Source organism: Hyperoodon ampullatus (genome assembly GCF_949752795.1).
Source record: "Hyperoodon ampullatus genome assembly, chromosome: 2".
Taxonomy (NCBI): Eukaryota; Metazoa; Chordata; class Mammalia; order Artiodactyla; family Ziphiidae; genus Hyperoodon; species Hyperoodon ampullatus.
Genome location: NC_136915.1, coordinates 52,071,211 through 52,215,389, shown reverse-complemented (window position 1 = coordinate 52,215,389; position 144,179 = coordinate 52,071,211). Strand labels below are relative to the sequence as shown.

Genomic DNA, 144,179 nt, shown 5'->3' with positions numbered 1-144,179 from the left:
GGGCCTACTATATAGCACAGGGAACTGTACAAAATATCTTGTAATAATCTATAATGAAAGAGGATGTAAAGTGTGTGTGTATATATATATACATATATATATAAAACTGAGTCACTTTGCTGTAGACCTGAAACTAAGACAACATTGTAAATCAACTATATTTCAATAAAAACTAAAAATATAAATATATAAATAAATACATATATAAACAGAGTGAAAAGGTAAACCACAAATTGGGAGAATATATTTGCCATATATATACAGCAAAGAACCCATATCCAGAATTTTAAAAAAGAAAAGAAAAGCCTACAAATCAAGAAGAAAAAAGATAGAAAACCTGAATAGGCACTTCCCAAAAGGAGATATTCAAATAGCCAATAAGCATATGCAAAGGCACTCAACTTCATTAGGTGTTAGAGAAATGCAAATTGAAATAAAAATAATACCACTACACACCCAACAGAAAGGGTATAAATAAAAATTCTGACAATACCAATTGTTGGTAAGTATATGGAGCTACCAGAACTCTCATTCTCCGCTGGTGAGGGAATAAACTGAATTACTCTGAGAAACCTTTAAGCAGTACCTAATCAAGCTGAAGATTTACACTCTACAACCCAGCAATTTATCTCTTAGGTATACAACCAGCAGAAATGTGTTTCTGATTTACCTGTATATCAAAAGACAAACACAAGAATTCATAACAACCCAAATGTCCATTAATAGTAGAATGAATTTTAAAAAATACTATACAGCAGCAAGAAAGAATTATTGCTACAAGTAACAGCATGGATGAATCTCACACACTAATTGAAAGGAATAAACCACACATAAGAGTATATAATTCCATTTACTAGAGTTCAAAAACAGGCAAAATTAATCTAAGTTGTTGGAAAGCAGAACAGTGGTTACCTTTGGTTAGGAAGAGGCACAGGGGAGATTTGGGGGGCTGTGTATAGGAAATCTTCACTTTTTTATCTCAGTGTTGGTTACATAGGTACACGTACTTTGTAAAAATTACTTGACCACTTGTGATTCGTGCATTTTTCTGAATATATATCATAGGTTAAAAAAATGTATTGAAATTAAACAACACACATTATATAAATGTACTTTGTAAAATGAAAAACATGTAAAAGCAAAATGAATGTCCACAAAAGTACTTTGTAAAGAAGTTTGATTGCTCCGTTGTAGGAACAAAGTAAATGATTAAGAGATGTTTGACTTTAAAAATATGTGTATCACTGAGTCACTTTGCTGTATAGCAGAGATTGGCACAGCACTGCAAATCAACTATACTGCAAAAAAACTTCTTTTTAAAGAGATGTTTGACAAAGACAGGAAGAAAGAAATATACAAAGGCCTGAAAAAAAACAGTAGAAAGGAAAGGAGAGAGGGAGGGAGAGTCCAACAATGCAGTACAGCCAGGGATGTTCCACCTTGAGCAAACTCTGTCCTGTTAGCTCTTGGATTCACTGATATAACTTGTACAAAAATCCAAGCAACTGCAACAGTCAGTTAACTGCTAAGTACCAAGCTCTGGGCTCTTCTTCAATCATGCCAAGGACGTACTTTATACCTATTTTATGGGTGAGTGTAATGAGGCTTGGAGAGGTTAGATACCTGTGCAAAGTCACAAAACCGGTAAAGACAGAAGCAAGGATGTGAATCCCTGTCGATGTGACTTCCAGACCATATTCTCAACAGCCACCCTCTCCTGCTAACACAGGAATCAATAGTTATCTATTTAGATATGTTTTGAAAGGTTAAGTAAATAGCAAGGTCTAAGGATCTCCTGCATCCCAAACTGCTTTCCTAATACTTATCTTCCTTTATCTTTTTTAAAAATGTTCCTTTATCTTTGATGAACAGAGATGATGTTCCTCAGGAAAGAAAAAAGTGATGACATAGCAACAGCTTGGTGTCCCACAAAGCTGTCTGGAGTTGGTCCCTGGAAGTGTTTGTGGTTTGCACATGCAGGGGACGGCAATGGGGATCTAAAGCAATGGGACTCATGTACACTGACTTCATCACTTACCAAAGAAAAGAGTCCTTTGCTCTGAAAATAAATGTGTTCCTTCCATTGCTCAGAAAGACCTCTTTATTCACAACCTGATCTTGGCCTCAGGCTGATCTGGCACTTGCAGTATCAAAACCACACTGGAAACCCTCTGAGTGATACCTTCATTCCCCTGTGCACTTCCTCCATCCAGGCAGCACTGTCCCTCGCCTCATTTTAATACTTTGGCATTCAGTGCCCTACTCTTCTGGAACTCTCATTAAAACATGTTTGTGGTTCACCTACTGGGTGACTTCAGAGCCTTATCACAGTTCATCCTTATCACACATCTTTGGGGTAGCTTATTGGATTCCCATTTTGCATTGGAGGAGAGTGAAGGTCAGAGATGTTAAGGGGTGTGTTCAAGGACACACAAATATTGAAGGACAGAGCCAGGACCTATCAGATACTAGAGACTGGTCATTCCTTTCTACACACACCTATATAACACCCACGGTTGTAGACCCATATGAACAGCAAAACATCCTGGAAAAGAGGGAGGAATGTGAAAAAAAAGCAGACAAAAACCTTAGTGATCTGGGGCTAAATGAAGAACCAATCTTGCATATTTCAGTAGCCTCTTAAACATTTGTAATTGAATTGCATTAGAATTATTCAGCTTCATTTTACAATTATGCCTGTGGTGCATGCATTCATGACTCAGGCCTTTAGTTAACAGTAGATACCAGGTACTGGGCTAAGAACTGGGTTGATGATGATGGCGATAATGATGATAGTGACAATGACAGCATACTGTCTACCCACATGGACCTTACCATCTAATTGGAAATTTAAACAATCACATTAACAACAAAGAGTGTTGTCTGTTATGACAGGGGAAATTATGACCCTGATCATCAAGTAAAAAGTACAATCATGATTACAGTTCTGTTGTCAAAAAGGCACCAAAGTGTCAAATGTATTTAAAACAAGATATTATTAAAAGAAGTCTGGGGCATTTACTTGCCTTAATAACTAGAAAAACGTTTGTTAACTTCTTGGGGATAATCAGAAAAAATAAGAGATTATTGGGCTTCCCTGGTGGCACAGTGGTTAAGAATATGCCTGCCAATACAAGGGACACGAGTTCGAGCCCTGGCCCGGGAAGATCCCACATGCCGCAGAACAACTAAGCCTGTGCGCCACAACTACTGAGCCTGAATTCTAGAGCCCATAAGCCACAACTACTGAGCCCATGTGCCACAACTACTGAAGTCTGCGGGCACCTAGAGCCTGTGCTCCACAACAAGAGAAGCCACCGCAAAGAGAAGCCCGCGCACCGCAACGAAGAGTAGCCCCCGCTCACTGCAACTAGAGAAAGCCCACGTACAGCAACGAAGACCCAACACAGCCAAAAATAAATTAATTAATTAATTATTTTTAAAAAGAGACTGTTCTAATATGACAGATTATCTGCCTTTGTTTTACAGTAAAATCAAAGCTCATTAGCATGTCTGGTTCTACCTTCTGTGTCTAGCAGGGTAGTATGGAAAGAGAAAGGTCTTTGGAGGCACAAACACTGAGTATAAATATCAAGTGTGTCATTAGTTTTTTTCTGATTCTTCTTATTTCTATTAGAAAAAGCCGCTCATAAGAATACAGGGAACAGAGCTGTTGGAAGAACCAAGGAAGACAATGTGTATAAACGAACGTTGTTACCTATTATATTACTCAGAAATTTTTTTGGTTGCAAATGCCAAAAATCTAATTCAATTAGTTTTAAAATTGTATTTGTTAAAAACTTTTGTCCACACAAAAACCTTCACACAGATGTTTATAGAAACTTTATTCATAATTGCCAAAACCTGGGAGCAACCAAGATGTTCTTCAGTAGGTGAATGGATCAATAAACTGTGGTACCTCCAGACAATGGAGTATTATTCAGCTTTAAAAAGAAATGAACTATCCAGCCATGAAAAGACATGGAAGAAACGTAAATGCATATTACTAGGTGAGAGAAGCCAATCTGGAAAAGTATGATTCCAACTATATGACATCTGAAAAAGGCAAAACTATGGAGACAGTGAAAGAGTCAGTGGTTGCCAGGGATGGAGGAGAGGGAGGTCAGGGTAAATAGGCAGAGCACAGAGGAGTTTTAGGGCTTCCCTGATGGCACAGTGGTTAAGAATCCGCCTTCCAATGCAGGCGACACGGGTTCGAGCCCTGCTCCGTGAGCACCTAAGCCCGTGCACCACAACTACTGAGCCTGTGCTCTAGAGCCTGCGAGCCACAACTACTGAGCCCGTGTGCCACAACTACTGAAGTCTGTGAGCCTAGAGCCTGTACTCCACAACAAGAGAAGCCACTGCAATGAGAAGCCTGCGCACCGCAGTGAAGAGTAGCCCCTGCTCACTGCAACTAGAGAAAGCCCACGAGCAGCACCAAAGACCCAACTCAGCCAAAATTAAATAAATAAAAAGAAATTTTATTTAGTATCATACAGAAACTACTCTGTATGATACTACAGTGGTGGAAACATGTCATCATAAATTTGTCTAAACCCATAGAATGTACGACGCCAAGAGTGAACCTTAATGTGCACTATGGACTTTGGGTGATTATGATGGGTCAGTGTAAGTTTGTCAATTGTCACAAATGTACAGCTCTGGTGGGTGACGATGGGGGAGCCTAAGCATGTGTGGAGGCAGGAGGATATGGGAAATCTCTGTACCTTCCTCTCAACCTTGCTGTGAACCTAAAACAGCTCTAAAAAATGTGTCTTTTTTTTTTAATGGTATTTACTGACTCCCATGACTGGAAAGCATGGGGTGGATCTCTCCTCAAGCACTGCTGGGCCCAGGGGCTTAAAGGATGCAGCCAGAACGCTCTCCATCTCTTGCCTCAGTTATTCTGTTGGCTTCGTTCTTTCCTATTGTAAACAGTCTTCTTGAGTCTTCTTACCTCATCCTGGCTGGCAATCCTACAGGAGAGACAGTCTCTCTCCCCACTTATATATATATAAATCCTAGGGATCCTGGTTGGCCAGGCCTTCATCCTGTACCCAGCCCTTGAGTCAGTTAATGGGGCTAGAGTGAGAGTATTATTGTGACCAGCTAGGCCTGGTCACACTATTACCCTGTGGTGACATGGACAGGCACAGAATACTATGGACTATGGCCTGGAGGAGGGTTGACTGCCCAAAGAAGAAGAGGGGATAGAGAAAAGCATGTTGGAGTGTCAGATCTGCACAATCCACCACACACACTGACTAAGTTAAGATCTGTGGATTTCTACACACTTCACGATACTCCAGCTGTGCGATCTAGGCCTACATATTTCACTGCTCTATGCTTCATTTTCCTCATCTATAAAATAAGGCATTTCCTTTGTAAGCATTAAACGAAATAATAAACCCCAGATGCTTGGTACCTGGCACATAGAATTGCTCTGTAGAAGGCAGCCATTACTAATAAGATTAATCCCCATCTCACAGACCTGGGAACAAAGGCTCAGAGAGGTTCTAATTTGCCCTGGGCTACATCCATGGAACACCCTATGGAGAGATCATAACAACAAGTATAAGAGCCTGGAGCCCTGCAGACATCCTTTGCACTTAGGGAATTATATAAATGATTTCTCATTGATGACATCTGGTCCTGAGGGAGATGAGGTTCACTTTTAGCTGTGCTTAAGGACAATCGTATAGTCATCATAATGTCTTGTGCTGCATGCTGCTTTTATTTTTCAAAGTGTTTCCCATCAATTACATCATTTTACTCTTAAATATCCCTATGAGTCAGGGAAGACATTATCACCATTAGTTGTTGTTCTTATTATTGATTTTGTTTTAATGCTCTGCTTGTTATAGAGCAAATACAGCCATTCCCATTTTTAAACTGTTCCTAATATATTTTTTCATGAATTCTGGTGCTTAGTTTTCTCTGACTTGAATTATCCTCTCCAAATTGAAAATGGCAAATGTCCTTGACAAATGCACAGCAAGATGGCTTAGGACGAGACTAAGGAGTGGGAGAGCTGGAAAATGGATTTTTACATACAAGCAAATGAATGACAAAATCTGTATTTCCCAATCCTAAACTTCTGCAGAAGCTGGAGTCAGGAGGACCAGGGAATCTGTGAACTAGCTAACACCACAAGTTAGCAGCTGTTCACATGGGGCCCAGACAATTGCCAAATGAATGCATTTCTCAGTGTAAACAGAGCTGATGGAAAGTCTGGGCCTTGTGAAATCTTGTAAAGGTCGGGAGTCCCAGATTCTACCACTCAGCTCTGCCACTGACTAGCTGTCTGACACTAGGAAAGGGACACCTGCTCTCTGAGCCCCATTCACTTCTGGAGAGTGGAATACCAGGAATTTCTGAGGAAGGTAGGTCTGGGTGTGAACCCAGCTTCCTTATATTCTGAGTGCGTGGCAAGCCATATAATTATCTGAGCTCTAATTTAGTCACTCAAACTGCTTATATTTGAAGATTAAATAGCATCAATATGTACAAGGACCTAATACAGTGCCTGCTGCATAGCAAGGATCAATAATTATTAGTCTCTCTTTCCCTAGAGCAAAACAAACAAGTCTATATATATCTGATAGATAAATTGATATATATATAGGAACATAGTATAATTATATGCATATATAATTACTGTGATAAAATTAAAACTTTCAGTTATTTAAAATGATTACAATACATTTAATATGCAATATACATTAAACATTTTATACTCTGTATTATTTCAAATTCTCAAATAAATATTCCATCTTCAAAAAGAGCATCATTGTGTAAAAGCCAGGGTTAGGATCACTCTATTCTCTCATACAGCAATTATTCAAGGACCTCCTATGTGTCAAGCACTTCCATGCATATAACGACAAGCAAAACAGATAAGGTCTCCACCTTGCATCTAATGGAAGTTCAGGCAATGATGACAAAGAACTGTTCCTCCCTGGAGAAAGTACCTAGGAAGGATATCTGGGGAACACATTAAAGGGCCACCAAATTCATTTTCAACAGAATTTATCCAGGTGAAAACAGAAGCAGAGGATTCTAGATAGAGCAAAGCGAACATAAGCATTAGCTCTGAGAAGGAAGCCAAAGAGATGTTCCCTAAGGCAGAATCTATCACAAATGATTGGCCAGAGACAAGATCCTTATCTAAGTATATAAAATAAGCAGTCACCATATGATGAAGGTCTACCTTTTCAAGGAATTTCACCATTGTCTCTAAAACAATCCGTGTGCACATCTGCAAAAAACAGAAAGAAGCTTAGCTACTCAACTTGCTTTGGTATCCAAAAATTCTTGAACAGGTTTCTAAAGGTAATCAGTTTCACAGCCCTCCCATTGCCTTAAGGGAAATCTAGTTTCACAGTATGGTTAGATCACTCATCGGTCACATGTCACTTAATAGCTAGGCCTCAGTTTCCCCATTATCAAATGCTGATAGTCATAAACCAATTCACTTTTCTTTTCAACCACCCACAAGACCAACACTTTAATGAAAAAGGGTATTTTGATGTCACCCCTTTCGCTATGATTCTATGAATTTATCTTAAAGCCTGACTTTATCATCAGCTGGTTACCATTTATTTAAAAAAAAAGAGGAAACATCTCCGCATAATAAGCCTCTAGTGGGAATGATAAGGGAATTGGACTCACTTATAAAAATCAAGTAGCAAAACGATTTAGCTGTTGGTTCACTCCAGCCTGGGCTGTGCTCTGCATGAAAAATGAGCTCATCTTTTTTTTTTTTTTTTTTTTTTTTTTTTTTTTTTTTTTTTGTGGTATGCGGGCCTCTCACTGTTGTGGCCTCTCCCGTTGCGGAGCACAGGCTCCGGACGCGCAGGCTCAGCAGCCATGGCCCACGGGCCCAGCCGCTCCGCGGCATATGGGATCCTCCCAGACCGGGGCACGAACCCGTATCCCCTGCATCGGCAGGCGGACTCTCAACCACTGCGCCACCAGGGAGGCCCCGTGAGCTCATCTTTGAATGTAGCAAATTGTGCTTGTTTGGGTAGTGCTTCTAATCGAGGCATATATATTTTCCCTCAATCACAGGAAAACAAATTGTCAGTGGCATATTGCTTTGATATTTCAACCATTTGCGGGATTCCCAGCCTCCAAAATGTCTTAAACAGAAGCATGAAGCATGAATAGGCCAAACTAGAGAAACCAGTATTTATGAGCCTATTCGAACCTTGTAAAGATTTGATCAGCAAATATGCCAATTGATACACCATAATGTTTTACAACTGCAGTTGTCTTGGTCTATAAAACTTATTATAATTCTGAAGGGATTTCTGCTTTCTTTGCAGACATTTCTGTTTTACTGCCACCTAGTGGTGAATATTAGAACTGGCAGTATTGCTGCTGGAATTTTAGGAGGCAGAAAGTGAAAGAAAAAAATAATAATAAAATAAAAAGACACAAACAAATGATCCTAAAAGGCATCTTTCTCTCTGTCTCACGCGTCTCACCTTCCCTATCCAAGTAATCCCCTCCGCTTACATACATAAACACAATATTCCAGGCAGATTCTATAAGGCTCTTGTATAGCTTACGGACTATGCGGTAGAAAAAGTCCCAAAACCACTTTTGACAAAGAGCCCCGATCTTCCTGATCTTTAATATCTACCAGACTATAAATAAAGCTGATGATTTTACTCTCATTTGACTCCTCTTTCAAAAATCTCCACCAGTTGGAATGCAGTACTTAGAAGCTTCTAGACCTCTGACGACAGAGACCAAGACGGTGGTGGTGTTGAGGGGGCCAGGATTGGCTCCTCAGGATGATACTGGGATGGCCTTGGCAGATTCACTGCTCAGGAAAAGCACATGGGGATGTCAAGCGGAGCTCCTTTCTAGGACATTCCTAAGGCACCAACCAAAGGAAGCAAGAGAAAATCCCAGTCACCAATGTCCTGAGCATACAGAGAAAAAGGTCCCACTCTACAGAAGCTCTATGGCTTCCCACAGAAATATTGGTTCTAAGCCTGCATAGCAGTCTTGGGTCCCACTAGATCAATGATTTTCAACCTGAGGGAGTAGAATCCCCACAATAAGCATGGGGTGGTGGATATTTTGATTGCTACCATGAATGGAAAATGCTCTTGGAAACTAGTGCTAAATGTTCTTCCCAGTCCTGCACAATGAAGAATGTTCCATCCAGAATGCCACTACTGTCCCCACAGAGAAACACAGCATTCACTTGAGGATGGGGATGATTCTTCATTCCTTCTTTTATTCTTTGATAAAACATTTTCTGAGTTCCTTTGTGTCAGACCTTGAGTTAGAATCTATGGATCGGCTATTAAAGACACAGCCTCCCTAAAATTTCAAAGGATCCCAGTGGGTATTCCATTCATTCTCAACAACATGGTACTTTTGTTGATTTTCTTTTTCTCCCTTGAGGATATGGTAACTGATCAGGAAGCCACTTGAGAATAGCGCAGCCTTGTCGCAGTCACAGATGAGGATGCCCACCAGGTGGATATTGATTACCTCCCAAGGGTGCTGTGGTCCAGTGCACTCAAAGTATCACACTCTCAGGAGACTCTAGCAGAGCCACATTCTGATTCTTATGGTGTTCATGCCAAGGTGGAGGGAAATAGCCTTCCTTTCTCTTGTGTGTTACACTTTGTCACCTACTTACCAAACAAGTGCTGCTTCTGTCTCTGTGTCTCAGAGTCTCTCCACATCATCTCCTTTACCATCTACTTCTAGCTATGTACAGTCTTGTGTATGTGGTGGGATACCTAAATCTCAACAAACAGCATAATGTCCATCTTATTTCAAGCTAATTCCTAGATACCCATATGAAACCACTTTATCATATTCCTTCAGTAGCTCCTCTCTACCCCTGGAAAAATCCCTCATGCAAACCCACTACCTGAGGCCTTATTCACCAGGTCAGTACATCAGATACATTAAATCCCAGTTTAGACTCAAGCTGGAACACTCCCTCCCATTGCATAAGAGCTGAATCAATGTCCTTACATATGTTAATGAGAAAGATAGAGAGAGATGGATAGAGGATAGATGATAGATATGATGTGATAAAACATCACATGTAAGAAGTTTGACACATACCAGGCTCTTAATTAAATTTGGCTGTTATTCTTAATACATTTTTGGAGAATTCTGTTGTTATCAATGCCATTTTAAAGATGAGAAACTGAGGCTCGAAGCCACAGAGCAATTAGTTCATAAAGTTAGGATTCTAGCTTATTGATCTCTGACTCCAAAGCTCAGGCACTTTTGACTAGGCCATACTAGCTCTACATTCCATTCTCAAAATATCTTCCTTTTATGTAGATCGTGTAACATGTTCACACCACATACAGGTGACTGTGTGTATACACATTTCACCAGTGTTCTTCTTTCCTTAAGCATGGCTTTCTCTCTCATCACATTCTGATGAGGAGGCATCCTTTGGAAGATGTGGTCTATAATGGCTAGACTGCAGCTTGCAGCTGAAGCCAAGTAATGTGTCAGCTGTGTGTCGGCAGAGCTTATGCCCCATACAACATACACCAATTTATGCTGCCCTAGAGATAATCACAGGCAGACTACAGAAATAAGTAGCTATCTTCTTCTCATTATGTGTTGTGGGTAGATAAACCGTAAACAATATTTCCTTCATTTGAAAGTTGTAAATGCAACAGATGGGGAAATTTCTGTTAATAGAGTATTAGAAACCTTACGTATCTCTATTTTGTTTGTAAATACAATCTTGTTCTGAATCACAGTGATTTTCTGCAAGTCTGGGTGTGGTGGACATTACTAGGGCTCCTCAGTATCCATGTCCTCCCCATTTCCAGACACACAGAGACCATACTTCCCAGGCCCCGCTTGCATTAGGAAGGGCCACGGTACTCGTCTGGCCAATGAGCTGTAAGCAGACGCAGTGCGTGTGTGGCTTCTAGAACAAAGTAACTTAGTTCCAGATGGGTAACCTTTCAGAACTTTTTTCTTGCAACAGCCATTGTGGAAGCCTGTGTTAACATGGAGGTGCCACAGGGTCCACAGAGACCAGACTGCGGAGCCAACCAACACACAAAGGATAATTGTCCTGGAGAATTGCCCAAATCCACGGCAGAATTTGCATAAATAAAAATAAACTTTTGAGTTTTGTTTTCTTAAGCCACTGAAATTTAAATGTCGTCTCTTAACAACGTAAGAGACATAACTTGGACCCTCCTGACTAACGCTGTGGGTGAGGTCATTTCACTCATACCATAAAATAGCATACACATCCTTCCGTCCTAATCCAAAGTAATATATGCATTTTAATCTCATACTCAACATCTTCTACAAACTGGCCCAAGGTAGTTCTACAAACTACCTTCCGAAATTACCTTCTACCATCCTCCAAGTGAAACTAAACACCATTCTTTGACCACATCTCACAATTCCTTGCTCTTTTTTTAATCTATGTTGTTCCCTTGCCTAGCATACTGCTCTTCCCTTCACACGTATCAAATTGCTATCTTTAAAAGGCCCAACTCATATGCTAACTCTTCCAATGAAACCTTCCCTAATCCCACTATTCTGAAGTAATTTCTCCTTCCTTCAGATTTTCATATTTCTTGCTGCTCCTTCTAACTGTATATTTTGTATTATGCTTATTTTATACATAACATTATATTAGTTTCAGGTGCACAGCATAAAGATTTGAAATATGTATGTATAGTAAAATGATTACCCCAGGCTACTTAATTTCTATCACTGCACACAGTTGTTTTTTTTCTTGTGATGAGAACTTTTCAGATCTACTCTCTTAGCAACTTTCAAACATACAACACAGTATTATTAACTATAGTCACCATTCTGTACATTATATCCTCATGACTTATTTTGTAACTGGAAGTTTGTACTTTTCGACCCCCTTCACCCATTTCACCCACCCCCGCCCACCTCCCACCTCTGGCCGCCACCAATCTGTTCTCCGTATCTATGAGTTCAGGGTTTGGGGTTTTTTTTAATTTTTTATTTCTATTTTTAGATTCCACAAATAAGTGAGATCCTACAGGACTTGTCTTTCTTTGTCTGATTTTTTTCACTGAACGTAATGCCGTCAAGGTCCAGCCATGTTGTAGCAAATGGCAAGATTCCCTTCTTTTTTATGACTGAGTAATACTCATACATATGTCAAATCCTTTGCCTGTTTTTTCATTGAATTAATTATATTTTTATTGTTTAATTATATACTGTAAGGTTTTAATGTGTCTTTCCGGAACTCTTTTTCTATTACTAGAGTATGTTATTTTTACTCTATGTTTTTAAATGGCATTTATGACACATACAATTTTGTAATTTGGTTTTAAAATTTAATATATTGTGATCATCTTTACATGTCTATGTCTAATTACGTCACTTCCAATGACTGCTCTGTGGTTCATTATATGAATGTTCCATAATCTAAAATCTAATGCTTTTTTTTTAACATCTTTATTGGAGTATAAAATCTAATACTTTAAATTAGATTTAAAGTCCATGGGACTTTCCTGGTGGTCCAGTGGCTAAGATTCTGCACTCCCAATGCAGGGGGCCTGGATTCTATCCCTAGTCAGGGAACTAGATCCCACATGCCTCAACTAAGAGTTAGCATGCCACAACTAACGTTCCCACATGCCACAACGAAGGTTGCACACATAGCAACGAAGATCCCACATGCCACAACTAAGACCCAGTGCAGCCAAATAAGTAAATAAATAAATATTTTTTTAAAAAAGTTTAGGGATTCCTTGGTGGCACAGTGGTTAAGAATCCGCCTGCCAATGCAGGGGACAGGAGTTCGAGCCCTAGTCTGGGGAGATTCCACATGCCGCAGAGCAACAAAGCCCATGTGCCACAAGTACTGAGCCTGTGCTCTACAGCCCACAAGCCACAACTACTGAGACCATGAGCCACAACTCTTGAGCCCATGCACCACAACTACTGAAGCCCACATGCCTAGAGCCCATGCTCTGCAACGAGAGAAGCCACTGCAATGAGAAGCCCACGCACTGCAACGAAGATTAGCCCCGCTCACCGCAACTAGGGAAAGCCCGCACAGCAACAGACCCAGCACAGCCAAAAAAAAGATTTAGATTTAAATACAGAATTTATTTTAAAGGAAAAGAAAAAATGCCACACTGCATCTATATCTTTGAACACTTATACAATCACTTCTTTTTTTAATTGAGGTATAATTGACATATAACATATTAGTTTCAGGTGTACAACATAATGATTCCATGTTTGTATACATTGAGAAATGATCATCGGGAGTCTAGTTAACATCCATCACCACACAGAGTTACAAAATTTTTTTTCTTGGGATGAGAACTTTTAAGATCTACTTACTCAGTAACTGTCAAATCTACAGTATGGTATTATAAACTATAGTCACCATGCTGTATATTATATTCCCATGACTTGTTTATTTTATAACAGGAAGTTTGTACCTTTTGACCCCCTTAACATGTTTCACACACCCCACCCCACCTCTGGTAGGCACCAATCTGTTCTCTGTACCTATGAGTTTGCTTTGCTTTGGTTTTCTGTTTGCTTGCTTATTTGTTGTTTAGATTCCACGTATAATACAGTATTTTTCTCTGACTTTTTTCACTTAGCATAATGTCCTCAAAGTACATCCATTTTGTTACAAATGACAAGATTTCCTTCTTTTATAGGGCTGAATAATATTCCTATATCTATATAGAGAGATACAGCAATCACGTTTTCTTTTTCTATCCATCCATCAATGGATACAGGTTGTTTCCCTGTCTTGGCTATTGCAACTAATGCTGCAATGAACATGGGGTGCATACATCTTTTCAAGTTAGGATTTTCATTTTCTTCAGATAAACATCCAGAAATGGAATTGCTGGAAACATATGTTAGTTCCCTTTTTAAGTTTTTGAGGAATCTCCATACTGCTTTCCGTAGTGGCTGCACCAATTTACATTCCCATTAACAGTGCATAAGGGTTCCCTTTTCTCCACATCCTCACCAATACTTGTTATTTCTTGTCTTTTTGAAAATAGCCATTCTAACACATGTGAGGTGATATCTCAATGAGGTTTTGACTTGCATTTTCCTGATGATCAGTGATGCTGAGCATCATTTCATGTACCTGGCCATGTATATCTTCTTGGAAAAAATGTCTAATCAGATCCTCTGCCCATTTATAATTAGATTGTTTGTTTTATTTGCTATTGAGTTGTATGAATTCTTTATATATTTTGGATGTTAACCCCTTATCAAATATATGATTTGCAAATATTTTCTCTCATTTAGTAGGTATCCTTTTCATTTTGTTGTTGGTTTCCTTTGCTGTACAGAGCTTTTTAATTCAATGTAGTCCCACTTGTTTATCTTTGCTTTTGTTGCCTTTACTTTCAGGGTCGAATTCAAAAAATTACTACCAAGACCAACATTAAGGAGCTTACTGCCTATATTTTTTTCTAGGAGTCTTATGGTTTCAGGAGGTATGCTCAAGTCTAAACCATTCTGAGTTGATTTTTGTGTATGATGTAAGATAATACTCCAGCTTCATTCTTTTGCATGTGGCTGTCCAGTTTTCCCAACACCATTTACTGAAGATTCTGGTTTTTACCATTGTATATCTTGGCTCCTTTGCTGTAAATTAACTGACCATCTATGCATGAGTTTACTTCTGGGTTCTGTATTCTATTCCATTGATCTAGACATTCATGTGCCTGTTCTTATGCTAAGACCATGCTGTTTTGATTACAACAGCTTCATAACAGTTTGAAATCAGGAAACATGAGGCTTTCAGTTTTGTTCTTCTATCTCAAGATTGCTTTGGCTACTGAGATTTCTTTGTGGTTCCATACAAATTTTAGAATCGTTTGTTCTATTTCTGTGGAAAATGCCATTGGGATTTTGAAAGGGATTGCACTGAATCTCTGATTGCTTCGTGTAGTATGTACATTTCAAGAATATTAATCATTCCAGTCCTGTATTATGAATATTTATAAGCATATTTTACCTCTCCGATTGGTAATCTTGAGAGGGGCATTCAAATCTGATTCATCATCGTAACTTCAACAACTCAGTGTGGTACCTTAAAATTATGCCCAATAAATATTTAATAGATATAGATACCAGTGATACTAATATAGTAATCTTTATCATAAAATCAACTTAGACCATTTGAGGGCTCTATCGAGAAGTGTTCCTTCTCTCAACCACTTTCTTACTTCCCACCAAAAAGAGGGAGCATTATCCCAATCAGGCCATTTTAGAAGTGGGTGGGGATACTGGGCATTGAAAAGTCCTACATCTACACAAGGTCCCTATTCTAGGCCATGAAGCAGTATTAGGAAGTGAAGCAGGCTTCCTTCTTTCCCCACAAGCATTCAGGAATTGAGTTTATGGCACTTGGGTTTCATAGCTGGCAGTAAGAAGATTAGAACTGGGAGGAGAGTCATGGCTGCAGCACTGACATTTATTGAGAATGTAGGGTGTGTCAGGACCTGTGCTAAGCTCTTTATGTATACTCTGTCACTTGTTCTTCCCAAGAGTAGCAGGGAGCTGTAGAACATGGTGGTGGTGCATAAGCACTGAAGCTGGACTGCATGTGTTTGAATCCCAGCCCTACCACTAAGTAACTGTATAATCTAGGACAAGGTATTGAATTTCCCTCTGTCTCGGTTTCCTGAATTGAAAATAATATTCCCTACTTCACAGAATTATTATGATAATAAATGTGTTGGTAAATAGAAAACACTTAGAAGAGGGTCTGCACATAAGTGTGTAACAAATATTGCTTTGAAAAAAAAGAATAATGTAGTTATTGTTACGATCTTCCTTTTACAGATTAGGATACCAAGGCATAAATGTTAAACCCATTGCCCAAGGACATGCAACAGTAAGTGGTGGAATTGATATTTGAACCCAACTTTCTGGTCTCAGAGTCAGTGTTCTTAATTCTACCATACAGCCTCTTTGAGACCTTCAGAATCATTGGGCATAACTTATGAGATTCCTTTCAACCTTGAAATTCTGTGATTTACAGCTGTTAATGCTTAAAATCAGGTAATGTTCTTAACAATCCAGGGCAGAGGTGACCAGAATGGTCTTTCTGTGATTTAGAACTTCTAGTCTGCAGTCATTCTCTAGGACCTTTCGTTAAGACCACATTTTTCTAGGACTCTTTTTTTGTACTCTAGAGATGAAAAATGTATCCTCCAAGGAGAAGATGCAATACTTTAGAGTCAGACAGATGTGAATTTGAATCACTGTTCTACCACTAATTTTCTGTAAGACCTTGGGCAAATTATTCAACCTCCTATCAGACTAACCTCTACCAGGTTCCTATACCTTGTAACTTACTGGATACTCTCTCTTCCTCAAGGCTAAGGGCTCCTCCAACAATTTTGTTTATCTTTCTGCTTTTATCTCCTTTCTCTCAGTGCAACAATTCATTGGTTCAGATGAATTGGCCTAACCCAAACTAGGCCAACCCTAGTAAATGGAACTAAGAAATTCTAGGTTTACTGGTCTCTTAAATGGAAATAATATAAACTCATGAATTGTGGGGATAACTTTTTCCCATGGTCTGGGATCAGAAAACACCAACTTATAGCAGAGAAGAGAATAAATGAAGCCGATGTACACAGAGAAGCAGAGACAAAGGTTAAGAAAAAAAAAAATTTCCATGTCCCTGACTGTGTCAGAGACCTGAGTTTATTTCTGTACTCGAGTTTCATGAGAAATGCCCCTTTTGCTATCATTGGCTTTAGTGGAATTTCTCCTATTTACCATCAAAAGTCCTGTCTGATCTGGCATTCTGAGACCAGGTTCCTCAACAGAACAAAAAAATAAATAATATATCCCTTATAGGAACATTACTGAAATTAAATGAGATGCCACACCTAAGTGACTCACTCAGTGACTGACATATTGTAAATCTTAAATAGAAGATGCTATCTTTTGTTAAATGGTCTTTACTTATCATAATTCATATTATGCTATTACAAATTATTCAACATATTTTTTTTCCTTTCATATATTTAAAATATACTTATGATCACATACTATGTGCCAGCACTGTGCTTAGAACTGGCCATACAATGAATAAGACATAATATTTACCATCAACAAGAGAAACCGGGTAGGGAAAAAAGATAATAAACCAGTAATTACAATTGAGAGCAATAAGTGTTAATATTACAAACCAGGTTCATTTTGCGAGATGAACAGCAAGCCAAAATGCTGAGACTCTGAAGTTTGCAGCAAAGAGGGTTTGTTCACAAGGCAGCCAAGCAAGGAGACAGAAAAACAAATCTCAAATCTACCTCCTTCCCAGAAGGCAAGGGGCTTGGGGTATTTATGGGATAACGAATAATGAAGTGGTAGGCCTGAGGCATGGGAGCGGAGAAAGGTGATTGGGAAAAGGTGCAACAATGGTTGTTCTGCGCAGGCGTAACTAAGAGCTATAAGCCTCTGCACGTTCAAAAGATCATTGAGTGGACATTCGCGCATACCCAGTTAAAGGGTCGGTGGTCTTATCAAGTCTTAACTGGCTCAGCTCAAACTAGACACAGCTGACTCCAAGTCCTAGAAAACAGCTCAGGCAAACATCTTATTGTTCAGGCTACATGCTGCTTGGAGGACATGCTGCTTGGAGAGCAAGCAAATCTTAAAATAACCTTGATTAGTGAAGGCAGGTGAATTGGATTTAACCCATGGGTTCATTTAGACTGCTAGTTTACTGAAGAGAGCAGACCTACCTGCCTAGGGACACTGAGAATAGATAACTTCACAGAATTGGTAACATTCGATCTTATCTTGAAAGAAACAGGGTCATGAGGAAAACATTTCAAGCAAAAACAACAACTTCTGCAAAGGCATGAGGGATAAAACTCCATGGGAGGTTTTTAAGGAACTGCAGGTAACTTGGTGAAGCTTCAGCTGGGGAGAAAGAGAGGGAGATGGGATTGGAGAAGTGAGTAACAGCCAAACCAAGGAGGCCATAATAAAGAACATGTGGGACTTCCCTGGTGGCGCAGTGGTTAAGAATCCACCTGCCAATGCAGGGGACTCGGGTTCAAGCCCTGAGCCGGGAAGATCCCTCATGCCAGGGAGCAACTAAGCCCGTGTGCCACAACTACTGAGCTTGTGCTCCAGAGCCCGCAAGCCACAACTACTGAGCCCTTGTGCCACAACTACTGAAGCTTGTGGGCGCCTAGAGCCTATGCTCCACAACAAGAGAAGCCGCCACAATGAGAAGCCCACACACGGCAATGAAGAGTAGCCCCCGCTCTCCACAACTAGAGAAAGCCCACGTTCAGCAACAAAGACCCAACAAGTCAAAAATAAATAATAAATAAATACATTTATAAAGAAAGAAAGAAAGAACATGTATATCATCCTAAGGAGGAAGGCTAAAGACAAACCCTTACCACATACCAAATACTATCCTAAATGTTTGTTAATTCCTTTCAACCTTACATGATTGTAGGCATTGGTACTACCCATGAAGATATAAAGTTACGGAAAGGCAAAGTACCTTGCCTGAAGTAACACCATACTAAGTGAAGAGCCAGATTTTGTATCCAAGCAGTTAGGCCTTCTTATGGATTGAATTATGCCTTAGTTAGTTGAAGTTACTATAACAAAAATACCATAGATTGACTGGTTTAAACAACAACCATTTACTTCTCAAGTTCTGAAGTCTGGGAAGTCCAAAATCAAGGTGCCAGCCATTTCAGTTCCCGGAAAGAACCCTCTTCCTGGTTTGCAGAGGTACACTTTCCTGCTGTATCCTCACGGGATGAAGAGAAAGAGCTCTGGTCCCTGCTTTCCTCATAAGTGCACCAATCCCATGACCTCATCTGAACCTAATTACCTCCCAAAGGCCTCTCCTCAAATACCATCATATTGGGGGTTAGGGATTCAACATATAGATGGGGGAGGAGCGTGAATATTCAGTCAATAGCGAATTGTCTGCCCCCCAAATTCACACATTGAAATCCTAACCCACAATACCTCAGAATATGACCTTATATGGAAATAGAATGACTGCAGAGGTAAGATGAGGTTATACTGAAGTAGAGTGAGCACAAATGTGCACACAGGGAAATGCCATGTGAACAAGAAGGCAGAAATTACAAGCCAAGGGAACACCAAATATTGTCCATAAACCACTAGGAACAAGGACGCAGGCATGGAAGAGATTCTGCCTCACCACCCTCAGAAGCCACCAATTCTCCTGACACCTTCTTGGACTTCTAGGCTCCAGAACTGTGAAACAATAAGTTTCTGTTTTTAATCCACCCACTGTGTAGTACTTGTTATGGCAACACTGGTAAACTAATATAGGGCCCAAAGTCAACCCATCTACCCAAACTAATATAGGGCCCAAAGTCAACCCATGTAGTATGCTACATGACCTTGTTTTTCCAGAGCCATGAGAGCATTTTAAAGAGGAAAGAAACTTGGCCATATTTGCATTCTGTTCCAAAATCCGCCTGCCCTCATTCATCTTTTTACTTGACATCCTCCATTAGTCATAAAGATCATTGGCTTGGGTCCTGTATGTTTCTTTGGCCAAAAAAAAAAAAAAAAGTATAATACCCCATATTCTTTGCAACACAGCTCAGCTTACATTTGTATTTGTCCCTTCTCTTTTTGGACAGGGACTTCAATGTAAAATGCCTCAGTTTTATAGATCTTTGAATAAACTGTTCAAAAGAGTAGTGTTTTATCACTTCCTATTTATAAACTCATTCTGTTCTGACTTATATGGGCAAAAACAAAACACTGGAGACAATTTTTTCCTCTTCCTTAGTCTGTTTGATGGTAAATGTAAAATCATGAAGTTTTAGGTGGGGGCATTCTTTGGTCCCCTTATTACAGCTATTCATCTTTATGGGGGGTGAAGGGGAGAGAGCTGACTCTATTGGATGGAGATGTTTCTCTGGAATCTTTCTCTGGTGACTCATAATCTAAAGCTGTTGAATTCAAGGAAGGCAGTTTTAACTGCAGTATTTAATCTTATGGAGACATTTATTGCATAGCTTTTTGTTTTGTCTTGTTTAATATAAACCACCGGAGAGATGTTTCCTGGTTATGTCATTTCATAAAGCAGAGTGTGAAGTAGAAAAAAAAAAATCCCAGATAAGAAAAGGCCATTCCTTCTTAAGAATTCTGTCACAGAAGCTGCTTCGCTAAGAGACTCAGAGCCTTAAAGCAATGCCAATAAAAACATTAACATTAATAGTAACGATAATAACAACAACAATGGCTAACTAACATCCACAGAGGAGGTGTGGAGTTGTGGTTATAAAGGCTACTTCTAGAGTCAAACACACCTAGATTTTCTTTGCAGCTCTGACTGTAGTTATTGCTTGTCTCTACCTTAAAGATAAAATAGTTAAATTGTTTGTTCAAGGTCGCTTGGCTAGGAAATGGCAAATCAAAGGCTCCCTGGGGTCTGAAAAAATATATCAAATTTCATTTAAATACCTCCAAACTGATAGAACAGCTGCATTATGGAAAGCCTCCCTCCAATGCCATTGTTTCTAGTTAGCATTTATAAAACCTCTAAGTCAAGATAAGGTCAAAGGATAGTCTTTAGTAGAATATCAGATATGATCAAGATCAATTTACTCCATCAAGCTTTATCACAGAATTTATAGTGAAACTTAAAATGTCATTCAATCTTTTAACTGCGCCCCACATATAAACCTTAGCAACATGAAGTTTAAGAGTCTCTGTATTAGTCAGAACTCTCTGGGTAAAGATTAATGAGGCCCATGTCAAAATATCCTAAGTAAAAGGGAAATTTCTCTCTCCTCTGTTTGGGAATTCTAGACTCTAGCTTCAGGTATAGCTGGATCTAGTCTCTTTGTCTTGTCACTTTTAACACACTGGCTCTATTTTCAGTTCTGATCTGGCTTCCTCCTCTTCTACTGAAAAAAAGGTAGTATGTGTTGATATAGATCTCTGCCAGCAGCCTCAACACCTTATCCTCACAGGTTACTAAACTGTGGGCAGATAGAAGACTTCTTTATCTTCTGACATCTGTGTACTAGTCATTGATAAGAACTGTTCAGCCTACTCAAGCCATAGAGTATGATCAGTTCTATAAAGAAGAAGATCCTTCAGTGGCATTGCATTAATTTCTTATGGCTGTTATAATAAATACATTATCACAAACTTGGTGGTTTATAACAACACAAATTGGAGGCCAGATGCCCAAAAGCAGTCTCACTAAAGTGAGACTAAAGTCAAGGGATCAGCAGCCTGTGGTCCCTTCTGGAGGCCCTAGAGGAGAATCTGTTTCCTTGCCTTTCCCAGCTTCTGGAGACCACCTGTATTCTTTGGCTCAGGACCTCTTCTTGAAATCACTCTAACCCTTTTCTTTCAAGGTCATATCTCCTACTTCCTCTTCTGTAGTCAAATCTCCTACTGCCTGCCTCTTTTAAGGACATTTGTGATTATATTTGGATCCACTTGGATAATCCAGTATAATCTGCTCTTCTCAAGATCCTTAACTTAATCACATCTGCAGTCCCTTTTGCCACAGGAGGTAACATTAATAGCTCCCATGGATTAGGATGTGAACATCTGGGGGGCCATTATTCAGCCTACCACAAGCATAGTCCTGGAAGGTATGATAACTGATGCAAACAGGCAAAGAAAGACACGTTTTATAAAAGAGAAACCAAATCATACAGAGAATGGAGAAATCCTTTTCAGCTTCTGGGATCTGGTTTGGCTTCTTGACAGATAATTATAATAATGATGAAAGCCAACATTTATATTGCTCCTTATGTGTCAGGCATTGTTCTAAATGCCTTATTTATATAACTCAATTAATCTTTACAAAACATCACCCTCATTTTATAGAAGATGAAACTAAGGTATAAAGACATTAAGTGACTTGAGTAAGATCACATTGCAACAGTAGAGCCAGGACCTGAACCCAAGGTATCTGATTCCCAGGCACATACTTTTGGCCATTTGAGATGGAACTTAAAGAATGGAGAGCAGGCTGACACAATGAGGAAACAAAAGGGTATTGTAGACAGAGGGAAGAGAATGAACCACAGGGGCAGAGAAATGAAAGGTAGATTCAGGCCAGTGAGTGGACCAGGTTGAATGGAGCTTAGCAAGTCTCAGAGAAGTAGTGGGATAGCAAGTTAGGTCTAGCTTGAGGCCAGGGCACAGAAGACTTTGAAACCATGGACATCCTCCATGGCTGATGGGAGGCCTTTGAGACATTGGACTAGAGGAGGGGACTTATCAGAGTTGTACCTTGGGAGGACTGATCTGGTGACAACGTGAAAGCTGGACTGGGGGAGTGAGAAGGGAGCTGCCCCCTCTTCTCTACTCCCCTGGTACTTTGTATATCATAGAATATGCCCATATGTCTTGCCCACTAGAGAGTGAGCCCTAGAGGGGAGCCCAGTATATCATCCGTCTCTGGCAGCATGTGCCAGTAGATGATACAGTAAAGCACAAAACACAATACAGCTAGAGGGCAGGAGGCAGGGGTTGTGGATGCTGGGACTGCTGCTGCTGCTTATGGAAATAACACCATTCTGGAGTCAGTTTAAAGTGCCTTTACTCACATTTGCTGAAGACTTTTAGCATAATAAAGAATGCCTAGAAATTTTGGATATATGTAGGTTTATATTCAAATCTTGCCTCTGTCAATTACCTCTGTATGGTCTTGGGTAATTTCTCAATACCCCAAGCCCCATTCTATTTTTTTTTTTTTTTCGGTACGCAGGCCTCTTACTGCTGTGGCCTCTCCCGTTGTGGAGCACAGGCTCCAGACGCGCAGGCTCAGCGCCCATGGCTCACGGGCCCAGCCGCTCCGCGGCATGTGGGATCCTCCCGGACTGGGGCAGGAACACGTGTCCCCTGCATCAGCAGGTGGACTCTCAACCATTGTGCCACCAGGGAAGCCCAAGCCTTGTATTCTTAATCTTTAAAATCGAAATAAAGTTATTTTATTGGTAATTGTTAACTTATAAGGTAATATTTATCTGGCTCAAATGAGGGATGTGGCAGGTGGATATCACTCGAAATTATATTTTTTAATATTCTTATTTAATTGCATCACCAACTTACCTTTATGTCCCTGTTAGTACTTTTCATCCATTTTGCAGTTGTAACCCTGAACCTCAGGGAAAAGAAGGGATGTATCCAAAGCCATACAGTGGAAAAGCCTGGATTTGAAGCGACAAGTGTAAGATTCCCAGCTGCGTGCACATTTCATAAAGGAAAATGAAGCTTAAGGGAAAGAGCGGGACAGGCGTGACCACACAAGTGAGAGAGATGGACTTCAAGAAGGACACTCACAGATCTTCGAGGAAGTTCCAAAGACCAGGTTTGAAGAAAACATCCTGACTATTCGCCTCTCAGCAGCCACACCCTGGGCACCCGCGGAGAAGGCCCCAGCCTCCCACAGGTAGGCGATCTGGTGCCCGCCCAGCAACAGCCCTCTGAGTCCTTAATGACCGGGGGCTGGTGCAGCCTCCGTCCAGGAGCGGGGCCCTGTGATTGGCCCGACTCCTGGGCTCCGGTCTCGCGCTCCACCCTGGTCCCCACAGGCTTCTGTAGGTCGGGATCCTGGGGAGAAGCACTGACCACACACCCCTGAGCCGCCCGAGCGGTAAGGCCGCCCCCTCTGAGCTCTCCAGGGAAATGATTGTCACGCAGCTGCTGGGTAGAGAGGACCCCCATGATCACAAATTCTGGTCCTTGAAGTTTCCAGATAGCTTCAAAGAAGTTGTAGGGATGGGGCTACCCTCGCAGAGCAGGTCCTATTGCTCACCACACACTTAGTGAAGCTAGGGTTTTGGGAAGAACCCTGGTCTACTTATCAGACCAGAGTACTGGAAACAGGTATGCTCTCACTCGCTGTGTGACCTTGGTCAAATAACACCCTCTCTGGGCCTTGGTTTCCCAATCTGTAGAGGGAGCATTTGGATTAGAATGATTTCTAAAAGGCTTTCAATCTCTGAGAGCCTCTGATAGGGAATGGTTAGCCTGGAACCAGGTTTATAGAACTTCTAAGTTTCCCCTGGCATCACACCTGTTTAAACACGCAATGAATATCTAGTGCTGGACCTCAATTTTAGATCCACTGCATTGTTGCAGAAACAGATCAGTGATAATGAGAAAAATCCCCTTTTCTATGCACAGTGGTCCTTCAGATGCATGATCTCATTGGCTTATCCCTAAATCCAGAGAGCAGAACTGGAATTATTCTGGTTTCATAAATGGGGAAACTGAGCTTCAAAACTGAATTTGAGTTCTTCACATGTCCCTCTAAAGCCCTCATTTCCTCTCTGACCTCACAAGAATCCTGTCACTTGACTTGTAGTACAGGAAGGCAGTCACCAAATGGCTGTCAACCAGTTTTGCAGCCCTCTTAGGTGGAATTCCCAACTCTGCTAATTACTGTTATGTGATATTGGATAATTTACTTAGCTACGTTATGCCTGTTCCCTCAACTGTAAGACAAGAATGATAATTAATTAAGAGTAATTAAGAGTATCTTTCTCATGATTTTATTAGAAATACTGAAATAATAATATAGGTAAAGTACTTGGTCTCGCTATTATTATTGTTGTTGTTATTATTGACAAGGATGCTACAGTTGCCTAATGGAAAATCCAGAGAAAGAGTTTTACTTATTTTCCACCGCCAAGGATTTGAAGAGGTTTTGAGAATTATGTCTTCAGTTTGCAAGACTGCCCGTGGATCAGATGTGATGCCTGAGATGATGGTGAAAATCATTGGAAGTAAACATTTTCGATACCTTGTGGAGAAGCCAAAGATGCAAGTTTACTATTTGAAAAATACCTCTTTTGCTTGGATGATAATGAAGTTTTTTCTTTAATCCAGAAATTTACATTTTAAAAATGCTATCCATGGAAAATTAAGTCATTAAGATGAAAGAGTAAAAGTAAAATAATATTGATAACTTCTATGCACAGTGTTTTCCTAAAGTTTTCATTTTTGTAATTCCCCACACTCCTTAATTACTTGGGCTGATTTTCCAAATAGATGGGAAATATAAGCATTGAGACATTTATAAATATTAATGGAGTATTGCTGCTTCTTCTCATCAGGTTTGTAATCTACCACATTTAGTAATTTTGGGGGGGTGGGGAGGGAGAGGGGAAGGTTGTTAATCAAATTGTTATGAATTAAAGGAGTGGGATTGGTAATGAGTCATAAATTGTAAGAGTTTCACTTACTTTTCTTCATAATCCATACTCCTCCAATAGGGGCTTCTCAGAACATAACTAAGAGGGCTTTCTTCCTCTAAACTCATCACAGTCACACTTGAAGGGGGACACTCATATATCGCTAAAATTCCCTAGATGTTTGGCACAGAAAAGTATGACCCGTTCTTCCTTCCAGAGTTTTGGTGGTTTGCATAAGCAAAAGAAGATACTAGCCCTGCCTTTTATCTAGTAGACATTCCATAAATAGCAGCCAGTTAATAATTGTCTTTCCCTCCTAAAATGATTTCCTTAGTTCTTTCCTCTATTTCAGAAACCCACAGACCAAAAAAAAATAGAGAAACAAAAAGACCTAACCTCATTGAACATAGGTTCAGAAAGCAGTGGACACCAAACCTGGCTATCATCAGAATCACCTGGAGAGTCCTTAAAAATAAAGATGTGGGGTTCAACCCAAGACCTATTAAATCAGAATCCCTGAAGATGAGGCCATGAGGACTACTGTTATGGAGTATAGGCTTTAGAAGGGCAAATGGGCTTTACCTGCCCCAAGAGATTCCAAAATGAGTACTGTAATCAATTAGTAATGTCTGTCATGGCACAGGAAGTGAGCTTTGCAGCATGTGAGTCATACATTTGAGATCCCTACAGACCTGAGAGATGTGAGTTTGAATCCTGGCTCTGTGCCTTCTTAGACTTTTGACATTGAGAAAGTGAATGAACATCTCTGGCCTCAGATTCTATCAAGTGGGGATAAAATCCATCTATCTAGTAGGGTTGTTGTGAGGATCAAATGAGAAAAAGTATGCAAAACATCTTTCCAGTACCTAGAAGTATATTCAATGTGCTTAATAAATGGTTCTGCTATTATTATTGAGTCAAATCTTTCCATGGATACAAGACATTAAGTAAAAAATCAAATCTCTTTCTATGAAACACTTGGCATCCCTTTTATATTCTATGCCAGGTTATCTCTGTTTTGTAGATGAAGAAACTAAGATACTGTGATAAGTGATTATTTCAAGATCTGCTGATCTTGACAAATCCCAGTCGTTGTCCAGAAAAGTAAATAAGATCAGTTGGAATGCCTTGCTCAATTCTCCTTCTACCTGGAAGACATTGCTATTCTACTAATTTCCATTCCTCTTTGAGGTTGTTTGTTTAACCCCTTCATCCCCAACCCCTTCCTTTTTCCAGGGGTATCAGAGTCTAATACGTTCCTAATGGGGGTGGGAGGTAGGGGAAGCATCCTTGTCCTTTTAAAGTAGAGAAAAATTCCATCTGTCTTATAAGAAGGTACCTGTATTTATTTCTCTTTATTCTTTAAACTTTAGATTCAGGAAATAAGAGTACATTACATCAACTACATTAATTGGAAATAAAAGACACAGTTCTGTTTCTTCTATGACACAGACAATAAAACAATTGTTATTTTTTTAATATTAAGGTAAGTTTTCTGTTTCTGTTTCTATGGACTCAATGTTACTGTTGCTGGAATGACATAGGACAATTAACAAGCTTTCCTAAAATATTCTTATATGGTTCAAAAATAAATAACTCTCAAGAGGCTTCTTGTTGCTGAGTTAAAGACAGACCCACCACTACCATGCCTTTGCATGTTCCGAAGTCTGACTCTAAAAAACATTTTAGTCATGCTACATCTACACCTTTCAGCCAGGGCCTCAAGAAGGTGTTTTCTTTGGGGTAAATCAGTTGAGCCCATAAGTAAAAAATGTACATAAGAAACATAAGTCAAAGCCAAAAGAAGAAGAAGTCTCTATAAGGAAAATCTGGATTTAAAAAAAATTACAAATTAATAATGGATGGAAAAATAGAACTATTCTCGTGTAACCACATTTATTTCAGATTTCTTATAGGATGTGTGGAAAAGATGGATAGTATATCAGACAGAGAAGTGATCTTCAAGGTACAAATCAGTCTATTAGTTTGCTAGGGCTGCTGAATGAAAATGCCATAAACTGGGTAGCTTAGACCAACAGAAATGTATTGTCTCACAGTTCTGGAGACTAGTCAGCCAAAACCAAGGTGTCGGCAGAGCCCTGCTCCTTCTGAGGTGCCCAGGAAGGATCCTTCTGTTCCAGGTCTCTCTCCTTGCCTCTCCCTATATATGTGTCTGTGTACAGATTTCCTCTTTTCATAAGGGCACCAGTCAGTTGGCTTATAACTCTACTACTCTAGCATGGCCTCATCTTAACTAATTACATCTGCAGTCACCCTATTTCCAAATGAGGTCACATTCTGAGATACTGCGGTTAAGACTTCAACATATGAATTGGGGAGGAGGCACATAACCCATAACAACCAGTCTCCCGTTTTACAGATGAGGTGAGACAACTGAGGCCTCAGTGAACTTAAAGTCAGGCCACTTATTAAGAATTAAGACTGGAATAGCACTCCCTCCATCTGTTTTTAGTTTAGCCTGGACAGTTACTAACAGGAGATGAACGGAAAATACTCAATGCCTACTTAGAATACATAATTTTTCACAAAAAAGATCAAGGTACAGGCTTAAAGAGTAAAACAGGTGTCCCTCAGTTTGTGCCACCATCGTTTTCCTCATATATCCCTACACCAGCCTTCCAACCCTGCTTCCTGCCTCTAATCTCATTCTCTCATTCACTCTCTGAATCCTTGTTCCTCAAAGGGTAGTCTATGGACCATCAACGTCAACCTCACCCGGGATTCTGTTAGAAATGCAGACTCTGAGGCCCCTCTCCAGCCATACTGAGTCAGAATCTGCACTGTTGTCAATTCCCAGGTGAGGCCTATGCAACATTTGTGTTTGAGAAGCCCAGTTCTCAAGTATAGCTAGCACCATCTGTTTAAAATGCAAATCTAATGAAGTGCCACCATCACCAGCCTCAGATTTGCCTGCCTCCCTCCCCCTGTGGGCTCCCATAGCATTCGTAGGGATTATTGCACTCTGACAATTTCCTATGCATTTCTGTGTTCCCCCCATTTACCTGTAAATTCTATGTGTACAACTGTACCCTCAGCACTGAGTGCAAAGTCTTGTATGTATTGAAAGCCTAATAAATGAATTAGAGTACAATAGATGCCAAGAAAAGGAAAGATCTAGAAAGACAATTCTTAGTGCTTTAAATACAATTCTAAAGGCCCATGATGCTAAAATAACACGAAGATATTACTATGGAACCCTGATGAGTCATCTGATAGCTGATCCAGAAGAACATATGCCAGTTGACTTGAGACAAATATCTCATTTTCTAAAAAGAGATAAAAGTTGGTAATGAAATCACAGAACTTGAGGCTTGTGGACAATCCCTGGCAAAATTACAGACCAAAGAATTAAGTATATTAGATGTGAGAACAAAACACAAAGGTGATGGTCACTAAGGGTTGGTGTATGTTGACTAAAAAACAGAGCATGCTAAACTGACCGCATTCTCTTTATTGATGAGGTTACTGCAGTGCAGATGAAGGGAATCATAAAACACAGTTAATTGGTTAATTTCAGTGAGTCATTAGGCACATTTTTCTCACAAAGACTTGAAATAAGGCAGAGAATTCTGGACTGAATAATATTAAGACAGGCGACATACCAACTTGGTAGTGACTGAACAATGGATGTAAACACAATGTGTTGGAGGTGGAGAGGTTGAGAGGATTTATGTGTGACCCTGCTCTTAGTCAACATTTTTTGAAATCCCCAACTGAAGGAAGATAGACAAATCACTTTAGTAAACAGGTAGGTAGTAGAATGCTGGGAAGACTTGGCAGGAAAATGAGTGAAAACCAGCAAGATAAAATCAAGAGAAATATATGTAAAGTATGTTTTTAGATAAGGGTACATGTAAGTGATTATATAGAATAAATGTTTGGTTTTACTTGCTGTGAAGTAGTAGAATACATACTGGTCTCTGAGAATTCCCTGGCGGTCCACTGGTTAGGACTCTGTGCCTTCACTGCCAAGGGTCCGGGTTCGATTCCTGGGTGGGGAACTAAGATCCCAAAAGCTGTGTGGTGCAGCCAAAAAAATAAAAAATGAAAAAAAAATTTAAATTAAAAAAAAGAATACATACTGGTCTCTGCTCCCACCCAGCTCCTGGTATGGAGTCCCTAAAACTCTCACAATTTCCTAAGAGATAAGAGCACTAGGAGTATCATTTGTTCTACTATTTAATCTTTGACCCTAGTTCCTGACACAAAGCTCCTAAAGCCCTAAGAATTTCCTGGGTGATAAGGTGTCTTTTGTTCTAATGAGGATACTCTTGGTGGGATCCTGGGTGGCTCCAGGATGAAGGTTGGTCACGAGAAAGACCAAGCCATGATTAAAAGCTTGGAACTTTCAGCCCCTGACACCACCCTATCCTCCTAGAGGGAAGTGAAGCTGGAAACAGAGTGAATGATTGATCATAACTACATGAGTAAGCCTCCTAAAAATCCCAAAAGTATGGAGTTCAGAGAGCATCTAGGCTGCTGAACACATCTATGTGCTGGGAGGGTATGTCTGTAGAATGCATGGAAGTCCCATGCCCTTCCTCACATACTTTGCCCTCTGCATCTCTTCCATCTGGCTCTCCCTGAGTTGTATCCTTTTACAGTAAACCAGTCATCTAGCAAGTAAATGGTTTTCCTGAGCTCTGTGAGACACTCTAGCAAATTCATCAAACCTGAGGAGGGAATTATGGGAACCCTAATTTATAGCCACCCTGTCAGAAATATAGGTAACAACCTGGACTTGTGACTGACACCTGAAGGGGGCAGGGCAGTCTTGTGTGACTGAGCCCTTAACCTGTGGCATCAATGCTAACTCCAGGTAGATAGTGTCAGAATGGAATTGAAATGTAGGACCCTCAGCTGATGTCAAAGAACTGCTTGGAGTGGGGAAAACCCACACATATTTGATGACCAGTAGTTTGTGGTAGTAGTAGAGAGTAGAGTGGAGGACAAAATGGAGGGTTTTCCCCTGTACACTTGGGTTTGAGCTCAGCATGAGCCAAAGGTGCCCAGATAGAGGAATGGTGGGTGGCGCAGGAGGCAGGCATCATACTCAGAACTAGACCTGTCACCTGGGAGTACTATGCTTCATCCTGGATGCAACATTTTAGGAGGGATCCTGGCACACTAAAGGTGCAAGCACTAGAGGGGTGGCATTATGGAAGCTCCAGGGTGTGACATGTGGCCTAGGGGAACATTTATAGAATCTGGGAATTGAGTTGTTAAATAAAAGAGGAATTGGGTCCCTTTCAAGAAACTCCTGTGAGTAGAGACGCTTCTGGTGAATAAAGTTGGACTCTATAGTTCCTTCCCATGCCAAGAATCAATGACCCAAAGCATTTTATTCCATAGTTACATTGCTGTTGGTATAGAACTTCTAAGCACAGGGGAAGCTGACTACGAGATTTTATGGGAAAGAATAGCAAATATTTGTAATAATGTACATTGATGTTTAGAGCCAATAAATATAAAATTCTTTATTTTTCCACATGACTCTCATGGAGCCCATATTCTGTCACTTTTTAATCCCTCAAAGCCCTTCACATTAATACAATATTTTTGAGTTTCTTGAGCTCTTTTAAAGTGTTAATGTTAACAGTTTTAGAAATTAATACATATATGGAATTGACATCTTTTCAGTTAACAAACAGTAATTGAGTACTTGCTGAGTGTCAAGCCTTAGGGACACAACAGGTTACCTAAAATTCTAGTGATGGGAGACATACAACAAACAGGTAAACAATGACCATTCGAGTGAGGATAGTGCAATGAGGAAAAATAGAGGAGGGTCATAAGGGTATATGGAATCACAAGGAATGTTCCCAGAAGGTGTCTCTAAGCAAATGGCATTTAACTGAGACTATGTAGAGATGAGTCAGAACCACCCAATGAGACTTATCCATGGTTAGCTGTCAGTGAGCTGGCTAAGACTAGCCCAACTCTATCCCAGTGGGTGTGGCTCACCAGATTCCAACTTTCCATAAAACTAGTAGTTTCTTCTTCCCTCTCCTGCCCCAGAAGAAGAGGCTGCAACTTCCCACAGACCCCAAGTTCTCCAGATATTGGACATTTGGCTTTCCCCAACAACTGCTACAAATAGCACCTAAGTTGTGCATCTGGAGTCTAAGCAGATTTTTTTGGTACTAGGTCGCCTTATGCCTGCTTCATACAAAAGTGCCAAAGTGTCACTTCCCAGGAGCACAGCACCCAGAGATCAGGGCAGCTGCGTAGCTGCTGATTTTCCACCCATGAGAGTCAGTCTGTACCAAGTGACACCACAGGTGTTTATCACCATCCCCGTGCCTCCACAGTTCTACACAGAGTGTAAACTATGCATATAGCTGAGGAAAGAGCATTCTGGGCAGAGGGAACAGCCAATAGGAAGCCTCTTGGTGTGTTTAAGGAGGAGCAAGGAAGCTAGAGTTGGTGGAGCTAGTGAACAAGGGGAGGGGCATAGGAAATGAGATCAGGGAGGCCCTAGGGACTCAGATCATGGGCTATGTGGTCCCTGGTAGGAACTCTGGATTTGTTCTATGTAGAATGGGAAGACATTGGAAAATTGAGAGCAGTGGAGGACACAATCGAATTTATGCTTTCTAAAGGATGGTTCTGGCTGCTGAGTGGAGTATAAACTGGAAGAAGCATGAGTAAAATGAGAGAGACCATTTAGGGAGTCACTACGGTAATCCAGGCAGGAGATGGTAGCAATAATCAATTATAGTCCCTACATAAAGCCTGGATAAACTTTGTGATTTAAAAATTCAAATACCTACTTATTCTTTTTTTTAAAGAAATAACTAATTGTAATACTTTATCTTTGTTTATTGTATTTCTTGCTATATAATCTACATATTACCTTACTATCCATGAACTCAATCTGTCCCTAAAACAGAACGATATCAGGGCACAAACAATTGTCTATGTTTTCACAAGTTCAAAGAAAGGAATATGCTAAAATCATACTTCTCCTATGCCCTTTCCACTGTTTTTTTTTCTTTTTTATTAACCTCCTACAATAGGTTTTAAGTTATTATTATTATTATAGACACTGTGAGAAGTAAAAAGGAGCATGAGATACTGTTTGGGACATATGCCTCCAGCCCAAGACATAGACATAGAGCTTTAAATTAGAGTATAGCGCTTTATGTGAGTAAATGTCAAATCAATGGTATAAAAAACAGGTGGCCATTGATCTTAAATCTTGAGACTGTGAGGTAAAAGTTGTTACTTTACCATTTGAAATCTTACACTTCCAAAAATATAATAAATAGTAAAAGGCAAAAACAAAACACTATTTACAACATATATGACAGGAAAAAATTAATCCTCTTAATGTATAAAGAGCCCTTTCAAATCAATAGGGAAAAGATGACCATCCCTGTTTCAAAAACTCGCAAAAGATCTAGACAGGCAATTCACAAAAGAAGAAATAAAAATGAACACTAGATATATATGTATGGTTGAGGCAGTGGAGTGGGGAATTAACCTGAGTGGTAATGAAAGAAGTTTAAACAACAGTGAGATATTATTTTCTACCAATCAAATTGGAAATATTTTTATAATGGAAATACCCAGGTTGACAAGAGTTTAGGGAAAAGAGTACTCATATGCTATTGTGTTTTAGGTATACTTATAAAAAGCCTTAAAAGTGTATGTATTTTGGCATCAAATCACCACCTGTGGATCAATTCTGAGGAAATAATTATGGGTGGATATAATGGTTTGGTTTCAAAAATGTACACAAGCACATACAAGTCTGGGTCCAGTAGGAAACAGATTGCATAACTCAAATTAGGATGATTCAAGGAGGATTTGTTTACAAGAGTAAAAGAATTGCAAGATATAGTACAGGAATCATGAGCTAGCAGCTGCAAGGTCTGCAGAGATAGGAAAAGGGGAATGTTATTGAGATGGAAGCATTCTGTAACTCAGGCCACCTGGAGAAAAGTAGTGACCTTTGGGCAGCAGACACAAGTAGCTTGAGACACTCTTGAAGGGAGAACGAATCTCCTGCCAGGGCCAGAATCAGAAGACATGGGAGCTGAGCAGCTGATCAGTCCACAAAGGTCAGCTTCTCAGAGTGGATGAGGATGCAAGGAAGTCGGAGAAAAGGAAAATGTCCAGCAGAGAAGCAATATTTAAACGAGTAAAAATTTGAGAACAGTAAATGTTCCCAAATAATAGAGGACTAGTTAAATAAACTCTTGTATATCTATACAATGAAATACTATCTAGACACTTTAAATGTTCTTGTGGATACATAAACATTGATGTGTAAGGTATCCACATTATATTGTCAACTGGAAAAATTTTTAAAGATCACAAAACTGTATAATCTTAGTTTGGTTTAAGAGCAAAACAAAACATAAGTTCTTGTATACGTACAGGGAAACTTTCGATAAAGAGATAACATAATACCTTGCCACATATAGTTTAACCACTTATAATTTTGAGAAAGCACAGATTTATTTTTATGCAGTACACTTTTTTTAGGACTTTATTTTTTACAGCAGTTTTAAGTTCACAGCAAAATTGAAAGGAAGGTATAGAGACATCCCATATACCTCCTGCCTCCACACATGAGTAGTTTTCCCCATTATCAACATCCCTCACCAGAGTGGTGCATTGGTTATAATTGATGACCCTACACTGACACATAATAATCACCGAAAGTCCATGGTTTACCTTAAAGTTCACTCTTGGTGTTGTACATTCTATGGGTTTGGATAAATATCTAATGGCATGCATTCACCATTATACTATCAGACAGAGTATTATTGCCCTAAAAATCCTGTGCTCTGCCTATTCATTCCTCCCCTCCTTTCCTATAGTACACTTTTCAAATCCATGGTCTCTTTACAAACCACTGATTTAGTTCAATCTAATTAAACAAAACCCCTATAGCAATCATTATTGCTCCTTGTTCCCATAGACCCTGTGGATGTATCCAGAACATGTTACAGAGAGAGAAGAACTGTAGGAGCCGTTCGAGGATCTCAGAGCACGGATGGAAAACCTGGCTCAGAACTGTGCCTTAAAGCATGGAGATAATTGATGAAGAGGCCAGGCAGTTGCACAATTATCTTGCTTAGAAACAGGGGAGAATGCAAGTGCAAAGAACATTCAATTTCAAGCCTATAGTTGAAATTGTTGGCTCAAAGATTTAAAAACAGCACAGTCTGCACAGCTCCTGGGTATAATTCACCTGAGGACACTTTGATACAACAATGTTTGGGGTTTTTTTTTTTCTGTAAAATTAAGGAATGTGATTCCAAAGAATTGTGCTTTATCAGAGCAGATTTTAAATATGAATTAATCTTTTTTTTAAAGTGGGTGATTTCTATAACTTATATTTACTATTATTAGTAAATAACAAGGTGGTGGGAGAGATTACATGAACTCTGTCTTTTTATCTGTTTAAATAGATTTTCCTCAGTTCCTATGAACTGTGAAATGTTGATCCTTCAAACTTTAGTTTTACCTATCAAAAAAGAAAGTTTGGGGACCCAAAGGAAAGAGCACCCCTTCTGTACCTGGGTGATGAGAAAGGTGTTGATAAAGGAGATAGCACTTTGACTTAGGACTAAAATAAAATTACCATTTGTCATGGACTGACTGGGAACCCAGGTTCGGTGCTAAATATTTTATACATCTTATCTTGATAAGTATTATTTTTCTAATCTCACAGATGAGAAACTGAAAATTAGAGATGTGAAATAACATCAAAATCACACAAGTTATGTTTGGGGTTAGGACTCAAAACCAGGTGTCTTGGACATATAGCTCACGTCCTTAGCCACTGCCTGAAATTATTTGTACATTTTGCACAACTATGGAAAAGACCTTCCTTTTTCATTGTCTATGCCATTGTTTCTCAAACTTCAGTGTACATAGGAATCATCTGAGGTGTTTGATAAGAATATAAATTTTCTTGTACTGCTTTCAGAAATTCTGATTTAATAAGTTCAGAGTGACCCAAGCTTCTGTCTTATTATCCAGCACCCTACACAATTCTTACCCGCCTCAGGTGGTCTGAAGTTCAATCACTGTCTTTTTCTCCAAGAACAAGCCCTTCATTCTATCTGGAATATTCTCCCACCTCTTACTTTCTCTTTCACCTGCTATGTTATAAATCAATTCCTTCATGGAGTCATTTCCACTCCTCTTAAGCAGATTTGGTTTGACAACCCTCTGTGATTCTATATCTCTTTTTTACTTACTCTATTTTTTCAATTATCACATTGTATTATAATTTTCTGTTTAAATGTCTGCTTTTCTCGCTTAACTGTGAGATCTTTGAAGACAACACAACCTGAAGACAGTGAGTGGATTGGATGCTCACTGCAACCCTGACTAAGAAGGTAATAACGCATAGCTAAAAAACAAGTAAAATAGAAGAAAACATCCATGGTGTAAATGTGCCTAATGCTGTAGAATTGGATTTACATGTAAAAAGAAGGTTTCAGAAGAGTAGGTATGTTGGGATATCATCTTCTGTGAGTTAATTTATCTGAAGAAAATGAAAACACTAATTTGAAAAGATATGTGCATACCAATGTTCATAGCAGCATTATTTACAGTAACCAAGATATGGAAGCAACCTAAGTGTTCATCAACAGATGAGTGGATAGAGAACATTATATATGCAATGGAATATTACTTAGCCATAAAAAAGAATGAAATTTTGCCATTTATGACAACATGGATGGCCCTGGATGCTTAGTGAAATAAGTCAGACAGAGAAAAACAAATACTGTATGTTTTCACTTATATGAGGAAGCTAAAGAATAAAACAAATGAATATAACAAGACAGAAAGGGACTCGCAGTTACAGAGAACAGACCCGGTGGTTGCCAGAGGGGAGAGGGGTTGGGGGAGGAGCAAATGGGTGAAGGGGACTAAGAGGTACAAACAACTATGTATAAAACATGTATAAGATGTACAGCACAGGGAATATAGCCAACATTTTATAATAACTTTATATGGAGTAAAATCTATAATGATAGTGAATTATTGCACTGTACACCAGAAACTCATATAACATTGTGAGTCAACTATACCTCAATTAAAAAAGAAAAGAAAACATTGGGGGGGGGAGTAAATCATACCAAAGAACAATTGGTGATTGAGCTGGTTACTAATTTTGCAGCCAAAATGACCCCAATTTGAGAAACTATTCTGTAAAGTAGTATAGTGCAAAATGCCATGAAAAATATACTTTGGTTATTTTCGTTGTTGTCAGAATGTGGTTCAATGCTATGAAGAGAGATGTGGGATACTTTGGAAATAACTTTGGGGATGTTATGAATCCCTTGTCCCTGGGAAGGTACAAACCAAAGCTGAAGGATGGCCACTTGGGTGTTCTGAGAGGGACTTTATAAACCTAGGTTGGAAGATGGACTAGGTACTTCTATATACATTATTTTTTATTAACATTTTAAAAGAGAATCAAAATCCTCTTGTTTAACAGTAGCCAGTTTGTTTATTATGGGTATGAAGTTGAGGAGAAATGTGGAGGAAGGAGTACACACTTTGGAGCCATACAGACCTGGGTCTGAGCCCTAGATCTCTACTTATTATCAGTTTATCAATGAGCAATTTACTTAATCTCTCTGATGATTTTTTTTCTCATCTGTACAATGATGATCATAATGCCTACTTTTCAGGATTATTAGAATAACATGAAATAATTTATGTGAACTTATACACAGTGACTGACACATAGAAATAAGCATTTAGGACATGTTAGCTAGAATAATTACAATGACAAAGAAATAATTTTGGCATGGGCTTGGGAATTAATGTACTTTAAAAATCTTTCTGAAGACTAAACATCAATGATAATAGTATATGGATGGCTCCAGGGAGGAAACAAAAAAAAAAAAAAAAGAAGAGGAAAAAACCCTCACACTTCATCACAACATCATTTGCTACATTAGCACAGGCTTTACGTTTCAGCTTCCCCATGGAGTTTGGTGAGATTTTCAGCTGCAGTCCCCTCCGAGTCCCACTTTATTTTTTATTTTGTTGTTGTCTTTTTAAAAGAGAAAAGTCTGGTTGTGCCGATTATCTGTTATTACTTCCAAACAAGAACATGCTTTCATTTACTGAAATTAGATCCCCATTCACTGTGTTGGCACACTCCGGGCTGTCTTCTCCAGAGGGTTTGAGGCCTGTTAGATGGTACGCAGTTGGAAATTGGCAGCACTGAGCCTCTGCCAAGACTGGCAGACCTTTAAGATGGCATCTGGTGACCTTTCTGCTGAGCCCCCTGGGTCCTCCATTTGCAAGTTGATGTTCTCACGAGGGGTGTAATCCAAATCAAATGTGAGATCTGGTGAGATGGAGTTTCATGGGAGGTGGGGCCAGTGTGGGATCTGTACATTGCTTTGGGCAGACGATGCTACTAGACACCGTTGCGATGTTTCTTTCTAATCCTGAGACTCTGAGCTCTACAAAAGGGTGGCACTAAAGGGCTGATTTGCAGGAAGAGCCTAGTGTGAGAAAGGGAACAATTGGACAGTTTTCTCCTCATTTATTTATCATCCAGCATTACTGTCATCCTTCCTAATTGCTGTAGTTCCCAGATGACACTAAACCCTTCACAGCATCCCTGAGAGCAGCAGCTGAGGTTAGCAGTACATATGAGGAAGCTAGCTGTGTCTTGCTTCCTAGACAGTATTGATGACATTTTTTTCCTTCCTTTGAAATGGCAAATTTCTATTTTCAATACTGCAGGTAGATAGCACACAAGCCTAGAAGAAAGAAATGTGGGTTTGTGAACAACATAACCGCAAATGCCTGTTGACGAATTGTGCTAATAGAAGACACATGCCATTTCTCAGCTAGGGAGTCTTTCTCATAATTTTAAAGTGCTATGTATATTGTTTGATTAAAAAAAAGAAAAACAGCTTTTACTTCGAACAGAGTTAACAGGTCATTTTTGATTTTACATCTACTGTGGCTGTTTTAACAGGCAGTTACACTTCACATTTCTCAGGCAATTCTGTCCTGAGACTGCCCACAAAATGATTTTGAAGGTGATTAAAGCAAAGATGATTCATCCCCCTTGCCTTCATCCAGAAGAGTTAACTGTCTGCCCCATGACCATTTTGCTTTTTAATACTGCACTTCCTGCATGCCTCGTCCTCTAATTTCTGTTCCTCACATATTCCCTAACTTCCATGGATCCTTTCCTGACTCAGAACAATCAAGGTGCAATCAAGAAGACTTAGACCCGAGTTTACAGGCTCTTTGGTGGGGCTAATGCCAGACTCCAGGAGGGCTCATGCCAAGGAGTACTTCCCAGAACTTCTGCTGCCAGTGTCCTTGTCCCAGCAGTAAGCCACAGCCACATCCACCTCTACAGGAGACCCTCCAACACTAGCAGGAGAGGGGATTAAGAGAGCTGCTTAAAGGAGCTCCAGAGGTGGGCGCGAGCTGCGGCTAACAGCGCGGACCTCAGAGACGGGCATGAGACGCTAAGGCTGCTGCTGCCGCCAAAAAGAAGGCTGTGTGCGAGCACAGGTCACTATCCACACCTCCCTTCCGGGGAGCCTGTGCAGCCCGCCATTGCAAGGGTCCCGGGATCCAGGGACAACTTCCTCAGGAGAACGCACGGTGTGCCTCTGGCTAGTGCAACATAACGTGGCCTCTGCCACCGCAGGCTTGCCCCGCATCATGCGCCTCCCTGCCCCCGGCCTGAGTGAGCCAGAACCCCTGAATCGGCGGCTCCTTTAACCCCGTCCTGTCTGAGAGAAGAACAGATGCCCTCAGGCGACCTACATGCAGAGGCGGGGCCAAATCCAAAGCTGAGCCCCGGGAGCTGTGCGAACAAAGAAGAGAAAGCGAAATCTCTCCCAGCAGCCTCAGGAGCAGCAAATTAAATCTCCACAATCAACTTGATGAACCCTGCATCTGGGGAATACCTGAATAGACAACAAATCATCCCAAATTGAGGAGGTGGATTTTGAGAGCAAGATTTATTATTATTTCCCCTTTTCCTCTTTTTGTGAGTGTGTATGTCTATGCTTCTGTGTGAGATTTTGTCTATATAGCTTTGTTTTCACCATTTGTCCTAGGATTCTACCCGTCTGTTTTTTTTTTTTCTTACTCTTTAAAAAATTTTTTTTCTTAAGAATTATTTTTATTATAATAACTTTATTTTATCTTATTTTATTTTATTTTATTTTATCCTCCTTCTTTCTTTCTACTTTTTCCCCCTTTTATTCTGAGCCGTGTGGATGAAAGGCTCTTGGTGCTGCAGCCAGGAGTCAGTGCAGTGCCTCTCAGGTGGGAGAGACAACTTCAGGACACTGGTCCACAAGAGACATCCCAGCTCCACATAATATCGAACATGGAAAATCTCCCAGAGATCTCCATCTCAAAACCTACTCCCAACTTCACTCAACGACCAGCAAGCTACAGTGCTGGACACCCTATGCCAAACAACTAGCATGAGAGGAACACAACCCCACCCATAAGCAGAGGGGCTGCCTAAAATCATAATAACTCCACAGACACCCCAAAACACACCACCAGAGGTGGACCTGCCCACCAGAAAGACAAGACCCAGCCTCATCCACCAGAACACAGGCACAAGTCCCCTCGACAAGGAAGACTAAACAACCCACTGAACCAACTTTAGCCACTGGGGACAGACACCAAAAACAACAGGAACTACGAACCTGCAGCCTGCAAAAAGGGGACCCCAAACACAGTAAGATAAGCAAAATGAGAAGACAGAAAAACACACATCAGATGAAGGAGCAAGATAAAAACCCACCAGACGTAACAAATGAAGAGGAAATAGGCACTCTCCCTGAAAAAGAATTCAGAATAATGAGAGTAAAGATGACCCAAAATCTTGGAAATAGAATAGAGAAAGGGCAAGAAACATTTAACAAGGTCCTAGAAGAACTAAAGAGGAAACAAGCAATGATGAACACCACAATAAATGAAATTAAAAATACTCTAGAAGGGATCAATAGCAGAATAACTGAGGCAGAAGAATGGATAAGTGACGTGGAAGATAAAATAGTGGAAATAACTACTGCAGAGCAGAATAAAGAAAAAAGAATGAAAAGAACTGAGGACAGTCTCAGAGACCTCTGGGACAACATTAAATGCACCAACATTCAAACCATAGTGGTTCCAGAAGAAGAAGAGAAAAAGAAAAGGAATGAGAAAATATTTGAAGAGATTATAGTTGCAAACTCCCCTAATATGGGAAAGGAAATAGTTAATCAAGTCCAGGAAGCACAGAGAGTCCCATGCAGGGTAAATGCAAGGAGAAACATGCCAAAACATATATTAATCAGACTATCAAAAATTAAATACAAAGAAAACATATTAAAAGCAGCAAGGGAAAAACAACAAATAACACACAAGGGAATCCCCATAAGGTGAACAGCTGATCTATCAGCAGAAACTCTGCAAGCCAGAAGGGACTGACAGGACATATTTAAATTGATGAAGGAGAAAAACCTATAACCAAGATTACTCTATCCAGAAAGGATCTCATTCAGATTTGATGGAGAAATTAAAACCTTTACAGACAAGCAAAAGCTGAGAGAGTTCACCAACACCAAACCAGCTTTACAACAACTGCTAAAGGACCTTTTCTAGGCAAAAAAACACATGAGAAGGAAAAGACCTACAATAACAAACCCAAAACAATTAAGAAAATGGGAATAGGAACATACATATTGATAATTACCTGAAATGTAAATGAATTAAATGCTCCGACCAAAAGACACAGACTGCTGAAGGATACAAAAACAAGACCCATATATATGCTGTCTACAAGAGACCCACTTCAGACCTAGGGAAACATACAGACTGAAAGTAAGGGGATGGAAAAAGATATTCCATGCAAATGGAAACCAAAAGAAAGCTAGAGTAGTAATTCTCATATCAGAAAAAATAGACTTTAAAATAAAGACTATTAGAAGAGACAAAGAAGGACACTACATAATGATCAAGGGATCGATCCAAAAAGAAGATATAACAATTGTAAATATTTATGCACCCAACATAGGAGCACCTCAATACATAAGGCAAATATTAACAGCCATAAAAGGAGAAATTGACAGTAACACATTCATAGTAGGGGACTTTAACACCCCACTTTCACCAATGGACAGATCATCCAAAATGAAAATAAATAAGGAAACACAAGCTTTAAATGATACATTAAACAAGATGGACTTAATTGATATTTATAGGACATTCCATCCAAAAACAACAGAATACACATTTTTCTCAAGTGCTCATGGAACATTCTCCAGGATAGATCATATCTTGGGTCACAAATCAAGCCTTGGTAAATTTAAGAAAATTGAAACTGTATCAAGTATCTTTTCCGACCACAACGATATGAGACTAGATATCAATTACAGGAAAAGAGCTGTAAAAAATACAAACACATGGAGGCTAAACAATACACTACTTAATAATAAAGTGATCACTGAAGAAATCAAAGAGGAAATCAAAAAACACCTAGAAACACATGAGAATGGAGACATGACGACCAAAACCTATGAGAGGCAGCAAAAGCAGTTCTAAGAGGGAAGTTTATAGCAATACAATCCTACTTTAAGAAAAAGGAAATATCTCGAATAAACAATCTAACCTTGCACCTAAAGCAATTAGAGAAAGAAGAACAACAACAACAAAAAAAACCCCAAAGATAGCAGAGGGAAAGAAATCATAAAGATCACATCAGAAATAAATGAAAAGGAAATGAAGGAAATGATAGCAAAGATCAGTAAAACTAAAAGCTGGTTCTTTGAGAAGATAAACAAAATTGATAAACCATTATCCAGACTCATCAAGAAAAAAAGGGAGAAGACTCAAATCAATACAATTAGAAATGAAAAAGTAGAGGTAACAAGTGACACTGCAGAAATACAAAAGATCATGAGAGATAACTACAAGCAACTCTATGCCAATGAAATGGACAACCTGGAAGAAATGGACAAATTCTTAGAAATGCACAGCCTGCCAAGACTGAGTCAGGAAGAAATAGAAAATATGAACAGACCAATCACAAGCACTGAAATTGAAACTGTGATTAAAAATCTTCCAACAAACAAAAGCCCAGGACCAGATGGCTTCACAGGCGAATTCTATCAAACATTTAGAGAAGAGCTAAGACCTATCCTTCTCAAACTCTTCCAAAATATAGCAGAGGGAGGAACAGTCCCAAGCTCATTCTATGAGGCCACCATCACCCTGATACCAAAACCAGATAAGGATGTCACAAAGAAAGAAAACTACAGGCCAATATCACTGATGGACATAGATGCAAAAATCCTCAACAAAATACTAGCAAACAGAATCCAACAGCACATTAAGAGGATCATACACCATGATCAGGTGGGGTTTATTTCAGGAATGCAAGGATTCTTCAATATATGCAAATCAATCAACGTGATACACCATATTAACAAATTGAAGGAGAAAAAACATATGATCATCTCAATAGATGCAGAGAAAGCTTTTGACAAAATTCAACACCCATTTATGATAAAAACCCTGCAGAAAGTAGGCATAGACGGAACTTTCCTCAACATAATAAAGGCCATATATGACAAACCCATAGCCAACATTGTCCTCAATGGTGAAAAACTGAAAGCATGTCCACTAAGTTCAGGAACATGACAAGGTTGCCCACTCTCACTGCTATTATTCAACATAGTTTTGGAAGTTTTAGCCACAGCAATCAGAGAAGAAAAGGAAATAAAAAGAATTCAAATCAGAAAAGAAAAAGTAAAGCTGTCACTGTTTACAGATGACGTGGTACTATACAAAGAGAATCCTAAAGATACTACAAGAAAACTACTAGAGCTAATCAATGAATTTGGTAAAGTAGCAGGATACAAAATTAATGCACAGAAATCTCTGGCATTCCTATACACTAATGATGAAAAATCTGAAAGTGAAATCAAGAAAACACTCCCATTTACCATTGCAACAAAAAGAATAAAATATCTAGGAATAAACCTACCTAAGGAGAGAACAGACCTGTATGTAGAAAATTATAAGACACTGATGAAAGAAATTAAAGATGATACAAATAGATGGAGAGATATACCATGTTCTTGGATTCGAAGAAACAACATTGTGAAAATGACTATACTACCCAAAGCAATCTACAGATTCAATGCAATCCCTATCAAACTACCACTGGCGTTTTTCACAGAACTAGAACAAAAAATTTCACAATTTGTATGGAAACACAAAAGACCCTGAATAGCCAAAGCAATCTTGAGAATGAAAAACGGAGCTGGAGGCATCAGGCTCCCTGACTTCAGACTATACTACAAAGCTACAGTAATCAAGACAGTATGGTACTGGCACAAAAACAGAAACATAGTTAAATGGAACAGGATAGAAAGCCCAGAGATAAACCCATGCACATATGGTCAACTTATCTTTGATAAAGGAGGCAGGAATGTACAATGGAGGAGGACAGCCTCTTCAATAAGTGGTGCTAGGAAAACTAGACATATACATGTAAAACTATGAGATTAGAACACAAAAATAAGCTCAAAATCGATTAAAGACCTAAATGTAAGGCCAGAAACTATCAAACTCTTAGAGAAAAATATAGGCAGAACACTCTATGACATAACTTACAGCAAGATCCTTTTTGACCCACCTCCTAGAGAAATGGAAATAAAAACAAAAATAAACAAATGGGACTAATGAAACTTCAAAGTTTTTGCACAGCAAAGGAAACCATAAACAAGACCAAAAGACAACCCTCAGAATGGTAGAAAATATTTGCAAATGAAGCAACTGACAAAGGATTAATCTCCAAAATATACAAGAAGCTCATGCAGCTCAATAATAAAAAAACAAACAACCCAATCCAAAGATGGGCAGAAGACCTAAATAGACATTTCTCCAAAGAAGATATACAGACTGCCAACAAACACATGAAAGAATGCTCAACGTCATTAATTATTAGAGAAATGCAAATCAAAACTACAATGAGATATCATCTCACACCAGTCAGAATGGCCATCATCAAAAAATTTAGAAATAATAAATGCTGGAGAGGGTGTGGAGAAAAGGGAACACTCTTGCACTGCTGGTGGGAGTGTGAATTGGTACAGCCACTTTGGAGAACAGTATGGAAGTTCCTTAAAAAACTACAAATAGAACTACCATATGACCCAGCAATCCCACTACTGGGTATATACCCTGAGAAAACCATAATTCAAAAATATTCATGTACCAAAATGTTCATTGCAGCTCTATTTACAGTAGCCAGAAGATGGAAACCACCTAAGTGTCCATCATTGGATGAATGGATAAAGAAGATGTGGCACACATATATGGTGGAATATTACTCAGCCTTAAAAAGAAAAGAAATTGAGTTATTTGTAGTGAGGTGAATGGACCTAGAGTCTGTCATACAGAGTGAAGTAAGTCAGAAAGCGAAAGACAAATACCATACACTAACACATATATGTGGAATCTATGAAAAAAAAATGTCATGAAGAACCTAGGGGTAAGACAGGAATAAAGACACAGACCTACTAGAGAATGGACTTGAGGATATGGGGAGGGGGAAGGGTAAGTTGTGACGAAGTGAGAGTGTGGCATGGACATATATACACTACCAAACGTAAAATAGATAGCTAGTGGGAAGCAGCTGCATAGCACAGGGAGATCCACTCGGTGCTTTGTGACCACCTAGAGGGGTGGGGTAGCGAGGGTGGGATGGAGGGAGATGCAAGAGGGAAGAGATATGGGAACATATGTATATGTTTAACTGATTCACTTTGCTATAAAGCAGAAACTAACACACCATTGTAAAGCAATTATACTCCAATAAAGATGTAAAAAAAAAAAAAACGTAGTCCCTTGGGATGTATCTATGTAGAATTGGACAAATCGCGTGAACTGTCGGAACCTTAATTTCTTCATCCTAAAATGAAAGTAGTACAAGCACCTACCCATAGGATTGATCTAAAGATTAAACAAAAGAATGTTTGTAAATTGCTATAATGTGGCTGTCATGTAGCTAAATAGTCAATGATACTATTATTTTTGCAACCATTGCAAACCATAGCTACTTATCTTTCTTAGGAACTTCAAATAGCACTGATTCTTTGTAACATTCACTTGACATTTATTTATATACCAATTAGGTAGATTTCATATTATTTATGTAAATTTTATGCCAACTTCTTTTAACACTTTATAGTAATACAGAAAAGTGCACGTTATAAGTATACCACTCACTGAATTTTCACAAACCTGATTTACCCTTGCGTCAGACATTCAGATTCAGAAACAGAGGGTACCAACATCCTAGAAGGCCCCTTGATGTTCCCTTCTCGACTTTATACCTCCCCCGAAAGATAACCACTATCCTGACTTCTAGAAGCAAGTTTATACCAGTTGTTAACCTTATTATTTCTGTTATTTTTGGACAGCAAAATGAAATGAAATTTCTTGAGGTCAGGGACCATATGTTATATGTCTTCTCTCATTACAAGAACTATGTGTTATATATACACTCTTCTTCTATCATTCCCATCTTGCTGTATTGCCATTTGATTGCACCTGTCTGGCAAAGCCCCAGCCCTGGACGAGCCCCGCTGTCTGTCTTCCTTGCATCTCCACGAGGATTACTGGGCATGTGCCCTCTCCAACTGGTGCTGCAAAATCCGTGGTCACCAACCTTCAGTGGCTGCTCAGTTGTGCCCAGCCAACCTGCCTTATTTTTCTGATCAGCTACCTTCCACTCTTTATAGAAGCTATGTCAGGCCGTGTGTCCTTAATTCAGACTTCCTATCCCAGCATTTCCTTTCTTGAGACCCAACAGGTAACCATACCTTGTACGTCAAAGAGAAAATTCAAGCTGTCAGCAATTTGGTCAGTCTCCTATCGCCAAATGTTAAAATTTGCCTACATCCTCAGCCATCTTCCTACTTCCCCACCCTGAAGTTTCATTTCTATCTCTGTTCTTTCAGAGATCTTACTTTGTCAGGATTCACCTTATTTAATCAATGATATCCTCTCCTTTGGTCAGTTGGCTCTTCATTTATTTTTTGCTTGTTTATTTATTTATTTTTTTTTATTTATGGCTGTGTTTGGTCTTCGTTGCTGCACGTGGGCTTTCTCTAGTTGTGGTGAGGGGGAACTGGTCTTCATTGCTATGAGCAGGCTTCTCATTGCCCTGGCTTCTCTTGTTGTGGAGCACAGGCTCCAGGCATGCGGGCTTCAGAGGTTTTGGCTCACGGGCTCTAGAGCACAGGCTCAGTAGAGCACAGGCTCGTGTGGCGCACGGGCTTAGTTGCTCTGCAGAATGTGGGGTCTTCCCAGACCAGGGATCGAACCCATGTCCCCTGCATTGGCAGGCGGGTTCCTAACTACTGTGCCACCAGGGAAGTCCCGGCTCTTCATTTAAATATGTTAAAGTCCCTACTGTCTTTAGTTTCTTTTTTATAATTTTGTTTTTTTAATTGAAGTATAGTTGATTTATAGTGTTGAGCCAATCTCTGCTGTGCAGCAAAGTGACTCAATGATACACATAGAGACATGTTGTTTTTTATATTCCTTTCCCTTATGGTTTAGCACAGGATACTGAATATAGTTCCCTGTGCTATACAGTAGTAGGACCTTGTTGTTTATTCATTCTATATACAATAGCTTACATCTGCTAATCCCAAACTCCGGTCCTTCCCTCCTTCATGCCTCTCCCCCTTGGCAACCACAAGTCTCTTCTCTATGTCTGTGAGTCTGTTTCTGTTTTGTAGATATGTTCACTGGTGCCATATTTTAGATTCCAAATATAAGTGATATCATATGGTATTTGTCTTTCTGTTTCTGACTTACTTCACTTAGTATGATAATCTCTAGTTGCATTCATGTTGCTGCAAATGGCATTATTTCATTCTTTTTTAAGAATGAGTAGTATTCCATTGTATATATTTACCACATCTTCTTTATCCATTCTTCTATTGATGGACATTTAGGTTGTTTCCATGTTTTGGCTGTTGTGAATAGTGCTTCTATGAACATAGGGGTGCATGTATCAACGTTTTCTGAAGAACTTCCACATTGTTTTCCATAGTCGTTGCACCAACTTACATTCCCACCAACAGTGTAGGAGGCTTCCCTTTTCTCCACACCCTCTCCAGCATTTGTTATTTGTAGACTTTTTAATGATAGCCATTCTGACCAGTGTGAGGTGGTATCTCATTGTAGTTTTGATTTGCATTTCTCTAATAATTAGCAATGTTGAGCATCTTTTCAAGTGCCTACTGGCCATCTATATATCTTCTTTGGAGAAATGTCTATTAAGGTCTTATGCCCATTTTTTGATTGAGTTGTTTTCTTGTTGTTGAGTTGTACAAGCTATTTGTATATTTTGGAGATAAACATAATAATAACAAAGCCTTTTCTGAAATAAACATTGCACTCCAGTCACCACCCCATCTCTCTCTTCTCTTGCAGCCAAAATTCTTCACAGAGGTCTTTATACTTCCTACCTTTAGCTTTTTGTCTCCCCTCTTACCTCAACCCACTTCACTCTAGTGTCCACCTCTGTTACCTCAGGAAACTCCCCTTATCAAGATTCCTGATGATGTACTTATGGCTTAACTCAATGGACACTTTTCAGGACCCATCTTTCTCAGCAGCACATGACACTGTTGAATATGCCCGCTTTCTGGAAACATTCTCTTCACTTTCCTGCCAGACCACACTCTCCTGGTTTCCCTTCCACCTCACTTAGATTTCTTCTAAATCTCCTTTTAGGGCTCTTCCCTCTGTAAAAGTAGGTGTTCCTCAGAGTTCTTTCTTAAGCCTTCTTTGCTTCTCATGCTGCCATGACTAAGAGAATTAATGTAAAAAATATACATACATAAAATCTTGGCCTTATTCAAATAAACAAGTATTGTAGCAATTGTTTTATGCTCACATAACATGACATGCTTTAAAATGGGTCCTTTCCACTGTGTCAATAACAATAGCTAAAATTTATACAACTTTCTAGGCATAAGGCATAGCTATTTTTTAAACAACTTTATTGGAATACAGTTGCTTTACAATGGTGTGTTAGTTTCTGCTATATAACAAAGTGAATCAGCTGTACATATACATATACCCTCATAACCCCTCCCTCTTGCGTCTCCCTCCCATCCTCCATATCCCACCCCTCTAGGTGGACACAAAGCACCGAGCTGATCTCCCTGTGCTATGCAGCTGCTTCCCACTAGGTATCTATTTTACATTTGGTAGTGTATATATGTCCATGCCACTCTCTCACTTCATCCCAGCTTACCCTTCCCCCTCCCCGTGTCCTCAAGTCCATTCTCTATGTCTGCGTCTTTATTCCTGTCCTGCCCTTAGGTTCTTCAGAACCTTTCTTTTCTTTTTTTTAGATTTCATATATATGTGTTAGCATAAGGTATTTGTTTTTCTCTTTCTGACTTAACTTCACTCTGTATGACAGACTCTAGGTCCACCTACCTCACTACAAATAACTCAATTTCGTTTCTTTTTATGGCTGAGTAATATTCCATTGTATATATGTGCCACATCTTCTTTATCCATTCATCTGTTGGTGGACACTTAGGTTGCTTCCATGTCCTGGCTATTGTAAATAGATCTGCAATGAACATTGTGGTATGTGCCTCTTTTTGAATTATAGTTTTCTCCGGGTAAATGCCCAGTAGTGGGATTGCTGGGTCGTATGGTAGTTCTATTTTTAGTTTTTTAAGGAACCTCCATTCTGTTCTCCATAGTGGCTGTATCAATTTACATTCCCACCAACAGTGCAAGAGGTTTCCCTTTTCTCCACACCCTCTCCAGCATTTATTGTTTCTAGATTTTTTGATGATTGCCATTCTCACCGGTGTGAGGTGATACCTCATTGTAGTTTTGATTTGCATTTCTCTAATGATTAGTGACGTTGAGCATCCTATCATGTGTTTGTTGGCAGTCTGTATATCTTCTTTGGAGAAATGTCTATTTAGGTCTTCTGCCCATTTTTGGATCGGGTTGTTCGGTTTTTTGATATTGAGCTGCATGAGCTGCTTTTAAATTTTGGAGATTAATCCTTTGTCAGTTGCTTCGTTTGCAAATCTTTTCTCCCATTCTGAGGGTTGTCTTTTCATCTTGTTTATGGTTTCCTTTGCTGTGCAAAAGCTTCTAAGTTTCATTAGGTCCCATTTGTTTATTTTTGTTTTTATTTCCATTACTCTAGGAGGTGGGTCAAAAAGGATCTTGCTGTGATTTATGTCATAGAGTGTTCTGCCTAAGGCATAGCTATTTTAAAATTTATTTTTCCTGATAATAAAATAACATTTCCTCATGTAGGGAATTTAGAATAATAGTTTTATAAGATATAATATGATATAATATAGCATAATGCAATATCCTAACTTCTATTAGGAGATACTTACTGTTTACTTCTGACATTTCCTTCTAGATATATTATGTACTCTAACACATGAACACATATATATCTATACATGAATTTATAGTTAAGATAATTATATGTTTTCATTTATTTGTATAACTAGACATTTTGTTTTGTCATTAAAATTATTCATAACTATTTTATTGGCTCCATACATTCTCTCATATGAAAATAGAATGAAATCCTCAATACATCCATCTATTAAAAAATACTTAGAGTTTTAAATTGTTCTTTTTCTGCATTTTTTTCCTTAATATACATTCTTAAAAATTGATTTACTAGGTTAAAAATTTCAAGTTCCTAACTCTTAACATGTTTAGTCTGGTCATCCACTATAAGAATTATATTTATTTAAGTGACCATGAGCATTTGTTTTTCTTATTTCCAAAGAAGTTTTCTATATTTAAAACAATGCCTTGGGCTTCCCTGGTGGTGCAGTGGTTAAGAATCCACCCGCCAATGCAAGGGACAGGGGACATAGGTTCAAGACCTGGTCTGGGAAGATCCCACATGCCGCAGAGCAACTAAGCCCATGTGCCACAGCTACTGAGCCTGTGCTCTAGAGCCCACAAGCCACAACTACTGAGACCGCATGTCACAACTCCTGAAGCCTGTATGCCTAGAGCCCCTGCTCCACAAAAAGAGAAGCCACCACAATGAGAAGCCCAAGCACCACAATGAAAAGTAGCCCCCACTCACCACAACCAGAAAAAAGCCCGCTCAAGGCAACAAAGACCCAATGCAGCCAAAATTTTAAAAAATAAATAATATTAAAAATTAAAATAAATTTAAAAAATAAAACAATACCTTGTAATTGTTTTGACTTATGTCTTTAGTTATTAAACAAAGTTGAATAATTTTTAGATTTTTGTTTTTTATTTAAATTTCTTTGAGTCATTCCTACAGGTTTTTTTCTTTTTTTCCCCTCTATATTTAATATTAAAATTAAATGGAAGACTACTGAGAGAAAAAGAAGGCTCACGGTGAGGCAATTAAGGAGAGACATAGAGCAGAACTGGAGCTGACAAACTGCCTTGACTTTCTTCCTTTTCTAGTTGCAAACACTGAAAATATCTGTTAGGCTTGTAAGTACAAAAGATATGTGATAACCTTTACGGTTCATCTTTGACACTGCCATTTCTTACAGTAAGGGTTTGGAGCAGATGGGCAGATTATGAGTATATGGAAGATAAAGCCTGAGAAGAGAATAACATGGTCTCTCTATGGTAAATGATCCCTAGACAAATAACCAACATTTACTCCTTCATTACGCCATGCTAATTTACCAATGTTCCCAACACCATGCTAATACCTTCCTTTTCTTATGCCAGCCTAGTGCAGATGGAGTCTGCCCTGAGTAACAAAGTGCAAAACTGTTTCTTCTCAGCAAGGAGAATGAGAACTTGAAGGCAGAAACTCAAACAGTACTCCAGAAATCAGTGACTGGTACTGCAAAGCAGATTAACAGAGACCCCCCAGCTTCTACTAATCCCACAGATCATCAAATCAATCATGACCCAGATGATGTGGAAAAGAGCAAGCACCCAGAGAAAAACCAGAAACCAGAGGACAACCAGTAACTCCTAACAGGAGCACTAAGTTGCAGATTTCTAGATGGCAAAGTGAGTAACAAATACCTGAATTTTTCTTGGTAATTGGCTAGGAAAATTCAGAGTTAGGTCAGAAACATAGACTCACACCAACACACATTTCTACTAATGGTAATTAACACATCTTGCATCAGATAGAATTAGAATCATTTTTTTATCTGAAAATGAATTTTAAGGCCATTTTGTATATTGCATCTTTGCTGACCACTAACTGAATTGGTCAGCCTATTCTATCTGTGACTAACTCAGCGATAATTATACAGTGATGTCACCATACATGCAAATTTGGGGTGTGCTAGAGGGGGAGGGTTCGTTTGCTTTAACATTACAGGAAAAGATCATTTATGTTCAAAATCCAATGAAATATGTCTAGGTATCAAAAAATTATCAGCCTTAAACTATCTTGATATAAATATATTATCACTGCACTCTGTTAAGAATCAACCAAACAATCCACAACAAACTAACTTGGTAATGATGAATCTAAATGATTATTACTTTGTAATTAAAAAGCAAGAGTAGCAGCAATTGAAAACTGGACCCAAATCAAGACAAACTAATGATTCATTGGTAACAAAGTACCATTTCCAAAAATTTCTGAAGTTGCAATTAAACAGACATATAGAGGAGTTTTGCAGTGCTGCCAAGCATGAAGTAACAGCCAGATATTTTAGTAGAATACTGAATTAGAGTCTGCAGTAAACACTAACATAACTATTTTTAGTTTATAATTTTAATAGCCCTTACTAAATCACTCAGATGCTCACTAGTTTCCAGTCATGAGAATATAAAAGCCTGTGGATTGGGGATCTTTTGCTCATGAGAACTCTGCAAAGATTAAACTTTGGAGTGGTTACCAGTCCACCAATGGACCTCAGGCCATGTTCTGCAAGGTCTCAAACACTGTGGACTTCTCTTTTTCCTTCCTAAAATTTTTATTGAGCCTTCTAATTATAAAATATTATATACTCATGTAGAAATTTTGTAAAATGGAAGAATATAAATAAGAAGAAATTAAAATTCAATCAAATAGTGGTATATTTCTTTCTCTTCTTTCTTCCATGCATGGACACTGGATATGAACCATCATGTATATACTCTTTATTATCCTGGTCTATTCACTCCATATCAAGAATTCTCCCCCGGCTTCAAAAAATTCATCCTAAGTATCATGTTTAATGTCTCTATGAGAGTCATAATCAGAACTAACACTTACATAACATTTACTATGTGACAGGCACTATTCTAAGCTCTTTACATATATTAACTAACTTACTACTCCCCAAGCACCCAGTGAGGTAGGAACTCTTATTATCTTCAGATCATAGATGAAGGAACTGAAAAACAAAGAGGTCAAGTGTGTTGCCCAGGTCATAAGGCTGAGAAGTGGCAGAGCCACAGTTGAGGCCCAGGTTCTAGATCCTTAATCCCCAAACTGTATTCATTCTTTTATGTGGATATAATATAGCTCATTTAACTAATCCCTTATTGATGGGCATTTAAGTCACTTCTAGTTTTTCTCTTATAAATGAAATTTTGTTTCTTGACACTCCCCCTATCACATCAAGTTACCCATTTGGGGTACAGTTTCTGGATTAGCCATTGTAAAAGGAAGAATATTCATTGGGTAGGCTGTTCTTGGACCCCCACAATCTGGATTCTTTGCTAGCTCTGTAGTGCCAGAGGGAGATGATTTGTCCCTCCTCTCCCAGTATTCAAGGAGGTTTCTGATGGGAGGCTCAGCAGGGCTAATACCCAGCCACCAAACACAGCAATACCTCATAGGAAGTGGGGGCCTAATGAGTTCTGTCTGCCGAGTGTATGGTTCTTGGTGGCCAGGTGGCAGCCACAGTTGCCTGGTACAGAGACCCTCATTACCACCTTGACTAAGTGGTAAAGGGAATCCTGCCACAGTGAAAGAAGTAAACCAATCAGAACTCCTTCTAGATCCTTATTCCTCATACACAGATGAAAATAAGCCTTCCTCCTTGGGATGTAACAGGCAATTTGGACCAGCTGAATTTGCTCTAAAAGAAAAGTAGCTGATAGAGACTTGAGCCAACATGGGTGAGGACAGGCAAGTATGAAACTCTATTGTAAATTACAGATAAATTTGAAGACTATCGTTAGTAGGAGGTAAGTAAAGCTGAAAATGTTAAGAGAATCCATAGTTTCATGTATTCAAGAACAGTAAGGTAGCTTAGAAATCAACAAATACAAACTTTCATTTCACAAATGAAGAATAAGAGGCCAAGAGAGCTTAAATGATGGTTCAAGGTCTCACAGTTAGAGCCTGGCTCTTCTCACTGCCAGCCCTAGGACCTTTTGTCTCTAAATTCTCTCCTTCCATGTCTTTGAAAATACATATATGTTGTTTACACTGTTTCTCAGAAGCATCAGCTCTGCCTTCTCTCAAAAAATAAAAAAAAAAGTATGACTAGAAACAGACTCAGTACCACAGTTTCAAAAATAAAATGAAAGTGTGCTTTTTGCATCTGGCAGCATGAAAATGAAAGTGTTCATGTTTTAATTTTAATAATTATCACAGTTGATTGGTAGTATGTTCTTTTCAAAGTCCTTTTGCATGTTTTATCTTGTTTGTTCTCCACAACAGCCGTTGAGGTAGGTAGAGACACATGATGTTATCCTCATTTTATAGATGAATAGACAGATGTCAGGAACATTTCCACTTGACTGTGCATTGGCAGCTGAGATTCAACAAGTTCAAAGCCAAACCTTTGATCCTGTTCTTCTTCCAGTGGTCTGTGTCTCACAGAAAGGTCCCACAACTCTCCCAGTTGCATAAGCAAGAAATCCGGACATGCTTTCCTCTTCTCCATCCCTAACTCTGATATCCAACTAATCACTGAGCCCTTTAAATTCCATCCTTTTTATGTCTCTCAAAGTGTCCTCTTACTTATGTTTCTTCTGCCATCATCCTAGTCAGACCACTATTACACATCAGTAGGAAGATTTTAATTATCTTAAAACAGGACTTATTTTTCTGTGTTTTCTTCTCTTTATTGGTCAGCTGTGATAACAACAATGCTGTGGGACAAGCAAGCCCAATACTCAGTGGTTTATAACAATAGTCGTTTTTGTTCACACCACATATGTGAGTAAGACAGCTTTTACTTATTACAGTAGGACTTTCAAGGCTTGGCTCCAGACTGCAGATTTGGTTCAGGTCTGCTCTGTTTTTCTTATTGTTCTGAATCCAATGGGCTCCTCAAGGCAAGCTCTTCTCATGGTAATGGAAACATTTCAAGAGGACAAACACAACTGCATTACTCAACCACAAGTACATTTTAAGTCTTTGCTTATGTCATATCCACTAACATCCCACTGGCCAAAGCAAGCCACATGGCAAAGCACACCACCAATGGGGCAGGGATATATATATGCTACCTCTTTTAGGAGGAATTTCAAAACCACTGGTCAAGTGTATCCCCTACTTAAAACACTTGAACACCATTGTTTAATCATCACTGCCCTAGTAGAAAATTCAAACTCCTTGACTTACTGTACCAACTCAATTCTGTTCACTGTCTACTTCCCTTCAATCCCCACCTTTCACTAAACTGAACTTCTATGTCCCAAATAGAGTTCTGCTTCTTTTTATCTCCTATCCTTTGACCATGCAATTACTTTTATGTGAAATTCTCTTCCCTCCTTCTCTATTTAACTCCTAATTACATTGGGGTCTCAACACAGATATCAAGTCTATCAAGAAACATCATTGTGGGCTTCCCTGGTGGCACAGTGGTTGAGAGTTCACCTGCTGATGCAGGGGACACGGGTTAGTGCCCCGGACCGGGAAGATCCCACATGCCACAGAGCGGCTGGGCCCGTGAGCCATGGCTGCTGAGCCTGTGTGTCTGGATCCTGTGCTCCGCAACGGGAGAGGCCACAACAGTGAGAGGCCCATGTAACATAAAAAAAAAAAAAAGAGAGAGAGAGAGAGAAACATCATTGTCTCACCACCAAAACTTCCTTTTCTAAGATACATCTACATCAATCTGTGCATATGGCAGATGTTATTATACTATTAAAATAGTTTGTTTCCTTGTCTATGTCCTTCCATGAGTCTGTAAATTCCTTGAGAATATTCATTTTTGTTTCCAAAATGCGTCTCCCTCTATATTAACCCAAAGCCAACATATTATTTAATGGAGAAACACTAGAGTCTTTCACATCAGAGTCAGGAGAAGTCAAAGTACCCAATATCTCTGCTGGGTTTTAATATTATGTTGGAGGTATTAGCTAATATAATTAAACAAGCGAAAGCAATCCAGGCATAATAATTAAAAAGGAGGAAAATCTCTTTTCAGATGGTAAGATTATATATATAAACTGTCACAATTTCTAATGAAGAAACTATTAAAACAGTAAGAGGGACTTCCCTGATGGCCCAATAGTTAAGGATCTGCCTGCCAATGCAGGAGACACGGGTTTGATCCCTGGTCCGGGAAGATCCCACATGCCACGGAGCAACACAGCCTCTGCACCACAACTACTGAGCCTGTGCTCTAGAGCCCGTGAGCCACAACTACTGAAGCCCACGTGCCTAGAGCTCATGCTCTGCAACAAGAGAAGCCACCACGGTGAGAAGCCTTTGCACTGCAACAAAGAGTATCCCCCGTTCGCTGCAACTAGAGAAAGCCCACGTGCAGCAACAAAGACCCAATGCAGCCATAAATAAATAAATAAATAAATAAATAAATTTATTTTAAAAAAGAACAGTAAGAGAATTTGGCAAAATAGAGTTATAGCATCAATATCCACAAATCAATGGTTTTCATATATATATATATATATATATATATATATATATATATACACACACACACACACACACACACATACGTACGTACAAAAACTAGTTAGAAAATAAAATGGAAAACACCATTTACAATAGCAAATAGATACTTAACTAAATTAACTAAATAAATAAATCAGATACATAGGTATAAACTGAACAAGAAATAATGTCCAAACATTTATGAGGAAAAATATAAAATACTCTTGAAAAACATGAGTATATTTGAATGATGGAAAGGTATGCTATTATATTCTTGTACAGAAAAAATTAACATCATCAATTTCTATCCAAATCCCAATGACCTTTTTTGTATAAATGTAAAAACTCATCCTAAAATTCATATGGAATCTCAAGGGACCTTGAATATCCAAAACAATCCTGAAAAAGACCAAAGCTGGAGGACTTATACTTTCTGATTTCAAAACTAACTGTAAAGATACAATAATCAAAGTGGTATAGTACTGGCATAAAGAGAGACATATGGACCAATGGAATAGAATAGGGAGTCCAAAAATACACCTTCACATATATGCTGAAATGATTTTTTTTAGATTTATTTATTTATTTTTGGCTGTGTTGGGTCTTCATTGCTGTGCGTGGGCTTTTTCTAGCTGCGGGGAGCAGGGGCTACTCTTCGTTGTGGTGCGTGGGCTTCTCATTGCGGTGGCTTCTCTTGTTGCAGAGCATGAGCTCTAGGGCGTGCAGGCTTTAGTAGTTGCGGTGTGTGGGTTCAGTAGTTGTGGCTCGCAGGCTCTAGAGTGCAGGCTCAGTAGTTGTGGCTCACGGGCTTAGTTGCTCCGTGGCATGTGGGATCTTCCCAGACCAGGGCTCACACCCATGTCTCCTGCATTGGCAGGCGGATTCGTAACCACTGTGCCACCAGGGAAGCCTGAAATGATTTTTTGACAAGGATGCCAAGATGATTCAATTGGAAAAAGACTTTTTTTTCAACAAATGGTACTGGGAAAACTGGATATCTGTATACAAAAGTATGATCACCATATACAAAAATTAACTCAAAACGAATCTATGACTTAAATTTAAGATCTAAATCTATAAAACCCTTGAAAGGAAAAATAGGGGAAAACCTTCACATTAGATCTGGCAATGATTTCTTGGATCTGACCCCAAAGGCACAGGCACCAGAATAAAAAATTGACAACTGGATTTCATGAAAATTTTTAAATGCTGTGCATCAAAAGACACTATCAGGAGAGTAGAAAGGCAGCCCACAGAATGGGAGAAACTATGTGCAAAACATAAATCTGATAAGGGAATTAATGTCCAGAATATATAGACAACTCCTAAAGCTCAACAACAACAAAACAACCTGATTCAAAAATGGGCAAAGGACTTGCATAGACATTTCTCCAAAGAAGATACACAATGACCAATAAGCACATGAAAAGATATTCAACATCACTATCACATTAGTGAAATGCAAATCAAAACTATAATGAGGTACCACCTCACACGCATTAGGATAGCTACTAAAAAAATTGAAAGAAAGGAAAAAAAAACCAGAAAATAACAAATGTTGGCAAGGATGTAGAGAAATTGGAACCCTTGTGCACTGTTGGTGAGAATGTATATGGTGCAGCTGCTGTGCAGCAGTTTCTCAAAAAGTTAAAAATAGAATTACCATTAGGTCCAGCTAGTCCACTTCTGGTAATACACAAAAGAGTTGAAAGGAAGGTCTCAAGGAGATATTTGTACAGCCATGTTCATAGCAGCATTATTCACAATAGCTAAAATGGAGAAGAAACCCAAATGTCCATCAACAGATGAATGGATAAGCAAAATGTGGTGTATGCCTACAATGGAATATTATTCAGCCTTAAAAATGTAGGAAAGTCTGATACAGGCTACAACACGGATAATTTTCACATTTGCTAAGTAAAATAAGCCTGTTACAAAAAGGCAAATACTGTATGGTTCCACTTATACAAGATACTCAGAGTAGTCAAAACATAGGGACAGAAAGTAGAATGGTGGTGCCAGAGCATGAGGGGAGGAGGGAATAGGCAGTTGTTTAATAGGTATAGAGTTTCAGTTTTGTATGATAAAAAGAGTTCTGTGGATGCATGGTGGTGATGGTTACACAATAACATGAGTAGGCTTAATACCACTGAACTGTGCACTTAAAAATGGTGAGGATAATGAATTTTATGTCATGTGTATTTTACCACAATCCCGAAGAATGGGAAAAAACATGAACAAAATCAACATGTCAATCCTTCCTGAGGTAATTTATAAACTTAATGTGATTCCAGTAAAAATAGTATAAGATTTTTGTTTTGTAAATCATCAAATTGGTTATAAAGTTAATTTGAAATAATAAAAAAGCAAGAATAGTCAGTAAAACCCTGAATAGAAAAGCAGTGGATAAATGGCTAGCATTACCAGATATAAAATGTAAAAGCTCTGTCTCTAAAATAGTATAATTTTGGCACATAAATAGATGAGACTAATAGACTTGAAAAAAAAAAGTGAAGAAATAGACCCAATGGCATATTGAAATTTTGTGTATAATAAAGATGACATCACAAATTAGTAGGGAAAACATAGACTTTTTAATAAGCAATATAGGATTATCTAGCCACAGAGAAAATTTTAAATCGTGTATATTCCTCACATATTATACATGTAACGATGTATACCAGGATGTATTCCAAATGGATCAGGGATTTAATATAAAAAATAACTGCATGGTAGTACAAGAAAATGGGAAATTTCCTCTATAATCTGAGATAAGGGAAAATTTTCTCAACTGTGACTCAACATGAAGATACAATAAGAAAAAATGTGATAATTTTGATTACACATATGTGGCCAGAACCACCATCAGCAAAGCACATAGATACTTAACAAACTGGGGAAAATATCTGCAACTTATATCATAAATATATCCCTAACAGATAGAATCTTCTATCTAAAATTTAAGAAGAAAAAAGACAGTAAACTATTAGAAAAATGAACAAAATATAGGAACAGACAGGTCACAGAATGATAAATATAAATGACCCTTAAACATATCAAAAGATATAGTCTTGCTCTTAATAAAAGGAATGAGAGTTAAAACCACCTTGAGATATAATTTCTCACCTATTACACTGGCAAAAGTCCAGAAAATTAACAACATACTTTGTTAGAAGGTAGAGGAAATTTTAAATGGAACAACCACTTTGGAAGGAAATTAGGCAATAATCAGCAAAACTACTTATGTATGAATTTTTTGACATGAAAATCTCACATTCAGAAATCTATCCCGAAGGTATACTGGAAATATGTTTAACAATTTATGTAGAAGGTATTCGTTGCAGCATTACTTATTATATCAAAAACTGTAAACAACCTAAATTTCTTTTTTTTTTTTTACATCTTTATTGGAGTAAAATTGCTTTACAATGGTGTGTTAGTTTCTGCTTTATAACAAAGTGAATCAGTTATACATATACATACGTTCCCATATCTCTTCCCTCTTGTGTCTCCCTCCCTCCCACCCTCCCTATCCCACCCCTCTAGGTGGTCACAAAGCACCGAGTGGATCTCCCTGTGCTATGTGGCTACTTCCCACTAGCTATCTATTTTACATTTGGTAGTGTATATATGTCCATGCCACTCTCTCGCTTTGTCACAGCTTATCCTTCCCCCTCCCCATATCCTCAAGTCCATTCTCTAGTAGGTCTGTGGCTTTATTCCTGTCTTATCCCTAGGTTCTTCATGACATTTTTTTCCTTAAATTCCATATATATGTGTTAGCATACGGTATTTGTCTTTCTCTTTCTGACTTACTTCACTCTGTATGACAGACTCTAGGTCCATCCACCTCATTACAAATAGCTCAATTTCGTTTCTTTTTATGGCTGAGTAATATTCCGTTGTATATATGTGCCACATCTTCTTTATCCATTCATCCGATGATGGACATTTAGGTTGTTTCCACCTCCTGGCTATTGTAAATAGAGCTGCAATGAATATTTTGGTACATGACTCTTTTTGAATTAGAGTTTTCTCAGGGTATATACCCAGTAGTGGGATTGCTGGGTCATATGGTAGTTCTATTTGTAGCTTTTTAAGGAACTTCCATACTGTTCTCCATAGTGGCTGTACCAATTCACATTCCCACCAGCAGTGCAAGAGTGTTCCCTTTTTTCCACACCCTCTCCAGCATTTATTGTTTCTAGATTTTTTGATGATGGCCATTCTGACTGGTGTGAGATGATATCTCATTGTAGTTTTGATTTGCATTTCTCTAATGAGTAAAGATGTTGAGCATCCTTTCATGTGTTTGTTGGCAGTCTGTATATCTTCTGTGGAGAAATGCCTATTTAGGTCTTCTGCCCATTTTTGGATTGAGTTGTTTGTTTTTCTGTTATTGAGCTGCATGAGCTGCTTATAAATTTTGGAGATTAATCCTTTGTCAGTTGCTTCATTTGCAAATATTTCCTCCCAGTCTGAGGGTAAACAACCTAAATTTCCATCAATAAGGGACAGGTTGAAAAAACTAAGGTACATCCATACATGGAGTATTATAAAAACTTTAATAAAACTGTAGAAAGTAATGAAGAATATCACTATATATATGAATCATATATATACACATATATATACACACATAGACATACATATAATTGTATGGTTATATCCATACTATATATCATTGTATGGAATAATATAGCTAGATGTACTATTAATTAAACAAAAGCAAAGTGAAGAAAAGTATGTAGATTATGCTTCCAAATATCTATTATTGCTTATGTTTTTAAAAATGAAGGAATTAATAAAAAGTTTTTTTAAAAAACATGGTTACCTATTGGGACTAGAGGGAATATAATGGAGGGATCAAGAATAGAAACCACAAATCTCTGACTAAGTCTTGTTCTGTAGATTTGGCTTTGAAACTATTTAAATATTTTACATAAATATAAAACTAACTTAAATGTTTAAAAATATCAAGCCCTAAAAATTGAAAACAAAATAAAGTAAGTCTGTTTTAGTTATCTATTGCTGCATAAAAAATTGTCTGAAAAGGTGACCACTTAAACCAATAACCATATATTATCTCTCACTGTTTCTGAGGGACAAGAATCCAGGAATGGCTTAGATGAGTAGTTCTCGCTCAAGGTCTCCCATAAAATTTCATGCCAAATGTTAGCAGGAATGCAGTCACCTGAAGGCTTACCCAGGGCTAGAAGATCCACTTCTTGGCCCCTTTCAGTGGCTATTGACAGAGGCCTCAGTTACTTGCTGGCTGTGGCCAGAGATATTGTCTCTTTTCAATTTGGGCCTCTCCATAGGGCTGCTTGTGACATGGTATCTGGCTTTCCCAAGATAAGTTATCCCAGAAAGAGAGAGAGAGAGTGAGTGTGTGTGTGCACAACCAAAACTGAAGCCCCAATGTCTTAATAACCTAATCTCAGAAGTGGCATACCATCACTTGTACAGTGTTCTTCTATTGGTTATCCAGACTAATTCTAATTAAGTGTGGAGGGGAAGGCCTGCACAAGAACATGAGTACTAGGAGGCAGGGATCACTGGGGCTGCCTTGGAGACTAGCTACCACATGAACCTATGTATTAATTGACAGCAAAACCAAAGAGCATGGAACTATTGTAAATAACTTTAAAACAGAATAACTTCACTGTATGTCTCTAGTGGGGTATATACTCTAAGGAAAATTTTTTTGAAAAAATACCTTTAAAGGTTTTCAGTAACCATTATGTTGATATTGTTCTTCTGTCCACCCCTCATAGATCTTTTGGAAGGAGACACACAGAAAATAGCAAACAAATTCATAATATAGTTGTACAATATACAAAATATTTAAAATACATATGGCATTCATTCTTCACAGCATTCCTGGGAGCACAATATATTTTCCCCTTTCCATAGGCAAGGCCATAAAATTTAGTCTGTAATGTCTAGGCCAAAAGATCTATGAGGGGCTGTCAGCAATCATACCTGTCTTGTTCACCTGTATCTCTAGTGCCAAAGATAAAGTCACTGAATAAATTTTCTGTATAAATGGGAATAAAGGGACTAAAGAACACCTTGACTCCATGAGAATGATGTGTTGATAAATGCATCTTTAGAATACTGTAATATAGAAGTGTATCAATTCTCAGAGGCAGAAAATATTTATATGTACCTGAAAATATAAATATTTTATATTACAAGGAATTTATAAAGAAACGTATTGTTCTGAGAACACTATGCCTGAAATACCTAACTAAATACCTTGCAGAATGAAACTGTTCTGTGGACAGACTGTGGAATAGTTCTTATCCCAGAGGAAAGGTGAAAAGCAGGGTCCAAATCTTATCTGCACAATTTACTAGGAAGTAAATTTTGGGCAAGTCTAGCCTAGTGCTAGATCTACTAAAAACATTACCATGACTCCCCACTGCCCTCAGGATAAAGCACAAATACTAACAAGAGTTAAGGCTATTCATCTCCTTTCTCCTGCCTCCCTCTCCAGCCTTGCCTTTTGTCTTTCCAAAAACTTAAGTGATGCTCTGAGAGCATCCATTACTCTCTTTTAGGCACGTGCACCTTTGAGGTTTTCTACATCCAGTTTCCTTTTCCTGTACTCTTCCTTCTTCTCTTCTCCTCTTTATTCCCCTTTATTCCCATTCCGTCTATCACGGAAGTCTCCACTCCTTAGCCTATCCAAATCTACCTCATCTTTCAAGCCTAGACTTAAATGTCATTGTTTCCAGACCTGGACCACCAAGTCCAGGTTAGATGGACCCATGGGCTGTTCTAATAGTGTCCCTTACCATCCCATGGTGTACTGTCACAGTCACTTGTCATACCTCTCATCATCTGCAAGCTCTGTGAGAGCAGAGGCCATATCTGTTTTATTCACTGTAGGGCCTATCACAGTGCCTGGCCTAGCCTAGGCAAGCCATAAGTATTTCTTAAATGAAGGAATACAGTTACTTAACTTCTGTAAGCCTCAGCATTCCAAATATAAAATGGTACAAATACTACCTACCTTATAGGGTTGTTGTACGGATTAAATTGAATGATATAAACAAAGTACTCATAATGGTACCTTGTAGAGAGTATGTGCCCAATATATGTCATGTTATTATTATGCTTATTTTAGAATGCTCTGCCACTGCTGCTCACTCTGCCCACTCTAGAGACCCTCTTGATTTTTCTTTAAAATGTTTCATGACTATACAGCATCTGTAGGTTGCTATTCATACTGATAGGTTACTCAATATAACTATCAATTGAGTACAGACACTCAGTTTTCAGTGAATCCTTCTGATAATGTCTCCTTTCAATTACTTGACATTAAAAATAGCCATGTGATTCAATTTGTACCCAGGATTTTAACTTAATCAAGTATGGCAAGGTGACACATATAGAGGCAACTGCCTTTGAAAGAATGTATTATTTACATTTCACAGTGAAAAGGGGGCATGCCACACCATGCAGGGCCACATGTGGAAGCACAAAAGTCAATCAGAAGGCAGAGGAGTGAGGGGAGAGCACAGACCACAGCCTTTACTGGGGTTTCCATGGGAAAGGTAATGCAGATCAGAACTGGCTGGTTTGAACAATTCCAGTGGGCTTTGGGCCCACTGGAGGCCCAAAGAGGGGCTGTCCCCAGTCTTATATCTGGACCTGGGTAGATTTAGGGCAAGGGAAATATTGGCTTGGTGTGTGAGAGTTAGATAAAGGAGGTGGTTAGAGATATGGACTTAGGATTGGTTGGTTCACATATTAAAGATGTATTAGCAGGCAAGCTGCTTACTATCTCTAGGAATTACTTAGCCCTTGAAGGGGCAGTCTCCTCCAGCCAGCAAGGCCCCCAAGATGTCAAACCATCATAAAATACAGAAAATAAAAAACATTATTACTACATCATACACCGTGGCATGAGGGAATGGGATTTTATCATTGACCCTTGTTCCATCATTTATTCCGTTGTAACCTTTAATAACATTGCTCTTGGGGTGTAATATTCTAGGTGTTTTAATCTCTTCTATTCCATTCTTGACAAAGCTCACAATTGCCTTTGCTGCTCTTCTTGAATCTGCTAATTGAAACAGCCCAAGGTTAGCCCTATCTCTAATAATAGCCCTCCATTTGCCTATAAACATCTTATGGTCTACCTATTTTTTCTTTGTCACCAACACCTTCTTTATTGCACAAAAGAAAAAGTGTCTAATTGTCCATTTATTTAGCAAACTTGTGTTAACTGCATAATGATGAAGTTAATGTTGAGGTAACCTTTCTCTTCTGTGGGGATTCAATGACTCAATGACCACATGGGCTGAAGTCATTTGGAACTGTGAATGTGTTTTAAGTATTTGTTGACTCGGACTTCCCTGGTGGTGCAGTGGTTAAGAATCCACCTGCCAGTGCAGGGGACATGGGTTCGAGCCCTGGTCCAGGGAGATTCCACATGCTGCAGAGCAACTAAGCCTGTGCACCACAACTACTGAGCCTGCACTCTAGAGCCCACGAGCCACAACTACTGAGCCCACGTGCCACAACTACTGAAACCTGCGCGCCTAGAGCCTGTGATCCACAACAAGAGGAGCCACCGCAATGAGAAGCCCAAGCACTGCAACGAAGAGTAGCCCCCACTCGACACAACTAGAGAAAAGCCCAGGCACAGCAACAAAGACCCAGTGCAGCCATAAATAAATAAATAAATAAATTTATTTTTTAAAAAAGAATTTGTTGACTCACTCATATTCTCCCTTTTTTCTTTCTCTTCACCCATCCCTTCTGATCCTTACTACTATTTGTCTTTGTTTCTTTAAGATTCCCAACCAGGAAAATGTCTACTGCAGCTCTGTACCAACTGGAGACCAGTCCCTGTCCTATATCCATGGCCTCCCCAGGAGAAACCTTAGAGACTGGTCCTTAGAACAGATGACAAGGGGCAGCCCTGACTAACCCAATGTGTGTATCCTAAGAGTTGTTGGGCTGTTTTCTATTGTGGTTGAAGGGGTATTATTTGTTAACTGTACATTTTGTTTGTTTTGGTTTTTTTGTTTGTTTTTTTATTTAACAAATTTAATCAGTTATACATATACATATGTTCCCATATCCCCTCCCTTTTGCGTCTCCCTCCCGCCCTCCCTATCCCACCCCTCCAGGCGGTCACAAAGCACCTAGCTGATCTCCCTGTGCTATGCGGCTGCTTCCCACTAGCTATCTACCTTACGTTTGGTAGTGTATATATGTCCATGCCACTCTTTCACTTTGTCACAGCTTACCCTTCCCCCTCCCCATATCCTCAAGTCCATTCTCTAGTAGATCTGTGTCTTTATTCCTATCTTACCCCTATGTTCTTCATGACATTTTTTTCTTAAATTCCATATATATGTGTCAGCATACAGTATTTGTCTTTCTCTTTCTGACTTATTTCACTCTGTATGACAGACTCTAGGTCCATCCACCTCATTACAAATAGCTCAATTTCGTTTCTTTTTATGGCTGAGTAATATTCCATTGTATATATGTGCCACATCTTCTTTATCCATTCATCCGATGATGGACACTTAGGTTGTTTCCATCTCTGGGCTATTGTAAATAGGGCTGCTATGAATATTTTGGTACATGACTCTTTTTGAATTATGGTTTTCTCAGGGTATATGCCCAGTAGTGGGATTGCTGGGTCATATGGTAGTTCTATTTGTAGTTTTTTAAGGAATCTCCATACCGTTCTCCATAGTGGCTGTACCAATTCACATTCCCACCAGCAGTGTAAGACTGTTGCCTTTTTTCCACACCCTCTCCAGCATTTATTGTTTCTAGATTTTTTGTTGATGGCCATTCTGACTGGTGTGAGATGATATCTCATTGTAGTTTTGATTTGGATTTCTCTAATGAGTAAAGATGTTGAGCATCCTTTCATGTGTTTGTTGGCAGTCTGTATATCTTCTGTGGAGAAATGTCTATTTAGGTCTTCTGCCCATTTTTGGATTGGGTTGTTTGTTTTTTTGTTATTGAGCTGCATGAGCTGCTTATAAATTTTGGAGATTAATCCTTTATCAGTTGCTTCATTTGAAAATATTTTCTCCCATTCTGAGGGTTGTCTTTTGGTCTTGTTTATGGTTTCCTTTGCTATGCAAAAGCTTTTAAGTTTCATTAGGTCCCATGTGTTTATTTTTGTTTTTATTTCCATTACTCTAGGAGGTGGATCAAAAAGGATCTTGCTGTGATGTATGTAATAGAGTGTTCTGCCTATGTTTTCCTCTAAGAGTTTGATAGTGTCTGGCCTTACATTTAGGTCTTTAATCCATTTTGAGCTTATTTTTGTGTATGGTGTTAGGGAGTGATCTAATCTCATACTTTTACATGTCCCTGTCCAGTTTTCCCAGCACCACTTATTGAAGAGACTGTCCTTTCTCCACTGTACATTCCTGCCTCCTTTATCAAAGATAAGTTGGCCATATGTGCGTGGGTTTATCTCTGGGCTTTCTATCCTGATCCATTGATCTATCTTTCTGTTTTTGTGCCAGTAGAACACAGTCTTGATTACTGTAGCTTTGTAGTATAGTCTGAAGTCAGGGAGCCTAATTCCTCGAGCTCCATTTTTCATTCTCAAGATTGCTTTGGCTATTTGGGGTCTTTTGTGTTTCCATACAAATTGTGAAATTTTTTATTCTAGTTCTGTGAAAAATGCCAGTGGTAGTTTGATAGGGATTGAATTGAATCTGTAGATTGCTTTGGGTAGTAGAGTCATTTTCACAATGTTGATTCTTCCAATCCAAGAACATGGTATATCTCTCCATCTATTTGATTCATCTTTAATTTCTTTCATCAGTGTCTTATAATTTTCTGTATACAGGTCTTTTGTCTCCTTAGGTAGGTTTATTCCTAGATATTTTATTCTTTTTGTTGCAATGGTAAATGGGAGTGTTTCCTTGATTTCTCTTTCAGATTTTTCATCATTAGTATATAGGAATGCCAGAGATTTCTGTGCATTAATTTTGTATCCCGCTACTTTACAAATTCATTGATTAGCTCTAGTAGTTTTCTGGTAGCATCTTTAGGATTCTCTATGTATAGTATCATGTCATCTGCAAACAGTGACAGCTTTACTTCTTCTTGTCCGATTTGAATTCCTTTTATTTCCTTTTATTCTCTGATGGCTGTGGCGAAAACTTCCAAAACTATGTTGAATAAGAGTGGTGAGAGTGGGCAACCTTGTCTTGTTCCTGATCTTAGTGGAAATGGTTTCAGTTTTTCACCTTTGAGGACAATGCTGGCTGTGGGTTTGTCATATATGGCCTTTATTATGTTGAGGAAAGTTCCCTCTATGCCTACTTTCTGCAGGGCTTTTATCATAAATGGGTGTTGAATTTTGTCAAAAGCTTTCTCTGCATCTATTGAGATGATCATATGGTTTTTCTCCTTCAATTTTTTAATATGGTGTATCACGTTGATTGATTTCCGTATATTGAAGAATCCTTGCATTCCTGGAATAAACCCCACTTGATCATGGTGTATGATCCTTTGAATGTGCTATTGGATTCTCTTTGCTAGTATTTTGTTGAGGATTTTTGCATCTATGTTCATCAGTGATATTGGCCTGTAGTTTTCTTTCTTTGTGACATCCTTGCCTGGTTTTGCTATCAAGGTGATGGTGGCCTCGTAGAATGAGTTTGGGAGTGTTCCTCCCTCTGCTATATTTTGGAAGAGTTTGAGAAGGATAGGTGTTACCTCTTCTCTAAATGCTTGATAGAATTCGCCTGTGAAGCCATCTGGTCCTGGGCTTTTGTTTGATGGAAGATTTTTTATCACAGTTTCAATTTCAGTGCTTGTGATTGGTCTGTTCATATTTTCTATTTCTTCCTGATTCAGTCTTGGCAGGTTGTGCATTTCTAAGAATTTGTCCATTTCTTCCAGGTTGTCCATTTTATTGGCATAGAGTTGCTTGTAATAATCTCTCATGATCTTTTGTATTTCTGCAGTGTCAGTTGTTACTTCTCCTTTTTCACTTCTAATTCTATTGATTTGAGTCTTCTCCCTTTTTTTCTTGATGAGTCTGGCTAATGGTTTATCAATTTTATTTATCTTCTCAAAGAACCAGCTTTTAGTTTTATTGATCTTTGATATCGTTTCCTTCATTTCTTTTCCATTTATTTCCGATCTGATTTTTATGATTTCTTTCCTTCTGCTAACTTTGGGGGTTTTTTGTTCTTCTTTCTCTAATTGCTTTAGGTGCAATGTTAGGTTGTTTATTCGAGATGTTTCCTGTTTCTTAAGGTGGGATTGTATTGCTATAAACTTCATTCTTAGAACTGCTTTTGCTGCATCCCATAGGTTTTGGGTCATCGTGTCTCCATTGTCATTTGTTTCTAGGTATTTTTTAATTTCCTCTTTGATTTCTTCAGTGATAACTTCGTTATTAAGTAGTGTATTGTTTAGCCTCCATGTGTTTGTATTTTTTACAGCTCTTTTCCTGTAATTGATATCCAGTCTCATAGCATTGTGGTCAGAAAAGATACTTGATACAATTTCAATTTTCTTAAATTTACCAAGGCTTGATTTGTGACCCAAGATATGATCTATCCTGGAGAATGTTCCATGAGCACTTGAGAAAAATGTGTATTCTGTTGTTTTTGGATGGAATGTCCTATAAATATCAATTAAGTCCATCTTGTTTAATGTATCATTTAAAGCTTGTGTTTCCTTATTTATTTTCATTTTGGATGATCTGTCCATTGGTGAAAGTGGGGTGTTAAAGTCCCCTACTATGATTGTGTTACTGTCGATTTCTCCTTTTATGGCTGTTAGTATTTGCCTTATGTATTGAGGTGCTCCTATGGTGGGTGCATAAATATTTACAATTTTTATATCTTCTTCTTGGATCGATCCCTTGATCATTATATAGTGTCCTTCTTTGTCTCCTCTAATAGTCTTTATTTTAAAGTCTATTTTGTCTGATATAAGAATTGCTACTCCAGCTTTCTTTTGGTTTCCATTTGCATGGAATATGTTTTTCCATCCCCTTACTTTCAGTCTGTATGTGTCTCTAGGTCTGAAGTGGGTCTCTTGTAGACAGCATATATATGGGTCTTGTTTTTGTATCCATTCAGCCAATCTGTGTCTTTTGGTGGGAGCATTTAGTCCATTTACATTTAAGGTAATTACTGATATGTATGTTCCCATTCCCATTTTCTAATTTTGTTTTGGGTTCGTTATTGTAGGTCTTTTCCTTCGTTGTGTTTCTTGCCTAGAGAATTTCCTTTAGCATTTGTTGTAAAGCTGGTTTGGTGGTGCTGAACTCTCTCAGCTTTTGCTTGTCTGTAAACGTTTTAATTTCTCCATCAAAGCTGAATGAGATCCTTGCTGGGTAGAGTAATCTTGGTTGTAGGTTTTTCTCCTTCATCACTTTAATTATGTCCTGCCACTCCCTTCTGGCTTGTAGAGTTTCTGCTGAGAGATCAGCTGTTATCCTGATGGGGATTCCCTTGTGTGTTATTTGTTGTTTTTCCCTTGCTGCTTTTAATATGATTTCTTTGTGTTTAATTTTTGACAGTTTGATTAATATGTGTCTTGGCGTATTTCTCCTTGGATTTATTCTGTATGGGACTCTCTGTGCCTCCTGGACTTGATTAACTATTTCCTTTCCCATATTAGGGAAGTTTTCAACTATAATCTCTTCAAATATTTTCTCAGTCCCTTTCTTTTTCTCTTCTTCTTCTGGAACCCCTATAATTTGAATGTTGGTGCGTTTAATGTTGTCCCAGAGGTCTCTGAGACTGTCCTCTGTTCTTTTCATTCTTTTTTCTTTATTTTGCTCTGCAGCAGTTATTTCCACTATTTTATCTTCCACCTCACTTATCCGTTCATCTGCCTCAGTTATTCTGCTATTGATCCCATCTAGAGTATTTTTCATTTCATTTATTGTGTTTTTAATCGATGCTTGATTCATCTTTAGTTCTTCTAGGTCCTTGTTAACTGTTTCTTGCATTTTGTCTATTCTATTTCCAAGATTTTGGATCTTGGAAATAGAATCTTGGATCATCTTTACCATCATTATTCTGAATTCTTTTTCAGGTAGACTGCCTATTACCTCTTCATTTGTTAGGTCTGGTGGGTTTTTATCTTGCTCCTTCTCCTGCTGCGTGTTTTTCTGTCTTCTCATTTTGCTTATGTTAGTGTGTTTGGGGTCTCCTTTTTGCAGGCTGCAGGTTCGTAGTTCCTGTTGTTTTTGGTGTCTGTCTCTAGTGACTAAGTTTGGTTTAGTGGGTTGTGTAGGCTTCCTGGTGGAGGGGACTAGTGCCTGTGTTCTGGCAGATTAGGCTGGATCTTGTCTTTCTGGTGGGCAGGTCCACGTCTGGTGGTGTGTTTTGGGGTGTCTGTGGACTTTTTATGATTTTAGGCAGCCTCTCTGCTAATGGGTGGCGTTGTGTTCCTGTCTTGCTAGTTGTTTGGCATAGGGTGTCCAGCACTGTAGCTTGCTGGTCGTTGAGTGAAGCTGGGTGCTGGTGTTGAGATGGAGATCTCTGGAAGATTTTCGCCGTTTGATATTATGTGGAGCTGGGAGGTCTCTTGTGGACCAGTATCCTGAAGTTGGCTCTCCCACCTCAGAGGCACAGCACTGACTCCTGGCTCCTCAATTTGGGATGATTTGTTGTCTATTCATGTATTCCACAGATGCAGGGTACATCAAGTTGATTGTGGAACTTTAATCCACTGCTGCTGAGGCTGCTGGGAGAGATTTCCCTTTCTCTTCTTTGTTCCCACAGCTCCCGAGTCTCAGCTTTGGATTTGGCCCCGCCTCTGCGTGTAAGTCGCCGGAGGGCGTCTGTTCTTCGTTCAGACAGGACAGGGTTAAAGGAGCAGCCGCTTCCGGGACTCTGGCTCACTCAGGCCGGGGGGGAGGGAGGGGCACAGAGTGTGGGGCGAGCCTGCAGCGGCAGAGGTCAGCGTGACGTTGCACCAGCCCGAGGCGCGCCGTGCGTTCTCCCAGGGAAGCCGTCTCTGGATCCTGGGACCCCGGCAGTGACGGGCTGTACAGGCTCCCGGAAGGGCGGCGTGGACAGTGACCTGCGCTCGCACACAGGCCTCTTGGCGGCGGCAGCAGCAGCCCCAGCGTCCCATGCCCGTCTCTGGGCTCCGCGCTTTCAGCCGCGGCTTGCGCCCGTCTGTGGGGCTCCTTTAAGCAGCGCTCTTAATCCCCTCTCTTCGTGCACCAGGAAACCAAGAGGGAAGAAATAGTCTCTTGCCTCTTCGGCAGCTCCAGAGTTTTCCCAGACTCCCTCCCGGCTAGCTGTGGCGCATTAGCCCCCTTCAGGCTGAGTTCTCGCCGCCAGCCCCAGTCCTCTCCCTGCGCTCTGACCGAAGCCCGAGCCTCAGCTTCCAGCGCCGCCTGCCCGCCGGGCGAGCAGACAAGCCTCTCGGGCTGGTGAGTGCCGGTCGGCACCGATCCTCTGTGCGGGAATCTCTCCGCTTTGCCCTTACCGGGTACGTGGGGAGTTTCTTGCCTTTTGGGTGGTCTGAGGTCTTCTGCCAGCGTTCAGTAGGTGTTCTGTAGGAGTTGTTCCACGTCTAGCTATATTTCTGGTGTATCTCCCGAATTTGTTTTAAATGTGAAATCTCCCTATTTTCAAATGTTGGCAACTAATTCCACTTAAAACATTGCAATGGTTTTCAAAAACAATTAGAATAAAATCCCAAATCTTTACTCTGGCTTGCAAGATCTTCCATCAGGAGTTCAAACTTGAACAGAAGACTTGTTCCTTTTGATACAGTCCCAAAGGAAGCTGGCTTCATCTGTCACCAGATTGTTAGGGAACCTTGGGCCGAAACTGCCCGCCACTGCCAGGCGCGATAATCACCGCTTGCACGTGTTGTTTCTCCACGGGAGGTTCCGGTAAGGAACGCGGTGCTGACCAGCTGGCGCCAAACCTTAACTGTACATTTTGATGTGAAACAGATAATAAGAAGGTCTGAGCATGGACTGGTGGACACCACACTCCATATGTCCCATCAGCTTTCAAGGAAGCTTCCCTGAGGAGTTCACTGGCAAACCTCAAATGATTCCCCTGAACATTGCATCTTACTTCCCCCTTACTCCTCCCAGATCCAATGAGTCTCTAAGATTTGTTATTCTAAATTCCCATATAATCAAAAATTGTTTTGTAAAAGACAGATGATACATGTTAAGGAGGCTTCTAACAGAGCATGTACTCTGAAATGATTTCCTTCTTTTCTTCTCCTAAAGAAAAAGGTCCTGAGACATTGTAAACTAATGAATATACCCAGACTGAATACTTACTCTGAAGTGTAAGTGTTCTTTCCTGTTCCTTTTAGGACAAGGCTTAAAAGTGGATGCTTTGATACCAGCCCAACTAGGCTTCTTCTTCCTTGCATTAGTGTTTAGTCATTTTGTTTTAGAGCCCTGTTAATTTGTTATTTCTGTTGTTGTTTCAGGATATTGGCCAGAGGCCAAGTGGAACAACAAAAGAAGACACTTCTTGCTGGTCAGAAGAGAACTCAAGTCATGCCTTTTGAGTTCTGGCTTATTAGACAAGCTTCAGAAAGAGCTGAAGATCCTGTCTCTTCAAGATTTCTTCTCCAATCTCAGCTGAGCCGCCTCTTCTTGAGGCTTGAGGTCCCTCTGCAGTTACCAACAGTCAAGATCCTTTGCCAGCGATTTTCTGGGAGGGGATCTCCTGAAATGGTATGACCATCTTTTTATTTTAAGTGTGGGTTCCTTTTGTTTACTTCACTTGTACCCACCAGAGTAATAGAATTAAAAGATAAGTTTCTTTCTTGAAAATAACCTTTACTATTGACCCATAAGATACAAAGCATATTTATATTCATATGTGGAAATCTCTAGTCAGATAAGACCCAAATAGAAAACAGATTTAGGTCTCAGCCTTGTTTAATTTCTCTTTAAAGGGTGTCCTGTCCAAACTTTCATTCTCTGCTCTTAACACCATTGGGATACTTACAGAAGCAAGATAATGGGTCCACCTGAGTCTACAAGCTGATCAGTCTATAGGCTCTGAGGTTAGAATGGAGAACTTATCGAAGATGTATCATGACAGTTCCTAGAGAGTTAAGAGGTGGGAGGTATCTTTGAAATATAATTCACCACCATCATTTCACTGAGTAGGAAACTAAAACCCAGAGGGGTTAAGGAACTTGCTCAGGGCACCCAGAGAATTAATAGTAGACCCAGGACAGAGATAAAGGCTCCCCAAAGATGAGACCAGGGTTCTTGCTCTGAGCACTGCACTTCCCAAGCTCACATTGTGAGTGAATACAAAGCATAATCCAAGTGTAACCAAATTCTGGGAGCTAAAGGAAAATATCCTAAAATAGGAAGAAATAATACCAATGGATAAATCACTTGTGAGCATGTGTTGATGGAAAATCAGGCCAAAACCAATCTCATAGGGCTAATCTGAGGATTTAGTAGTATAATAAATGCAAATTACCTGGTCTCATGTTTAGCATTTAGTAGGTACTCAAATAAATGTTAGTTCTATCTCCTGCCCATCCCTTATCTGTGAAAATAGAATCAGTTGTATATTTATGAGACATATTTAGCAATACAATATCAACCTATTAGTACAAACTCTCTGAATCTTCACTTCAAGCCAATTCACCAGCCTGAGATCTAGTTTCTATCAGGACCTTATCTGGCTCCCCGTCCCCACTGCTATGCCCTCTACTGCCCTGGAGTTGTCTGCCCACCAGACCAAAGTCCCTAGCATGTCATCCAGCCCAGCAATGGAAATGATGACATTCTTTTAGTCCTTTACTATGTAAAAAAAAAAAAGTCTTGAGTTTTTCACCTAGGTAAATAAGGCCTTGTCCCTAAGTAATCTGACTATATCTGTTGAATATATCTATGTAAGAGATGTGTGTGAGAGAGAGAAGCTAGACGCTAGGTTATGCTATTGTAACAAATTGCCCCAAAGTTTCAGTGGCTCAAAACAATAAAAGTTTATTTTCCATAATGAGTCCACCCCAGGCTCTTCTCAGTACCATCATCATCTTAGCTCCAAACCCATGCTGATGAAGCATCCACTCTGTAGGACTTTTGGATGTGATGGCAGAGGGGAAAAAGAGAGACCTGGAGGGTGTCATGTCAGCAGTTTAATTGTCAGCCCAGAAGTAGCACGTGTCACTTCTGCTCACAACTCACTGGCCAGAACTGGTCATCACCCTACTCAACCACAAGACAACCAGGAAGTATTATTTTACCATATGTCCAGAGGGGAAAATAAAAGGAATCGCTGACAAAAAGCACTAATCATTATTATATTTTAAAACCTGTTTTTAACAGTTTTAATGCTAAAACTTTTCCAAATACATTTTATCTCAGCAGGCATCTTCTTTCCCCTACATGTAAATTAAATGAGGCTGTTCTGTTTGATATTTAATTTTCAGGTGAATTATGAAAAGCTACTCTGGTTTTTTAAAGTTGCAGCTTCAGGGTTTCCCTGGTGGCGCAATGGTTCAGAGTCCGCCTGCCGATGCAGGGGACACGGGTTCATGCCCCGGTCCGGGAAGATCCCACATGCCGCGGAGCGGCTAAGCCCGTGAGCCAGGGCCACTGAGCCTGCGCGTCTGGAGCCTGTGCTCCGCAATGGGAGAGGCCACAACAGTGAGAGACCTGCGTTCCGCAAAAAAATAAATAAATAAATAAAATAAAAAATAAAGTTGCAGCTTCAGATGATCCACAGCAAAACAAAAGAGTTGAGGACAGCAAGGTGAAAGAAACTCAGGGTGATAGGCATCAAACGTACTTTTCTCCCTTTTTGTGGGCATAGTATTTGTAGACTTCAAGAGCTGGCAGGGATTGTGGAGGTCGTACACTCGAAAACTTCACCTAATGCAGAATCACTTTGCTCTTCACCAACAGTTGGCTTCTGCTTATAGATATTTTTTTTCTCTCTTGTACACAGGCCAGCATAGAAAGTTATTTGCAACAATTACCAGCTTCTTAACGTCAAGTATGTGTCTTTTTTATGAAGTTGCCATGTGAAAATGAAAAACCTCATTATGAAATAAGAAATGAGTGTATACCAGGGCAGAGCTCCAGTTCATACAGTATGATTCCAGAAATACGTTCTGTCAGTGAACTCCTGGGTTACAGGCACTAGCAGAGAAAGGTTTGAGGTACAGAAATCAAAAATTCCTTCACATAATCTCAAAGGAAAGAAATGACTCAACGTAAAAATAGGATGTGAGGAATAGCGTTAGAAATGAGGCACAGTAAAACATGACAGTCTCTGTGTTCTCCACAAAAAATGACAAAGTGCAGTGGTTAGGAGCATAACTTCCATTGACAGAAGCCTGGACTCAATTCCTGTTTCTGCCCATTAGTGGCTCTGCAACATTTGGCTGGTCATTTACCCTCTCTGTGCTTCCATTCTCCAACTGTAAAATGGGAACAATGATAGATTTCCCTTCACTTCATAGATTTGTAAGAGGAACTGAGTTAGTCAATGCAAAGTTCTTAAAAATAGTACCTGATAGATAGTAAGTGCTATATAAGTGTTTTTTACTATTTTAAACTATCCTACCAGAAGACACTCTTTCCTCTTACAAATAATGTGACATAGTGGTTAAGAGCCATGGCATAGAAGTGTATTACTTCACTCTAGGAAAAAGGCACCGTGTCCTATAAAAATATCCCTGGGCCAAGTAATAGACTTGATTCCTTTCTATGATGTGCCCTTTTTGACTGCAATACTTCATTCAACACACATTCATTGAATGCCAGCTGCTTGCCAGGCACACTTTGCTGAGCACAGTGAATTCAGAGATTGGCAAGGCCCAGTATCTCCCTCAGGGGCTCACAGTCCAAAGAAAATGATGCTGCCATGTGGGTACACCAGTCAACTATCACTTGGCGCAATTGCCCTGCTGAGAGCTGTAAAGCCCTGGCAATATTTAATAATCAGCAACCACACTTCACATAAAACAAATAGTGAGATTTGAGCCCTGAAGGGTAGTAGACGATGAACCAGAACATATTGCCACTTATTGGCAGATATGGGCCTTACGAATCCTAGACAGAAAACTTTTCTTGAGCCCTAGACTAGGTTATATCTCTTTGCTATATGATCCCATAGCCCTTTCCCTTTATAACAGTCATTGTACTTGTAATTACTTCTTTGACATTTGAGCTTAGGAATGGTATCTTTCCTGGCCAACTCAGTGTCCAGCATACTTCTAGCATAGTTCCTGGCACATGGGAGATGCTCAATAAATATCCGTGGAATGTCATTAGCACTCCACTTATCCAGAGAGCTTGCATCACTTCACTCGCAGGGACATTCGGAAATCTACTGTATAGAAAAGGTGCATAAAGACATCATTTTGAATTCATCAGAGAAGGTGCTGCTCTATATAAACCAGACAGTGTGTTTATGGAAGAGCAGGACTGATGACCTGTAATTAATCCAGGCTCTTTGTTAATTAATGTACAGCTCAGAAAAAGGCCCTCCCCGGTTCCGTCAGGTAGAGCCTTATATGGGGCACTCTGTGATGTTTAAAAAGCCTCCAGCATCACCAGTGGCAGCAGGAGTGGCAACGGCTCTCATCACCTAAGTTGGACCAGATGAAGTAAACTCCTGCAGCATGTTTTTCTACAAAATCCACCAGCTGCAGTGAATGGGTTCCATATAACACCTGCCCATTCAGTACTCTGTGTGCTGAGCCGAAGGCCAAAACCTTACGAATTCCTACCCACAGGAACTGGTTTTGCAAGAAAAGGAAAGAGGAAGGAAAACTTCTGATTCAAATCTGGGACAGATACATCAGATTGGTAAGGCCAATCTGTACAAGATCCACATGATATAGGAGCAAAACAGACTCAGCCCACGTCTTATGGAACAATCTACTAGGGAGGAGGTCAGGCAGGAAACAACAGCTAAAAGAATAAGGAAGCAGTTGCAACTTGAGGGAGACTTATTAAGGAAAAGAACAAAGAACTATGAAAGAGTCTCTCAAGCAGGGGGTTATGGAGCAAGAGGAGGGCTGCCGGTGAGCCTCAATTTCCAGTTCCTCATTCAGGGACATCACATTGGCAGCTTGAAATCAGCCATGGTGGGAGTACTGGCACCATGAAAATTAGTAATGCTACAGGTTAGGGCTTTATCTTGGAGAGCTAGTCGTTAAAGATTTACTGGCACACCACTGAAAGGAAACTGATTTACATGAGTGGAGGTTGGGGGATGTCATGGAATGTCCCTCTAGGGAAGTGGCACTTAAGTGGGAGTGGAAATAAGGAAAAGCTTCACTGTGGAGAAGATAGTGCAGCTTGGATCTGGGAGGACACATACATTTGAATGTTAAATGAGTAAACCTCTCAAACTAGTTTCACAAAATAAATGACTATAACATTTCATCACCCTGTTGTTTTTTGCCAATTATTTAAAGTAACAATAGTCAGTTAGATACACTATTTTAATAACTACTTACATTTGCATGCCAGATGGTAAGTAAATAATTGTACCCAAACATTTTCTGGGTTTTCCAGATACAAAGAGCAGAGTCGAGGATAATGCAGGAAGTTCACCTGCTTCAAGATTTCCTTCTATATAGATTCCCTGGTTACAGGGATCTGGTAGGATCTGCTGTGGCAATGGACAGTTTGGAAATTTGATTTGCTATCAGTAATTATCTGGGCTTAAGAAAAGTAAGATAAAGCAGGAAAAGTAAACTACTATGGTCACTTCTAAGTTTTTCTAACCTGGAAAAAAAGAGTTAGTGGATTACAAGTTTTGGTCTATGTTCTAGTTCAGTTGGTTGGTACCTCTGGGAGAACAGACTGTGGGACTCACTAGAGTGGAACAGACTTTAGTTAATCTATGCAATCTCCACATGTAGTCCCATGACGAGGTTACCCAGATTTAGAAGGCCTTACTAGGTGGGTCCTCTCATTCCACAGTATATATTGGGGTGAGAGGTGTGGTGTGAAAACACACAGCAGCTTTTTTGTTGTTGTTGTTAACATCTTTATTGGGGTATAATTGCTTTACAATGGTGTGCTAGTTGCTGCTGTAGAACAAAGTGAATCAGCTATACATATACGTATATCCCCATATCCCCTCCCTCTTGCGTCTCCCTCCCACCCTCCCTATCCCATCCCTCTAGGTGGTCACAAAGCACGGAGCTGATCTCCCTGTGCTATGTGGCTGCTTCCCACTAGTATCTATTTTACATTTGGGAGTGTATATATGTCCAAGCCACTCTGTCACTTCATCCCAACTTACCCTTCCCCCTCCCCGTGTCCTCAAGTCCATTCTCTATGTCTGCGTCTTTATTCCTGTCCTGCCCCTAGGTTCTTCAGAACCATTTTTTTTTCCACATCTTCATTGGAGTATAATTGCTTAACAGTGTTGTGTTAGTTGCTGCTGTAGAGCAAAGTGAATCAGCTTTGAGTGGATCATCTTTTCACAGCCTTTCTCCTGCCTCTCCAAGCAGTACTGCCCCTCAAGACTCCAACTGCCAGTCAGAAGTGAACCACCACCTGTTGGAGATCTTGAAGATGGCACTAAGGGCAGCCAAGGGCAAACTCAACATGGAGAACCTCAACCTGAGTTTTCGAAAAGAAGATCGTTTGTTCTCTGGCTACCTGCCCCCACCCAAGGTAACCAAAATTAGATTTCAGATTCAGTCATCTCTAGAAGGCTACCTCGGGGCACTAGGTTTATAGTAAGAAGGCACAGTTATATTATTCACTAAGAATAATACATACTGAGATACATAACTGGCTAGCTTTGAAAGTAGGAGTGCATATATACTATGTAGGTTCTAGGAGGATTTATATAATGTAAGTTCAATATTTATAGTGTAAGTCTAATAATCATTTCCCAAATTTCAATCAACCAGGAGGAAAGTGATGTGCTAAGGAAAACAGAATGTTTACAGTAAAAGATTTCCTCTTCCTGTTTTTACAACTAATCCCTTATATGATAAATCAGCCATCCTTTTGGAAATCAAGCAATATCTTGTTTAATAGAAATTTAAAAGTGATTAGAAGACACTAAAATAAAAATTCAAATTAAAAATATAGAAGGCACAGTTATGATCTGTGTTCTGCCTGTGGATTACATTTTACAACTGTTTTTTTTTCTGTGCCCAAGAGGAGAAAAACAAGAGAGAAAAGGAATTGTGAAATGTGCAGAATTGGTCCAGGAATTACTTACACTGAGCTATGTTTTATGCTAACAATAGACAATATGACAATACCAAATAACCTTTCACAATGGAAAAGAAATATTTTTCTAAGGCCAAGTGTTCATTTCTCACACCCTCTACCAGCTTCCAGTGAGGTCAGCAGGTGGTACTCTGTTCCTTAGGGACACCAAATTGTAGGGACTGATGGGATTTATTGCTGACAGAGATTGGCATGCTGTTTGGGAGCATTAATTAACATTGCAGATATGTTTCCTGAAAGAGGATCCAGACCCATATAACTCATGTGCTGTCTTTAGCCAGACAAACTCCAGTCATGAGGTTACCTTGGATAATGACCACTGTTACTGCAATTCCATTCACAACAACTTTCACCGCCAAGCTTTACTGAGTTCTTCCTACAGTGCCAAACACTGCACTAAATGCTCTACTTACATTAACTCATTTAACACTTACAAATAAGTACAAGATCTAGGTAGATGTTATAATACCCATTTAATAAATGAAAAACAACAACAATGGAGTCTCAGAGAAGCCAACTGAATCTCTCAAGGACCACAGCCAACAAGAGGCAGAGCCAGGATTCAAAATATAGATGAATACTGGAAATTGAGACACAATTGGAACTCCAATAGGCAGAATATATCTGGAAGGATATATCTGGAAGGAGTCCAGGATACAGGAGTTAGAATTCCAGAGGAATAGAAGCAATTGGAATTTACAGACCCCCAAAACAAAAAATTCCTATAGGAAAGATTGGAAAATGCCTTTCATCCAGGTAAACAGGAATTAAGAATTGAGAGAGTCAGAGAATTCAGAAGAACAAGTGATGTTTACTAAGGAAGCAAGGACACAACATACTGAAAGTGGATTCTTATTCTAGGACAGAAGTAGCTTTCTCTGTGCTTACATTTATACAGTCAACTAACCATGCAAAGGCAAAGCACATGATAGTGTGTACATGTGTGTGTGCATGTAGATTGTATACATGAATATTAAACATGCAAGCCTGTTTCACTAGAAGAGGGAGACAACACTACAGGAGATTGCACACATCATAAATGGCCTTCATTATGTTATTGAGAAGATCAGTGGAAATTGACTAAGAAGGAACCATTTCTTGTTAGATTGGAAAATACATAACAGCATCAGTGAAGCTTGAATGTTCTCAGATGCCCTGGTGGAATGGTACATAAATGACTTGAAAATCAAAATAAATTTACTGAAACTCTTTTTAGCCTCAGATTTTCCATCTGGAAAAACTGGGTTCCAAATATCTTACCTCCCGTGTCTATTGTGAGGATTAAGCAAGATAAGTATGTAAAGGTACTTAGTATACTGTCTGATATATGAGGCACTCAGTAAATAGGTTTCCCTTATATTAAAAAAAAAAATCTGTGTTTCGTGAAATTATCACTGCAAAATAGCCTAAGGAAGGAGGACCTTTCCCAGGGTCAAGCGATAGCCACATTGAATGCTGGCTATCAGAGCGGGCCCTGAATGTCCTCCACCCTGAGCTGGCCCTGAAAGTTTAAATTTGTGGTTCATATCCAAGGAAATAAGGCACATTTTCCTTGAAGCTGGTCTGCCTCTCATGAGCCATCTGGCATCTCTTAAGACATCTGGAACTCATTCAAAGTACATTACAGTTCTGGGAGGCATGGCAAATAGAATTCTGTTTCCCCAGAACATGAGACAAATTGAGGCCCAACAGACACTGGACATGGCAAGCAGCAGTGATTGCACCCCAACATACTTGTTCCTGGACACAGGACTTCCGAGGAGACTGGGAAAGGCCATCTGAGTTGGAAGGGTTTCACAGACCTCCTTAAGTTTCTCACAAAATTTATGCACCCCGTGCCGAGGGGAAAAAGAGCACATCCTCACAGCCAATATTTCAGATGGCTCAGAGGTCATCTGCCTCTACTCAGATAAATAAATGCAGTTTTGAAGGGTGATCTATGGGTCTTGTCACTCAAATCAATGGCACTGTCACCATTCTCAAAGAAGAGTATAAAAACGTATCTAATATCTGTCTTCCTCATTCTGTGGACTCACTCATTCTGTTCCTCTATCACATTTTTGGCACAATGATGGCTCAGGAAGAATTCCTGAGGCAACATGGATCCACATACATTTATTTATTAACTTCCCTGACCATTATTCAAATCAGGTGTAGAGTGAATAGTCTGTAGAACCTAAGAAGTTTCGAAGCATGCAGGCTCAGTTTAACACTTTTATACATAATCCATATTCTTTCATCTTCTTTCTGCTCTACATCACAAAGACCTCCCGAACTACTTGCAGACCTTCCTGCCAGGAGGAGCTGCTAGAACACAGGTTGCTCTACCTCTAATTACTCTTGCTTCATTTTCATGCAACTCCCTCATTATCATCAAGAGGGAGTCCCTTTACTTAGGGAACTGGGACTTGTGAATGTGAGGTTCACGCCTATGGCAAGACTACAGCTATGACACTAGTTTACCAAGTGACCAGAACTGTAAGACTTTCTTCTGCAGTTTGCCAGACTCCTTTTTTGTACTTAGTTGTTTCTATATCAGTACACTCTGCCCTAAAATGATAAATGGTTTCTACTAGCTTCAAATCATTCCCTTCTTCCAAAGCAATAGCCAGATTTCTGAACAATATGGCATGTTTATTCTTACATTCAACATATTAATCACTCAATGTGTTCTGTGTGATAAGACACTAAGGACAGCAAACTATTAAGATTTCAGTTCCAGAGTTCTCCAGGAGCTCTGGGAAAAGGTAATGTTTTAAACATGATACAATTCTATATGTAAAAGGCAGTGATGGCAGTAAATTTGAACACAGAGAAGGAACACCAACCTAGCCTCACCCAAAAACTCAAGAGGAGATGATGCAAATACTGAATCTTAGAGGACATGTGAATTTGGCAAAGAACTGGGGGAGAGCAGAGGAAGGGACAGGAAAGGTATTCTAGGTAAAAGGTGCAATGTGAAATGTCACTGAAGTAAGAGAGAACATGGCTAATTCAGGGAACTGTAAGCCATTTCATATAGGCAGAGCACAGTAAATATATGGTGGCTGGGGATGGTGGGAGATGCTGCTCAAGTTGATGTTAGAATGGAAAGGAGGAACTTGTTTTTGAAGGGTCTTTCTAAGAAGTGTGAACTTTATCCTAAAGCCCCAGTGGAATCATTGAAGGATATTAAACAAATGAGTGATATGGTCAAATTTGAAATTTGAAAAGAGCGCTCTAATAGAATGTAGAGAGTTAGAGGCAGAGAGAACCTTTAAAAGACTGTTCCAGTCATTCAAGCAAGAAATTATGAGGGTTTAGACCAGGGTAGTAGCAAGAGGGATAGCAATATTAAGGAGATAGAAAAGTAGGTCTTGGTGATTTAATTAGACGTAGGTCCTGAATTCAGAGGAATCAAAAATGACTCCCAAGGTTCTGGCTTTGGCAACTTGGTAGGTGGTGGTACCGTTCTCTGAGATAGGAAACAAAAAATCAGTAGTTGGGGAGGTAAAGGAAAGGATGATGAGTTCAGTTTTGAACGTGTTGATGTAGGTTGAGAGCTTAAAGCTAAATGATTTAAGGGTCTTCAGTATGGAGTTGAACCCTTGGGAGTAATTAGGATTACTCAAGGACATAATGGAAAATGAGAAGGGAAGGTTGAGGAGGACACCCATTGTTAAGGAGTAGGTAGAGGAAGACAAGCCAAGAAAGGAGACTAAAAATAATCAAAAGAAATATGGCAGTGTCAAGAAAGCTTAGAGAATAGATTTATGGAAGTATGGCATGATCAGCCATGTCACATGCTGCAAAGAGATCATCTGTAATCAGGACTCAAAAGTATTCATTAAATTTGAAACTGTGGAGGTTACTAATGACTTGGTAAACACAATTTAAGTAGAGTGATGGGGTAAAATGCAAATGGAACCATAAATGGGAAGGGAGGAAGTTGAGAGAGCATCTGTGCATCACTCTCTCGAGGAGCATTTTGAGGAAATGAATATTTATTTTACATGTCATTTCCTAAATAACATAAATATTTTATTTACGTTTGATTTTTAAAATGCCGTTATTGAACAGAAGAAACTATACATAGCCAAATATTTTCTTATTGAACAAGGGACATCCTAATGAATATGGATTTTTAAAATAATCTTAGATAACATTAAATTGCCAGGATTTTCTGGTAGATGTTTCTATTGCTCTTCCACAACTGTCAGCAGTCAGTTCCTAGCTATCAATCAATCTGCTTCTAGGAACCCTGATGTACTATTTCTAATCTGCTGTTCATTTAGCCTGGAGCAAAATTCAATGTTGCCAGAAGTAAATAAACTGTTTTTAGAATAACCTCTTAATATTGATGCTTAAAAATACACTAATATGGGCTTCCCTGGTAGCGCAGTGGTTGAGAGTCTGCCTGCCGATGCAGGGGACACGGGTTCGTGCCCCAGTCTAGGAAGATCCCACATGCCACAGAGCGGCTGGGCCCATGAGCCATGGCTGCTGAGCCTGTGCGTCCAGAGCCTGCACTCTGGCCACAACAGTGAGAGGGCCACGTACCAAAAAAAAAAAAAAAAAAAAAAAAAAACGCTAATATGCTCTAATCATGAGGATAAGTCTATTTTTATTTATTGAGTAAAATGGCATAATGTGACTAATTTCTACCTCTCTCAATTTATTTTTTTCCAACCTATGCCCATACACATTCTACTCTTCAGGACCTTCAACTCATTCATTCATTCCTAATTCATCCATGTATTCATTTATTCAATAACTATTTTTCAACACTGTGCTAGGAATGGTGATAGGAAAATGAAGGAGACACAGTTCCAGCCCTCAGTAAACCACTGTCTTTTAGAGAAGTTCTCATGAACAGATATTTACTGCCCAGTGAAAAGGGGTATAAAACTATAGTAGGGTGAATTATGCCAAAATACATGCAGTTTATAAAAAGCACCATGCTCTTTCTCACCCATCATTTATACATGCTTTTCTTCTGCCTGAAATTATACTCAACCCCTTTTTCTTCTGGCAAACTATTATTCATTTTCTTCATGTTTTAAATAGATCTTTTTTTTTTTTTTTTTTTTTTTTTTTTGTGGTACGCGGGCCTCTCACTGTTGTGGCCTCTCCCGTTGCAGAGTACAGACTCCGGATGCGCAGGCTCAGCAACCATGGCTCACGGGCCCAGCCGCTCTGTGGCATGTGGGATCTTCCCAGGCCGGGGCACGAACCCGTGTCCCCTGTATTGGCAGGTGGACTCTCAACCATTGAGCCACCAGGGAAGCCCTAAATAGATCTTTTTCCTTCCCTGACATACTCTTCTACAACTAGTAAGTAACATGTGCAAGTTTCTAACCCAGATTGGCTGTTTCCTTGCATAAAGACAAATGAAAATTAGCTTTTTGTCACTGTATTAAAATCTAGGTTATATTATTCAAGTACGGTCAGACCAACAGATCAGGAGGTGATTGCCATTGAAAAGACAGTTTGTTACTCAGCTCCCAAAAGGAGGGGAATGGAACACTGCACAGGCCACATGGGGAAGCACCAGGAGGTTAGGAGGCAGAGAGGATGAGGGAATATCTGGGCAAGAGCCTTTATTGTGGGATGGGTGAGACAAGAGTAAGAAGGCTTAGGATTGGCTAGTTTGAATAATTTCAGTGGGCTCTGGGACATAAGGGCCATTCCTAGTTGCCTAGCACTTGGCCCTTGAGTAATTAGGACATGGAAATAGTGGCCCAAGTGTGAGAGCCTCAATAAAAGAAGTAGTTTGTTTGCAGATGAAAGACACACTTGCAAGCCATTCCTTCACTATCTCTAGGAATTGGCTAGCCCTGTGAGAGAGGCAGTCTCTCCAGGATCAGCAAGGCCCCATGATGTCAAAGCATCAGAATAAAAAGACATGCTTAATACAGTCAGTGTATGGAAACTCCTCTAAAAATAATAATAGTAGCTACAATTTTTCCAAACACTGAATTAGACATTTATTTTCTTTCCTTTGCCCCTTTCTTCCTTCCTTTACTCCTCCCTTCCTTCTTTTTTCTCTCTTCCTCTCTCTCTTTCTAGTTCTCTTGCTACCCTTTCTCTCCTTTCCTTCCCTCTCTTCTCTTCTCTCTTTCTTCTGTATCCCTTCTTCTTCCTTTTCCCTGCCTTCCTTTTCTTCATTTCTACAAATATTAATCAAATTCCTACTAAAATCCAAGCATTATTCTAACTGCTTATTTTCTCTTGAGGAGTAGAAAATACTGGTCTTACTTAGTAGATGAAGTAGTTGGGAATAAAAAGTTTCAGTAACTTACTGAGGTCACACAAATCACAGGCAGCATATCCGGTATTCAAAATTAGTCATGTTTCATTCTTAAGTCTCTATGTTTAAACATTATGCTAAACACAGAACACATACTATGACAACCCTAAAAGTTTGATGTGTTTGAATCTAAGTATCACACACCCACCAACTTCAGAGATGAACTGGTTTGTCAGCTGGACTCAGAAAATATTAAATACTTGGGAAACTGCAATGACCCTTCATTCATCCATCCCACAAATATTAATTGAGCACCTGGTTTCTAGACTAAGTTTCATCATTTATTAACTATGTGACATTGAGAAGGTCACTTAATCTCTCTAAGCCTTGGTTTCCTCATATATAAAATACAGATAGTGATAGTAACCTTACTAATACAACAAGCTCCTTTGGTAAATCAAAGTAGTTGTACAAAAATAGTTTGTAATTTACTTATATAATAAGTGTGTATAATTTCTAGGTCTGGACCGCCCATTCCATGGCTGACAAGAATGTAAGATCAGCATTTCAAAGTTCAGTGGCTTCTGAGTAATGAACTATACCTTTGTGTCAAGCCACTAAAAATTTGCTGGTGATGCACATTCAGGTGGACATTCTTGTCCTAAATGGTATCTTAATGGTATAATGCACTCCTGGTTATTAATTCTTTGTCCAAATTATATAAGTTCTAATTATAGGAGGGAAATTCAAATCTTAATTTTATTATATTGAAATTTCAAATCTTTTCTTATTTGCAGGTCAGGGCTATATGTAGGAAACATGGATTATATTTGACTTTGAGCCTTCTGGAAACATTACTTAACCATCAAGATTTGGGTTACCAGGACGAAATAAAGTAAGTTGATTTTTTATTCACACGGTCTTTTATTAGAATACCAAACACATAGATCTGTCTTTAGGCTAGAAGTTTTATGTATGAAGCAATCAATTTTATCACCTAAAGACAGAGTTAAGGAATGTTTGCTTATATTAAGAACAGAGGATCTTCTTGGTCATAGAAAAACAAAAGCAGTAAACTTCCACTTCCAGTTTACTGGTAAATGGTAAATCAGATGTACCATTTCACCCTAAATAACTAAAAAATAGGACAAAATATATGAAGCAATATTTTTCAGACTTTGGACATCAGGCAGCATAGAACAGTGATTCCTGAGAGAAGGAAATGAGGTAAGCTCAGTTTACTGAACAAGAAGAGGGATTCCAAACTGAGCCCAGCATTCTCCTTGAGCTAAAGGGACAGAGTATGAAGTTCAGGAAGGCCAAGAAGGCTAGAATGTCCAGTACAAAGTAGCAGCAAGGAGAGATCTCCTAGGGGTACTTTCTGGAGATTTCCAAAGAGTTGCCCTCATGTCTTCATGTGAAGACTTGGCTAATGTATGCATTTGAGGAAACCCAAGGCCAGAGAAAGAAACACAAAAAGAAAAAGGTGGGGAAATTTTTAGATCTCACACAGATTTGGGAATAGTTCATATTTCCACCAATCAGAGAGAAACACATGTGGCATTGATTAGCATCCCCAGAAGGGTATTGTGCTGTAGTGAAGCCTAATACATGAGAAATTTGAGTCTCAGAAGGAGAGAAGACAAATAGGGGGAAAGAAAAGAATGTTGAAAAAACAATGGCTGTAAGTTTTCCAAATTTGAAGAAAACTATAAAGACATGGACCTAAGAAGTATAATGAAATTCAAATATTAGAAATTTGAAGTAAGCCATACCAAGGCTCAACATAATCAGATTGCTTAAACTAGCAGTAAATAAAAAACCTTAAATGCACAAGAGAAAATGACAAATTACATATAGAGCAGCAAAGATAAGAATTACAACAGATTTATCATTAGAAAAGATGTAAGCAATAAGACAGTGGAAAAACAACCTTAAAGTATTGAAGGAAGAAACTATCAATCTGCAATTCTACATCCAGCAAAACTATCTTTCAAAAAATGGAAATTAAGACTTTTTTCACACATACAAAGTTGAGAGAAGTCATAACTGTCAGAGCAGCACTACAAGAAATATTAAAAGAAGCCCTCAGGCAGAAGGAAAATAATCATTTTTAATCTACACAAAGAAATGAATAGTACAGGAAAAAATAAATGCCAATGAATAAAAATACATTTTCCTTATTTAAAAAAACCTCTTTAAATAATAATTGACTATTTAAGGCAAAAACAATAACAATGTACTGTGGAGTTTATAACATAATAAAGTGCAACATTTGACAATGGCATACAAGACTGGGAGGGGGAAATAAAATTTTACTGTAAAAAGCTCCTTATACTATTAGCTAAGTAGTATAATTTTGGTTGAAGGAAGAATGTATTGAGTTAAAAATACTAATAGAGAAGATTAAATGGAATAATCACATGTAAATACTAAGAATAGATCAAAAAAAAAGAGGGAAAGAAAACTAACAGGACAAATAGAAAATAAATACAAATAAAACTAATAGATTTAAATCCAGCCATATCAATAATTACAATAAGTATTAATGATTCAAATGCATCAATTAAAAGGAGGCAATTTTCAGGGACTTCCCTGGTGGTGCAGTGGTTAAGACTCTGTGCTCCCAATGCAGGGGGCCCGGGTTCGATCCCTGGTCAGGGAATTACATCCCATATGTATGCCACAACTAAGAGTGTGCATGCCACAACTAAGGAGCCGGTGAGCTGCAACTAAGAAGCCACCCTGCCACAACTCAGGAACCCACCTGCTGCAACTAAGACCTGGTGTAAACAAATAAATAAATTAAATTAAATTAAAAGGCAGCAATTTTCAGATTTCATTTAAAAATCAAGACCCAACTAAATGCTATCTGAAATGAACCCCTTTAGAATATAAAGACAGACACACAGAAAGTAAAAGGATGGAAAGTGATATACCTTATTAATTCTAATGAAAAGAAAGCTGGGATGGTTACACTAAAGTCAGACAAAGTGGTTTCTAAATCAAGAGGTATTGCCAGAAATTCAATTCATCAAGAGGACATACAAACCTAAATGATCATGCCCTTAATAATATAGCTTCAATTTACATGAAGTAAAAACAAAACTGGAAGAAGGAATAGATTCACAATTATAGTTGGAGAACTGAACATCTTTCTGTCAGTAATTGATAAAACAAGTAGACATAAAATCAGTAAGAATATAGAAGACTTGGACCATATTATCAACTAAATTGATGTAACTGGCAATTACTCCACACAACAGCAGAATACAGATTCCTTTTAAGTGTTCATGAAATATTTAAGGGATAAACCCTATCTACCCTGATCCATAAAACAAGTCTCAGTAAATTTAGAAGGATTAAATCATATAAAATATGTTTTCTGACCCCCAAAAATTAAATTAGAAATCAAAAAACAAAAACAAAATAAAATCTTGGAATTCTCCAAACATTATGAAACTAAACAATACACTTATAAATAACCACTGATCAAAGAAGAAATCACAAGGGAAATTAGACAATATTTTGAACTGAATTAAAATGAAAACACAATACACCAATAATCTTTGTCTTTTTTCCTTTTCTTTTTCTTTTTTTTCCCAAACCCACTATATAATACTTTAAGGGAAGGGTTAGAAAGTGGTATACTTAACAAGAGCCTCAGGTCATTCCTTTTTTTTTTTTAATTTTTGAATTTTATTTTATTTATCTATTTATTTCTTTCCTTTTTTTTTGTTTTGCGGTACGCGGGCCTTTCACTGTTGTGGCCTCTCCCATTGCAGAGCACAGGCTACGGATGTGCAGGCTCAGTGGCCATGGCCCACAAGGCCAGCCGCTCCATGGGTTTATTTCTATTTATTTTTATTTATTTCTTTATACAGCAGGTCCTTATTAGTCATCAATTTTATACACATCAGTGTATATATGTCAATCCCAATTGCGCAATTCAACACACCCCCACCCCCACAACCCCGCTGCTTTCCCCCTTGGTGTCCATATGTTTGTTCTCTACATCTGTGTCTCAATTTCTCCCCTGCAAACTGGTTCATCTGTACCATTTTTCTAGGTTCCACATATATGCATTAATATACGATATTTTTCTCTTTCTGACTTACTTCACTCTGTATGACAGTCTCTACATCCATCCAGGTCTCAACAAATGACCCAATTTCATTCTTTTTTATGGCTGAGTAATATTCCATTGTATATATGTACCACATCTTCTTTATCCATTCGTCTGTCCATGGGTATTTAGGTTGCTTCCATGACCTGGCTATTGTAAATAGAGTTGCAATGAACATTGGGTGCATGTGTCTTTTTGAATTATGGTTTCCTCTGGGTATATGCCCAGTAGTGGGATTGCTGGGTCATATGGTAATTCTATTTTTAGTTTTTTAAGGAACCTCCATACCGTTCTCCACATTGGCTGTATCAAGTTACATTCCGAGCAACAGTGCAAGAGGGTTCCCTTTTCTCCACACCCTCTCCAGCATTTGTTCTTTGTAGATTTTCTGATGATGCCCATTCTAACTGGTGTGAGGTGATACCTCATTGTACTTTTGATTTGCATTTCTCTAATAATTAGTGATGTTGAGCAGCTTTTCATGTGCTTCTTGTCCATCTATATGTCTTCTTTGGAGAAATGTCTATTTAGGTCTTCTGCCTATTTTTGGATTGGGTTGTTTGTTTTTTTAATATTGAACTGCATGAGCTGTTTATATATTTTGGAGATTAATCCTTTGTCCATTGATTCATTTGCAAATATTTTCTCCCATTCTGAGGGTTGTCTTTTCATCTTGTTTATGGTTTCCTTTGCTGTGCAAAAGGTTTTAAATTTCATTAGGTCCCATTTGTTTATTTTTTATTTATTTCCATTACTCTAGGAGGTGGATCAAAAAAGATCTTGTTGTGATTTATGTCAAAGAGTGTTCTTCCTATGTTTTCCTCTAAGAGTTTTATAGTGTCCGTCTTACATTTAGGTCTCTAATCCATTTTGAGTTTATTTTTCTGTATGGTGTTATGGAGTGTTCTAATTTCATTCTTTTACATGTAGCTGTCCAGTTTTCCCAGCACCACTTATTGAAGAGACTGTCTTTTCTCCATTGTATATCCTTGCCTCCTTTGTCATATATTAGTTGACCAGAGGCGTGTAGGTGTGTCTCTGGGCTTTCTATCCTGTTCCATTGATCTATGTTTCTGGTTTTGTGCCAGCACCATATTGTCTTGATTACTGTAGCTTTTAGTACACTCTGAAGTCAGGGAGTCTATTCCTCTGGCTTCGTTTTTTTTCCATCAAGACTGCTTTGGCTATTCGGGGTCTTTAGTGTCTCCATACAAATATTAAGATTTTTTGTTCTAGTTCCGTAAAAAATGCCATTGGTAATTTGATAGGGATTGCATTGAATCTGTAGATTGCTTTGGGAAGTATAGTCATTTTCACAATATTGATTCTTCAAGTCCAAGAACATGGTATATCTCTCTAACTGTTTGTGTCATCTTTAATTTCTTTCATCAGTGGCTTATAGTTTTCTGCATACAGGTCTTTGTCTCCCTAGGTAGGTTTTTCCTAGGTATTTTATTCTTTTTGTTGCAATGGTAAATGGGAGTGTTTCCTTAATTTCTCTTTCACATTTTTCATCATTAATTTATAGGCATGCAAGAGATTTTTGTGCATTAATTTTGTATCCTGCCACTTTACCAAATTCATTGATTAGCTCTAGTAGTTTTCTGGTGGGATCTTTAGGATTCTCTATGTATAGTATCATGTCATCTGCAGACAGTGAGAGTTTTACTTCTTCTTTTCCAATTTGTATTCTTTTTATTTCTTTTTCTTCTCTGATTGCCATGGCTAGGACTTCCAAAACTATGTTGAATAATAGTGGTGAGAGTGGACATTCTTATCTTGTTCCTGATCTTAGAGGAAATGCTTTCAGTTTTTCACCATTGAGAATGATGTTTACTGTGGGTTTGTTGTATATGGGCTTTATTATGTTGAGGTAGGTTCCATCTTTGCCCACTTTCTGGAGAGTTTTTATCATAAATAGGTGTTGAATTTTGTCAAAAGCTTTTTCTGCATCTATTGAGATGATCATATGGTTTTTATTCTTCAGTTTGTTAATATGGTGTATCACATTGATTGATTTGTGTATATTGAAGAATCCTTGCATCCCTGGGATAAATCCCACTTGATAATGGTGTATGATCCTTTTAATGTGTTGTTGAATTCTCTTTGCTAGTATTTGTTGAGGGTTTTTGCATCTATATTCATCAGTGATATTGGTCTGTAGTTTTCTTTTTTTGTAATATCTTTGTCTGGTTTTGCTATCAGGGTGATGGTGGCCTCGTAGAATGAGTTTGGGAGTGTTCCTCCCTCTGCAATTTTTTGGAAGACTTTGAGAAGGATGCATGTTAGCTCTTCTCTAAATATTTGATAGAATTCACCTGTGAAGCCATATGGTCCTGGACTTTTGTTTGTTGGAAGATTTTTAATCACAGTTTCAATTTCATTACTTGTGATTGGTCTGTTCATATTTTCTATTTCTTCCTGGTTCAGTCTTGGAAGGTTATACCTTTCTAAGAATTTGTCCATTTCTTCCAGGTTGTCCATTTTATTGGCATAGAGTTGCTTGTACTAGTCACGTAGGATGCTTTGTATTTCTGTGGTGTCTGTTGTAACTTCTCCTTTTTCATTTCTAATTTTATTGATTTCATTCCTCTCCCTCTTTTTCTTGATTAATCTGGCTAATGGTTTATCAATTTTGTTTATCTTCTCAAAGAACCAGCTTTTAGTTTTTTTTATGTTTGCTATTGTTTTCGTTAGTTCTATTTCATTTATTTCTGCTCTGATTTTATGATTTCTTTCCTTCTGCTAACTTTGGGTTTTGTTTGTTTTTCTTTCATTAGTTCCTTTAGGTATATGGTTAGATTGTTTATTTGGGATTTTTCTTGTTTCTTGCGGTAGGCTTGTGTAGCTATAAACTTCCCTCTGAGAACTGCTTTTGCTGCATCCCATAAGTTTTGGATTGTCGTGCTTTCATTGTCATTAGTCTGCAGGTATATTTTTATTTCCCCTTTGATTTCTTCAGTGATTTCTTGGTTATTTAGTAACGTATTGTTTAGCCTCCGTGTTTTTGTGTTTTTTACACTTTTTCCCCTGTAATTCATTTCTAATCTCATAGCATTGTATTTGGAAAAGATGCTTGATATGATTTCAATTGTCTTAAATTTACTGTGTGTAAATTTACTGCAGGTGGTGGAAGGGGGAAGCATAGGAGCCACGGAGGAGAGCACAGCCACAGGGATGCAGAGGGCAAAGCGGAGAGATTCCCGCACACAGGATCGGTGCCGACTGGCACTCACCAACCCGAGAGGCTTGTCTGCTCACCTGCTGGGGTGGGCGTGGCTTGGGGCGGGCGTGGCTGGGAGCTGAGGCTCGGGCTTCGGTCAGAATGCAGGGAGAGGACTGGCGGCGTGAACACAACCTGCAGAGGGTTACTGCACCATGGCTAGCCTGGAGGGAGTACAGGGAAAAGTCTGGACCTGGTGAAGAGACAAGAGACTTTTTCTTGCCTGTTTGTTTCCTGGTGCGTGAGGAGAGGGGATTAAGAGCGCTGCTTAAAGGAGCTGCAGAGACAGGTGCGAGCCACGGCTATCAGCACGGACCCCAGAGACAGGCACTAGATGCTAAGGCTGCTGCTGCTGCCACCAAGAATCCTGTGAGCAAGCACAGGTCACTATCTACACTGGCCCTCTCGGGACTCTGTGCAGCCTGCCACTGCCAGGGTCCCGTGATCCAGGGACAACTTCCCCGGGAGAACGAACAGCACACCTCAGGCTGATGCAATGTCACGCTGGCCTCTGCCACTGCAGGCTCGCCCCGTATCTGCACCCCTCCCTCCCCCTGGCCTGAGTGTGCCAAAACCCCTGAATCAACAGCTTCTTTAACCCCGTCCTGTCTGAGCAAACAACAGACGCCCTCAGGTGACCTACATGTAGAGGCGGGGCCAAATCCACAGCTGAACCCCCGGAGCTGTCCGAACAAAGAAGAGAAAGGGAAATTTCTCCCAGCAGCCTCAGAAGCAGCAGATTAAAGCTCCACAATCAAATCCATGTACCCTGCTTCTGTGGAATACAGGAATAGACAACAAATAATCCCAAATTGAGAAAGTGGACTTTGGGAGCAAGGTAGATCATTTTTTCCCCTTTTCATCTTTTTGTGAGTATGTATGTGTATGCTTCTGTGTGAGATTTTGTCTGTATACCTTTGATTTCACAATTTGTCCAAGGGTTCTGTCCATCTGGTTTTTTTTTTTTTTTACTTTAAAAATTTTTTTCTTAAAATTACTTTTTATTTTAATAACTTTATTTTATTTTATCTTACTTTATTTTATTCTATCCCCTTTCTTTCTTTCTTTTTTCTTTCTTTCTTTCATTTTTTCTGCCTTTTATTCTGAGCCGTGTGGAGGACACGGTCTTTGTGCTCCAGCCAGGCATCAGGGCTCTGTCACTGAGGTGAAGAGCCAACTTCAGGACACTGGTCCACAAGAGACCTTCCAGCTCCACGTAATATCAAATGGTGAATATCTCCCAGAGATCTCCATCCCAATGCCAAGACCAAGCTTCACTCAACGACCAGCAAGCTACAGTGCTGAACACCCTATGCCAAACAACTAGCAAGACAGGAACACATCCCCATCCATTAGCAGAGAGGCTGCCTAAAATAATAATAAGGCCACAGACACCCCAAAACACACCACCAGACGTGGACCTGCCCACCAGAAAGTCAAGATCTAGCCTCATCCACCAGAACACAGGCACTAGTCCCCTCCACCAGGAAACCAATACAGCCCACTGAACCAACCTTAGCCACTGGGGACAGACACCAAAAACAATGGGAACTACGAAGCTGCAGCCTGCGAAAAGGATATCCCAAACACAGTATGATAAGCAAAATGAAAAGACAGAAAAACACAGAGCAGATGAAGGAGCAAGGTAAAAACCCACCAGAACTAACAAATGAAGAGGAAATAGGCAGTGTACCTGAAAAAGAATTCTGAATAATGAAAGTAAAGGTGATCCAAAATCTTGAAAATAGAATAGAGAAAGGGCAAGAAACATTTTTAAAAGACCTAGAAGAACTAAAGAGGAAACAAGCAATGATGAACAACACAATAAATGAAATTAAAAATACTCCAGAGGGGATCAATAGCAGAATAACTGAGGCAGAAGAACGGATAAGTGACCTGGAAGATAAAATAATGGAAATAACTACTGCAGAGCAGAATAAAGAAAAAAGAATGAAAAGAACTGAGGACAGTCTCAGAGACCTCTGGGACAACATTAAAGGCACCAATATTCAAATTATAGGGGTCCCAGAAGAAGAAGAGAAAAAGAAAGGGACTGAGAAAATATTTGAAGAGATTATAGTTGAAAACTTCCCTAATATGGGAAAGGAAATAGTTAATCAAGTCCAGGAAAAACAGAGAGTCCCATACATGATAAATCCAAGGAGAAATATGCCAAGACACATATTACTCAAACTATCAAAAATTAAATACAAAGAAAACATATTAAAAGTGGCAAGGGAAAAACAACAAATAACACACAAGGGAATCCCCATAAGGTGAAGAGCTGATGTTTCAGCAGAAACTCTGCAAGCGAGAAGGGAGTGGCAGGACATATTTAAAGTGATGAAGGAGAAAAACCTACAACCAAGATTACTCTACCCAGCAAGGATCTCATTCAGATTTGATGGAGAAATTAAAACCTTTACAGACAAGCAAAAGCTGAGAGAGATCAGCACCACCAAACCAGATTTACAACAAATGCTAAAGGAACTTCTATAGGAAAGAAACACAAGAGAAGGAAAATACCTACAATAACAACCCAAAACACTTAAGAAAATGGGAACAGGAACATACATATCGATAATTACCTGAAATGTAAATGGATTAAATTCTCCCACCAAAGACACAGACTGGCTGAAGACCCATATATATGTTGTCTACAAGAGACCCACTTCAGACCTAGAGACACATACAGACTGAGGTGAGGGGATGGAAAAAGATATTCCATGCAAATGGAAATCAGAAGAAAGCTGGAGTAGCAATTCCCATATCAGAAAAAATGGACTTTAAAATAAAGACTATTACAAGGGACAAAGAAGAACACTACATAATGATCAAGGGAGCGATCCAAGAAGAAGATATAACAATTGTAAATATTTATGCACCCAACATAGAAGCACCTCAATACATAAGGCAAATACTAACAGCCATAAAAGGGGAAATCGACAGTAACACAATCATAGTAGGGGCTTTAACACCCCACTTCCACCAATGGACAGATCATCAAAAATGAAAATAAATAAGGAAACACAAGCTTTAAATGATACATTAAACAACATGGACTTAATGGATATTTATAGGACATTCCATCCAAAAACAACATAATACACATTTTTCTCAAGTGCTCATGGAACATTCTCAAGGATAGATCATACCTTGGGTCACAAATCTAGCCTCGGTAAATTTAATAAAATTGAAATCATATCAAGTATCTTTTCAGACAACAATGCTATGAGACTAGATATCAATTACAGGAAAAGATCTGTAAAAAATACAAACACATGGAGGCTAAACAATATACTACTTAATAACGAAGTGATCACTGAAGAAATCAAAGAGGAAATAAAAAAATACCTAGAAACAAATGACAATGGAGACACAATGACTCAAAACCGATGGGATGTAGTGAAAGCAGTTCTAAGAGGGATGGTTATAGCAATACAACCCTACATTAAGAAACATGAAACATCTCAAATAAACAACCTAACCTGGCACCTAAAGCAATTAGAGAAAGAAGAACAAAAAAAACCCAAAGTTAGCAGAAGGAAAGGAATCATAAAGATCAGATCAGAAATCAATGAAAAAGAAATGAAGGAAATGATAGCAAAGATCAATAAAACTAAAAGCTGGTTCTTTGAGAAGATAAACAAAATTGGTAAACCATTAGCCAGACTCATCAAGATAAACAGGGAGAAGACTCAAATCAATAGAACTAGAAATGAAAAAGGAGAAGTAACAACTGACACTGCAGAAATACAAAAGATCATGAGAGATTACTATAAGCAACTCTATGCCAATAAAATGGACAACCTGGAAGAAATGGACAAATTCTTAGAAATGCACAACCTTCCAAGACTGAACCAGGAAGAAATAGAAAATATGAACACACCAATCACAAGCACTGGAATTGAAAATGTGATTAAAAATCTTCCAACAAACAAAAGCCCAGGACCAGATGGCTTCACAGGCGAATTCTGTCAAACATTTAGTGAAGAGCTAACACCTATCCTTCTCAAACTCTTCCAAAATATAGCAGAGGGAGGAACACTCCCAAACTCATTCTACGAGGCCACCATCACCCTGATACCAAAACCAGACAAAGAGGTCACAAAGAAAGAAAACTACAGGCCAATATCACTGATGAACATAGATGCAAAAATCCTCAACAAAATACTAGCAAACAGAATCCAATAGTACATTAAAAGGATCATACACCATGATCGAGTGGGGTTTATTCCAGGAATTCAAGGATTATTCAATATATGCAAATCAATCAACGTGATATACCATATTAACAAACTGAAGGAAAAAAACCATATGATCATCTCAATAGATGCAGAGAAATCTTTCGACAAAATTCAACACCCATTTATGGTAAAAACCCTGTAGAAAGTAGGCATAGAGAGAACTTTCCTCAACATAATAAAGGCCATATATGACAAACCCACAGCCAACATTGTCCTCAATGGTGAAAAACTGAAAGCATGTCCACTAAGATCAGGAAAAAGACAAGGTTGCCCACTCTCACCACTATTATTCAACATAGTTTTGGAAGTTTTAGCCACAGCAATCAGAGAAGAAAAAGAAATAAAAGGAATCCAAAGCGGAAAAGAAGAAGTAAAGTTGTCACTGTTTGCAGATGACATGATACTATACATAGAAAACCCTAAAGATGCTACCAGAAAACTACTAGAGCTAATCAATGAATTTGGTAAAGTAACAGGATACAAAATTAATGCACAGAAATCTCTGGCATTCCTATACACTAATGATGAAATATCTCAAAGAGAAATTAAGGAAACACTCCCATTTACCATTACAACAAAAAAGAATAAAATACCTAGGTACAAACCTACCTACAGAGACAAAAGACCTATATGTTGAAAACTATAAGCCACTGATGAAAGAAATTAAAGATGACACAAACAGATGGACAGATATACCATGTTCTTGGATTGGAAGTATCAACATTGTGAAAACGACTATACTACCCAAAGCAATCTACAGATTCAGTGCAATCCCTATCAAACTACCAATGGGGTTTTTCACAGAACTAGAAAAAATTTTTTTCACAATTTGTATGGAAACACAAAAGACCCCGAATAGCCAAAGCAATCTTGTGAAAGAAAAATGGAGCTGGAGGAATCAGGCTCCTTGACTTCAGACTATACTACAAAGCTTAAGTAATCAAGACAGTATGGGACTGGCACACAAACAGAAATATAGATCAATGGAACAGGATAGAAAGCCCAGAGATAAACCCACACACATATGGTCACCTTATCTTTGATAAAGGAGGCAAGAATATACAGTGGAGAAAAGACATCCTTTTCAATAAGTGGTGCTGGGGAAACTGGACAGATACATGTAAAAGAATGAAATTAGAACACTCCCTAACACCATACACAAAAATAAGCTCAAAATGGATTAAAGACCTAAATGTAATGCCAGACACTATCAAACTCTTAGAGGAAAACATAGGCAGAAAATTCTATGATGACCTAAATCATGGCAAGATCCTTTTTGACCCACCTCCTAGAGAAATGGAAATAAACCCAAAAATAAACAAATGGGACCTAATGAAACTTAAAAGCTTTTGCACAGTAAAGGAAACCATAAACAGGATGAAAAGACAACCCCCAGAATGTGAGAATATATTTGCAAATGAAGCAACTGACAAAGGATTAATCTCCAAAATTTACAAGCAGCTCATGTAGCTCAATATCAAAAAAACAAAAAAGCCAATCCAAAAATGGACAGAAAACCTAAATACACATTTCTCCAAAGAAGATATACAGATTGCCAACAAACACATGATAGGATGCTCAACATCACTAATCATTAGAGAAATGCAAAGCAAAACTACAATGAGATATCATCTCACACCAGTCAGAATGGCCAGCATCAAAAATGTACAAACAATAAATGCTGGAGAGGGTGTGGAGAAACGGGAACCCTCTTGCACTGTCAGTGGGAATGTAAATTTATACAGCCACTATGGAGAACGGTATGGAGGTTCCTTAAAAAACTACAAATAGAACTACCATATGACCCAGCAATCCCACTACTGGGCATATACTCTGAGAAAACCATAATTCAAAAACCGTCATGTACCACAATGTTCATTGCAGGTCTATTTACAATAGCCAGGACATGGAAACATCCTAAGTGTCCATTGACAGGTGAATGGATAAAGAAGATATGACACATATATACAACGGAATATTACTCAGCCATAAAAATAAAAGAAATTGAGTTATTTGTAGTGAGGTGGATGGATCTAGAGTCTGTCATAGAGAGTGAAGTAAGTCAGAAGGAGGAAAAAATACAGTATGCTAACACATATATATGGAATCTAAAAAAAAAAAAGTGGTCATGAAGAACCTGGGTGCAAGACAGGAATAAAGACACAGACCTTCTAAATAATGGACTTGAGGACACGGGTGGGGGAAGGGTAAGCTGGGACAAAGTGAGAGAGTGGCATGGACATATATACACTACCAAATGTAAAATAGATAGCTTGTGGGAAGTAGCTGCATAGCACAGGGAGATTGGCTCGTGGCTTGGTGACCACCTAGAGGAGTGGGATAGAGAGGGTTGGAGGGAGGGAAACGCAAGAGGGAAGAGGTATGGGGATATATGTATATGTGTAACTGATTCACTTTGTTATAAAGCAGAAACTAACACACCATTCTAAAGCAATTATACTCCAGTAAAGATGTTAAAATAAATAAATAAATAAATAAATAAATAAATAAAATAAAAAATCTCAAAATTAATTAAAGACCTAAATATAAGGCCAGACAGTATAAAACTTTTAGAGGAAAACAAAGGCAGAACACTCTTTGACATAAATTGCAGCAAGATCATTTTTGACCCACCTCCTAGAGTCATGAAAATAAAAACAAAAATAAACAAATGGGATCTAAGTAAACTTAAAAGCTTTTGCACAGCAAGGAAACCATAAACAGCATGAAAAGACAACCCTCATAATGGGAGAAAATATTTGCAAACGAAGCAACAAACAAGGGATCCATGTCCAAAATATACAAACAGCTCATGCAGTTCAATATCAAAATAAATAAATAAAATAACAATCAAATAATGGAAGAACCTCTATATTGACATTTCTCCAAAGAAGATGTATGGGTGGCCAAAAAGCACATGAAAAGATGTTCAGCGTCACTAATTATTAGAGAAATGCAAATCAAAACTACAGAGAGGTATCATCTCACACCAGTCAGAATGGCCATCATCAAAAAATCTACAAAAAATAAATGCTGGAGAGGGTGTGGAGAAAAGGGAATGCTCTTACAGTGTTGGTGGGAACGTAAACTGATACAGCCACTATGGAGAACAGTATGGAGGTTCCTTAAGAAACTGAAAAGAGAATTAACATATGACCCAGCAATCCCACTACTGGATATACCCCAGAAAACCATAATTCAAAAGGATACATGTGGGAGTTCCCTGGTGCAGAGTGGTTAAGAATCTGCCTGCCAGTGCAGGGGACACATGTTCAAGCCCTGGTCTGAGAAGATCCCACATGCTATGGAGCAACTAAGCCCATGCGCCACAACTATTGAGCCTGCACTCTAGAGCCCACAAGCCACAACTACTGAGCCCGCGTGCCACAACTACTGAAGCCCACACACCTAGAGCCCATGCTCCACAACAAGAGAAGTCACCACAATGAGAAACCCACACACTGCAACAAAGAGTAGCCCCCTCTCAATGCAACTAGAACAAGCCTGCATGCAGCAATGAAGACCCAATGCAGCCAAAAATAAATAAATAAATAGATACATTTCAAAAAAGATACATGCACCCCAATGTTCTTTGCAACACTATTTACAATAGCCAGGACATGGAAGCAACCTAAATGTCTATCAACAGAGGAATGGATAAAGAAGATGTGGTACATATACACAATGGAATATTTCTCAGCCATAAAAAAGAGCAAACTAATGCCATTTGCAACAACATGGATGGACCTAGAGATTATCATACTGAGTGAAGTAAGTCAGACATAGAAGGACAAATATCATATGATACTGCTTATATGTGGGATCTAAAAAAGGGGTACAAATGGGGCTTCCCTGGTGGTGTAGTGGTTGAGAGTCCGCCTGCTGATGCAGGGGACATGGGTTTGTGCCCTGGTCCAGGAAGATCCCACATGTCACAGAGCAGCTAGGCCCGTGAGCCATGGCTGCTGAGCCTGCGCACCTGGAGCCTGTGCTCTGCAATGGGAGAGGCCAGAACAGTGAGAGGCCCACGTACCGCAAAAAAAAAGAAAGGGGTACAAATGAATTTATTTACAAAACAGAAGTAGAGTCATAAATGTGGAAAACAAACTTATGGGGACTTCCCTGGTGGCGCAGCAGTTAAGAATCCGCCTGCCAATGGAGGGGACATGGGTTCAATCCCTAGTCCAGGATGATCTCACATGCCGCAGAGCAACTAAGCCCATGTGCCTCAACTACTGAGCCTGTGCTCTAGAGCCTGTGAGCCAGAACTACTGAGCCTGTGCATCACAACTACTGAAGCCTGCATGCCCTAGAGCCCACATGCCACAACTACTGAGCCCATGCACTGCAAGTACTGAAGCCTGTGCACCTAGAGCCCTGTGCTCCACAACAAGAGAAGCCATCACAATGAGAAACTCACACACCACAATGAAGAGTAGCCCCCGCTTACCCCAACTAGAGAAAGCCATGTGCAGCAACGAAGACCCAAGGCAGCCAAAAAAAAAAATTGAAAGAAAACAAACTTATGGTCATCAGGGGATAAGTGGGGTGATGGATAAATTGGGAGATTGGGATTGACTTATACACACTACTATATATAAAATAGATAACTAATAAGAACCTGCTGTATAGCATAGGGAAGTCTACTCAATACTCTGCAATGGCCTATGTGGGAAAAGAATCTAAAAAAAAAAAAAGTGGATATATCTATATGTATAACTGATTCACTTTGCTGTACACCTGAAACTAACACAACATTGTAAATCAACTATACTCCAATAAAAATTTTTAAAAATACAAAACAATATTTCTTTGAAAGCTATTGTTTGAAATTCCAATTGAACAACCAACAGAAAGAAGGAAAAACCCCTCTGTGGAAGACATTAACATCTCATAAAATCTCTAGAATTATCCATACAAAATGTTCAGTGAGAAATGGTCATGAATGATACAAAACAGAACATGGATTTTCAAATAACTCTAATTAATATGTTTAAGAAAATGAATAAGATGAAGAATTTTCAGCCATTAATTTGAATCTATAAAGGGAATCAAATGGAATATCTAGAACTAAAAAATACAAAAACTAAATTTAAAAACTCAACAGATGGGTTTAATAGAAGAAGCTGAAGAGAGGATTAGTGAACTGGAATATCGTTCAATAGGAAATATCCAGGTTGAAGCATAAATGAGAAAATATGATGGGATATACAAAACAGAATGTATAAGAGACATATAGGAAATGGTGACACTATCCAAGATATGTGTAATTAAGTCGCAGAAGGAGAGGAGGAAGAGAGTATAGATGAAGCAATATCTGAAGAAATTATGACTGAAAAATTTCCAAAAGTGATAAAAATATCTCAAACCACAGATCCAAGAAATGATACAAACTCCCATGAAGACAAACACAAAAGAGCTTAGACTCCTCCAAACATGGTTTGTTCTAAGATCTAAAGTAGTATTTTACAAAAATGAAATATGACCCCAACTTTGAATCTCTTCACAGTGGAGCCTGTGAAGTGAGGGAAAGAAAGAAGGAGAGTAGGAAGCATGGAGCAGGGCTGTAGCATGACTACTGATGGGGGAAAATTAGGAGGGAATGATGGTAGCCTCAGAGGTTCATTGATCCCCTCAAACATTTTCTGATGGCCCGTCACTCAAGATAGCACAGAAAAATGGCTAAGAGCTTAACCTCCCTTTTATTAAGAAAAAAAATCCATAGTAATTCCTAGTTAGAACTACTTATACTGAAGGGACAGAAAATCCAACTCAGTTTGTTTAGACATTAAAGAGATTTCGTTTATGTAACTTAAAAGTCTTGCAGCAGCAAGAGCTATAGACATGGTTTGATCTAGCCATTCAAGTGTCAGATCAAAGATCTGCTCTCTTTCTGGCTCCCTGATTGCTTTACCTGGTGTTGGCATCATCTTCAGCCTCTAAATGTTGGTGTCCCAACTGCTCTGGGCACTCCTGCAATAGCAAAATAGCTCTGGCAGCTATGTTCATCATATATTCACAGCACTCTCTTTTGGGAGGTCCTGCCAAGAAGGAGAGAACTTTACTAGCTAAGAAACTATAACAGATATCTCCTCTCATCTCAGAGACTCAGACTGAGTTTCATGTCCGTCTTTGAAACAAGACTGTGTTTGGGATACCAAAATAGTCTTCAACGAATCAGAAACCAAGATTGGAGTTGGAACTAAGGATATTCCCACCAAACCACAGCACTGGGATGAGGGAGGGGTGGCCCCTACAAAGCAAGATATCACTAGAAGGGCATAATGAAGGGTCACATGCATGGCCCATAAGGCCCTTTAGTTCTGCAAATATCTAACCCACTTCTCTTCTCTTTTCATCCCGTGTCAGCTAGGCTCTTCTCTCAGCTATTGCTTGAATGCACCAAATACTCCCTTCCTTGAAGCCTTTGCCTTTGTTATAGCTTCTTCCTGGAATGATCTTTCCCCAGACATTTGCATGGCTTTCTCCCTTGTTTCTCCACTCAGGACTCTATTTAAGTGTCACTTCATAGAGGCCTTTGTTGAATTATCTATCTAAAAATAGCAACTGCAATTACTTTCTACCCCCATCATTGGCTTTAGTTGTGTTTCTAGCACTTATCACTACTTGACGTTATTTTTTGTACCTACTTGTTTGCCCTCACCACTGGAATGTACACTCCATGAGAAGATTCTGCCTTGTTCATTGTTGTATCATAATAAGCATTTAGCAAATGTTTGTTGAGTGAATGAATGGGTTAGAATCCCAACCTAACCCTACCTCTGTCATCTCAAGCAGATAACTGAAACTTTTATTGCTCCGTCTCCTCACCTGTCAAATGGAGATATTTCTACCTCACAGAGTTATTCTTCAGATTAAGAAAACACGTGGGAAATGTCTGACATTTATAGATATTCAAGATATAGATATTTCTTCTCACAAAAGCTTCATCCAGTAGGTCCAATGAGGCCATATTCTTTCTTTCCTTCTTTCTTTCTTTCTTTCTCTTTCTTTCTTCCTTTTTCTTCATTTCTTTCTTTCTTTCTTCCTTTTTCTTCATTTCTTTCTTTCTTTCTTCTTTCTTTCTTCCTTCCTTCCTTTCTTTCTTTCTTAGAAAGTATAGTTGATTTACAGTGTTTCAGGTATACAGCAAAGTGATTCAGTTATTCATATATATATATAATTTTTTCAGATTCCTTTACACTATAGGTTGTTACAAGATATTGAATATAGTTCCCGTGCTATATAGTAGATCTTTGTTTATCTATTTTATATATAGTAGTGTATATCTGTTAATCCCAAATTACCAATTTATTCCTCCCTTTCCCATTGCCCCTCCCCCCCCCCTTTTTTTTGTGGTACATGGGCCTCTCACTGTCGTGGCCTCTCCCGTTGTGGAGCACAGGCTCCGGACGTGCAGGCCCAGCGGCCATGGCTCACAGGCCCAGCCGCTCCACGGCATGTGGGATCCTCCCGGACCAGGGCATGAACCCGTGTCCCCTGCATCGGCAGGCGGACTCCCAACCATTGCACCACCAGGAAAGCCCCAACCCCTTTCCCCTTTGGTAACCACAAGTGTGTTTTCTATGTCTGTGAGTCTATTTCTGTTTTATAAAGAAATTCACTTGTATCATTTTTTTAGATTCCACATATAAGTGATATCATATTATATTTGTCTTTTTCTACCTGACTTACTTCGCTTAGTATGATAATCTCTGGGTCCATCCATGTTGCTGCAAATGACATTATTTCATTTTTTAAGTCAGTTGTTATCTATTATGGCTTTACTTTAGTATAACCTAGGAATATTTTAGAATTCCCAAAGGGTTCTCACCCCTAGAGATTCTGATATAATTGGTCTGCGTGACACTTAGGCATTGGTAATTTTTAAAGCTCTCCAGGTGGGAGCATTTTAGCAGCCAGTGTTGAAGATCATTGATTTCAAGTCATTAGTTGGGGTGGGGGAGAGATGGTAGGGCTGGCTGTGTAACTCAGAATCCACTGGAAGCCCTGTAAAGCCTGGTTCTTCCAATACCTGGAAATCTCTAGAAGCCAGCTTGGCCTATTTCTTCCAGCACAAATCTTCAACTGGCAGTCTAGACAGATGGTTATTATTTATCCTTCCTGCTGTGTTAGAAAGAAAAAAAAATCAGCTCTGCCTCAGGTTTCTCAATTTTCACATGTGCAAACCATTACCTTTTAAAATATGCTTATAGGCATTAGGAGGGAGAAAGGGAAGCTTAAAAGAGACCACGGAGACGAGCATGCATCTTCTTCTAATAGAACTTTTAGAAGTGCAGATAGTAGAGAAACTGGACCAGGACAAACTCTAGGTTCTAGATCTTATACTAAAAGGGATAATGCATGTGAACAGTGCCCACAAAAATGCCTGGCACATCATAATTAATGTAAAGTCCTCTTTTCTGGAGAAACTAGATTGCTTAAGATCACATAAAATAACACAGTAACAAATAATACTACCTGGTATTGGGCATCTTTCCTGTGTTACGCATTTTATTAGGTAATTTTTTTTAATCTTCACAATATTACTGCAGAAAGCTATTATCATTCCCTTTTCACAACTGACAAAATTAGGATATGAAAGCTTGCAGCTGGTAAAGGGAAGCAGCCAGATTATAGCATTCAGATCTGACACCAAAGTTCATCTCTAGCATCTGGGTTATGTACAGAAGGATAACGAGAGAAATCCTTCCTCCCATAGGGCCTGAAAAGGAATGGGAGACACAGAACTATATATTCAGTGACTGTATTTTCCAAACCTCAGATTAGGGCACGTGATCATCCATTTAGTCAACCAACATGCAATGAGTATTTATTCTAATGCTGGGTGCTGGGACTTCAGAGAAGATTATGAAATCACATTGCCTTCTCCATCAAGAAACTGTGGGAGAAGATTCATAATGAGTTGTAGGTGCAATGTTAAAAGTCTAACAAGAGGCTTTTTAATCCAATTGTGAATTTATTTATATAAACATCCTTACATAGATAACACTATTAGTTAACATTTATTGAGTGCTTGCTATGCTCCAAGTATTTGCTTTACATTTTCTAGTTCATTTAATCCTCACAATAACCTATAGATGGCATTATCCCCATTTTACAGAAATGGAAACTGAGACACAAAGAGGACAAGTCCCTTGCCCTAGGTCATGCAGCTAATAGAGAAAGGAGCCAAGACTCAAACCCAAGGCATCTGACTTCAGAGCCTCTATTCTCCACCACTGTGTTATACTGTCACCCTCTACCTTTTGTTTAAAATTCATTGATTGAACCATTTTATTGAAAATAGCAACACCCAACTCAGAAACAATATGTATTTGTTAATGGCATATTTGAATTACACATTAAATATTGAAGCTGAAGCTCCCAGAAGTCTATGCTGTGTAGTTGTCATACTGATTTATACAGTAAATGAATATTGCCAAGTCTGATGGCAGGTGCTGAGTGATGAATGAATGATGCCCACAATAAGCCTTAGAGGATTTAAACTGAAGGTCTTTATGTCTCTTTCCTGCAGCCTAAGGAAACTTCTTCTATTCATGAAGGCAGCAGCCTGAGCAGCTAGCACCTGGACAGGAAAATCTCCTGGGTTAGGGATGCCATTCAAACCTCTTCCCATATAGGACTTCTGACCATTGAAAGGAACAAGGAAGGGAGAAGACAAAGGTTTTACACGATCCTTCAAGTGCAAACTTGGGTGGAAAGGTAGGCAGAATTGCCTGCTTCTCTAAGAGGCAGGACCACAGGAAGAGGTCCCTTGCCACTTCCCAAACTGTAAAAGCCCTCCTGATTCAGGACAGTTCTACAGGCTGATGTCTCTGCTTATCTGGAACTCTCTGCTTTATGCACATGCCCACCATCACCTTTGCCTGGAAACTCCTATTCATCCTTCAGGTCCCCACTTTAAGTGTCACTTCCTCCAAGAAGCCTTCTCTGATCCTTCACCACTCCTACCCCTAGCCCAAAAGGCATTTATTTTCACATATTCCTGTGTTGTCTTTATGGTAGTTTGTAATTAAATAATAATCTTGAGTGATTATTTAACATTTACCTCCCCTTTGTGAGCTTCATCAGGGCAGGAACTAGATCTTTCTTATCCACCAGTGTATCCCCATCACCATTTACAGTGCCAATCGTATAGCAGAGCCTCAACATTTTCTTTGCCTGGATGTATATGTGTATGTGTTAAAATGAAGAGACCAAACTAAAACCATTTTTTCTTTCTCATCCAGGAAAGAAATGAAAAGAAACCCCTGCTACTCCAGTGCATCCTGAAGTTAATGAGATATCTCAAGGAAAAACTGAACATATGGTATGCAGCTGGGTATACAGACTTCGGCGAAGGGCTTCACCAATCCTTCGCCTTCTATTCACTGATGCTGGGTGAGGTCCTCCTTTCTGAATTTTTGATTTCCACCCAGTGCCTTGATATCAGACTATCTTTGACTTCAAGATTCTACTCCAGCAGAGAAGGAATGCAGACAAACTCCTAAAGTGTGGTTGGTTTCTCTCCTAGCTGGTATGCATGCAGAAACCACTTATCACCACTCAGTGATGGGCTTGCCATTGGTCCCTGAAAGTTGAACTTGTAGCATGTGGACAGGTGTCCTTCCAGAGCCTGTGACCAGTCCACCAACTGCCAAAAGGATGGTTGTGAGACTTATTTTAACATCTTAAGTCCAGCTTCCAGAAATTTAGGGTGACCTTTTCCCCAGACATCACATTTTAAAATGTAATGGGCTCTTTGATTTAAAAAAAAGAAAATTGGCAAGCAGTTAAAATTCATTTTAATATTCCCAGCACTTAACCAGGAGAAGACGCAGACAGAATTGATAAACAGCCTGAGTTTCTCTGTTGTTGTTGTTTTTAAATGCCCGGATTAGAACATAATTCATCTTCAGATGATGGGAGGCCTCTTCATGCACTTCACACTTCGAAATATTTTAGAAAATAGTATCCATTTTGACAAGCCTCTTGCCATGCAAGAAACAACAGCAAATGATTTTCTCCTTGAGTGTTAAGTGTGCTGTGAATAAGGTTATAAAAATATATACTTTGCTCTTTTATTTTGCCTCTTGTTTGAGGATTTTACTGCCTCTCTGCAATAATTGATTCTTCTCATATTCCTGTATAAGAAGCATTCGTTGTCCCACTTTTTAGAAAGGGGATTTGAAGCAGAAGTTTGGTAAAGCAACTTTCCTATTGTTCCAGGAAAATCATTCATTTATTCATTCACTTATTCATTCCATAAACATATCTTGAGAACCAACTATGTGACAGTCACTAACCAGAACTTGAAGATACATAAATTATTATCTCACAGGCCCAGGCTCAAGATCTTTAGGGGATGGGAGAGATACTCTAACAGACAATTACACTATCCCATAATAAGTGCTATGATGGATAAAGGAGCTACAAAGAATTGCCCCTCACCTAGGCTGGGGCTATCAGGGAAGGCTTCCCCCAAGAAGTGAAATATGAGTTGGGCCTTGGAGGATGAGTAGGAGCCTAACGCATCAAGGCATAGGAAGCAAGAAGGACTTTTACAACAGAGGAAACAGCGTATATAAGGCATAAGGGCATCAAACAGCTGTATTTTTTTTTTCTGGTTTTATGTGGCTGGAGAAAAAGATGTATACATTGAAAGGAGAGAAGGAAGAACAAGAAATTGAATGGTCTTATGGGCCAAGCAAGGAATTTGGACTTCATCCTGACACAGTGGGACCAAAACAGTATAGGGTGTGTTAGTTAGTTAGTTAGTTATCTACTTATGTACTTACTTCCTAGGTTTAGCTTAATTCAGGCCCATACAAATTCCCCAATTCCCTGTCTTTAGTGGTCAAAGAGAGTGTTGAACTATCTGAAGAAATATATAATTATTTAAAGTCCGTTTCTCAGCTCTAAGGACCTCTTTGAATTTTCTAAAATCATCCACCAAACTGTATGAAAATGTGCATTTATCTGGGTAGATTATCTAAAGTTTTCATTGGATTTCTAAAGTGGTCCAAAGCTCTAAAAAGTATAAGAATCACTATTCTATTTACTTTATAAAAACTTTCAGCTTCTCCCAAAATAGACTTTATCAAAGTAGAATTCTTATATATTAATCTCTCAAAATGTACTGATCACTAGTCATCTGTATGGGTACAGTTTTGTATAGCATTATATTATTTTAAACAAGACAATTCTTCACGTTCCCCAGTAGCAGCTGAATCCATGTTTGTTAACTTGGCCTCTCATTGAAATTACTATTCTTTAGAGAAAGGGGATCTCCACAGCTTATATGTGAGAGGTTTGAGACAAGGTACAAAATTGGAGAAATTCAGGTATTTGAAATTTGGGAGAAGCACAGATGGTATACAAATTGGAAAGCCTAATTCTATGACAAATTAGTTAAGAATATTTGAAATACAATTAATATAACCAACTCTACCAACTTAATTTATTAGAAAGATAAGGAAGGAGCATACTATATATTTATATAGATATATATACATATATCTCCCCAAGGATAGAAACATAACAATAAAATCAAAGACTTGAACCTTGAACATCATCATGACTTCTTATATCTTCTCTCTTCTCTGCTGTTTCATATCCTCTCTGTCTCTCTCTTCTTACCTCTCATCCAGAATGATCTGTTTTCCTATCTCTGGCTTTAACTCTCACAAATGGTTCCAAAATCACTGGAAAATGTGTTTATTGAACATTTTGCATTAGATGCCCAGTCCTGCACTACGTGCTTAGACACATGATGGTTCTCTCTACAGCCATATGGATTGAAAGGAGGGGCAATTCCTGGAAAACTGGGGCTGGGCAGATCAAACAATAGATGCTCACTCTCTCTACATGACAGGTGACAGAATGTCTGACATGGCTCTACTGACCTCATTTGTCTATTTGTTCTAAAAAGATCTCTATTTTGTACTGGACATGGGGTTAGGATACAAAGATGAGCTAGATATAATCTCTATACCCTCGATCTAGTTTTGTGTCTATCATTCACTATATGATCTTAGTAAGTCACTTCCCCACTCTGGACTTCAGCTTCCTTTGTTAAATGAATAGGACAGACAGAACTAGTGGTGCCTTATGCTTCGTTATAGTGACTCCACAAGCCAAAGATAACACCACTATTGTTTCAATCACTTTTTGTCAAGAATCTCACACTCACGATCCAGAGGTTTTTCCACCAAGAAATTATAAGCATTGTCTATGGATCCCACTAGTATAAAACAGAGTAGAACATCATGAAAGTCTTAGTCAGTTACAAAAACCTCTGTTTGTGTAAATCAGAAATGCAAACTGAATAGAAGTCACAATTTTATCTTTCTCTTAAAGAAAAAAGAAAATATTCAACATAGTAGCCTATATCCAGCAAGACTTAGCAGATATGGTCCTATGGTACAGAGGACTTGAAACTCATCCTCCAGCTTTACAAAGCCAGACCTACAATAAATCTTGCTAGTTGTGTAGCCTCATGTTGGTCAAGATACTGGGGGAGCTCTGGGTTATGAATATGTTGCCAGTGAAATGTTTGTTGTTTTGGTAGAAAACTCCAGAAAAGGATTTGCAGCCAGAAAACCCACCTGCTGAGACTTCAGCCCCCAAAGATCTCCTGAGCGCTTTGAAGATCAGACAAGTCTCACAGCCTTTTGTCAATCCAGTGATGAGAAACACATCTGAAGAATGTGAGACATGGATCGACAGGCTCAGGCAGCTAGAAAATGCCCTCTACCTCTGTGATCTGAGTAATACAGGTGACGTGTGCAGCTTACAGCTCATATGTCTTTTTCTTTTTTTCATTTTGTACTGGGCTCCACAAATTTTTTTAATTAATTTTTATTGGAGTATAGTTGCTTTACAATGTTGTATTAGTTTCTGCTGTACAGCAAAGTGAATCAGCCATATATATATATATATATATATGTATATATATGTGTGTATATATATATGTATATATATGTGTGTGTGTGTGTGTATATATATATATATATATATATATATATATATATATATTCTTTTTTTTTTTTTTTTTTTTTTTTTGTGGTACGCAGGCTTCTCACTGCTGTGGCCTCTCCCGCTGCGGAGCACAGGCTCCGGATGCGCAGGCTCAGCGGCCATGGCTCACAGGCCCAGCCGCTGTGCGGCATGTGGGATCTTCCCAGACTGGGGCACGAGCCTGCGTCCCCTGCATCGGCAGGCGGACTCGCAACCACTGCGCCACCAGGGAAGCCCCATATTCTTTTTTAGATTCCCTTCCCATTTAGGTCACCACAGAGCACCAAGTAGAATCCCCTGTGCTATACAGTAGGTTCTCATTAGTTATCTATTTTATATATAGTACTGTATACATGTCAATCCCAATCTCCCAATTCATCCCACCTTCTTTTCCCCCCTTGGTAACCATAAGTTTGTTTTCTACATCTGTTACTCTATTTCTGCCTTGCAAGTAAGTTCATCTGTGTCATTTTTCTAGATTCCATATATAAGCAATATTATATATTTGTCTTTCTCTTTCTGACGTACTTCACTCTGTATGACAATCTCTAGGCCCATCCATGTCACTGCAAATGGCATTATTTCGTCCCTTTTTATGGTTGAATAATATTCCATTGTATATATGTACCACATCTTCTTTGTCCATTCAGGACGACCCTCAGAATGGGAGAAAATATTTGCAAACAAAGCAATCGACTAGGGATTAATCTCCAAAATATACAAACAGCTCATGCAGCTCAATATCAAAAAAACCAAACAACTCAATCGAAAAATGGGCAGAAGATCTAAATAGACATTTCTCCAAAGAAGACATACAGTTGGCCAAAAAACACATGAAAAGATGCTCGACATCACTAATTATTAGAGAAATGCAAATCAAAACTACAATGAGGTTCCACCTCACAGCAGTCAGAATGGCTATCATCAAAAAATCTACAAACAAAAAATGCTGGAGAGGGTATGGAGAAAAGGGAACCCTCTTACACTGTTGGTGGGAATGTAAATTGGTACAGCCGCTATGGAAAACAGTATGGAGGTTCCTTAAAAAACCAAAAATAGAGCTACTACTATATGATCCTGCAATCCCACTCCTGGACATATATCCAAACAAAACCATAGTTTGAAAGGATGCATACACCCCGATGTTCATTGCAGCACTATTTACAATAGCCAGGACATGGAAGCAGTCATACACCTTTCCATTTGTGTTGCAGTCTAAGAGTAGACACCTCCCTTTCTTTCACTTCTTAACAAATACAATTTGTACATAAACCATGTGCCTGGCACTATGCTGAGCGCAATCAGGAAACACAAAGATAAATCAGACATGAATCCCCAACCAGGTTGCTTACGGTTTCTCTGAGTCTAACCCACAATCCAACCTTGTAATTCTCCTGATTGAAATCATCAGCATGCCTGCTAACAGGCTGAACTCTAAACTGTTTAGCAAGGCAAAAGCTGGTTCCTATCCACCTGACCAGTACCTTCTCTTTCTATTGTAATTCTCTCAGCATATCCTACCCCATCATAATGAATAAATTGCCTTCCTCAAATGTGCCTTGCTTTCTCCTGTGGCTGTGCCTTTTCTTTTTTAAAAAAATAAATAAATTTGGGCTTCCCTGGTGGCGCAGTGGTTGAGAGTCCGCCTGCTGATGCAGGGGACGTGGGTTCGTGCCCCAGTCCGGGAAGATCCCACATGCTGCAGAGCGGCTGGGCCTGTGAGCCATGGCCGCTGAGCCTGCGCGTCCGGAGCCTGTGCTCTGCAACAGGAGAGGCCACAACAGTGAGAGGCCAGCGTACCGCAAAAAATAAATAAATAAATAAATTTATTTATTTATTTATTTTTTTGGTTGCATTGGGTCTTTGTTGCTGCCATGGGCTTTCTCTAGTTGTGGCGAGCGGGGGATACTCTTCATTGAGGTGTGCAGGCTTCTCATTACGGTGGCTTCTCTTGTTGTGGAGCACGGGCTCTAGATGCGTAGGCTTCAGTAGTTGTGGCACACAGGCTCAGTAGGTGTGGCTCACGGGCTCTAGAGCGCAGGCTCAGTAGCTGTGGCACACGGGCTTAGTTGCTCTATGGCATGTAGGATCTTCACAGACCAGGGCTTGAACCCGTGTCCCCTGCATTGGCAGGTGGATTCTTAACCACTGCGCCACCAGAGAAGCCAATGGCTGTGCCTTTTCTAACCCTACACCCTCTACCTGAGCTGTCTGCCTCTGCTCTATCCCTGCCAACTCCCCACACTGTCCACCTGGCTAAAAAATACCTAAACACATTTATGTCAGAACTCAAGCTCTACTCCTCTGAGACTCCCATGATTTCCCCAGACAGATTTAGGCCAACATTTATCTGGCCTCTTAGAGTTCTTTAACACCCATTATCATATTTGATATATTGTATTTTTCTATTTGGGACTTAGTACTATCTAAGTACTAAGATACTTTTTTATCCTGAGTACCTTGCACAATTCTGTTCAACCTTTTTTTTTAGGAAACAAATAAATGAATGTACATAAGTAACTAAACCCAAAATAGAAGGTGACAAATACCATTAGAGGGTGCTGTGTGGGCATTCAGACAAAGGAGAATTCATTCCTAGTGAGGTGATAAGGTTATATTAGTGTGAAATTGATCATTAAGGGAAAGTGCAGTTTGTATACAAAGGACTGAAATAGAGGGTCCTTCCTGGCAAACATGCAAGTTAGCCAAGCAAAGCATTATGTATGAAGCTCAATACAAGGAATTTGGTTTGAATAGAATACAAGGGCTATTAAGAAGAATATTAGGGGGCTTCCCTGGTGGCACAGTGGTTGAGAGTCCGCCTGCCGATGCAGGGGACACAGGTTCGTGCCCCGGTCCGGGAAGTTCCCACATGCCGCGGAGCGACTCGGCCCATGAGCCATGGCCGCTGAGCCTGCGCGTCGGGAGCCCGTGCTCCGCAGCGGGAGGGGCCACAGCGGTGAGGGTCCCGCGTACCGCAAAAAAAAAAAAAAAAAAAAAAAAAAAAAAGAAGAATATTAAATGAAAAAGGTGAAAATATAGAATGGGATCAGATCTAGATGAAGGACCAAGCAACTTGGATTTAATTCAAAGATAGTGAGCACATTGTGTTTCTAAGCAGGAGAGTGGTATGATGAAGTTGTATTTCAGAAAGGTCCTTGATGGCTATGTGCAGAATGAAGGAGAAATTTAAAGCATAAAAAGGATAAAGGATGTTATTGCAATGCTTAAGTGAGATAATGAAATTCAGAACTAGGTCAGAGACCTGTGAAATGGAAAAGAGGCAGCACATACAAAAACACATGCACTGAAATTGTTGTCCTTAACTACATACTGTTATTCATGAAGACTTAGCATTATATGTGGAGTCTAAAAATATGGAACACATAGAAATGGTGGTTGCCAGGAAATATGTGGAAATGTTGGTCAAAGGGTAGAAACTTTCAGTTATAAGATAAATTCCAAGGATTTAACGTACAGAGTGGTGACTCTCATTAACAATATTGTGTTGTGTACTTGAAAGTTATTATGAGTAGAGCTTTAATTTATGCACCATAACAACAACAACAAAATGGTAATTATGAGAGGTAAAGGATTTGTTAACTAACCTTATTACAGTAAACATTTCATAATATATATGTGTATAAAATCATCACATTGTATATCTTAAACTTACACAATGTGATATATCAATTACATCTCAATAAAAAAAGTTAGTGTACACATTAGTACTTTCTAGAAGTAATCATATAACAGCACTAATGCCTTTTCATTCTCTGTATGTTTTTGTTTCATTTTGCTTTGAATTTCCAATGCAAGTTAATTCTAGACCACATGAAGTATGAATACCATATAATACCCAAGGACTTCTAATAACTATACCAAAGAGAGGGGGGAATGAAAATTTTAGATAAAAAATGCATCTAGATGAATTAGAAACTCATTTATTAAACATTTGTTATGAGCCCAGCCCTGTGCTAGAGGCTGGACCAGGAGGGAAACCAGAAAGGATGAGACATGGTCTCTGGCCTCAGGGAACTTTTAGGTAAGACACAGAGGCTGCCAATAGTTCAAAGCCAGTAAAAGAAAAAATTTAAAGACAGAATAAAGTATTATAATTAAAGACACAAACTAGACTTAAAGAGTCCAAAGACAGAAGAGATGAAAAAAGCTCAGTGAGTACTCAGAGAGGGCTTCTTGGAAGAGAGAACTTGAGCTGAACCCAGAGGAGAGGTAGACTTTGAATAGCTGGATAGGGCATTCTGAGTGTGAAACCATCTTCTGCAAAGGTTAGAAGGTGAGAATGAGTATGATGGGGAAGAGAGTGAGAAAGACAGGACTGATAGTCATGTTGGATTGTATAGTGAAGTTGAGACCCTATTGTGAATCCTGAAGGCTGGAATGAGGCTTAATTCTCTACCCAGCGTCCACCAAAGGTTCAACCAGAGAACACAGGGAAAGCTGAAATGGATCATTTAAGGATGATACTGGGAAAAAAGGAGATCAAAAGTTTACTGAAATAACCTTTATTTCATGAGTCTGTGTATACATATCAAGACTGTGAAAGTGTTGATAGGGTTACAAACAAAACCAAAAATCAGGTAGAGAGAAAAGACGTTTCCAAAGAAACAAATGCTGAGTTTTGATGATGGATGATGGATCATAAACTTAGTTGCTAAGAGACTCCCAAAGACTGGGACCTTTCTCATACTTCTGAACTGCTCTGGGGAAAAATGGAGTTTTGTTGACTTTGGGGCAGATTCTGGCAGATTTGAAATGACTTTCTCATGGCCTTTTCACTATTTATGCCTGTTTTCTCTGTTTCTATGAAATTCATTAGTTCCTCAATAGCCAAGGAATGTGTCAGCCAAATCTGGAAACATCTATAACTATCTTTAATGAGGAAAGAGGATTAACTGAGGTCATCTTGTTGGTTTATTAGCCACAGTATTTAGCAGACCACCATGGCCCTCCTCTAGACGCTGAGCAGATCATCCCTACTCTGCCCAATGATGAATCAGTGCTCTTTATTATGTGCGGGGAAATATGTAGGCCAGGGCGTTCCTCATCCAGGGTGAAGGCAGAACATCCATCATCAAATTAGCATTTCTGGGAACCTACTCTGAGCTTATTCTTTAATGGGGGTTGTCAAGAAAATATCCTTGAGGAGAAAGAATAAGGAATGACTATGAATAACTGGTCATGCTTGCTAAAGAAAGATGGGGGGTTGGGATAAATATTTGAGTGACTGGTAGATTAGGAATTTTCCCAGTGAACTGAAGGCTAGACAGAAAATATTTTAGAGTTCAAGGAGGCATAGTGCAATGAGAGCCCTCAAGGACATGGGTCTGGACTTAACATACGCTGCATCACTAACTCCTCACATCAACCACATGCTGAAGGGATTAATGTCCTTATTTACAGAGGAGAAAGCCAAACTCAAAGTGATAAAATATCAGCAGGTGGGAAGTTGAGGCATAATTCTAACCCAGTTCTATTGGACTTCCCGCTATACCAATCCCCCTGACATACCAGAAAGATCATGAGATTTTGTTTGTTACTTTGTTGGTTTGTTTCTTTGTGTGTTTTTAACCAGATTCAAGTCCAGACTTCACCAATTGCTGAGTCACTTATATTCGCCAAGCCTGTTTCCTCGTCTATAAAATAGGACTGATAATAATAAAACATACCTCCCAGATTTGAGAAAGGATCCAATGAGATTTAAAAATTCTTTGTAAACTGAACATGAAGTGGATAATAAAGAGGTTCTTATTTCATTCTGGTTCTGGTGGGACAAGGACAAGCTTCCCAACACTAAGATGGATTGTAAGGTTATTTTATGCAGCTGTCTTGGGCATCCCCTAATGACAGCAAATTAGACAGAGATAAATTTCAGTCAATGGACTTTTGTCTGAGGCGTGAATTCTCTACCAATGGTAAAACTTAGAAGATAGAAGAAAAGTCCCACACACACACCAGTGGTAATTCTTATATGCATTTTTTAACATTAATTCTAATTTTTAATTAAAATATAAACTAAATTATATATATAAATAATTTCTTCTAATTAAAATATTTTCTTATGTATTTTAAGTAATATTGATGATATAACTATTATAACTATACATAAAAATACCTACATTAGTGAGTGCTTAATAGTTCTGGGCACTGTGCTAAGCACTTACTATTTTATTAATTTTCAAACAATTTAATTATCCCTATTTTAGAGTCAAGGAAACTGAGGCTCGAAAATTAAAGTAACTTACTCCAAAGTCCATGACTTATATTTCCAGAGGTAGAATATGAGGAAATGTCTTGAGGGATCCAACCTAGACCAGGTCAAGAGCCTGCACCCAATCCAGAAAATTGCAAAGATGCAATTGGCCAACTCAAAGAAAGATATTTCTGCAGAGGAAAGGGCCAACATTCTAATAGGAGAAAGAGACAGTAAATAAACCTGAAGAGAATAGACAATTAAAAAACAGTGGATTGGATAGGACGGGATGGGGTGAGATGGGATAAGATGGTATGGAATGAGATGAGATGGGCTGGGCTGGGCTGGGCTGGGATGGGCTGGGATGGGATGGGATGGGAAGGGACAGGACAGGACTGAACTGAATAGAACTGAATGGAATAAATCACATTAGGACCCCAGCTGTCTGTAGTCCACTGTTAAAAACACTCATTAGAGAGCAGTTCAGAGAGGAGCATCATGCTCAACTGTCCTTGCACGTTTAAATCCAAACAGAGCTCAAACAGAGATGACAGGTATCCACTATAGCCCAAATCTAATAGACTGGTCGTGGCTTTCTGCAAAATGACCAGGGGACCACTCCTTCTGGATTCTTTGAGAAAGAATTTCACAATCATTATTATAGTCTGCACAAGTACAGGAGACTAGAAGAGCCACATGCAAGGGATGTATCTCACCCCTATAAAAGATATTTAAAAGCTTGACACCTGTAGCATAGATCTTCACAATTCATGGAAAATATTTAGAAAACAATCTGAGCCCTGCTTGAAACAATCTCTTTCCCCTCCTTCTATAATACAGTATGGTGGTTAAATGCATGGACTAGAACAACCTTGGGCAAGTGACTGCTCATCCCTATGCCTCAGTTTTTCTCTCTGTAAAATGGGCTGTTGTGTTAAGTGAGTTAATATTGGTAAATTGTTTGGAGGGGTGCCTGAAACATGGTAAATGTTATATATGAGTATCAGTTGTTATTGTTATTGTTGTTGCACTCTAGTTAATTTTCTGCATCTCTTATCATCCCAACTGGTTGGTGATCTTCCTAAGGTAACAGACCACTTCTCAAAATCCTCTCTATTCCCAAGCACAGTATCTGACATATATAAGCTTACAATTAAGAGCTTATGAATGAGTCATTGATCTTTGCTGTTGTCGTGTTCTACACTTAAACTCCTCTCTGCAACTATCAAAATCTACTTACCCTTAGCATGGACAACACATTGGCATTGGTACATATAACACGTGGGTACCAGAGTATGTCCTGTGATAAGCACCACCATCTCTATTATACAGATCTAGACTCTAAGCCACAAGAAGTTAGGTGATTTACCTGTGATCACACAGCAAGCTGGAGGGAGTCACAGTAAATATATTCCCAGAAATGCATAAAAATGAGCTGTTTAAATCCTGCATGTCTAGGAACATGTTTGGATATTTCAGTAAGATAAACATAAACTAGAGCAATTAGGAATTGTTTTTAGCCAGCACCCCACCATTTTCAAAACTTGGTCTTTTAAAATTTTATGGCTATGAAGAACAAGCTAAAATTGCTTTAGAGTCTACCTATGGATTATATTGGACGCCATCTCCTCCCCAAAATCACCCTCAGATTCCTCTCAACATCTATTATGCATAGCCAGGATTGTAAATATATTTTTAGGGTGTCACTTGGTTTTTAAGAAGCTTAAAATTTCAAAATATTAGCATTTAATTCTTGCTCAGAAGTCATTCAAGCTAATGCATTTTCCTCTTTCTTGGTTTTTCTTTTTAAAATACTCTTAAAAAATACTCTTTAAAAATCTCCCACCCACCCAACCCAATGGCAGGAGTTCTGGAGAAGGAACGAGCCAGATGCCTCATTCACAACTACAATCTTATTTACAACCTGTCCCTGAGCCCTCGGAAAATTGACCAAGCCTTGCGGAGATTCCATGCTGGAGAAAATATGCTCTTGGAGCCAGCGCTTCAGTACTTAAAGGAGCTATGATAGCAAGCCCATATTGTGAGAACAGATGTTCCTTTTGTCTCCCTTTTTACCCTGACACATGTTTCTCCTCAGCCCGAGTGCAGTGGTGGAGGCGCTGTCAGAGTTGAGGCCGATGCAGCTATTGTCGACACTTTGAACTTGGACTTGGTTTCTGGCTATGATGCTCGCTCATAAGCAGCTCAAAGTGATACAAGGAAACCAGGTTTTCTCTTCAGAGGTGGCAAAAACCCAATTTCTTAAAATCCCCTTCTATTCTTAAAAAGCTGATGATGAATATTCAATGATTTTTTTTTCTGTATTGCTGATCAAACTGTTTTTTTGCAAACGCTGCAATTCCATATAGTAAAAAACATGCTAGTTATTGTCAACTCCCAAAAATGCCTGTGAAATAATAGACCTAAATATATCTTTTTTGGATGAGTAAGTCAGCCTTTCCTCTAGTCACTATTCTAGGATTTCCACATTGTAAGAAAAATAAAAGTATTAACAATATATTATCCTAATACTAAGCAGCAGAAGCAGAATTTCAAGTGAAGTTTTCTGAACAAGTCCAATATTTTCTCTAGTACAAAACTAAATGATGTTACACTGTCTCCAAGGATATTTTCCCAGAATATTGAATACATGTTTTGAGGAGGGACTCCTGGAACAAAGGTTTGTGGAAATAGGTAACATCTTCTTTGCTTCCTCTGGCAGGAAAACCAAGTAAAACTTTCCACCAGTTCCCACAGTTCTTCTAGTCTTAACATCCACCCCCCTGCAATTTGCACCACCCTGGCCACAACATACACACTTACATTCACATCACACCACTCAGGCAGTATGAGCTCATTGAAGGAAGCCCAGGACTTCAGAGACAGAAGTATTCCCAGTACCATCATTAATGCTGAATGACCTGGATCCTGATTTTCCAATCTCTGTGCATGGAAGACAGGATGAAGGAGTTAGGTCAAGGGAAAAAGCAAACAGAAAGGTCTCTGAGCATCCCCTTTAATACATTTTACATAGTGGGGTATCTCCTAAAATCTTATAAATTAAACCTTAAGAACAAAATAATTTGGATCCACTAACATAAATGATCTCTGAGGGCCTTCTAGTCTCTCCTGCTCTAGTTTTTATAATCCTTGAGTTGCCCAGAAAAATGTCCCTCTAACACTCTAGAGCCCTTTGGCTTCCTAGCTGCCTTTTAGAACAGAGAACTAAGCAGAAAAACATGGCTTTCTCATGCTACCAAAGTACCAAATGAGGGAAATTAGAATATTAGATCAGACAATGTAATATGCATTGGGCAACTACTGTGTGTCAGGAACTTGACATATTCTGTTTCATCCAAATCTGACAACTCAATGTGGCAGCTTTCACAGCTCCTTACAGATGAGGAAACAGAGGCTCAGAGAAGTGAAGCAGAAGAAAGCTGCTGGGTTGTGCCTATGGATAATTGGCTGGAGGGATACACTGCAGCTCTATTTACAATAGCCAGGACATGGAAGCAACCTAAGTGTCCATCAACAGATGAATGGATAAAGAAGATGTGGTACATATATACAATGGAATATTACTCAGCCATAAAAATAAATGAAATTGAGTTATTTGTACTGAGGTGGATGGACCTAGAGACTGTCATGCAGAGTGAAGTAAGTCAGAAAGAGAAAAACATATACCATATGCTAACACATATATATGGAATCTAAAAAAAAAAAGGTTCTGAAGAACCTAGGAGCAGGATAGGAATAAAGACACAGACCTAGAGAATGGACTTGAGGACACGGGGAGGGGGAAGGGTAAGCTAGGACGAAGTGAGAGAGTGGCATGGACATATATACACTACCAAATGTAAAATAGATAGCTAGTGGGAAGCAGCCACATAGCACAGGGAGATTGGCTCGGTGCTTTGTGACCACCTAGCGGGGTGGGATAGGGAGGGTGGGAGGCATACACAAGAGGGAAGAGATATGGGAAGATATGTATATGTATAACTGATTCACTTTGTTATAAAGCAGAAACTAACACACCATTGTAAAGCAATTATATTCCAATAGAGATGTTAAAAAAATAAAATAAAATAGATTAATTAATTTCAAAAAACAGCCAAAATCCAGTTCAGGCACTTAGTAGGTGGCAGCCTTGGCAAATGTTAAATCTCCCTGAGCTTCAGTTCCTTCACCTGTAAAATGGGAGTAATTGTACTCTTCAGGGGAGTTTTATAAACACTGAAAGCCATGTCATGCAGACACATAGTAGAGATGGGCCTTTCTTATGTCCCTTCTCTTAGCTGCTGAGCCTCAGGAAGTTTGAACAATGGTCTGTGTGAAATGGCAGAGAGCAATAACACTACTGCTACAGCACAAACAAATTTTGAGATACATTTGCTTTCTAGAACCAAGTGTCAGTTGCTCTTAGATCATCTCCGGTCTGGAAGTCTCCACTGCTTTACCCCAGGATGTGTGTGGTATGTATGTGTAAGGGTGTGTATTTGTAAAACTTGTCCTTGTAAAAGTAAATACTCATTAGATATTCTCTGAGTAAGTATTAAAAAAAAAAACACAAAAGTTGGGGCTTCCCTGGTGGCGCAGTGGTTGAGAGTCCGCCTGCCGATGCAGGGGACACGGGTTCGTGCCCCAGTCCGGGAAGATCCCACATGCCGCGGAGCGGTTGGGCCCATGAGCCATGGCCGTTGAGCCTGCGCGTCTGGAGCCTGTGCTCTGCAACGGGAGAGGCCACAACAGTGAGAGGCCTGTGTGCCGCAAAAAAAAAAGAAAAAAAAAAATTCAACTTAAGTCATAGAGAACAGCTTAGATATCTAGGTGACAAAGTGACAGCAGAAGTTAAAAGAGGCCGGGCTGTGAAGCAAACCACTGGACACAAACAGCAAAATGCTATGAGGTCATTATGCTTCCAAATATTTTTTAGTGACCACTATGCTAAAACTTTTGCATGGTTTGCTTATGGAAAATCCGTTACCCTTCTCTCTTTTTTTTTTCTCAGATCAGAGTTGTTTCATATACTCCCGGTGACTGTGTCATTGTGAACTTCTAATAAACACTGGGTAGAGGGAGTCTGGTGTCTGTCATCTTGACCATCTTTCTCTAGCAGAATCTTTCTAAATGGGTGTCTGTGTGCAGTGGCTTGGTTAAGCTCCAGAATGCCCTGGAGGGACTTGGTGTCGACTGCATCTGCCCCAACTCTCCAAAAACCTCAGCCTCTAAAGATGGAAAGAGCACTGAAGACACAGCAGAGGCTGGATCTCACCACCTGGGCAGACTCTTTCCCAGATGTGTGACCCTGAGCAATCCACTACCTCCCCATAGAGTCGTTCACATTGAAGGGGATAATGTATATAAATCGCCTGACACTGGCACAGAGATGTGCTCCACAAGGGGGAACTGGCTTTCTATTTTATTCTTATACAGTGTTTCCTTTTACACCATTCAATGGGCCAAATCATTATGTGCCCTTTCCAGATACAGACACCTTATAAGCCAATGGTTGGCTCACTGATCGTGTGGTCCTAGAGTGCAGAGACCATGTCCTCCACATTTCTATTCTTCATTCTCTCTCCTGTCCTTACTCCTCACCATAACCCAACCAGGTGGGCATTCCTATGCCCATTGTACAGATGAGACACTGAGGCTCGCATGGTAAATGGACTTGCCAAAGGAGTAATAGCTAGTGAGTGACGAAGTCAGGACCAGAACCCAGTGCACAACTTCCAGTCCAGCGGTGCCCTGCAGGTCACAGTTAGAGCAAATAACCCGCAGAATTCCCATTAGTGTGTGTGGTCTGACTCCCCAGCAAGTCTAGTGGACACGCCAAGCCAGGACCAAGGTCTTCCTGGTCTTTGTCCCCAGCACAGAGCCCAGATTCACCACCCAATGGGAACCTGGAACACTTTTGTGGAATGGAACCTCCACATGAACATTTGGAAAAGCCAGCAACGTTTGCCCTCTTCCAGTACCCCCAGCTCATCACCACCTTCTGGAGACAGGAATACAGGGTGTTTTCAAGACTCTGGACGTGATCGGTTCACACAAGCAGAAGCACAACTGTACAGATCGCACCGTCCAAACAGTTTGCTAAGTGCCCACTAACTCTTCAGAGGAATTTTCCGAGATCATTAAGAGAAACAATAACGGGATTTTATATTCTAATTGGGATCAGAAACTGGACAGCTTTGCAGCTGGCTGGAGAACTGTGTGGCTCTGAAAATAAACACTCGCCTTTCTGCTCCCCCCTCCTCGCCCCCCACCCCTTGTGAGGGCCTTTCAGCTCTGCTTCCAATTCTCCTTAGCAACAAAGGTAGGGGTTCCCAGAGCTGGTGCCTCTGGAATGCCAGCCATTCCCCTCATTAGCATTCAGGGCCGCTCATCTGCCTGCACATTTGGCCATGGGGCTGTGCAAAAGGCAAAGTGGCTTGGGGGAGGCCCAGCATTTAGCGTGATTGGTTGGGACATGGGAAGCCTCCACAAAGAGTTTCCAAACAAAAGGCATCAATATTACTTGTGGAGCCATCGGTCTGCCTGGGGCACAATATGGCTCTGGCTCAGCCACATGCTCCCTCCCCAGGTCCTGTGTGAAGGCGTGGTGAGCTCTCTCCAGATATATCTTGGCCTTGAACACCAGTGTGTTGGATGGTCTCCCTCCTCCTCCCTCTCTGTGCTGCCAGGTCTCTCCTCAGACTCAGTTTTTCCAGGTTGGACAATGGGTGGACTCTAACTGGTGGTGGGAGTGCCCACGGGAGGGGGGTTGACAGAGGGTAAACAGTCAGATGGTAGGACAATCACAAGCAGATGGTGCTGCTGGGAATGGATTCCAGACAAATTCACGGGCATATTGAGCTCTGACAAAGACTTATCTGGTGGAGAGCAATTGGCGCCTTATCCTAAGCCCTTGCTCAAAACACACATCCTGCACTCCCACACAAACTTTGACAGTTCCGTGAGGTTCCATATCACCAGAGTTCCAAAATATTGATCAATAGGCCAATCCCTGGGAGATTCCAACCAGCAAAGCTATTTCTCAGCATTCTCATAGAACCAGTCCTTAGCAGAGTTTCCTTCAACCTCCCTGTGTTTGAACACCTTCAGAGATGTGGATCTCACTACTTGTCATCTTTTCCTCTCCACACAGCTCCAATTTGTTCTTCTAAAATGTGTTATCCTTTTAATCCCTTTTCTACCTTCCCTTGGAGCCAAAGGAGGAGGAGGGGGAAGAGGAAGGGGATGAGGAGGAAAAAGGGGGGAGGGGAGGGGAGGGAAAAGGGGGAGGGGGGAGGGAAGGGGAGGAGAGGAGGAAGAGAGGAAGAGGAAGTAGAAGAAAGAAAGCTTTGTTTCTTTCCTCCAGAATGGACTCAAGTTGGGGAGGGTCTCAAGACTGGGAGGAAATTGGGGGAACAGATGTGTAAGCAAGTATATCGGCTTGCTAGAACTGCTGTGTCCAAGCACTACCAACTGGGTAGCTTCAACAACAGAAATGTGCTGCCTCACAGTTCTGGAGGCTAGAAGTCCAAAATCAAGGTGTCTGCAGGGTTGGTTCCTTGGACTGTGAGGGAGAATCTGTTTTGTGCTTCTTTCCTAGCTTCATGTGGTTTGCTGGCGATCTTTGGTGTCCCTCAGCTTATAGATGTAAATATGACCCAGATCTCTGCCTTTATCTTCACATGGTGTTCTCCTTGTAAGCATGTCAGTCTCTGTGCCCAAATTTCCCCCTTTGATAAGGACACATCATATTAAATTAGAGCCCACCATAATGAGCTTATTTTAAGGTCATTACCTTAAAATTGATTACCTCTGTAAAATCCCTAGTTCCAAGTAAAGTCACATTCTGAGGCACTAGGGGTTAGGACTCCAACTGTCTTTAAGCAGGCATACAATTCAACCCATAATAACAAGAAAATAAATAATTGTATGTATGTGACAAGCACTTTGTTAGATTTCTCCTGGGAATGAGGAAGGCAAACAGAGGGTATAAATGCTCCACTTAAGCAGATCAGTGAGAGCTTCCTGTGATAAGACACTTGTGCTCACCCTGGGATGTTGAGTGGAAATTTTCCAGGTGAGTAAAGGGAGATTATCTTTCCAGGAAAGGGAAGAGCATACGCAAGCCACATCTAATCTCTTTTCCTCCTATTTTTCAGAATTCGCCATCCTCTCCTCCCCAACACATACACACACACACCAGGCTGTATACCTTCCTCCCTTAACTCCACAAGCCAGGATTTGGGGTCCTTCCCTCATCACGTGTGTTGAGGAGAGAGTATTGAACACAGGACTCCAGGGATGCTGAGAGCAGCCCAAGTGAGGAAGACATTCACAAGACTGGAAATCTAAATCCTCTTTTTAATGCTGAGTGACTGCCAATAACGGAAGGTGTGACTCTCCCCTGAAATTGGTGGACAATTCCACAGGAACTTCCAGTGCCCTAACTCCAAAGGGTGGGAATTCTGGGTCTCCCGTAGGGTGTATTATATTATTTTTCAAAATATCTAATGTTACAAACTTGTATCCTCTCCCTAGGGGGTGATACTTTCCCACCTCATTGATGTTAAGTTTAGCCTGTGACTCGTGACTCCCTTTCCAGCAAGAGAATTGTCAACCCACCCTGTTGATCCCAATCACTTACTTTGGACAATAAAGATGGGTAGAAGAAACATGTCACTCCTAACAGTAGCTTTAAAAGACACTGTATGATTCTTCCACATTCTCTTTTTCTTCTACCACAATTCAGAAAGCTCTCTGAGAGCAGCCTGGGACCAGAAGTAAAGGCCAATGTGGAACAGAGTGGAAATCAGTATTATAGACATATACATAAACAAAAGTCAACCTTGGAGCATGAACAAAAATTAAGCCACTAAGAATTTGGGATTGTTTGTTATCATGACAAACCTTGGCTAAGCTTACTGACACACCTTTGAAAGTCAGAGAAAAGGGGACATAATTCCAGCAATAGCCCTTGGAACTCTGCAGTGTAAAGCTGAACATTCAGACTCTTTTGAGTTTTCTCTCTCTAACTCAGTCATGGAGTGTTTCTTTCAGACACTGTGGCAGAGATAGCTACCTGTCTACCAAAATTTTTACTCCCTCTTCCGTAATGGGGAGTTGAAGATGAAAAAAGTACCTGTCCAGCAGAGATTCCATTTCCCAGCACCCTCTGCATTGAGGCATGGTCTTGTGATTAGTTCTCATCAGTGGAATGTGAACTGAAGTCATATGTGTTCCTTCTCAGTCAGATATTTTAAGAAGTAGCTGGGTCTTCTCCACTTTGTCCTTCTACCATGCTCTTAATGATTAAAACCAGTCTGGGGGCTTCCCTGGTGGTGCAGTGGTTGAGAGTCCGCCTGCCAATGCAGGGGACACAGGTTCGTGCCCCGGTCTGGGAAGATCCCACATGCCGCGGAGCGGCTGGGCCCGTGAGCCATGGCTGCTGAGCCTGCGCGTCCGGAGCCTGTGCTCTGCAACGGGAGAGGCCACAACAGTGAGAGGTCCACGTACCGCAAAAAAAAAAAAAAAAAAAAAAGTCTGCTTCTTAATCAAAACTACAATGAAGTATCACCTCACTGGTCAGAATGGCCATCATCAGAAAGTCTACAAATAATAAATGCTAGAGAGTGTGTGGTTAGAAGGGAACCCTCCTACACTGTTGGTGGGGATGTAAATTGGTGCAGTCACTACGGAAAAACAGTACGGAGGTTCCCTAAAAAAATAAAAATAGAGTTACCATATGATCTAGCAATCCCACTCCTGGGCATATATCCCCAAAAGATGAAAACTCTAATTCAAAAAGATACATGCACCTCAATGTTCATAGCAGCTCTATCTACAATAACCAAGACATGGAAACAACCCAAGTGCCCATCAACAGATGAAACGATAAAGTAGATGTGGTATACACACACACACACACACACACACACACACACACATACACATACACACACAATGGAATATTACTCAGCCATAAAAAAGAATGAAATATTGCCAATTACAGCAATAAGGATGGACCTAGAGATTATCACACTAAGTGAAGTAAGTCAGACAGAGAAAGACAAATATTATATAATATCATTTATATGTGGAATCTAAAAAATAATACAAATTAATCTATGTACAAAACAGAAACAGACTCACAGGCATAGAAAACAAACTTAGGGTTACCAAAGGGGAAAGTGTTGGGGGGAGGGATAAATAAGGAGTACAGGATTAACAGATGCAAACTACTATACATAAAATAGATAAGCAACAAGGATTTACTGTATAGCACAGGGAACTATATTCAGTATCTTTTAATAAGCTATAATGGAAAATATATATATATGACTGAATCACTTTGCTGTACACCTGAAACTAACACAGTAATGTAAATCAACTATACTTCAATAATTAAAAAAAAATTCTTATTCTTTACTTACTTTCTGATACCTATAGGTCTGTATTTATCAGACTGTGTTTCCTGGAACACTAAGACCGAGTGGTGCTCCTCCAGACAGGTGTTCCATGTTCCAGTAAGTTTGGGAAGCACTCTATGCTATCTCTCTTCCCCCTTGGTGAGTCTAAATGCCTAATGCACATGCAACTGAGACAAAACAAAACAAGAGGGCTTCCCTGGTGGCGCAGTGGTTGAGAGTCCGCTTGCCAACACAGGGGACACGGGTTCATGCCCCAGTCCTGGAGGATCCCACATGCTGCAGAGCGGCTGGGCCCATGAGCCATGGCCTCTGAGCCTGCACGTCCGGAGCCTGTGCTCCACAACGGAAGAGGCCACAGCAGTGAGAGGCCCGCGTACCGCCAAAAAAAAAAAAAAAAAAAAAGACAAATTCTCTTACCCTTATTTAATCCAAACTTATTTGACCAAAGTACTTTTTATTTTCAAATAATATTTTAACATTCCTCAGAACTAGTGTTCTATGCAAGATACTAAGAAATTCTGTCCTAAGTAAAGTTCCAGCGCCTTACATCTTACAAGCCCACTGCCACGCTTATTTATTCAGAAAATACAGGTAAAGCATATACTATATCCTGGGCCCTGCACTGCTGAAGTGTCAGGGCCCTGAATAGAGTCTGGCCTACAAGAGGCTATACTTCTGAATAAATAAAAAAGTGTCATAAAACTGCATACTAACTGAACAGCTGTCTATTACCTACCAAATAAGACCAACTACAGCTCAGCTAATATCTTGCTGGAAATAAGCATTGCACTGCATTCCTGTGTCTCACCACTGCCTCTCTCTCCTGCCTCATTTGCCACTCTGTCCCCATTTTTATTTCAGCCACATGGACCATTCCCTGCTTCCTAAAGATACTATGCATGTTTGTGATTTCTTACCTCTTGCAATACTCTTTTCACTTATTTTTAATTGTTGGATGCCTTTTTATCCTGCAAGATCAGAATCATATGTCCCTCACTATATAAAACTTTCCATAACTCAAACCCTGACCTACACCCTCCATTTTTAACCTCCATATGTGCACACCTCTGAATAATCAGCGCATCCCAAATAAGCCATCTCAAGCTCAGAATACTCCCACCAGGGCTGATCTTGGTTAATGACACTTCCGACTCCTTACTCAACCATGGCACCACCTGCCCTCATAGTCAGCAAGTGGGAGAGAGAGCAAAGGAACAAAAAGACAGGTGGGAGAGGTGTTTTGTTCCCTTTTGGGTCCAAGAGTGGGATGAGAAATGAGGAAAGTTATTAGGGAGACTTTGGTTCAACCTGAGAGAAGAGACATACTAACAATCAGAACTGGTGAACAGTGAAGTGGGCTGTTCTCTAAGGTAGGTAGTGTTCTGTCCTCAGAAGCATTCAAAAAGGATGGAAACCTGTCAGTAATGGGAAAGATGAGTGTGGTCCCTCCCAAGTATAGGACACTATGAATGACAGAATAGTTGGGTTATGAAGCATCTGAGAGGTTGCCAGGTCTTGGCCACCTTATCCCAATGCCACATAAAGAGAACAAAGGTACCACTACCCCTGGGCTTCCCTGGTGGCACAGTGGTTGAGAGTCTGCCTGCCGATGCAAGGGACACGGGTTCATGCCCCAGTCCGGGAAGATCCCACATGCCACGGAGCGGCTGGGCCCGTGAGCCATGGCAGCTGAGCCTGCGCGTCCGGAGCCTGTGCTCCACAACGGGAGAGGCCACAAGAGTGAGAGGCCCGCGTACCGCAAAAAAAAAAAAAAAAAAAAAAAAAAAGGTACCACTACCCCTAAACTGGATTCATCTTCTCTACTCTTTGTAACTATCACCACACTTGTAATCACATCCACATCTTACTCAGTTGACTTGAGGTCCAGAAGACCCCTGCTATTTCTCAGGCAGACCTAGAACAAAGTCCTGTGCACAGTGGCAGCTTCCAGAGCCTGAGATCCAATCTACACCTGCCTCTGGAAGGAGCACTGGTGGCTGGTTATTCCCCCACCTCCTGGAGGGAGTGGTTTCTGACCAGGTCCACTGCAATGGCCTATGCATTGTTTAGGGCACATGTATGCCCCCTATCCTCAGAACAAAACACAAGGATGGGCCAGGGATGGAATGGAATGCAAGAAGAATGGCGAGCATTTTACAGATGAGGATGCTGAGACTCAGAGAAGTTCTGTGACTTTGCTAAAGGCGCAGGAGGAATTGGAGACAGAGATGATGATCTGCCTTCCCTCAGCACAGTTCTTATTGGCCATTACTTGCCAGACCTGCCAGTCCTTCTCCATTCTGGCTTATTACCCAGCTGCCAGCCGCTGGTCTGCCCCATTCCAAGAACCAGGCCTGCCAGGGTGCAAAGAACTGCGTTTCCGCACACCAGGGTGGCTTGGGATTTGTCTCCTGCTGCCTCATGCCAAGGTTCCCTGACCCAAGCGAAGGAGAAGGAAACTCTCAGTATTGAATACATGTTGTGGCCAGGTACTATAATCTCACCTAATACCCATGACAGCCTTCAGAGGTGGGAACCATTTATATTTTTTTTTTGGCGGTATTTTTATTTTATTTTATTTTATCTTGCAGTATATACTTTATGAATAAAGAGAGCTGAGGTTTAGAGGCTCAGCAGGAGAGTGGTAGAGACATGATATATACACAGACTTTTCCAGCTCCAAGGCCTGCGTTAACCTCCATTCTGTGCTGCCTACGGGGGCCAGTTGCCTGGATGCTGCTTCCTCCTGGGGTTTCTAATTACCCTGGGTCTCTTGTATCTAGGGAGGGAAAAGAAGAGTTCAGCCCTGTGTAGTTGTCTCTGTTTTACTTAACAAGTACTTACTGATTACCTACTGTGATCAGACCTCAGTAAACAGTGTGAATGGATTTCCCAACAGACAGAATGTTTTCCAGACATCCTAGGTAAGGTCTATCCCCAAATCCCACTGACTAACTTGGACTTCTTTCCTTCCAATATTGACCCTTGCCTGAAATTGGTCTGTCGGTAGCTTCCCTCACTGGCACTTAATGGGTCAGGAAATGCATGTCCACTCCCATCTACCTGTCTCCCAGCTCAATCCTTCCCACTCAGAGAACAGCACTCAGGTGGCACTATGATTTCCTTCAGTCCTCTCTGGGATCCCTATGAGGCATTAATGACTTACTCCTATACAGATAACTTATTTATTGATTGATCTGAGGCCATTATGAATACCACAGACATACTACATGGATGCTTTAGCAGGGAACTTTTCTCATTCTCATCCATCCATCCATTCATCTATTTACTCATCAGTTCAAGAAACACTCCACTGTGCTTGGAGCGGTGCTGGGTACCAGGCATACAGAGATGAGTAAGGCAGGACTCACCTGTCAGTGAAGGCAGACACTAGAGATGCTAAGTCCCACAGAGTATAAGTGCTAGGTGAGAGGAAAGCCAGGAGTGCTCCACCACAACAGAGGGGCACTCAGCTCAGCCCGATGATAGGGGTGTCATTGTCGTCAGGCAAGGCCTCCTAGACTATTTATGAGTGACCTGAGTCCTGGCAGAGGAGAAGTAATTGCCAGAACAGGGACAGAAGTGGGGTACTTGGGTGGCAGGGCTGAGTTTTCCAGGTAGGCCAAACAAAATGAGCAAACACCCTGAGATATGAACCCTCTGTTCTAGGAACTGGGAACTGGGAACTGGAGCATGATGCTCCAGGTGAAAGTGAAGGAGACAAAGCTGGAGAAGGTAGGATCAGATCTTGAAGACCCTTGGTGCCCAGCTAAGGCTCCATACAGAGGGCAAAGGGCTGTGATGAGATGAGGTGAATGTTTTGATTGCTCAGGGGCCACTTAGGGGAAAGCTCTGACACACAAGAATAGAAGCAGGAAAAACTCTTCCATATTACTGTGTGACTTGGGTACATCACTTCATATCATTGAATTTCAGTTTCTTCATCTGTAAAGTAGGCTTTAAAGTACCTACTTTGCAGGACCATCATAAGGGCTGGATATAAGGTATGGGAAAACCTCATACAGTGCTTAACCCTACACAGGTCTCATAAAATGACAGCTATGTATTTATAATGTTCATGTTCTATAATAACCTGATCGCAAAGACAAAGGACCTTGCAGTGAGAACGGCCTCTCTTAGGAAGGGCGTGCGGGATAATGCCATCAGCAGAAGAGCTTCAGGGAGTCATTGACACTGATGCACACACAAGTAAATAATTTATGTGTTTGGACCATTTTTTAAAAGCCCCATTATTTTTCCTTCTCCCTGCCTCACAGTGATGCTGGGAGTTGCAGTGCATTAGTTAATTTCATGGCCCTGTTTTGAATCTTACAATATTTCATCCTCCTGATTCAAAATATTCATTCCAAGTGGTTCCAACTTCACAAATAAATAATTCCTGTTGGAAAATGGAGTTTTCCCATCTGCACAGCCCATTTTCCATCTGTTCCTACAAGCTCATGGTAGGATGGATCTGGGTCTTGAGGCCCTGTTGATTAGTCCTGATTTAAGAAGGAATGGCTTTCTCCCAGATGAATTGTGCATTAGTGATAAAGATTAGTTTCCACTGTTATTAGTTACTATGTTAGGAGACAGTTTTAGAGATCTGGAAGTGGATCAAAAAGTACATGCTAGACAGGAGGAAGGAGAGAAAAGTCACATTGACTTAGCTTCCACCATGCACTTAACATTCTTCTAGGCACTACACACACCGTACACAGGTAATTTGACCATTGCAGCAACCCAACAGGTAGATGCGATTATGTCCATCTGACAGATGAGGGAACAGAGGATCAAAGGGCCTTAAAAACTTGCCTAAAATAACATAATGTGTAATTAAGGGAGCTAGGATTGATTCCAAAGCTCAGGCTTTCTGTGTAACCCCAGAGGTTTAAAAGAGCACTGTGCTTTTTGAATGGAAAGTATGTTGACCAAAGAATTGTGATTTTGTTTCTTTCAGTAACCATGTCATATTGTAATAAAAGAGCATCCCGTGAAGTAGAGGTAATTCAAGTCCTTAAAACGACATGGAACTTAACAGAAGAAGAGAGCCACTTATTGATATGATCAGAATATAGTCCTGTCTTAGAAAGAACAGTAGACTCTGAGTTAGAAAACTTAGACTTATATTTTGGATCCCCAACTTATTATCTTAAGGACAAATCACTTAATTGCCTGAGTCTTGTTCTCTTCAACTGGAGAGTGACAGTCTATCTTTTTTTTTTTTTTTTTTTTGGCTGCATTGGGTCTTCGTTGCTGTACGTGAGCTTTCTCTAGCTGCGGCAAGCGGAGGCTACTCTTCATTGCAGTGCGTGGGCTTCTCATGGCGGTGGATTCTCTTGTTGCGGAGCACAGGCTCTAGGCACGCGAATTTCAGTAGTTGTGGCACGAGGGCTCAGTAGTTGTGGCTCACGGGCTCTAGAGCGCAGGATTAGTAGTTGTGGTGCACAGGCTTTGTTGCTCCGCGGCATGTGGGATCTTCCCGGACCAGGGCTCGAACCCGTGTCCCCTGCATTGGCAGGCGGATTCTTAACCACTGTGCCACCAGGGAAGTCCTGGAACTGGAGCATTATAACAAATTGTTCCCATCCAGCAATTACTTTGTAACGTGACTGTTTTCAAGGTAAACTCATTTGTCTTGTTGAACAGATGGAAAAAAAAAATAGCTCTCTGTCTTTGCATTTCTGACTCCCTTCAAAAGACTCTATCCCAGGTTCAGAGGTGAGCAAACAAGCTTTATACCCAGATGGGTCCCACAGCCTGAGTAAAATAGGACGGGGTGTTCCTATTTCCTAGGAAGGAGGCTAGCGCTCATTGAAAACCTATCTTCATACCAGTCTTGCGAGCTAAACTTTACCTTGCCCAGTTATAGATGCAGGTACCGAGGCTCTGAGAGGTTTAGGAATGTGGGTGGAAGGCTACATGACCGGTAAGTGCTAGAGCCAAGGGTTTGAGCTTTTTCCACTATCCATGCTGTCTCCCAGAGGCTCCAAATCATTCTGGGAAAATTGGCCTGCAAGTTGGTGACATAGCACCAAAAATAACCATGGAAGAGGAACCCTCCATGTGTGGTTCGGAGAAAGTGTTTCCCCTATTCCTCTAACAGGCCTGAGGTGGGACACCCCTTCAAACCTTCCCCAGGAAAGACCCTCAGTTATCTGGGAGCTGCCTAGAATATGAAAAACCTTCAAAATGATGGAGTCTACTGGAAAACTTTACCAAACATTTAAGGGAGAAATAATATTTACACAAACTCTCCCAGAATATGGAAGAGGAGGGAACATCATCCAATTCAGTTGGGATACTCAGATACCAAAACCAAAGACATTACAAGCAAAGATATCAGCACATCAATCTCCCTCTTGAGCATGGACTCAAAACTCCTTAACAAAATACTGGCCAATCAAATCCAACAATACATGAAAAGTTAAGCACTAAGTGAGGTTTATCCTGGGAATGCAAGTTTGAACAATCAAAAACTGATCAATACAATTCACTTTATCAACAGACTAAAGAAGAAAAACCATATGATCTCCTGAATAGACACAGAAAATGATGGAGTCTGACCCTGGTGTTTTCCAGGTGAGAAGCTTGAGGCCCAGAATGGAGAAAATACATTCTCAGTGTTACAAATTACTGACAAATCAAGATTTAGAATCCAGCTCTTCAGACCTGAAGGCTGTGTGGGGATGTCACCCAATGCCGGGGGCCAGTGCAATCTTTGAAGTATAGAGAGGCAATAACCCAGAGACTTCCTTCACAGCTCTCACATGGCAGCTGAAGTGAAGGAGTGGGAACAAGCTAACTCCAGCCCATGCCATGCTAGAAGATACCTGAGCTCCAGTTCATAAGCATAGAATCAAGGGAGCACTGGCTTGGAGGGGAGGGATTATGTGCTTCCTGTAACTTTCCCAAGGAGGTGGAAATTGCAACTGTTGAAAACGTGATATAAAAAAAATCCACTTCATAATTTGAAAACAATGAGCCACAGTTATAGTTCTTTTGAAATAGAGTTTTTGAAAATCACAGAATTTTCATTAAGATGGGGAAAAAAAGTTATGAACACTTTGGTGTAACTGAAATGACAGGGACCTCTCAATCCTACCACCCAGCTGGGGATCAGCTCAGTGACATTCACTAACATTCACTTTTGTCAATGCCCTACATCAAACCACTAGGTAAAAGATTTCTTATTCTTCTTTACTAATTTAAGGCCTTGGTCACAATCACAGAGCTGGTAGTTTCTTTACTCTTAGTTGTGATGATTGGAAAATAAAGTCAAACGAAAGTATCTCTTTCTTCTCCAGACAAATTCTCAGTGGTTCTGTCTCTGGAAAACCCTCTCTCTATCCTCCGTTTCCCCCCCCAAAACACACACACACACACACACACACACACACACACACACACACACCACTCCCTTCTCTGACTCTTCGTTTACCTGGTTCAGAACTCGTGGCTGAGTTGAATACAAACCTCGTGTGTCACCAAGGCAATAATTGACTATAAACTAGCCCCAGCATCTTCAAAGTGAAGCAGAAGTTGGATGTGCCTTTGCTCCCTGTGTTTCCTCTCATCTGGTTCTTTTAAGTTGACTCAGGTTGTTTTTGAGCTTACAGTTTAAAAGGAACTCAAATAGTTATCTCTCCAGATTGTCTTGTAACCACAATTTACCGACAAGGAAAGCGGAGCTCAGCAAGGCGGGCAAGTTTCCTCCACTCACCGAGTTGTAGGTGGCAGATTTCATGGCACCAGACCTCAACGAGGGCACAGTCTCCTTGGGAGTGTCAGGCAAGTATGTAATCAGTGACTTAATAATAGCAACCACTTAATGAGCTCTTACTGTTTCCACGTACTGAGCTACGTATTTTCTCTGCAGTATCTCATTCAATCCACATGGCTCCCCAGTGGAGTGGGTGTGATTATACCCATTCCAATAAATGGGCAAATGCAGCTGGGAGGTCATTTAATATGTCCAAAATTATACATAACAAGTAAATGGCAGACTTGGGACATGAACTTTGGCCTGAGGCCAAAGTCTGGGCTCTCCACTGCACTTGGCTGCATCTTGGAAAGTCGAGGGTATCAAAAGAAATGCAAACAGTATGTTCTGGTGTTAAGTATGCAGTGGAAGTAGGGTGATGGGGAAGGGGTCCGTGGTTGAGAAGCAATCATATTTGCTTAGAAAAGGGGTATGTCAGGGAAGATTACATGGCTGTTGAAAGCTGTCTTGATTGATGGACAGGATTTGAAAAGGTAGACATGAATAAGGGAAACACTAGATTCCTAGATGGAGGCAATGCTGCAAACATAGGCTCAGAGGTACTTCATATGCAGATAATAATAATCCTGTTTAGAAAGAGGACATGAGCACTTGCTGTCATGACCAATTGTGAGGTGTTTTTGCAAGGAATGCAATACTAATGGTAAAGGATGGAAGTTTTATTTCATGTGATTTTTATATAAATTAGAGTGAAAATTATTCCTGTAAGCATCATGGTACCTGCACTCAAAAACCTTGCCTTCTACTGGGAAGATAAACAATTAAACAAGCAATTACTGCCCAGCAGTAAGTTCTATGAAAGGGTAGGCACAGGGTGACCCTGCCAACTCAGCCTTCAGGAGGGCATGTTTGAGAGCCAAGTCCAGAACTGAGGGACAAGTGGGCACGTGGGATGGGATTCTGGATGGAAGCAACAGCTTGTGAGACCCAAACAGGAGACAGACCATAGCTTATTTGGGAGGCTACAGGTGTTGAGCAGAAGAGAGGCGAGCAGGTGGGAATTGGTAACACGTGAGGCCAGAGGGGCCCACGAGAGGTCAGCTTATGATGAGGCTGCATGCTGTGTAAGAGAGAGGATGTGGGAAGGTGCCTGGGCCCAGCACGGCATGAGCTGGCTTCCCATCGCAGTCAGCAAATCAATTACTCCCTCCACCGCCTTTTGCCTTGTGTATTTAGAATGCATGGAGTTAGCCTGCCAAACATCTGCTCTCGCTATTAAGCATGCCATGGTAACCATTGCACTCCCGTGCGTCAGTGCCACCAGGATTGGTAATAATCACAAGTGTCAAAAACGGGAAAGAATGGAGAAGGAAAGCTGTGCAAAACCCAGGGGCAGGATGATGGGGCTCCGCCAGCTGCACCTTCTGCTGCCCCTGTTAGAGGCAGGGGAGTTGATGCGACTCTGGCCTCCTCTTGCCCCTTCTGTGGGTCCCTCTCCCTGTATTATTCATCCGCTGCTTCAACCGACACTGGAAAAGGCGCCTTGCCTTTGCCAGAACAACATATGTGCCCCTGCATCATTGTGTGTGATACATAAACCCGCCAACAGCTCCCAGACCCAGGGGCCCTCGGGGTGAAGACACCACATTGACACAGGCAGACAGCATGGTGTCCTGGCAGGAGCACAGCTCTGCAGACAGACAGACCCAGCTTAGGATTTCAGCGTCACAAAAGTTCACAGGCTTGAGACCTTGGGCAAATCTCTTACACCCTCTGAACCCACCTGCCTCTTTTGTAAAATACAAGTAGGAACGTTTACCTCATAGGGTTGTTTGGGGGCTTAGAGACAACGGATGGGAGATGGCACAGCAATTTCCACAGAATAAGGAATCAAGCTTAGCTACTATGATCTTTTTAATTGAGCTCCCCCCAAAAATGCTAGGCATGGTGCTGTGCACTTTATTCAAATTATTGACTCCCCACAACCAGCCTATAAAGTAGACAACATGATCCCCATTTTACAGGTAAGAGAACTGAGGTTAAGGGAGGTCAGGTGATGAGTCATAGAGCTGGTCAGGGCAGGTCAGAAGGTGAACTCTGGCTTCCTCCACAGCCCACGCCCTTCCTGCTTAAACCATGCTACCTTCCACACGTTCAAAATTCTTCATATGCTGAGCTGAAATCTCTTTCTTGATAAAGATTATTCATGGGTCCCCGTTCTGCAACTAGAGCCACATAAAATAAGCCTAGTCTCTCTTCCAAACAAAAGCTTTTTAGGACTAAAAATAGAACTACCCTATGACCCAGCAATCCCACTACTGGGCATATACCCTGAGAAAACCATAATTCAGAAAGAGTCATGTACCACAATGTTCATCGCAACTCTATTTACAATAGCCAGGACATGGAAGCAACCTAAGTGTCCATCGACAGATGAATGGATAAAGAAGATGGGGCACATATATACAATGGAATATTACTCAGCCATAAAAAGAAGCGAAATTGAGTTATTTGTAGTGAGGTGGATGGACCTAGAGGCTGTCATACAGAGTGAAGTAAGTCAGAAAGAGAAAAACAAATACCGTATGCTAACACATATATATGGAATCTAAAAAAAAATGGTTCTGATGAACCTAGGGGCAGAACAGGAATAAAGACGCAGATGTAGAGAATGGACTTGAGGACATGGGGAGGGGGAAGGGTAAGCTGGGACGAAGTGAGAGAGTGGCATAGACTTATATACACTACCATATGTAAAATAGATGGCTAGTGGGAAGCATATGCATAGCACAGGGAGATCAGCTCGGTGCTTTGTGACCACCTAGAGGGGTGGGATAGGGAGGGTGGGAGGGAGACACAAGAGGGAGAGGATATGGGGATATACATATGCATATAGCTGATTCACTTTGTTATACAGCAGAAACTAACAACATTGTAAAGCAATTACACTCCAATAAAGATGTTTAAAAAAAAGTTTTTTAGGACTGCAGAGGCAGCTCCCATCCCCCCGACCCCCACCTAACCATCAATCTTCTTTTCTCTGAACTAAAATGTCCCAAGCCTGGTTCACATGGTCACTTCCTGCAGGATACCCTCCAAGCTAGGCAATGCCTGTCTCAGAGGTGTGCCCAGAACCCCTTGCTCCCGGATGCCTGGCTGAGGTTTACATCCTCCCTCCCAGCGCTACGAGTCACTGCATCTCGGGGTACACACACAGTACCTGAACCTCCAGCTGGCAGAGCTAGTGCCATCACCTGGAACGCAGCCAGACGGCTTTTCCGCCTTTCCCTGGATCCTCTTCTTCAAGCCAAGAGTGCAGTACCATGGGCTCCAGCGCCCTCTTGTGTAAAGGGAGAGAAATCTGCAGGAAATGGACACAGCATCAGGATGGAAGATCCACCTGAGGAGGAGAAATCTGATTGTCTCTGTTTTTTTTAAAAAAAAAAAAAAAGCCCAGCCAGCCTATCCTCGCAGCTGCTGTAAGTTTACGTCTCTGTCTTGAATGTCCCACCAAGTTGTTGTGAGCTGGTGGATTAGCCTGCAGCCAGTCATTAAGCCTGACTCCTCTGATGATGTCAGTCTATCAGGAAAGAGGCAGTTGTGTCCCCACATGTCCACCTTTAGTAAAATCTCATTCAAGCCGCCACCCCCAGAATTCTCTCAGCTTTACTAAGGACACAAGGAGAAGGACATGTAGCCATACCTGAGCCCAAGCATCTGAAGTGGAGAGACCCTCCTACCTCTGCCCCATAGAGCTAGAGAGGTGACAGCAGTAAGGGATATGGGAACAAGAAAGGATACAACCCGAGGCAGTCATTGGGGGATAATTAAGAGGAAACTGAGGTCAGATGGCTCCTTGCATTGGCTCTCAGGGTTGCTGAAATTCTCAGTGCTGCTCCCACTCTCCAGCTTTATGCAAATGTTATCTGGGAGGATTTGCCCAGTAAAGCAAGCAACCCATTCCTTTCTCTACCAAAGATTCACTGGGGGTCGTTGGGCAAGTCACTTCACATCCTCTGGGCAAGGTGGTGTCAGAGGTTCCTTCCATTGTCATAATCAGTGAGCTCTAACATAGAGTCATCCCCAGGTCCATTTCAGCCATCTAGCAGACTCTGGAGGGACTGAGCCCCAGGATTGTTAGGATTTTATAATGAACTAAATAATACAGAACACATTTCCATGGAACACAAACTATCATCAAATCTTTGTTGAGCATCTAAAGTACTCAACAGATACGGTGTTGATGCCATGGTTTTCTTCCTTCATGGTAACAGGTCGGTCTCCAACAAGCCGAGAATGAACAAAAACATGAAGGTTTTTATTGCTTATGTGCAGAAATCAAACTCAGCAATTACAATTTTCTTATCCCTCATACAGAGAGTTATACAACATCAGCTTTTTCTGATTAAAACTCTGCAATAGTTTCAAAACTTTATGAACATAGCATGAGCCACCGAGTTACAACTTTGGACAGAGCAGCAGGGAGAGGCACAAGTCCATCACGAAGATGGCACAGAACTGCTGTTTTAGTCGTCTGCGTGCTCTGGTCCACCCCATCCAGTGCCCACCAGCCCCACAGCTTCATCCTCTGACTGGTGTTGCCCCTGTCCCTGGAACCACACACACTGTTCTTGGCCATGCAGCCAGGGGCGAGAAACAGAACTGGGGTGTCCCCTGGCTCTGCTAGATTCACTGTGGAGAAGACCTCTAGGGCAACAGTCCCCAACCTTTTTGGTACCAGGGACTGGTTTCATGGAAGACAATTTTTCCATGGATGGAGGTCGTGGGGGGATGGTTCAAGCAGTAAAGCAAGTGATGGGTCAGGCAGTCATGAGAGTGATGGGGAGCGTTGCGGAGCGGCAGATGAAGTTTCACTCTCTCACCCGCCACTCACCTCCTGCTGTGCAACCCAGGTCCTAACAGGCAGCAGACACGTAGCGGTCTGCAGCCTGGGGGTTGGGGACCCCTGCTCCAGAGTAAGCGCCAGCAGCCAGCTGCCCTGTTCCAACTGTGTCTCTTCCCCCCCACCTCTCCTCCCTGGGACTCTGGTCTCTCCTAGAACCCCAGCATTTAGCCTCTGCTAGGAGGGTCCAGTCACTTATTTGTGGGGGACAACTGAAACCAAGAGGGGAAAGGAGTGAAGTGTGAGTGTCAAGACAAAAAAAAAAAAAAGACAAGAGAGGGATAAGTAACGAGGGAGAGAAGGAAGAGAATAATGAAGCTGTGCTATAAAATAAATTCCAGATATTTTCATCTGACTCCACTCAATCCCATCTCTTGTTTGGTAACTTCGGAGATCTTTTTCAAACAAACATTTTTCGGGGGAAGGAGAGGCAGATACCACAAGGTTTTTATTGAGAGCTATAATATTGCTTTCAAATAAGCCATTTCTGATTCACCTCTGTTTCAGTTAATGTTATCATCTACAGATGGAGATCCCAGAGACGGGAGAATTACCTGCATCGCTTTCAGGTGACATTCCACTCCTTCAGGAGAGCAGAAAAGAATTATTCTAGCAATAGAAGCTCTGTGAACTGGGGGCTTACTGAGAATGTGAGACCCACAGCCCTGACCAGGCTGGGAGACTAACCAGCAATCTGCCTTTTCACATGTGTTGAAAAGTTGTGTCTTTGATCTTGACCTCAAGAATTAAATGATTCCGATTTCAGATTCATAAAAATACTAAGAAAACACTACTATACTACCCAAAAAGGCCAGTAGATCAGTCCTTAAAAATAGCACGTTACAGCATAATCCTACCATGTCTGCGTCCAATGCAGTTCCATTTTTCTCACGCGATAGGAAGATGAAATGAACTTTGCCCCAAGACTTAGACACAGGAGGCAGTGGCTGTGCTGAGTGTGTTTTCCATCTCATTCAAAATTAAAGCCCAGAAAGCTGAGCCTTGCTCACAAATACACGCTCAGAGATGTCACACACAAAGGCGAGTCTAGTCTGCAGGAGGCAGATAACAAGGCAGGTGCAGGCAAGCAGGGGCTGCTGCAGCCTGGAATGGAAATGCCAGCCCAGAGGACGCCTTGATAACAGAATAACAGAATCCCCATGCCTGCTGCTCCTGGTAGGCCATGTTAATGCAGCTTAAGGGTTATTTTCTTCTCTAAAGAATAGGTCGAGTTTTAAAACCGCATCTTCTTCCAGCCGACGGGCTCATGCTTTGCCAAGCTCTGTTAAACACTGACTCATTGGAAAGGAACAGCCCTTTCTAAAGGGGAAATAGGATGTATATTTGTAGAAACCTCCTTTAAGAGGTTTGCATAAACCCCTTGTGATTACATGGCCTGGAGATTTGTTCCTGGCTTTGTGGCTCCTCCAGCAAGAGCTTTCTTTCACAGTTATCTCAGCTCGTTCTTAAAATTTGTGTAAGCTTTTGTATCTGGAGTTTCCAACCTAAACCATAAAACTACATCTGTTCAAAGGCTGGCTGGTTCAGAGACAGAGGCCAAGGTCACATTTCAATGGGAGGAAAAAAAGGGGAAGCTCAGATGTACACTGTAAATGCAAAATGATTGGTTTGTGGCATAGAGTTGCCTGAAGTGCTTAGATTTCTTTGATCTTGTCCCTTTCCACCACCCTCCACCAACACTGAGACATAAATGCCATGACTTCACAATGCATAAACAACCACCCAGAAAGTAAAACATTCAATCAGAGGTGCTAGCTTTGGCGATATGGATGAAAATGTATACTGTTTACCTCTTTCCTCCAAAGTAAATTCAGCCAACCTAGTTGGTATGTGAAGACAGTCACAACTGAAGCCTTTGTCTGCTTTCCTTGCCACTCACCCTTTTGCAAAGATATTTCTATAAAGAAATCCTGCTGTTTTTGTGTTATTTTTTTTATCAGCCCCACCTGCATGTTTTTCCTGGGAAAAGCTGCTTAGTCCTCACCAGCAACCATGAGAACTTCTGCTATGTGTTTGTGCTTCATGCATTAGATATGTCATTAGTGTGGAAAGCAGGAAGAACATGGCCTTGGGAGTCCAGCAGGCATGTGTTTGGTTCTCAGTTTTGCCACTTACCATCTGCGTGACCTACCTGAGCCTCAGTTTTCTCATCTGTAAACTGGGAATGGTAGGAATAAAAAGATCTACATCATAAGGTTGCTGTGATGATTCAATCAAATGAAAATAAATATCTTTAAGGTATCCTGGATAAAGCAGGCCTTTCATAAATGTCTCCATGAAGGACTATAAGTAAAGACTGCCTTGAAAGTCTCTGGACGCAGGTAAAGATGATGAAGGAGAAGAGTGCTGTGGTGAAAGGTTGAGGCACTATCTTAAGAAGACTGGGCTGAGCTTACGTTACTACCTGGCCAAGGGTCAGGCTTAATCAATATTACTTCTATGTGCCACAGTCTTGCTTCTGGGCCAACTAATGACAGGACAGGTAAGGATCGACAATACATGTCAGAAAGTAGCATCAGATCTTGAACACCACAACTCTTCCAAAATACCCTACCACACACCAAAGGCATTGGAGGTTACCCATGAGTTTACAACTTATCCAACCAACACAAAATCTTAATACCTTGTAATCATCAGAGTAATACTGTAATATCATTCACCACAGCTCACTGTTATCATTCCACTGAGATGCTGATCCCAGGACAACCAGACAGCAGACACAGGAAAAGGGTGTGTAGGAGTCCATGTGGCCACACAGACAGAAACTGGACCACTCTGACAGTGGGTGAACACTCATAGTATCTCTTACATTCTGTCTTTTCTCAAAAACATAATAAATTGTTTCTCGTGTTAGTGGCACAGTGTTGGACCAGCCCAGGTCTCAACCCTCTGGACTCTGTTCTTCTCTATCCATACACACTCTCCAGTTGATTTCATCTAATCCATGGCTTATATATCACCTACATCCAATATTTCTAATTTATATCTCCAGCCTGGCCCTCTTCTCTGAACTACAGGCGTCTAACTCACTACTCATATCTTCACTTGGATATCTAAGTTATCTCAAATTTGACAGTTCCAAAAATGAACTCCTAACTCTCCACCACCATCACAACTCCAAACCTGCTCCAACCTCTTTCAGAAAATGGCAACTCAATTGATCAAACCAAAACCTTAGAATCATTCTTGACTCCTCTATTTTCCATGTACTCCATATTCATGTTATCAGCAAATCCTATAATCTCTCATCTCAAAATACATCCTCAATCTGACCTATTCTTTTGACCTTTCAAATATTATTCTGGCCAAAGCTCCACCATCTCTCACCTAGATTGTTGCAATAGACTCTTATCAGGTCCCATATTTCAATCATGCCCCTTCCCAATATAATTTTTTTCACATAGCATAAAGAGTTATTTTTTTAACATGTAAGCCAAATCATGTCAACATAGTTTCTGTTTGAGGTAATGAACACTTTCGGAACAAAATTGTGGTGATGTTTGCACAACACTGTGGTGTTTGCACAATGCATAGTTAATGCCACTGAACTGTATACTTTAAAATAGTTAAAATGGCAAGTTTTCTGTTTTATATATATTTTACCTACGACCTTAAAAATGTGTTAATGTAATAACAAAAACCATTGAATTGTATGCTTTAAATGGGGAATGTATGTGTCAAAGTGAGATTATACATATATAGGTAAGTTAATTATATCTCAACAAAGCTGTTTAAAAAACAAAATGTCCTGGATAAAATAGAACA

The 144,179-nt window shown here is 40.0% G+C and overlaps 1 protein-coding gene across 1 annotated transcript; it reads left to right on the top strand.

Annotated features, from left to right (window-relative positions):
• Positions 1-24,721: 24,721 nt before the first annotated feature.
• LOC307064399 (uncharacterized protein C1orf87) lies at positions 24,722-119,366 on the top strand (the record flags this gene model as incomplete). Its single annotated transcript, XM_079720926.1, is given in 17 exon segments — positions 24,722-24,832; positions 51,060-51,245; positions 51,249-51,290; positions 64,891-65,022; positions 65,026-65,031; positions 72,523-72,559; positions 72,562-72,636; positions 72,639-72,772; positions 74,497-74,563; positions 74,782-74,851; positions 78,520-78,709; positions 86,306-86,403; positions 86,598-86,604; positions 107,358-107,373; positions 107,376-107,437; positions 110,678-110,885; positions 119,206-119,366. Coding segments are annotated over 17 exon segments (1,602 nt in total).
• Between the last annotated feature and the right edge of the window lie 24,813 nt (positions 119,367-144,179).